Genomic DNA, 144,179 nt, shown 5'->3' with positions numbered 1-144,179 from the left:
TCTGTGCTATCCTCAGTTGGCAAAAGCCTTCATCTCTTAATTTGGTTTTTCCTTTCCAGGTTAAATTAAGTTTCTTCAGAGCTATTGTGTTACTACCTTACCCCTTTTCAGGTCTATTGTAGTTTCCGTTTACTCCTACTTGAATCACTTTGAGTATAAAAAAGGAAGTAATAATAATTTTTTTTTTTTTTTTTTTGTTGTTTAAAGTGAGTTAAATTTGCCGTAAGCAGGAAAATCTTAATTTACTTTAAGCTCCTTTGTTCTTTCCGTGTGCATGTGTACAGGTTAAAGTCTGAGCACCTGTGGTGGATTGTGGGAGCCCCTGTTGTCCTCTGTGGGCGGGTCTGCTGACTGGCGTCACTGACGCTGACCGTGCGGTGGCTCTCGGGGTCTGCTGTCCCTGCCATTGGTTGCGGCACGCAGTAACGTGACATCAGCAACCTGGTGCTCCAAAGGCTCAACCACTAAAGCCGACGCACGAGTCAATTGCAGGGACCGGTGCATGCGCCACTGTCTACGTCAGCATTGCTGGCGGGGTTCTGTGCACCACCCACTTTTGCAGTGCGGTCGGCCGGCTGACACCTCGGAGAATACTAGGTTGTGCTTACAGTCACGTGCTGTTTGAGTGGGCGTAACCGTGACAGAGCAACAGAGAGTCCGGAGTCACGGCGGTCGGGTGTTTGGCGGCGCCGGAAAGTTGACCACGCTCATTGAGGCCAGCTGGGTTTGACCTCAATTCACCCCAGGTAAGACTGGATTTTGATAAAAACTCTGCCACTTAGCAGAAGCCACAGAACATTAGGTATTTCCCCAGATATATTTTCTGAGCGTAGGGTTGCCTCTTTCTCCCTAAGACACACCCTCTGAGTTATTAGCGGCTACACTACAGCGCAGGTCAATTCACTTAGGTGTTATTGCCACTGCAATATTTGTGTTTGTCTCCCCTCTCGCTCCTCTCTTCCTTGCTTTGTTTTGGTCTTTTGTGTTTTGTTTCTTTCAGTTCACCAAGAGACCCCCAAGGAAGCTAAATAATAGTGACAACCAAGCAGTACTTCGGGTCCCACGTTGACCCGCATAAAATTGTCTACGACAGTTAGGCAAATTTCTATAAACGGCACGGCTGTACTACAGCTCGCTAGCAGCGGCCCTTTGTGTGTGTGTTGTGTTTCTCTCGCCCTCAGGGAGTCAGAATGTCACGCGCTTCCAGTCCCGCGGACCATTGGAGCAATCTGGATGCTTGGTTACGAGCCATGACAACCGGCTGTCTGCCCAAGGACTCTGGCGACCCGAAATCTCCGACCCGGCAGGAACTGGACACCGAGGTGGACCAGATAATGGCCAACGACCCAACGCAGACCTACAGCTCAAAGGAATGGAGTCGGATCATTGGACGTCTAGCTCACAACTTAGTGGCACAGGCATGCTCTGCGGAGGAGGACAACGCCAATTTGGAAAAGGAAATCGCAGGACTAAAGACTCAACTGGAGGAGGCCCGCAAACAAAAGGACCACACACAGGAGCGTCTGGATCAGCTACTTCTGGAGGAGAAAGACAAGGACGAAATGCCCCCAGAACTACAAGAGGAAGTGGAAAGACTGCAAAAGGCCCTGGAGGATCTGCGCACGGACACAGACAGGAGGATGCAGTCGGAGAAACACACCACGGAGGAGCTCCAGGACAGACTGCAGCGTGCCGAGGCCCTTCTAGAAAGAGCAGAGAGTAAAATACAAGACAAAGAGGCCAGAGCCAAGGCCTGTGAGAAACATTTGCACGCAGCTCGAACTGAAATTACCGAGCTTGCCCAACAGAGACACGATCTAAAGTATGAACTGGACTTGGTCCATAAAGAACTCAAACACTCTTACAAATTACAAGGCGACCTGGAGGGGGAAATACCCATCACTCCGTTTCCCCTCACCAGCGAGCCTGCACTTTTCAGCCAAAAACCCAGACCTGAAAAGGGGGGCGAAAGCCCATTGCTAAAGACATCACTAGCCAGCCGCTACGTGCCCCCACCAGCTGAAGAGGGGCGGGGTCAGGCCATCGGTCACCACACAGCCCATAAAGAACTGGACAAGCTGGCTAGAAACATCCCGACCTTCACTCCCAATCCAGCAGGAGGCCACGATGTTCACTCTTACTTACAAGACATTGACTTTCACCTACAAACCATGGCCAACGTCACTAATCGGGATAAGTTGTATCTTCTCAGGATTACTTCAAGCCGTGACGTGCGGAGTTTTCTAGACAGGCAACCTGAGATCGTCAAAACGGACTACCAGCAGCTGCGACAAGCTCTGATCCGTGAATTCTCCGACCCAGACTCTGAGAGCGGATTCGTAACCGCAATGGACCTCAAGCAGGCCCGACTAGAAACCCCACAAGCTTACTACGGCCGCCTCCGACAAGCCTACTTCGGACCTCGCAATGAGTCTGGGATGGAGGAAGACTGTAACTTCAAAACTTTGTTCCTGCGGAATCTCCATCCGACCCTATCGCACCACCTCGGGGTTTTAGCTGAGCCACGGACTATGTCAATCCAACAACTGCGTGACTTGGCTCACAAAGCTTACACCAAACAAAAGACTATCTCTGAAAAGACTGTGAGAAACCCCACAATCTGCCCTGTCTCTGAGCACCGTCCAGAGCTGTCCCTAGAGGGCGCACAGCACCACAGTTACAAGCCTGCCAACAAAGAGACACGACCATTCCAACCCAGCAGAGGTCAGCGCGGTCGTGGGGGTGCCCGCCCCAGGCAGCAGAACAGCCGCACTGGGGAATTCTGGGACCGGCCTCGCACCTCCCACAACCAAAGGGGAGGGGGCACCTGGGAAACCGGCCGGCAACCCAGAAGGAACCAACCTCCATCTCCCCGGACAACAAGCCCAGAGAACCGGCTGAAAGACCCCTCTCAAAATGACATTGGTAAACTGAAGTTGGAACTCAAATCCAACAGAGACAATGCCGCCGCGTCTGACGCTGCAGAACTTCTGAGCATGCTGAGGGAGTTTCTTCAAAAGAAACCTCACAAGAAAGACAAGGACAAGCCAGACACCGCATGACTAAACCTGAGGCCTGAAGCCAACTCCACTCCCAACGCTTCTCCCAATGACGGCCCCACAGACACTGTCAAACCACAGACTATGGAACTCGCTGTCACATCACCCAGTGACAGCACCACTCACTCCCTCCAACTGACAGCCCAGAACACGGCTTGTCAGTCACAGACTAGTGAACTCAATGTTGCATCACCAACTGACAACACCCCTCGTTCACTCCGGCTGCCAACTGCACTTCTTGAACAAAACACTGCACTTCCTGAACAAGACGGTAGCAGCGCTCACCTAAAGGTACCAGACAGTGCTGTCTTGGTGATCTGCACTCACAGCGAGCCACACCTAACACAACCACACTGTCTATCGATCAACACAACAGACCCCACACCAAAACTTCTGGGAAATCTGATAGAGAGAGGTGTGGCACGCAAACTCTACCTAACCATCACTTTGGAAAAGGAGGTGAGACTCGAAGCGCTCGTGGACACGGGCTCGGATCTCACACTCATATCAGCTGAACTTTTTGAAAAACTCAAATTTGAAGCTCAAAGACAGAATCGAACTCTTAACTTCCACACCTGTGAGCTGAATGTGCAGTCGTACAGCCAAAACGACATCCAGCTGAGAAACGTGGCCCCCATTCACCTGGCAATCGGCCCGATGAGTTTAGTACATCCGGTCTATGTTTCACCAATGAACATTTATCCATTCCTAATAGGCAAAGACCTGCTGGATCAATTCGAGCCGTTACTGGACTTCAAACACCTGCAAGTGTGGGCTCAAGTGCGTGAACCCCTCCCCCTTTCGCCAAACAAATCTGCTGAGCCAGACTGTCAGGTCACAGAGTTCACGGGAATTCCCTCAGCCAGACATGGTGACCCAGCCACAACAGCTGATCAAGGGTCAAGTTCGCTACTCTGCACTTTCAAAACCAGCCAAGGCTCTGATACCTACTGCCCTCAGGTCAGGACCGACCTGCAGCTGCAGGATGTAACCACAACAGACATTGTTTTGGCCATGTGGGCCGATAATTCAGCCATAAGTTTCGCGCTGTTCAATGCCATCATTGGCAACACACCTGACCTGCCCTATACCAGCAAACGCACACGCTTCCCTCTCAACTCAAATCCATCATCCATGATATCTGCCAAAGGGACCTGTGCTTTGCAATTAAAGTGGAATCACCGGTGTCTGACTCATTACTTCCTGATCCTCCCGGATCCAGTCCACGATGTCTACATTGGAGCAGACGTTCTGATTCGCCTCAAAGCTCATGTGGACATGTTAAATGAAGTGGTATGGGCCCCATTGACTATGCAGCCACCTGTTCCCAGCAATCATGACAATCTACTGTCGGGACAGACCATCCCTGAAGTCTGCACCCTAATCAACGAACAAGCAACAGTAGTACCAGCCTACACCAAAGGGGTCGCTGTACGCCTCAACATACGACGGAACCAAACATTGAACCACACGCTAGGTTTCTTCCAACCTTCACCTGAATGTGGAGACCTCGGACTCACACTCGAAGCCACACCCCTCACGGAAGTGTCATCTCGGATAGTCTACATTCTGTTCAACAACTGCACAGCAAGGGACATCAGCATTCCCAGAGCCTACAGGCTAGGATGGCTAGTGAGCCATGACTTTCATGACTTTGAACTTGTATTACCGGTCATCGGCCCCCTTCCACCTGCACTGATACCTGAAGGGCACACAGACAACACAGTGCTCACGCTGCCCTTCCAACTCATTGCCATCACATCTTTCATGTCAGTGGCCAAAGACCAGGTGTGCAGAACTGAGCTTACAGAGGACCAACACCTCGCGGTGTACACAGTCTCCCACCAGCCTGTCAGTGAGACTAATGCACCTGCTATGCCTTCAAAGATCAACCCGACTGATGACACACCGACAGAGGAGCCATATCAAGGTTTTGAATCTCAAGTGCAGCAAATTCTACAAGAGGCTGACGCGCTTCAGAATGACACAGACCGCCAAAGGCTAAGACAAGTCCTTTACAAGTTCAAAGAATCCTTTGCCAAAGACTCTTTAGACTGTGGCCTTACCAACCTCCACACGGTGCGCATCCCCACGCATCCCGAGGCTCCTCCCACTTTCGTCAAGCAGTACAAAATCCCCATCGCCTCGCACGAACCAGTGCAGGAAATCATCGAATCCATGCTTGAGAAAGGTGTCATCCGTCCATGTAACAGCACCTACTCTGCCCCCATCTGGCCCGTTCTCAAACCGAATGGGAAATGGCGGCCCACCATTGACTATCGAAAGCTGAATCAACAGGTGCCGTTATCACGATGGCCCATGACCCAACTCGAACAGGAAATACCCCGAATCAGAGGAGCCACCATCTTCTCTACACTCGATGTGGCCTCTGGATTCTGGACCATTCCAGTGCACCCAGAAGACCAACACAAGCTGGCATTCACATTTGGCAACCGACAGTTCACCTTCAACAGATGCCCGTTCGGGTACGCCAACTCACCAGCTGAGTTCAACATCTTCCTGAACAAAGCCTGTCCTGACGCCAGGATGAGAGGTAACCTGATTTACGTGGACGATGTTCTCATGAAGAGCACGACAGTGGCAGACCACCTGAAAGAAATAGACTACGTTTTGAACCAGTTATCCACTGCCGGCGCCAAAATAGCCCTCCACAAGGGCCAATGGTGCCGCACCAAGGTCAACTACGTGGGCCTTCTCGTCGGATCCCATGGCATCGAACCACAATCAAACCGTATCCACGCCATTCAAAACATCAAGCCTCCCACTAACGTCTCTGAACTGCGAAGCTTTCTAGGGGTATGCAACTACTCCCGACAGTTCATCGAAAACTATTCGGACATCGCCAGGCCCCTCACAGCGCTGCTGAAAAAGGACTGCCCTTTCGTCTGGTCAGACGCTCAAGAACACGCCATGGCGGCACTAAAAAGACATTTATGCTCAGCCCCTTGCCTCGCTTACTCCGATCCTCAAAAGGAATTCTACCTGGAAGCAGGATTTTCTGACCAATGTCTCAGTGCGGGCCTATACCAAATGCACGATCAAGACAAAAAGGTGGTCGCATATGCCAGCAAGACGCTTCTCCCTCCAGAGTGTAAATTCTCAGACTGTGAAAAAGCTTTGCTCTGTACGGTATGGGCCATACAGCGTTTCTCCAACTACATTGGAGCACAGAAAGTTATCATTGACACTTGCCACCAGCCTGTGATGTACCTCAACAGCCAACGCATCCGAAACGGCGTGGTCACCAACGCACGCATAGCCACGTGGTTAATGGCTCTACAAGGACGAGATGTCGAGGCACGATATGCACAGAATCACAAGTCGGCATTGGGAAACGGCCTGGCTGCATGTCAGAACTGCTCCGACGACTCACCTGCTGCAATGCTAGACGCACCAGAGCCCCAACAGCCACAACTGACCTGTCACAGGTACTTTGACAAGAATGCGTGCGACGGCATGCCCACAGCTTACGTCGACGGATGCTCCTACAACCACGAGGGCATCCTAAAGGCAGGTGCAGGGGTACTGTGGGTTGACAACCACCCATGCCCACCACGACACTTCAAACTGGGCCCCCAGTCATCCCAGTATGCAGAGGTGGCACCCATTCTCATAACTCTGCAAATCGCATCGGCCCATAACGTCAGTGAACTTCTCATCTGCACAGACTCTAACTATGCCAGACTCAGTTTTGTGTGCCATCTCCCAATCTGGAAACAAAATGGTTTCAAAACAGCAAACAACAAGCCTGTCAAACACCAACACCTGTTCCAGGAATGTGATAACATCACAACAACACACGATGTCACCGTGTACTGGAAGAAGGTAAAGGGACATTCAAAACTGCCAGGCCTAGACAAAGACTTTAATGACCACACTGACGCCCTTGCCAAAGCGGGCGCCCTCCACGGTGAGCCGTGGTCTGCCCCAAACCCCACACCAACACCCGATGTGGTGGTACTAACCCGCAGCAAACGGCCCTTGCCTGCGACAGCACCAGCTTCACAGCCGCTATCGCTAACGCCGCAAATTTCTAACAACGATATTGCGGATATGCAAGCCACGGACACTGCTACAAAGACAATTCTTGACCTCCTCTCTGACCCCTCCTGCCACCCTATCTCACCTTCAGCCTTGGCGGACGACTCATACCTCAGACATCTACACAACTCCAGACATATGCTGCGTGTGAGGGACGATATTCTATGGTTTGACCCCGATGGCACCACACCGCCTAGGCTCGTGGTGCCACTGTGCCAAAGGGGGGTGATGCTAATGCACGCCCACAACACACCCTATGCTGGACACCACGGTACCAGAGCCACGTATGACACACTCAGACAGGTGGCATACTGGCCAGGCATGCAGCAAGATGTGGCAGAGTATGTGAGAGAATGCTTGGTCTGCTGTCAATTCCAACCAGCAAACCCAAATCACAGAGCCCCACTGCAACGCAGAGGAATCACGTTCCCATGGTCAGACCTCCAAATCGACTGGGTAGGACCCCTGCCCAGGTCGACAAGAGGCAACAAGTACTTTCTCACGGTGGTGTGCCAGTTTACCAAGTGGGTAGAGTGTCTGCCAGCACCTAACGACACTGCCCAAACAACGGCATACCTCCTGATGAACCACATCTTCTCCCGGTTCGGATTGCCACTAAGAGTCAACTCAGACAGAGGTACCCACTTCACTGCCGAGATCATGCAAAAGATCTGGAGATGTCTAGGGGTACAAGCTAGACTGCACATTTCGCACCAGCCAACCTCATCTGGCCAAGTTGAGAGATCTAACCAGTCGGTGGTCCACATGCTAAGAAAGTACGTATCGACAAACCAAAAAGACTGGGACGTGAAACTTCCCCTTGTGCTGATGGCCCTCCGAGCCACACCGCAGGAATCAACACGGGTGTCCCCATTCGAACTCATGACCGGGCGGCAGATGACTCTGCCATTACACCTGTTGTACCAACCAGGAGACCACAACCTCGTCACCGCCTACACCACGTTCCAGTACCTGGACGAGCTCCACAAACACCTGAGAACAACTTTCGCTTTCGCCCAGCAACACCTGAAAAGCAGTGCTGAAGGCCAGAAAGCATACTATGACCAAAAGGCATCTCACCACGAGTTCAATGTGGGCGACAAAGTCCTGTATTACATCTTCGCCCCGCCACCCCGGGGGCTGTCAAAGAAGCTCCTGCCCCACTGGACAGGACCTCACGAGATTGTGAACAAACTCTCCCCCGTTGCATACCAAATCCAGCTAAAACGGGGACAGAGAGAACCAGTTCTCAAATGGGTCCACCGCAATCAGATCAAAAGACATGTGGCCACTAGCAGGGACAGACAGGGAGGGGCCAATGCAAGCTAAAACTCAACCGCCGTCATCGCAGCGAAAGACTGTCTCACACAACCCGGGACAAACCTCGCTGACCTGTGCCTTTCTCTCTCCCCTGCTCCTCCATACCTCTCTCTCTCTTGCCTGTAATAGGATGCTGCTGTTGATCGTCCTCATGTGCCTTCAGTCGACCAGAGGCCAGCCGCCAGCCGACGTCATCTCACCAGGACCGGCCTCGGGCATCGTGTTGAGGGACCAACCAGGACTCCTGATCACTAACTGCCGAACGCACACACAGAAAGTGTATGTGCGACTCGGCCCCAGAAATGTCTACCGGGCACACTACCCAAGCTCGGTGGCACAGTACAGTTGGGCAGGTGCGCGATGGACAGAAGCCGCCCTCAACCACGCCGAAGCCGACGTCGAGCACATGCTGAGCCAACTCGAGAAGATGACCGTCACCCAAGCGGAATTGGGAGGACACAACAAACGTTCCAAACGGTTCCTGGGAGCGTTGCTCGGAGCCGCTGCGGCCGTGGGCACGCTGTTCAACATTGGCATGTCCAGTGTCAACGCCGTGAACATAGCCACGGTGCGACGACACGTGGCCGAAATCCAGACCGAGCTTCCACAGTTGAAAGAACAACTCACCACACAGAGCGAATCCCTGCGAACCATTGGCAAGACACTGAGAGGAACCGTGACGATCCTCAACACTCACAGCGTCATGCTGAATCAGACTGTGAGCTCCATGAAGCAGATGTTCACAGTTTTCCAAAATGACTTTGCCCAAACACAGTTGGTCACGGCATTAATGACCGACATGCTCCGAGAAGTAAGCTCCTCCATAGACAGCTTAGCTATGGGTCGGATCCCGCCATACCTGATACCCCTAAGCCTGGTACAAACCGTGCTGGCTTCCGCCATAACCACACCCATTGACCCGATCCAAACCCACCTTGCCTACTCCTTAGGCAGTGCCATTCCACTGTAAGTTGACCCCGCACAGCGAGAGGTAGGCTTCCTCTTGAACTTACCCATCATAGAATCAAGCCGAATCTACCGACTCAAAGACATTGTCAACGTGGGATTTTGGCAGAGCAATACCTACTTTAAGGTACGGACACCTGACGTGGTAGCCTACCACGACAGCGACCCTCAGCTGTACCTAGCCGCAAACCTGCACATGTGCACCCGCACCAAAGATATCCACTATCTCTGCCCTAGCAAGCCGTTCCTCAGAGACAACACTGATGGGATCTGCGGCCTGCAACATCTGGCCAGCGACGCACGTTGCCCGGCGGATGCTAAACCCCGCAGCCAAGTCACCGAGACGCAAGCCGAGATTGTGGGAAACCGATGGCTCGTTAACACCCCAGTACGGTCAGCGACACTGACCTACGACCAACACGACACCGCTACGCGTGTCAACCTGCTGAACCAGACCATGTGGATCCAAGTTCCACGAGGAGCCATCCTCCACCTGGACGACCTAGCCTTGTACCACCTCCCTAGTGAAGAATACCAATCCGAACTAGAGATTCCATCCTTCTTTAAGGATCGCAACTTCACCCTCGACCCAGAGCTGGAGAAATGGATTCAGGAAGGGGGGTCACAGATCGTCGACATCGCTCCCCTGGACACCGCCCTCCAAGCCTTGTCCAGAATGCCTATCCTGAACGCCTCACCAGTCGTCCAAGCATGGACCGCCGCTGACACTGCCGTGTGCATTTCAACGATCATCGGACACGCCCTAACCTTGGGCCTTGCCTACGTCCTGTACCGACGAGTCAACGAGATGCGAGCCTCTACAGCCAGGCTCACCCAAGCCATGTCCGTGGGGTTCCGTAAGACCCCTCGGAAAGAAGACTCCCCGCTAGCGAACGCGGAGGATCTCATAGAGCTGAGCCCTCAGCCCTAACCATCATCTGCAGAGTCCGACCTCCATGATTTGCCTGCCATCTGACCAAGGCAATCGTGATGGTCCAACGAGGTCCACTCCCACGGGTCCTGTCGAACCATCAAAGGGGGAATGTAGCCATGGTCAGATCTGCCATTTTTCCTAAACTGCTGGTTTTGCATTCTTTTAATTCAGATACTATGACAAAAGTAAAGGGCATGGGACTTGATTGAATTACTGACTCTGATTCACACACTGGCTTTGCCACGAATGGTTAAACAAAGAAATGCATTGCTTATCACATATGACACAGACATGTGACCAAAGGGCCCCTCTTCAGTTCAGAATCACGTGGAAGAACCCCTCCGAAGGTGACAAGACGAACATTGTCCATTCAGATAAGCGCACACACGTGGAATCCCCCTGGGGTTTTTCGCTTACACACACAGAAGAGAATTGTAAGATTAGACAACTGGCCATTGTAGCAGTTGTGTAAACTCATCAAATTCGAAGCACACACGCTCACACGGGACTGGTCGCGAGTTCACCGCGTGACCAACGCTGGTTGAACTTCTGAACACCCATTTACACACACGGAACACTCGGAACACATGGGATCAAAAAATCCCCTTTTGTAAATGTATAATGTTTTGTGGTTGTGTTTTCATGATTCCCTGGTGACAAAACTGGTATAACCGTAAGCTTTTATGATATGTGATCAATTTAACATCCGTTTTAATCACGAAAATCATGTATCTGCATTTCACTAAGCCCTAGGAATGCCGAATTTGGTATGGTTGTAATCAGAATAATCAAAGAAGATTGAATCATCAACCCAGAATGTAATATGATGCATGCTTTTATTAATACTAGTTTAGAAGTGTATTTCGAACAAGTTTTATCCCCTATGCACATGATCCGGGAGGGCGTGAATCACAAGGTCTGCCGACCCGCCCTCCTGCAAAACGATTGGATCAAACACGTGAGAAGGGCGTGTCCCTCGCCCCTTCAAAATAGACCGCCACCTTATCCTCTGTGCAGTTTCCTACGCCAGAGAGAGATGCCTAAACTTTCCTGCTAAACTCCAGCCGGAGTTTTCCTTCTTCGTCGTTTTTCTACTTTGTTTTAAATCTAAGTTGCTTTCTTTCGATCTACCTCAGTTGATAGTTCGGTTTCATTCAAGAACGAAACAAGTTAAGATTAATCGCCTCTCGTACGGGCCGCAGCTGAAGCAATCGCAAACATCTGCCTCCTACCGGAAGACGTGCCAGACAACTCCAACCCCGCTGCCTTTGTAACACAACTCAACACAAAGGGACCGTGTTTAAATCAAGTAACGTACAAATCTCAATTAAGTGCTGCTTAAAGTTGTCTCGATTAATATTGGAATCCTTTGGGTCTCTGTTGAACTGTTTTGAACTGTCTTTTTCTCTCTCTCTCTCTCCCTCTCTCTCTCTCTCTCTCTCTCACCTCCCTCTCACTCTAACTGTCTCCTTTTAAATACGTCATATTGCAATCCTGTATTAATTGTTTGTTTTGATATGCATATTATTTACTCCTGCGTGATTTTTAGTAGTCTATATAACCCTTAGTATTGTGTTATTAAAATTCCATAATCCTTTGAATCGAATCTGTCTCATTGTCCCATGATTGAAGTCTCTGTAATATGTCAAAGATCTGTAAGTTACCAAAGCTCTACCTCGGTTAACTATTGTAAACATCTGAAAGTGCCGTATACGAGCAGATACTTCCGTGTGGCCAGCGGAAAATATTCACTCGGTATACAGGCAGGTAATCTTGTGATATAAGGAAGTTTTCATCTCCGATTCGCAGGACGAACCAGGATGCATGACAAACTAATTTGGAATCACATGTAAATTGACCCTGACAATTAATCTGACTTAACCAAACCAAATATCAATAATTACTACGATCAATCGTGTTAATTATTCATATATGGTAATGTTTAGTCCATTCCCTATTTGGGATAATTTAATTTATGTATGCGATTACATATTCATTATCTAATGAATAATATTCCCCATTTGAGTTAAATAATTTCCCCAAAACAGACTCATTTTCGCTACAGAGTATAAGCCAGGCTTTTTTCGGTTAGTCAAGCTTATTTTTGGTAGATTCGGTTTCATAAATCAAACTTAAAAAAGTTCAAACTCAGTTACCCTGGCAACTTATGCTGGGAAACTAGCCTGGTCCAGGGCAGGCTAATGGTGCGTTCTATTATTTATCCGTCTCGGAGATCCGAATCGGAAGACAGACGTTGCCTAGCAACACGCCCCCTTTCCTCGGATTTCTCCTCTCGGACGTCGGACAACCGTGAGGACACCGAGCAAGAATTCCGTTTCGGAATTCAAGATGGCTGCGCCCTGTGTGACTTGTAAGTATGAATTGTTTTCATTGTTTTTGAACCGTTTTGGTATTTTAAATGACGATTATAATCACTCGTATTACTGCGTCCCCTGTAGGTATGGGAATCGGTTGTTGTGAGTGCAATTACTAACGTTGCTAGCGTTGCTAACAGAAGATTAACATGAAAAACATGAAATAAAGTGAACATTTTCAAGTTCAAATGGCTGCGTTTTGATAAGGTGTAGTCATGATATATTTTTTTAATGTAAAAATGGCCAGTGCTACCATTACAACAGCTTTCCGGGTGGCGTCCATTTTTTTCTCCGACTCGGACGCGCAAAACATAATAGAACGCTTGAAGTGTGGACGTGACGTCATATCCGAGGTCCGAGTCGGTTCGTTGGCTATAATAGAACGCACCATAACTGTCAGGCTAAGCCTCAGTTGTTACACAGATCCTCAACACTGACCGACAAGAACACAATGATATTACCACTGACAGTCTCTAATACCATTATTGGACTTTATAAATACACAGTATACAGAAAATCAACTTAAATAAGGCTACAATATAGACACATATATAAGGCGTTTTAAAGTTGTCCGTTTAGGACATGTCATTTTTGTGATAAAGACATTTTAATTAAGGAATGCCTCGGTTATCAGAGAATTCTTTCTCTACACTGTCTCTTTTATATATATATATATATATATATATATATATATATATATTATGTACTTTATGTAGCAACATTGAGAATGTACCAAACACAATTGAAGCTTTCAGACATAACCAAACACAAGATGCTGCATATTCCAGATTATCCCCAGGCACTGGAGCTAAGAGACCCTTTTGTTGTTTAACTAAAGGGAGAACGTTGTCAATGTTTTATAATTTGGCAAGAACAGATCTGTTCAGAAATGGTGAAACAAGAAGCCTTTCTTTAAGGACCAAGGTCTCATGATATGCGAACTAAACTCTCACGTGGTACACACCACGGATGTGACAGATGCGGACCATAAGGATACCCACACACACACACACATAAGGACTTTCTTACATATCAAAATCCATAAAACTCATCCCAGAACAATTCCTGACTGACCCATAATCAAAATGATATAACATAACATAATTATATATTGTGTTTTACAACCCCTGTATGGGACTATTCTGCTTAGATCACATCTAAGTCATGTAATTGTTATGCTATGAGATGCTGGAATGAAAGTGTCGTGTTTCCTATCATTATGCTCATATGTGACCCGTCACGGAAACCAGGGACACAAGTCGGCAGCACAACTTGCGAGCAAAATGAGAAAGAAGCGTTTTTTTCCAAAATTGGTGATTTCCGCTTTTTTGCAGAATCTGTTAGTTGAGATCATGAAGAAGCCTCTCCATGTTTGAGATAACAGTATTGGTATATTTAAAAGCGTACATTTTGAGGTTGAAATCGGCTTGTTTTTCGGAGATTCTAGCATGCAGTAGGGGCGTGTCATTGTCTGTGTGTATTTCCATACTGAATAGCCGCCGGCGCTTTTGCCCCCGCCCCCCAACAGCGTGGCTACTTATTATGCAGCACTCTGGCCGGCTCTGTCTGATATCAAAATTCAATGAAGATCGATGCCGCAAAGATTGTCGCAGACGAGCTGAACCGTGGCAGTTACACCGAAAATGTTTTCGCCGCACTTTGTGGGCTCGGGAAACTGAACCGGAGGTATGGGCGCGGCGCGCGCGCCCTCGGTGCTTGAATACGGCGGCTCGGCTCGCTGACAGCGGTGGCTAACTGTTTCGTATGTGACGTCCCGATTGCTTTGAATGGGGAACGTTTTGTGAACAGGGAACAGACTTAATGGACTGGCAACAATCTCCATAGAACATGAACTGGCACAGAGAATCGAAATAGAGGATGCAGTTAAGACCTTTGCTGCGATGAAGGCCTGCCGTGCGCGTTTCTGAAACGTAAGTTAAGCTTTATTTGCTCCTTAGTCGTTATGTAAGATGCTGAACCTGCTGATGATATAATGTGCTTGCGGACATTTCATTTGTGTGTGTATAAACGCACATAAGAAAGTGGTGTAAAGAGATTTGCAACAGTAATCTGAGGAGGAAATATGATTATTTGGAAAATTCCTGTCATGACTGCTTAAATAAAAATGCCAGCAGGCATTTACCTCCTGCATAAACTTTAATATTCTTGACATTTTGGGCACACGCACGTTGCGCACTATTTGCGTTATATGTAGGCCTATGGCTTATTGGTCTTTGTGTGTTGTTGCTGGTTTTGCGTTATATGTATATGGCATATTGGTCTTTGTGTGTTGTTGCTGGTAAACGTTGCAAATAGAGGGGCAGCACAATTGTTTTTCGCCTAGAGCGGCAGAAGTGCATTCGCCGGTCCTGGGGGTGAGTTTGCATTAAACATTAAAGTTTGTCGTTTTGTTTTAATTCTAAGAACAGGTACATGTTATCTCATGTTTAGTCTGTTTAGACCTTCCCATACCTACCTATTGCTATTAGCTAGCTCAGGAAAGAAAGAAAAAGCTGTAAAGCACAGGGGGAGCTTTACAGGGGGTATGGCTTATCTAAATGAGATGTAAATGAGCCCTATTGTCACTCCCAGCAGCAGAGAGAGGTGAGAACTGCACATCTTTCGAGGCGGTTTTCTCCACTTTTAGTTTTTTTGAGTGCCTAACTTCAAATGGCTACAACTTCTCCAAATATTATCAGATTTCCATGTGTTACACATCGTTGGAAAGCTTGGAGACCACACTTTCAGAATCTGTGAATAACTCAAAATGCTCCAGAACGACTTGTGTCCCTAGTTTCCGTAACTGGTCACATATATTATTAATTCAGAAGGTGGCTTGATTGAAATCTGTGTAAAAATGTTTATGTTCTTATAATAGTAATAATGTCTAAACTGTCGCCTCTTGTTCTCTCTGCTAAGGCCTGCAGAACAATGAGACCACAGAGAACACATGATTCGCGATGAGAGAAGGGGGGGGATAGAAAAGACCCCCCCTCTCAAATAACCATATAGTATCTTATTGTCCGAATTCCAAATTCCTCCAGGAGGCGGGACAAAACATTGGACTTTAAAACCTTAGACCCGAACACAGAAACTCTCTCTCTCTGGTCTTCTCTCTTGTGATCCTCTCTCTTGTGATGCGCTCTTGCGCTCTTGTGATGCGCTCTTGCTCTCTGGTGACTCTCTTGTGATGCCCGACGATGGTTGTGGTAACCATGTAGACGCAGAGACAAATGACCCAAATCAAGATATGGGTTAAAACAGATTCAGCCAAGCCATCTCGTCTCGTCACACCTTTCTTTCTTTTCTTAGTTGTTTCTTTTCCGTTAAAAGTCTCGGTTCTAAGTTAAGTTTTGCTGCAAAGTTTCGTTTTAACGTTTCAACTGCAAAACCAGCTTTCAACTTCAAAGACTTTCATTCATCCGCGCCAACACACCACGTGATTGGCCGCCCCAAGACATCTATCCAGGCACGAGACAGCCAGCCAACCAACGGACCGGGAAACCCCCTTTACGACAAAAAGGAGAATCCCCAAAGCAACGCAAAGGACAAGCAAGTAACGCCTCCAGACTCTTAACTGGTGTTTAATATAAAATTGAATCACCCGCCTAAGAAACGATAAAAGGGTGAAATTAATTATTGATGCTTCGTTCAGGTTGTGTCTTATAAGTGCATAGAATCTTGGGAATCTCACCATCTAACTCCTAAAACTCATTCTTCCTCACTCTCTGTCTTTCTTCAACTTGTATGAATGCGTGTGCGTGTGTTTGTGTTAGATATTTGTTTTGTGTGTTAGTCATAGGCTTATAATCAATAAAGTATTGTTTGTATTTGAAAAGAGAAGCATTACTTGTGATATGTGCTTACCGATTTATTGTCTTGAACTTCGATCTAAGTTACCTATGCTTTGACCCTTGATTTATTTCTTAATTTAGCTGTTAGCTGGGAATTAGTCTTTCTTGGCCAAGAAGATATTATATTTCCTAGAATTAATAATTGTTTATGCTTTCCGTTCATTGGATGAACTGATAAACTGATCATACTATTGATTTTGCTACAGTAAATTCTGAAAATAATTCAATTATTAATTATTGATCATAATCCGTTATGAATAATAATTAATTATATTTATACGTGCGTACAATCGCTACATTATTTATGGTGGAGAAAAATGCGGGAAGTTTAACCTAAATTGTAAGCATATACCAAGTAATTTATCTTTTCATATTGTGCGGATGAGAGATCCGAACCTGCGAAAGTCTGTGTGTGACGGATGGAGAGCGCGCAGCGCGCGCCCTGTTTGAATGAATCTGCTGCTTGAGAGACGCACCCCTGAGAGAGCTGTTAATCTAGTCTTTCTGCCTCCATATATGTTATTTTTTCAACTGCAGTAAAATAACCCAAGATATAAAATATCACACAACAATAAGGTGAGAATTGAGCGTGTTCCTCAATTTCTGAAATACCTTGATTATAGCTTACTGACGTCTGCGTGTTCCAGCGTCTGTCAAAGCTATACATGTGTGTGTATCAGCCAGAGAGCTTAACAAAATTATACTGCAGTAATTAAAATAACTATAGGCCTATAAGAACGATTATTCTCCTCACAGAGCGATGAGCGTGTTCCTCATCTAACGTTATATATATTTTTATCCGATTTACAGTGCGTGTTCCACTGCGACCCGTGATAAACATAGAAGCAGTTATATTTGTCTGATTGTCAATGCGTGTCCCATTGCAATCCCAGTAATAAACAGCTGTTTGTCTATGTTTGCTTGTATGTTGGTGTCTGTTCAATGAATGCTCGTGTAAACACTGCGTGTGTCCGAGTGTAGTTGAATAAGAGTTATTTTTATTGTGTTCAAGTAAAGCTTGACGTTGAAACTAACCAACAGTGAAGAACCCTGTTGTTCGTGTGCTCAGATAAACTTGCACAGAGACGATCTGCCGAGGTCGTCATCGTTCCATCTATTATAACGCAAAGCTGTCGCTTGCTTAAAGTTAATATCACTCCTAATAAATTGAGTGAAGCCCCACATCGTAAAACCAGCTAAAGCTACGAGTGTTGTATTTTTGTACAGTTTGAAATGCGCCGACATTTCCCGTAATATGATCGACTGTTACTGTACATGCATTTGCTATAAACATTGTTGAAATGCGCCGATCATTTCATGTAACAAACTGTTGCAATTCACGTGGTTGCCCACTAGAGTTTGTTTGGTCGCTATAGTTACGATCGTGACACGGAAGTCTTTACCAACGCTTCCGGGGAACTCTGACCTCTCACAGGCTTGCTTGAGTCAGAGTGTAAACAAACCCTTCTGTGGCTAGCTAAGCCAGCTAACCCCTTGCTAAGATAACCAAAGCAGTTGTTACAGTGAAGCCTGCTAAAGCCTTAAACATTATTTACATCAGTAGTATTAACATCACTGGTTAAATACAGTGTCTGTTTGAACAACGTTAAAGTGATTTAACAACTTTACACCTGTTGGTCTTTTCTTCTGTCTTATTTACCTTTCCCATATCTTAACTTACTTAACCCATATTTTCCGTGAAAAGGAAGTCGTTTGCAATTATTAATTCCTTTACCTGCATTTTACTTGAAAAAGAAAATGCTGGTTTATGATTATTAATTGTCAAGTTCGAATTTGATTTTTTTTAAGGGAATTATTAAATTTAAATTTAAATTCTATTTTTCTTAACAGGTAATTTCTAATGATTTCTCGATTTATTTTTAATAAATCTAATTTCATAATTTCTAAATTTCTCTTTTAGATCTAATCATAGGCGAATAAGTCTTAAACTTTGAAAGTTAAGAACTTATTCCACCAACATTTTCCCTATTACAAAATATTGTTAGACTCATACTTGCTTCTTATTGTTATTGCGTTGTATCCTCCTTTTCTCATTTATTTCAGTTGTGGTTATAAACTTAACCAATCTATTTTACTTATTCATTTACCCCCTTTATTTAATTTTCCTTTCTTATTTTGTCCACTATCATTATTACTTTCTTTCATCTTCATTACCTCTTCCTTTTTGCTTGGAAGTGACACACCTGAGCCTCAAAAGGAGACATTGGTATCTCACTACGAGTTTCAAATAAATCAGAGATAACCCTCTCTTACAAAAGTTTATTTGTGAATGTTTAGTTGTTTGGCAACTGTCAATTCTATACTCGTAGTTCGACAAAAGGCTCCAGCCATTTGTGGATCCAATCTCCTTCCCTCCTTCCCTTCTCACATCTTTCCTGTGCTGTCCTGCTTTACTCCATCCCATTCTTCGCACTTGTAGGGAACATACCTGGGAGAACCATCAACCGATTCAAAAGAAAGAGAAAGACAATCTTTCCAAAGAAATCATTAGGTATTTGATTTTTTAATCAAACCCCCTCTGTTCTCCATACTCTCCCTGCATCTGTTTACGCAATTTACAATTTGACATCTCATCCAAGATCAATTAACAGAGACAAGTGTTGAGCAACCGTCGCCTTCAAAGCATCCCTGCTGTAAGCGGTCCAACTGACGGTGTGTGGTGTCAATCCTGTCAAACTCAGAAAAGAGGTATCAGCATTATTATTGTATTATTTTTCGTTGTAAACATAAACAATAATATTGTTTACCTTTCTGGAAACAGATTCTCTTTGATAGGAAGCATTTACGAGATAAATAATATTTCCCTTAGTTAAGAATTTTCTTTCTTGTTTTTTTTCTCTCATTGAAATTGGTTAACTTTTCTCTCTTTTTCCCATACTCAGTTGAGTGACGTAGTCCTCACATCACGAGCTGAAACCAGCTTTTCATTGATAGAAAATATTTATTAAAAATATTTCTCCCATTGAAAAAAAAAAACCCTTTACAAATTGAGATTTGTTTTAACCTTTTTCTCTCTCTTTCCCTCACTCAGTTGAGTGACGAAGTTTCCCCATCACTAGCCTACCTGTCTACACTGAGACCAACACGTAGACATTACAACATTTCACTATTAGTGTATCATCACTGAAACGACACTTAGCTGTTCAACCACATATAGGCTTATACCCGACACAGATCTGTGTCAGTCTCTTCACCCAGCGTGCCAACATGTCGTGGACGACGAACCCCAGTGCCCAAAAGGACGACGTGGACGCCTGGCTCAGAGGCATTACAGACTGCCTCACACCAAAGACAATTGAACTGTTATTATTTTTAATAATAATCATAATTCTGAGAAGATTCCTGACACGTGATTCAAGCCAGAACCACAACCACGTGGAACTAACCAAAATAACCTGTTCCTTAAGCAATGCCTTCACAGCCCAGCTGAAACTAAGCGACAAGCACATCACCCACCTCCAAGAGGAGCTGACACGTGCACAGAGCCGCATAGACAAGCTGGAAGTGAAAGTCCAGGACAACTTCAAGTGTCAGACCACTGAGTTCCTGAGAGAGCTGATGCACACTCAACACTGCACAGACCAGCTCAAAGCGAAAGCTCAAGACAAACTCAAAGTGCCTGACGAAGCGGAGCAAGAAACAAAGAAACAAGTTGACAAGCTCCAAGAAGCCCTTGCAGTCACTGAACGTGACAAACTAGAGTTAAAGACTGTCCAAAAGCACCTGGTAAACCAACTCCAGTCTGCTGAACATCAGCTAGAGAAAGCCAAAGCTGACATTAAAGATGAAGGGCTCTATCTTGCACTCGGCGCAAATGACTTTGTACACTGACGCATGTATCATTCCTATTTTGCACCCGCGCAAAGCGGACTTTTCCCTCCACAGACGCACGTCGGTTAACTAAGAAATACACTTGCGCTCCCCGGGGCGGTTCAGCGCAAAGAGGAGGCGTGTTCCGGCGCAAACTTTCCCTCATGCTATTTTGCTGTTCTATAAAACAATTGCGCCACTGACCAGAAAAAACCTAGTCTAAAGTCAGTGGCGCGTTGCGCGTTGTTCATTATGCTATTTTAAGCGCGCATGCTTGGCCATAATGTAGCGGGTGCACAACGCGCATACACTTTGATTATCTCATCAACACAGATGCAGCAGTTTTTATTTTTGCAAATCATACATTATAACAAGGAAAAATATTAACACATGAGGGAAATCATTGTGGTGTCCATGAAAATTTAGTTTTTTTTCCTCCCACGCCTGTTTAACCGACGCTGATTTGTATGGGGATGGGAGAAACCCACCCACGATAGATAGATAGATGGATAGATAGATAGATAGATAGATAGATAGATAGATAGATAGATAGATAGATAGATAGATAGATAGATAGATAGATAGATAGATAGATAGATAAGTCTGATTTGAACGTTGAATTTCTTGTTATTTCTGCATGCATTCTACTTCAGACAGTCAATAAACAGTGCCGTCTGAGGGTGTTTGCATGAGGGTTTATGCCATAGTTTACAGGTGCACGCAAAACACGCAATACAACGTCACTTCTCTGTCTTTCACGGTCCTGACAAGAACGTCGGTCTCCTCGGCTGTGAACCGCTCCTGACGCGCGCCTGGTGAATCCGCCGTTATAATAGCAATCCGCCATGCAACATGCGCACCTGCTCTTAAAGGGAATGTGAGATGACGCTCTGATTGGTTTATTCCACGTTACGCCCAAACCACACCTATGAATAATGAAGCTACTTCAGACCAACCTCTTTTAGATTTGCGCCAGGCGCAAGAGGCATTTATCCCGCCGGGAAAATAGCAACAGCGCCGGGATCCGCCCACAAAGTTACTTGCGCTTTGCGCTTTGACACTTGCGTTTCAGATCGTTAAAATAGGGCCCAAGAACTCTGAAATTACTGCTCTGAAAGACCACCTGGAAAGGTGCAGCGCGGAAATGGACCATCTGACCCAACAGCGAGATGACGCCAACGACGAGCTCTACGCGGTCAGAGATGAACTCCAGCACATTTTCCAACAGAAACCAGAGCCAAGAAGGGAGAGACCTCCCTCAGCATCACCCCTGCTGAGCAGAACAGAGTCCTCCATCCAAGAACTGCCATACAACGGAAGAAGTGAATGGCCACAACCCAAAACGTCACCGGCCTTCACCACAGAACTCTTCCCTGCTAACAAACGAAGAGAGCTCATCCAGGCAGACTCCAAAGCTGCACAGGGGATGACCTTTAAAGATCTCAACCAGCTGGTGAAGAATATCACTCAGTTCAACCCGAACTCCACAGAGGGTCCCGACATCCAGACCTACATCAGAGATATCAACTTCCACCTAGAGGTGAGACCACATATGACTGACAGAGACAGATTCTACCTCCTCAGATCCACATCCAGTCCAGAGGTACGAAGCTTCCTAGACAGACAACCTGCTCATGTCAAGTCAAACTACCAGCTGCTATGTGAGACACTGATTAAAGAATTCACAGGCCCAGAGTCGGAACACGGTGTGTTAATCGCTATGGAAACCAAACAAGGTCGACAAGAGACTCCCCAAGCCTACTACCACCGCTTTCGACAAGCCTACTTAGGTGCACATAACAAACCTGAACTTGAAGAGGATGTGAACTTCAAAACCCTCTTCCTGAGAAACCTGCACCCCGGATTGAGTCATCATCTTGGCATCATGGCCTGCCCAGGCACAATGACAATTCAACAGCTACGTGACCTGACACACAAGGCCTACATCAAACAAAAGATGAACTCAAAGAAAGGTTTGAAAACATCCACAGTTTCAAACTCCATCAGCCAAGACACAAGCCTTGCACTGGAAGACACCCAGTGGCATGACAATACCACAGTCCTTCGTAAGGAGCACAGAGAACGTGACTCCCATGTCGCTGACACCTACCACACTAACCGCATGGAAATGCCATGGGACCAGCCACGCTTCTCAAGTAACCCACAAGAAGGAAACCACTGGAAACCTAACTGGACATCCAAAGGCCATCAACCAAGGCATCCAAAAGCACTCCATGTGGGTACTCAACAACGAAACCCACCTTGGCACCACTCAGTTAAACACAGCACTGAGTATGCCCAAGAACCAGACAGTTTACCCTCAGAAGACACGGAGCAACTAATGAGGCAACTGAAAGTTTTCATCGGAAATGAGGTAAACATGGATGACGAACAGGATGGCGATGGAACGGAAGACCACCGTTTCATCTGATACACCTTCATAACAAACTTGACGACCACTTGTTCTACAACAACACAGTACAAAGTGGCCTCTCACAGTCAACCACTGACAAACACCCAGAGGTACCAGAAAACACCATCCTGGCTACCCATCACTCATAAAGAAACCACCAAACGAGCTCCAAACTCAAGAACCACGTGTGTGCTACAGCAACAACAGTATGCACAGAAGGTCAGAAAGTCTGTCACAACCAGAAGGCATCATCGGAGGAATGCAACAACGGAGACCAAGTTTCGCACTACATCTTCACACATCCGTGCCAAACTACCTCCCAATGTCTGCCAGAGAACTTCCTGCCTTACTGGATTGACCCCCAGCAGCTCACAGAAGAGCCCTTTTCCAAGGCAAAGATGCAACAAGCTCATCAAAGCTAAGCCATCAAGCAAAAGGGGGGGGAGCAAAACAGACTGAGACAGATCTGACCATACATACATACATACATGCACTACACGACACCCCTAACATACCCACTTACATACAGAAGTTAACCACCTCTACCGTGCAAAACATTCAACAAATATGTTTTCCCCCACAGGTAGAAACTAACTTCAGAATCTAGCTTAACAACTTAGCTACACTTACCATAGGAAACATGGTAACTACCCATCCAACAAGTACACCTGAGAACACCTCTCACTACATCATGATACCTGACACCTTAGCTGCGCAACCGTAGTTATAAACCATATCAGGAACACTCAACTGCTTTGTTTTGTTTTACTTCTTCCTTCCTTTCCTTCTTTTATTAGGTAAAATGCCTGTCCACCCCATAAGGGTCAAGGTCACAATAATAGGATTGACACACCACTCCTATATTTGTAAGTCACCTTAAAACGAATGTGAGCCAGAGAACTCCCTGCATCATTCGTATCACAAATTGAAAGGTAAATTGGTCTAAACCTAGAACAATTTAGAAGAGAATAAAACAAACAAATCAAGTTTAGTCACAAAGTTGATCAATCACCGTACCAAAACAAAATAGAATAACGGTCCTAAAATTGAACTAAACTTTATTCAACGTGATTGACTATATTGAGAGAGTGAACCTGTTTAGGCCTAGATAATCTAATGCCCTGCACCAGTAAAGTGACCAGTCATGGAGGTGTTGTCTTGTTGTTTGCTGTGTGTGTTTGCTTCCTCTACCCGTTTCTCCAGCGTTCAATGATGTCTTCTCCTCAACCCATCATCGACCGAAGGGGGGATATGTAGCAACATTGAGAATGTACCAAACACAATTGAAGCTTTCAGACATAACCAAACACAAGATGCTGCATATTCCAGATTATCCCCAGGCACTGGAGCTAAGAGACCCTTTTGTTGTTTAACTAAAGGGAGAACGTTGTCAATGTTTTATAATTTGGCAAGAACAGATCTGTTCAGAAATGGTGAAACAAGAAGCCTTTCTTTAAGGACCAAGGTCTCATGATATGCGAACTAAACTCTCACGTGGTACACACCACGGATGTGACAGATGCGGACCATAAGGATACCCACACACACACACACACATAAGGACTTTCTTACATATCAAAATCCATAAAACTCATCCCAGAACAATTCCTGACTGACCCATAATCAAAATGATATAACATAACATAATTATATATTGTGTTTTACAACCCCTGTATGGGACTATTCTGCTTAGATCACATCTAAGTCATGTAATTGTTATGCTATGAGATGCTGGAATGAAAGTGTCGTGTTTCCTATCATTATGCTCATATATTATTAATTCAGAAGGTGGCTTGATTGAAATCTGTGTAAAAATGTTTATGTTCTTATAATAGTAATAATGTCTAAACTGTCGCCTCTTGTTCTCTCTGCTAAGGCCTGCAGAACAATGAGACCACAGAGAACACATGATTCGCGATGAGAGAAGGGGGGGGATAGAAAAGACCCCCCCTCTCAAATAACCATATAGTATCTTATTGTCCGAATTCCAAATTCCTCCAGGAGGCGGGACAAAACATTGGACTTTAAAACCTTAGACCCGAACACAGAAACTCTCTCTCTCTGGTCTTCTCTCTTGTGATCCTCTCTCTTGTGATGCGCTCTTGCGCTCTTGTGATGCGCTCTTGCTCTCTGGTGACTCTCTTGTGATGCCCGACGATGGTTGTGGTAACCATGTAGACGCAGAGACAAATGACCCAAATCAAGATATGGGTTAAAACAGATTCAGCCAAGCCATCTCGTCTCGTCACACCTTTCTTTCTTTTCTTAGTTGTTTCTTTTCCGTTAAAAGTCTCGGTTCTAAGTTAAGTTTTGCTGCAAAGTTTCGTTTTAACGTTTCAACTGCAAAACCAGCTTTCAACTTCAAAGACTTTCATTCATCCGCGCCAACACACCACGTGATTGGCCGCCCCAAGACATCTATCCAGGCACGAGACAGCCAGCCAACCAACGGACCGGGAAACCCCCTTTACGACAAAAAGGAGAATCCCCAAAGCAACGCAAAGGACAAGCAAGTAACGCCTCCAGACTCTTAACTGGTGTTTAATATAAAATTGAATCACCCGCCTAAGAAACGATAAAAGGGTGAAATTAATTATTGATGCTTCGTTCAGGTTGTGTCTTATAAGTGCATAGAATCTTGGGAATCTCACCATCTAACTCCTAAAACTCATTCTTCCTCACTCTCTGTCTTTCTTCAACTTGTATGAATGCGTGTGCGTGTGTTTGTGTTAGATATTTGTTTTGTGTGTTAGTCATAGGCTTATAATCAATAAAGTATTGTTTGTATTTGAAAAGAGAAGCATTACTTGTGATATGTGCTTACCGATTTATTGTCTTGAACTTCGATCTAAGTTACCTATGCTTTGACCCTTGATTTATTTCTTAATTTAGCTGTTAGCTGGGAATTAGTCTTTCTTGGCCAAGAAGATATTATATTTCCTAGAATTAATAATTGTTTATGCTTTCCGTTCATTGGATGAACTGATAAACTGATCATACTATTGATTTTGCTACAGTAAATTCTGAAAATAATTCAATTATTAATTATTGATCATAATCCGTTATGAATAATAATTAATTATATTTATACGTGCGTACAATCGCTACATTATTTATGGTGGAGAAAAATGCGGGAAGTTTAACCTAAATTGTAAGCATATACCAAGTAATTTATCTTTTCATATTGTGCGGATGAGAGATCCGAACCTGCGAAAGTCTGTGTGTGACGGATGGAGAGCGCGCAGCGCGCGCCCTGTTTGAATGAATCTGCTGCTTGAGAGACGCACCCCTGAGAGAGCTGTTAATCTAGTCTTTCTGCCTCCATATATGTTATTTTTTCAACTGCAGTAAAATAACCCAAGATATAAAATATCACACAACAATAAGGTGAGAATTGAGCGTGTTCCTCAATTTCTGAAATACCTTGATTATAGCTTACTGACGTCTGCGTGTTCCAGCGTCTGTCAAAGCTATACATGTGTGTGTATCAGCCAGAGAGCTTAACAAAATTATACTGCAGTAATTAAAATAACTATAGGCCTATAAGAACGATTATTCTCCTCACAGAGCGATGAGCGTGTTCCTCATCTAACGTTATATATATTTTTATCCGATTTACAGTGCGTGTTCCACTGCGACCCGTGATAAACATAGAAGCAGTTATATTTGTCTGATTGTCAATGCGTGTCCCATTGCAATCCCAGTAATAAACAGCTGTTTGTCTATGTTTGCTTGTATGTTGGTGTCTGTTCAATGAATGCTCGTGTAAACACTGCGTGTGTCCGAGTGTAGTTGAATAAGAGTTATTTTTATTGTGTTCAAGTAAAGCTTGACGTTGAAACTAACCAACAGTGAAGAACCCTGTTGTTCGTGTGCTCAGATAAACTTGCACAGAGACGATCTGCCGAGGTCGTCATCGTTCCATCTATTATAACGCAAAGCTGTCGCTTGCTTAAAGTTAATATCACTCCTAATAAATTGAGTGAAGCCCCACATCGTAAAACCAGCTAAAGCTACGAGTGTTGTATTTTTGTACAGTTTGAAATGCGCCGACATTTCCCGTAATATGATCGACTGTTACTGTACATGCATATGCTATATACATTGTTGAAATGCGCCGATCATTTCATGTAACAAACTGTTGCAATTCACGTGGTTGCCCACTAGAGTTTGTTTGGTCGCTATAGTTACGATCGTGACACGGAAGTCTTTACCAACGCTTCCGGGGAACTCTGACCTCTCACAGGCTTGCTTGAGTCAGAGTGTAAACAAACCCTTCTGTGGCTAGCTAAGCCAGCTAACCCCTTGCTAAGATAACCAAAGCAGTTGTTACAGTGAAGCCTGCTAAAGCCTTAAACATTATTTACATCAGTAGTATTAACATCACTGGTTAAATACAGTGTCTGTTTGAACAACGTTAAAGTGATTTAACAACTTTACACCTGTTGGTCTTTTCTTCTGTCTTATTTACCTTTCCCATATCTTAACTTACTTAACCCATATTTTCCGTGAAAAGGAAGTCGTTTGCAATTATTAATTCCTTTACCTGCATTTTACTTGAAAAAGAAAATGCTGGTTTATGATTATTAATTGTCAAGTTCGAATTTGATTTTTTTTAAGGGAATTATTAAATTTAAATTTAAATTCTATTTTTCTTAACAGGTAATTTCTAATGATTTCTCGATTTATTTTTAATAAATCTAATTTCATAATTTCTAAATTTCTCTTTTAGATCTAATCATAGGCGAATAAGTCTTAAACTTTGAAAGTTAAGAACTTATTCCACCAACATTTTCCCTATTACAAAATATTGTTAGACTCATACTTGCTTCTTATTGTTATTGCGTTGTATCCTCCTTTTCTCATTTATTTCAGTTGTGGTTATAAACTTAACCAATCTATTTTACTTATTCATTTACCCCCTTTATTTAATTTTCCTTTCTTATTTTGTCCACTATCATTATTACTTTCTTTCATCTTCATTACCTCTTCCTTTTTGCTTGGAAGTGACACACCTGAGCCTCAAAAGGAGACATTGGTATCTCACTACGAGTTTCAAATAAATCAGAGATAACCCTCTCTTACAAAAGTTTATTTGTGAATGTTTAGTTGTTTGGCAACTGTCAATTCTATACTCGTAGTTCGACAAAAGGCTCCAGCCATTTGTGGATCCAATCTCCTTCCCTCCTTCCCTTCTCACATCTTTCCTGTGCTGTCCTGCTTTACTCCATCCCATTCTTCGCACTTGTAGGGAACATACCTGGGAGAACCATCAACCGATTCAAAAGAAAGAGAAAGACAATCTTTCCAAAGAAATCATTAGGTATTTGATTTTTTAATCAAACCCCCTCTGTTCTCCATACTCTCCCTGCATCTGTTTACGCAATTTACAATTTGACATCTCATCCAAGATCAATTAACAGAGACAAGTGTTGAGCAACCGTCGCCTTCAAAGCATCCCTGCTGTAAGCGGTCCAACTGACGGTGTGTGGTGTCAATCCTGTCAAACTCAGAAAAGAGGTATCAGCATTATTATTGTATTATTTTTCATTGTAAACATAAACAATAATATTGTTTACCTTTCTGGAAACAGATTCTCTTTGATAGGAAGCATTTACGAGATAAATAATATTTCCCTTAGTTAAGAATTTTCTTTCTTGTTTTTTTTCTCTCATTGAAATTGGTTAACTTTTCTCTCTTTTTCCCATACTCAGTTGAGTGACGTAGTCCTCACATCACGAGCTGAAACCAGCTTTTCATTGATAGAAAATATTTATTAAAAATATTTCTCCCATTGAAAAAAAAAAACCCTTTACAAATTGAGATTTGTTTTAACCTTTTTCTCTCTCTTTCCCTCACTCAGTTGAGTGACGAAGTTTCCCCATCACTAGCCTACCTGTCTACACTGAGACCAACACGTAGACATTACAACATTTCACTATTAGTGTATCATCACTGAAACGACACTTAGCTGTTCAACCACATATAGGCTTATACCCCACACAGATCTGTGTCAGTCTCTTCACCCAGCGTGCCAACATGTCGTGGACGACGAACCCCAGTGCCCAAAAGGACGACGTGGACGCCTGGCTCAGAGGCATTACAGACTGCCTCACACCAAAGACAATTGAACTGTTATTATTTTTAATAATAATCATAATTCTGAGAAGATTCCTGACACGTGATTCAAGCCAGAACCACAACCACGTGGAACTAACCAAAATAACCTGTTCCTTAAGCAATGCCTTCACAGCCCAGCTGAAACTAAGCGACAAGCACATCACCCACCTCCAAGAGGAGCTGACACGTGCACAGAGCCGCATAGACAAGCTGGAAGTGAAAGTCCAGGACAACTTCAAGTGTCAGACCACTGAGTTCCTGAGAGAGCTGATGCACACTCAACACTGCACAGACCAGCTCAAAGCGAAAGCTCAAGACAAACTCAAAGTGCCTGACGAAGCGGAGCAAGAAACAAAGAAACAAGTTGACAAGCTCCAAGAAGCCCTTGCAGTCACTGAACGTGACAAACTAGAGTTAAAGACTGTCCAAAAGCACCTGGTAAACCAACTCCAGTCTGCTGAACATCAGCTAGAGAAAGCCAAAGCTGACATTAAAGATGAAGGGCTCTATCTTGCACTCGGCGCAAATGACTTTGTACACTGACGCATGTATCATTCCTATTTTGCACCCGCGCAAAGCGGACTTTTCCCTCCACAGACGCACGTCGGTTAACTAAGAAATACACTTGCGCTCCCCGGGGCGGTTCAGCGCAAAGAGGAGGCGTGTTCCGGCGCAAACTTTCCCTCATGCTATTTTGCTGTTCTATAAAACAATTGCGCCACTGACCAGAAAAAACCTAGTCTAAAGTCAGTGGCGCGTTGCGCGTTGTTCATTATGCTATTTTAAGCGCGCATGCTTGGCCATAATGTAGCGGGTGCACAACGCGCATACACTTTGATTATCTCATCAACACAGATGCAGCAGTTTTTATTTTTGCAAATCATACATTATAACAAGGAAAAATATTAACACATGAGGGAAATCATTGTGGTGTCCATGAAAATTTAGTTTTTTTTCCTCCCACGCCTGTTTAACCGACGCTGATTTGTATGGGGATGGGAGAAACCCACCCACGATAGATAGATAGATGGATAGATAGATAGATAGATAGATAGATAGATAGATAGATAGATAGATAGATAGATAGATAGATAGATAGATAGATAGATAAGTCTGATTTGAACGTTGAATTTCTTGTTATTTCTGCATGCATTCTACTTCAGACAGTCAATAAACAGTGCCGTCTGAGGGTGTTTGCATGAGGGTTTATGCCATAGTTTACAGGTGCACGCAAAACACGCAATACAACGTCACTTCTCTGTCTTTCACGGTCCTGACAAGAACGTCGGTCTCCTCGGCTGTGAACCGCTCCTGACGCGCGCCTGGTGAATCCGCCGTTATAATAGCAATCCGCCATGCAACATGCGCACCTGCTCTTAAAGGGAATGTGAGATGACGCTCTGATTGGTTTATTCCACGTTACGCCCAAACCACACCTATGAATAATGAAGCTACTTCAGACCAACCTCTTTTAGATTTGCGCCAGGCGCAAGAGGCATTTATCCCGCCGGGAAAATAGCAACAGCGCCGGGATCCGCCCACAAAGTTACTTGCGCTTTGCGCTTTGACACTTGCGTTTCAGATCGTTAAAATAGGGCCCAAGAACTCTGAAATTACTGCTCTGAAAGACCACCTGGAAAGGTGCAGCGCGGAAATGGACCATCTGACCCAACAGCGAGATGACGCCAACGACGAGCTCTACGCGGTCAGAGATGAACTCCAGCACATTTTCCAACAGAAACCAGAGCCAAGAAGGGAGAGACCTCCCTCAGCATCACCCCTGCTGAGCAGAACAGAGTCCTCCATCCAAGAACTGCCATACAACGGAAGAAGTGAATGGCCACAACCCAAAACGTCACCGGCCTTCACCACAGAACTCTTCCCTGCTAACAAACGAAGAGAGCTCATCCAGGCAGACTCCAAAGCTGCACAGGGGATGACCTTTAAAGATCTCAACCAGCTGGTGAAGAATATCACTCAGTTCAACCCGAACTCCACAGAGGGTCCCGACATCCAGACCTACATCAGAGATATCAACTTCCACCTAGAGGTGAGACCACATATGACTGACAGAGACAGATTCTACCTCCTCAGATCCACATCCAGTCCAGAGGTACGACGCTTCCTAGACAGACAACCTGCTCATGTCAAGTCAAACTACCAGCTGCTATGTGAGACACTGATTAAAGAATTCACAGGCCCAGAGTCGGAACACGGTGTGTTAATCGCTATGGAAACCAAACAAGGTCGACAAGAGACTCCCCAAGCCTACTACCACCGCTTTCGACAAGCCTACTTAGGTGCACATAACAAACCTGAACTTGAAGAGGATGTGAACTTCAAAACCCTCTTCCTGAGAAACCTGCACCCCGGATTGAGTCATCATCTTGGCATCATGGCCTGCCCAGGCACAATGACAATTCAACAGCTACGTGACCTGACACACAAGGCCTACATCAAACAAAAGATGAACTCAAAGAAAGGTTTGAAAACATCCACAGTTTCAAACTCCATCAGCCAAGACACAAGCCTTGCACTGGAAGACACCCAGTGGCATGACAATACCACAGTCCTTCGTAAGGAGCACAGAGAACGTGACTCCCATGTCGCTGACACCTACCACACTAACCGCATGGAAATGCCATGGGACCAGCCACGCTTCTCAAGTAACCCACAAGAAGGAAACCACTGGAAACCTAACTGGACATCCAAAGGCCATCAACCAAGGCATCCAAAAGCACTCCATGTGGGTACTCAACAACGAAACCCACCTTGGCACCACTCAGTTAAACACAGCACTGAGTATGCCCAAGAACCAGACAGTTTACCCTCAGAAGACACGGAGCAACTAATGAGGCAACTGAAAGTTTTCATCGGAAATGAGGTAAACATGGATGACGAACAGGATGGCGATGGAACGGAAGACCACCGTTTCATCTGATACACCTTCATAACAAACTTGACGACCACTTGTTCTACAACAACACAGTACAAAGTGGCCTCTCACAGTCAACCACTGACAAACACCCAGAGGTACCAGAAAACACCATCCTGGCTACCCATCACTCATAAAGAAACCACCAAACGAGCTCCAAACTCAAGAACCACGTGTGTGCTACAGCAACAACAGTATGCACAGAAGGTCAGAAAGTCTGTCACAACCAGAAGGCATCATCGGAGGAATGCAACAACGGAGACCAAGTTTCGCACTACATCTTCACACATCCGTGCCAAACTACCTCCCAATGTCTGCCAGAGAACTTCCTGCCTTACTGGATTGACCCCCAGCAGCTCACAGAAGAGCCCTTTTCCAAGGCAAAGATGCAACAAGCTCATCAAAGCTAAGCCATCAAGCAAAAGGGGGGGAGCAAAACAGACTGAGACAGATCTGACCATACATACATACATACATGCACTACACGACACCCCTAACATACCCACTTACATACAGAAGTTAACCACCTCTACCGTGCAAAACATTCAACAAATATGTTTTCCCCCACAGGTAGAAACTAACTTCAGAATCTAGCTTAACAACTTAGCTACACTTACCATAGGAAACATGGTAACTACCCATCCAACAAGTACACCTGAGAACACCTCTCACTACATCATGATACCTGACACCTTAGCTGCGCAACCGTAGTTATAAACCATATCAGGAACACTCAACTGCTTTGTTTTGTTTTACTTCTTCCTTCCTTTCCTTCTTTTATTAGGTAAAATGCCTGTCCACCCCATAAGGGTCAAGGTCACAATAATAGGATTGACACACCACTCCTATATTTGTAAGTCACCTTAAAACGAATGTGAGCCAGAGAACTCCCTGCATCATTCGTATCACAAATTGAAAGGTAAATTGGTCTAAACCTAGAACAATTTAGAAGAGAATAAAACAAACAAATCAAGTTTAGTCACAAAGTTGATCAATCACCGTACCAAAACAAAATAGAATAACGGTCCTAAAATTGAACTAAACTTTATTCAACGTGATTGACTATATTGAGAGAGTGAACCTGTTTAGGCCTAGATAATCTAATGCCCTGCACCAGTAAAGTGACCAGTCATGGAGGTGTTGTCTTGTTGTTTGCTGTGTGTGTTTGCTTCCTCTACCCGTTTCTCCAGCGTTCAATGATGTCTTCTCCTCAACCCATCATCGACCGAAGGGGGGATATGTAGCAACATTGAGAATGTACCAAACACAATTGAAGCTTTCAGACATAACCAAACACAAGATGCTGCATATTCCAGATTATCCCCAGGCACTGGAGCTAAGAGACCCTTTTGTTGTTTAACTAAAGGGAGAACGTTGTCAATGTTTTATAATTTGGCAAGAACAGATCTGTTCAGAAATGGTGAAACAAGAAGCCTTTCTTTAAGGACCAAGGTCTCATGATATGCGAACTAAACTCTCACGTGGTACACACCACGGATGTGACAGATGCGGACCATAAGGATACCCACACACACACACACACATAAGGACTTTCTTACATATCAAAATCCATAAAACTCATCCCAGAACAATTCCTGACTGACCCATAATCAAAATGATATAACATAACATAATTATATATTGTGTTTTACAACCCCTGTATGGGACTATTCTGCTTAGATCACATCTAAGTCATGTAATTGTTATGCTATGAGATGCTGGAATGAAAGTGTCGTGTTTCCTATCATTATGCTCATATATTATTAATTCAGAAGGTGGCTTGATTGAAATCTGTGTAAAAATGTTTATGTTCTTATAATAGTAATAATGTCTAAACTGTCGCCTCTTGTTCTCTCTGCTAAGGCCTGCAGAACAATGAGACCACAGAGAACACATGATTCGCGATGAGAGAAGGGGGGGGATAGAAAAGACCCCCCCTCTCAAATAACCATATAGTATCTTATTGTCCGAATTCCAAATTCCTCCAGGAGGCGGGACAAAACATTGGACTTTAAAACCTTAGACCCGAACACAGAAACTCTCTCTCTCTGGTCTTCTCTCTTGTGATCCTCTCTCTTGTGATGCGCTCTTGCGCTCTTGTGATGCGCTCTTGCTCTCTGGTGACTCTCTTGTGATGCCCGACGATGGTTGTGGTAACCATGTAGACGCAGAGACAAATGACCCAAATCAAGATATGGGTTAAAACAGATTCAGCCAAGCCATCTCGTCTCGTCACACCTTTCTTTCTTTTCTTAGTTGTTTCTTTTCCGTTAAAAGTCTCGGTTCTAAGTTAAGTTTTGCTGCAAAGTTTCGTTTTAACGTTTCAACTGCAAAACCAGCTTTCAACTTCAAAGACTTTCATTCATCCGCGCCAACACACCACGTGATTGGCCGCCCCAAGACATCTATCCAGGCACGAGACAGCCAGCCAACCAACGGACCGGGAAACCCCCTTTACGACAAAAAGGAGAATCCCCAAAGCAACGCAAAGGACAAGCAAGTAACGCCTCCAGACTCTTAACTGGTGTTTAATATAAAATTGAATCACCCGCCTAAGAAACGATAAAAGGGTGAAATTAATTATTGATGCTTCGTTCAGGTTGTGTCTTATAAGTGCATAGAATCTTGGGAATCTCACCATCTAACTCCTAAAACTCATTCTTCCTCACTCTCTGTCTTTCTTCAACTTGTATGAATGCGTGTGCGTGTGTTTGTGTTAGATATTTGTTTTGTGTGTTAGTCATAGGCTTATAATCAATAAAGTATTGTTTGTATTTGAAAAGAGAAGCATTACTTGTGATATGTGCTTACCGATTTATTGTCTTGAACTTCGATCTAAGTTACCTATGCTTTGACCCTTGATTTATTTCTTAATTTAGCTGTTAGCTGGGAATTAGTCTTTCTTGGCCAAGAAGATATTATATTTCCTAGAATTAATAATTGTTTATGCTTTCCGTTCATTGGATGAACTGATAAACTGATCATACTATTGATTTTGCTACAGTAAATTCTGAAAATAATTCAATTATTAATTATTGATCATAATCCGTTATGAATAATAATTAATTATATTTATACGTGCGTACAATCGCTACATTATTTATGGTGGAGAAAAATGCGGGAAGTTTAACCTAAATTGTAAGCATATACCAAGTAATTTATCTTTTCATATTGTGCGGATGAGAGATCCGAACCTGCGAAAGTCTGTGTGTGACGGATGGAGAGCGCGCAGCGCGCGCCCTGTTTGAATGAATCTGCTGCTTGAGAGACGCACCCCTGAGAGAGCTGTTAATCTAGTCTTTCTGCCTCCATATATGTTATTTTTTCAACTGCAGTAAAATAACCCAAGATATAAAATATCACACAACAATAAGGTGAGAATTGAGCGTGTTCCTCAATTTCTGAAATACCTTGATTATAGCTTACTGACGTCTGCGTGTTCCAGCGTCTGTCAAAGCTATACATGTGTGTGTATCAGCCAGAGAGCTTAACAAAATTATACTGCAGTAATTAAAATAACTATAGGCCTATAAGAACGATTATTCTCCTCACAGAGCGATGAGCGTGTTCCTCATCTAACGTTATATATATTTTTATCCGATTTACAGTGCGTGTTCCACTGCGACCCGTGATAAACATAGAAGCAGTTATATTTGTCTGATTGTCAATGCGTGTCCCATTGCAATCCCAGTAATAAACAGCTGTTTGTCTATGTTTGCTTGTATGTTGGTGTCTGTTCAATGAATGCTCGTGTAAACACTGCGTGTGTCCGAGTGTAGTTGAATAAGAGTTATTTTTATTGTGTTCAAGTAAAGCTTGACGTTGAAACTAACCAACAGTGAAGAACCCTGTTGTTCGTGTGCTCAGATAAACTTGCACAGAGACGATCTGCCGAGGTCGTCATCGTTCCATCTATTATAACGCAAAGCTGTCGCTTGCTTAAAGTTAATATCACTCCTAATAAATTGAGTGAAGCCCCACATCGTAAAACCAGCTAAAGCTACGAGTGTTGTATTTTTGTACAGTTTGAAATGCGCCGACATTTCCCGTAATATGATCGACTGTTACTGTACATGCATATGCTATATACATTGTTGAAATGCGCCGATCATTTCATGTAACAAACTGTTGCAATTCACGTGGTTGCCCACTAGAGTTTGTTTGGTCGCTATAGTTACGATCGTGACACGGAAGTCTTTACCAACGCTTCCGGGGAACTCTGACCTCTCACAGGCTTGCTTGAGTCAGAGTGTAAACAAACCCTTCTGTGGCTAGCTAAGCCAGCTAACCCCTTGCTAAGATAACCAAAGCAGTTGTTACAGTGAAGCCTGCTAAAGCCTTAAACATTATTTACATCAGTAGTATTAACATCACTGGTTAAATACAGTGTCTGTTTGAACAACGTTAAAGTGATTTAACAACTTTACACCTGTTGGTCTTTTCTTCTGTCTTATTTACCTTTCCCATATCTTAACTTACTTAACCCATATTTTCCGTGAAAAGGAAGTCGTTTGCAATTATTAATTCCTTTACCTGCATTTTACTTGAAAAAGAAAATGCTGGTTTATGATTATTAATTGTCAAGTTCGAATTTGATTTTTTTTAAGGGAATTATTAAATTTAAATTTAAATTCTATTTTTCTTAACAGGTAATTTCTAATGATTTCTCGATTTATTTTTAATAAATCTAATTTCATAATTTCTAAATTTCTCTTTTAGATCTAATCATAGGCGAATAAGTCTTAAACTTTGAAAGTTAAGAACTTATTCCACCAACATTTTCCCTATTACAAAATATTGTTAGACTCATACTTGCTTCTTATTGTTATTGCGTTGTATCCTCCTTTTCTCATTTATTTCAGTTGTGGTTATAAACTTAACCAATCTATTTTACTTATTCATTTACCCCCTTTATTTAATTTTCCTTTCTTATTTTGTCCACTATCATTATTACTTTCTTTCATCTTCATTACCTCTTCCTTTTTGCTTGGAAGTGACACACCTGAGCCTCAAAAGGAGACATTGGTATCTCACTACGAGTTTCAAATAAATCAGAGATAACCCTCTCTTACAAAAGTTTATTTGTGAATGTTTAGTTGTTTGGCAACTGTCAATTCTATACTCGTAGTTCGACAAAAGGCTCCAGCCATTTGTGGATCCAATCTCCTTCCCTCCTTCCCTTCTCACATCTTTCCTGTGCTGTCCTGCTTTACTCCATCCCATTCTTCGCACTTGTAGGGAACATACCTGGGAGAACCATCAACCGATTCAAAAGAAAGAGAAAGACAATCTTTCCAAAGAAATCATTAGGTATTTGATTTTTTAATCAAACCCCCTCTGTTCTCCATACTCTCCCTGCATCTGTTTACGCAATTTACAATTTGACATCTCATCCAAGATCAATTAACAGAGACAAGTGTTGAGCAACCGTCGCCTTCAAAGCATCCCTGCTGTAAGCGGTCCAACTGACGGTGTGTGGTGTCAATCCTGTCAAACTCAGAAAAGAGGTATCAGCATTATTATTGTATTATTTTTCATTGTAAACATAAACAATAATATTGTTTACCTTTCTGGAAACAGATTCTCTTTGATAGGAAGCATTTACGAGATAAATAATATTTCCCTTAGTTAAGAATTTTCTTTCTTGTTTTTTTTCTCTCATTGAAATTGGTTAACTTTTCTCTCTTTTTCCCATACTCAGTTGAGTGACGTAGTCCTCACATCACGAGCTGAAACCAGCTTTTCATTGATAGAAAATATTTATTAAAAATATTTCTCCCATTGAAAAAAAAAAACCCTTTACAAATTGAGATTTGTTTTAACCTTTTTCTCTCTCTTTCCCTCACTCAGTTGAGTGACGAAGTTTCCCCATCACTAGCCTACCTGTCTACACTGAGACCAACACGTAGACATTACAACATTTCACTATTAGTGTATCATCACTGAAACGACACTTAGCTGTTCAACCACATATAGGCTTATACCCCACACAGATCTGTGTCAGTCTCTTCACCCAGCGTGCCAACATGTCGTGGACGACGAACCCCAGTGCCCAAAAGGACGACGTGGACGCCTGGCTCAGAGGCATTACAGACTGCCTCACACCAAAGACAATTGAACTGTTATTATTTTTAATAATAATCATAATTCTGAGAAGATTCCTGACACGTGATTCAAGCCAGAACCACAACCACGTGGAACTAACCAAAATAACCTGTTCCTTAAGCAATGCCTTCACAGCCCAGCTGAAACTAAGCGACAAGCACATCACCCACCTCCAAGAGGAGCTGACACGTGCACAGAGCCGCATAGACAAGCTGGAAGTGAAAGTCCAGGACAACTTCAAGTGTCAGACCACTGAGTTCCTGAGAGAGCTGATGCACACTCAACACTGCACAGACCAGCTCAAAGCGAAAGCTCAAGACAAACTCAAAGTGCCTGACGAAGCGGAGCAAGAAACAAAGAAACAAGTTGACAAGCTCCAAGAAGCCCTTGCAGTCACTGAACGTGACAAACTAGAGTTAAAGACTGTCCAAAAGCACCTGGTAAACCAACTCCAGTCTGCTGAACATCAGCTAGAGAAAGCCAAAGCTGACATTAAAGATAAGAACTCTGAAATTACTGCTCTGAAAGACCACCTGGAAAGGTGCAGCGCGGAAATGGACCATCTGACCCAACAGCGAGATGACGCCAACGACGAGCTCTACGCGGTCAGAGATGAACTCCAGCACATTTTCCAACAGAAACCAGAGCCAAGAAGGGAGAGACCTCCCTCAGCATCACCCCTGCTGAGCAGAACAGAGTCCTCCATCCAAGAACTGCCATACAACGGAAGAAGTGAATGGCCACAACCCAAAACGTCACCGGCCTTCACCACAGAACTCTTCCCTGCTAACAAACGAAGAGAGCTCATCCAGGCAGACTCCAAAGCTGCACAGGGGATGACCTTTAAAGATCTCAACCAGCTGGTGAAGAATATCACTCAGTTCAACCCGAACTCCACAGAGGGTCCCGACATCCAGACCTACATCAGAGATATCAACTTCCACCTAGAGGTGAGACCACATATGACTGACAGAGACAGATTCTACCTCCTCAGATCCACTTCCAGTCCAGAGGTACGAAGCTTCCTAGACAGACAACCTGCTCATGTCAAGTCAAACTACCAGCTGCTATGTGAGACACTGATTAAAGAATTCACAGGCCCAGAGTCGGAACACGGTGTGTTAATCGCTATGGAAACCAAACAAGGTCGACAAGAGACTCCCCAAGCCTACTACCACCGCTTTCGACAAGCCTACTTAGGTGCACATAACAAACCTGAACTTGAAGAGGATGTGAACTTCAAAACCCTCTTCCTGAGAAACCTGCACCCCGGATTGAGTCATCATCTTGGCATCATGGCCTGCCCAGGCACAATGACAATTCAACAGCTACGTGACCTGACACACAAGGCCTACATCAAACAAAAGATGAACTCAAAGAAAGGTTTGAAAACATCCACAGTTTCAAACTCCATCAGCCAAGACACAAGCCTTGCACTGGAAGACACCCAGTGGCATGACAATACCACAGTCCTTCGTAAGGAGCACAGAGAACGTGACTCCCATGTCGCTGACACCTACCACACTAACCGCATGGAAATGCCATGGGACCAGCCACGCTTCTCAAGTAACCCACAAGAAGGAAACCACTGGAAACCTAACTGGACATCCAAAGGCCATCAACCAAGGCATCCAAAAGCACTCCATGTGGGTACTCAACAACGAAACCCACCTTGGCACCACTCAGTTAAACACAGCACTGAGTATGCCCAAGAACCAGACAGTTTACCCTCAGAAGACACGGAGCAACTAATGAGGCAACTGAAAGTTTTCATCGGAAATGAGGTAAACATGGATGACGAACAGGATGGCGATGGAACGGAAGACCACCGTTTCATCTGATACACCTTCATAACAAACTTGACGACCACTTGTTCTACAACAACACAGTACAAAGTGGCCTCTCACAGTCAACCACTGACAAACACCCAGAGGTACCAGAAAACACCATCCTGGCTACCCATCACTCATAAAGAAACCACCAAACGAGCTCCAAACTCAAGAACCACGTGTGTGCTACAGCAACAACAGTATGCACAGAAGGTCAGAAAGTCTGTCACAACCAGAAGGCATCATCGGAGGAATGCAACAACGGAGACCAAGTTTCGCACTACATCTTCACACATCCGTGCCAAACTACCTCCCAATGTCTGCCAGAGAACTTCCTGCCTTACTGGATTGACCCCCAGCAGCTCACAGAAGAGCCCTTTTCCAAGGCAAAGATGCAACAAGCTCATCAAAGCTAAGCCATCAAGCAAAAGGGGGGGAGCAAAACAGACTGAGACAGATCTGACCATACATACATACATACATGCACTACACGACACCCCTAACATACCCACTTACATACAGAAGTTAACCACCTCTACCGTGCAAAACATTCAACAAATATGTTTTCCCCCACAGGTAGAAACTAACTTCAGAATCTAGCTTAACAACTTAGCTACACTTACCATAGGAAACATGGTAACTACCCATCCAACAAGTACACCTGAGAACACCTCTCACTACATCATGATACCTGACACCTTAGCTGCGCAACCGTAGTTATAAACCATATCAGGAACACTCAACTGCTTTGTTTTGTTTTACTTCTTCCTTCCTTTCCTTCTTTTATTAGGTAAAATGCCTGTCCACCCCATAAGGGTCAAGGTCACAATAATAGGATTGACACACCACTCCTATATTTGTAAGTCACCTTAAAACGAATGTGAGCCAGAGAACTCCCTGCATCATTCGTATCACAAATTGAAAGGTAAATTGGTCTAAACCTAGAACAATTTAGAAGAGAATAAAACAAACAAATCAAGTTTAGTCACAAAGTTGATCAATCACCGTACCAAAACAAAATAGAATAACGGTCCTAAAATTGAACTAAACTTTATTCAACGTGATTGACTATATTGAGAGAGTGAACCTGTTTAGGCCTAGATAATCTAATGCCCTGCACCAGTAAAGTGACCAGTCATGGAGGTGTTGTCTTGTTGTTTGCTGTGTGTGTTTGCTTCCTCTACCCGTTTCTCCAGCGTTCAATGATGTCTTCTCCTCAACCCATCATCGACCGAAGGGGGGATATGTAGCAACATTGAGAATGTACCAAACACAATTGAAGCTTTCAGACATAACCAAACACAAGATGCTGCATATTCCAGATTATCCCCAGGCACTGGAGCTAAGAGACCCTTTTGTTGTTTAACTAAAGGGAGAACGTTGTCAATGTTTTATAATTTGGCAAGAACAGATCTGTTCAGAAATGGTGAAACAAGAAGCCTTTCTTTAAGGACCAAGGTCTCATGATATGCGAACTAAACTCTCACGTGGTACACACCACGGATGTGACAGATGCGGACCATAAGGAGACCCACACACACACACACATAAGGACTTTCTTACATATCAAAATCCATAAAACTCATCCCAGAACAATTCCTGACTGACCCATAATCAAAATGATATAACATAACATAATTATATATTGTGTTTTACAACCCCTGTATGGGACTATTCTGCTTAGATCACATCTAAGTCATGTAATTGTTATGCTATGAGATGCTGGAATGAAAGTGTCGTGTTTCCTATCATTATGCTCATATATTATTAATTCAGAAGGTGGCTTGATTGAAATCTGTGTAAAAATGTTTATGTTCTTATAATAGTAATAATGTCTAAACTGTCGCCTCTTGTTCTCTCTGCTAAGGCCTGCAGAACAATGAGACCACAGAGAACACATGATTCGCGATGAGAGAAGGGGGGGGATAGAAAAGACCCCCCCTCTCAAATAACCATATAGTATCTTATTGTCCGAATTCCAAATTCCTCCAGGAGGCGGGACAAAACATTGGACTTTAAAACCTTAGACCCGAACACAGAAACTCTCTCTCTCTGGTCTTCTCTCTTGTGATCCTCTCTCTTGTGATGCGCTCTTGCGCTCTTGTGATGCGCTCTTGCTCTCTGGTGACTCTCTTGTGATGCCCGACGATGGTTGTGGTAACCATGTAGACGCAGAGACAAATGACCCAAATCAAGATATGGGTTAAAACAGATTCAGCCAAGCCATCTCGTCTCGTCACACCTTTCTTTCTTTTCTTAGTTGTTTCTTTTCCGTTAAAAGTCTCGGTTCTAAGTTAAGTTTTGCTGCAAAGTTTCGTTTTAACGTTTCAACTGCAAAACCAGCTTTCAACTTCAAAGACTTTCATTCATCCGCGCCAACACACCACGTGATTGGCCGCCCCAAGACATCTATCCAGGCACGAGACAGCCAGCCAACCAACGGACCGGGAAACCCCCTTTACGACAAAAAGGAGAATCCCCAAAGCAACGCAAAGGACAAGCAAGTAACGCCTCCAGACTCTTAACTGGTGTTTAATATAAAATTGAATCACCCGCCTAAGAAACGATAAAAGGGTGAAATTAATTATTGATGCTTCATTCAGGTTGTGTCTTATAAGTGCATAGAATCTTGGGAATCTCACCATCTAACTCCTTAAACTCATTCTTCCTCACTCTCTGTCTTTCTTCAACTTGTATGAATGCGTGTGCGTGTGTTTGTGTTAGATATTTGTTTTGTGTGTTAGTCATAGGCTTATAATCAATAAAGTATTGTTTGTATTTGAAAAGAGAAGCATTACTTGTGATATGTGCTTACCGATTTATTGTCTTGAACTTCGATCTAAGTTACCTATGCTTTGACCCTTGATTTATTTCTTAATTTAGCTGTTAGCTGGGAATTAGTCTTTCTTGGCCAAGAAGATATTATATTTCCTAGAATTAATAATTGTTTATGCTTTCCGTTCATTGGATGAACTGATAAACTGATCATACTATTGATTTTGCTACAGTAAATTCTGAAAATAATTCAATTATTAATTATTGATCATAATCCGTTATGAATAATAATTAATTATATTTATACGTGCGTACAATCGCTACATTTATTATGTCTTTTTAATTCAAACACATTTAACACAATTATACAAATGGACAGTTCCTTTAAAGACATCATATTTCCCCCCAATAAATATTCCTTATTTTTCCTTCTACTTTTTTTTCTTTTGTGATAATACCAACACATACATATAAATAAAACAATAAATAAATAATAATAAAAATATAACATTCACATATATCAAACTCTTATAATGAATGACACATAATTCCTAATAGTTATTCAAGTAATATTATTTAAATATCAAATATTCAATATTAAATAAGTAAATAAATAAAATAACAAGAAATAAAAGGGAAGGTTACATAAAAATGTAGTTAATGTAGGCCAATATATATTCCTTTATTTTATGGAATATTCTTTGATTTTAGAGTTGCACATATCTTTTCAAAATGTATACATTTGTTCTTAATTTAATGTTATCCTCTCCATAATGTACTTTAGAAACTAAATCTAATTATTGCATTAAAAGCTGTAATTCTAAATAAGTATATATCATCTTTATAAAGTAGCATAGGTCCTATACCCAAAACTATATTTTGTATCGTTATATATTTAGTTTCTTTAAAAAAATCTTCCCTGAATTAGGCTACTTCTGTTCAATTTCTTTTTTTTATTAGAAGTATAAAATGAGTGTAATGAGCTAGAACAGGGGTGGGGAACGTCCGGCCCCCGGGCCGTAACCGGCCCGCAAAACAGTTTGATGCGGCCCGCGAGTCAAATCCTAGCAAAAAAAAAAAAAAAAAAAAAAAGAACTTCAGAACCAAAAATCTCAGCAATTACTTTTCCTGTGACAGAAAACACAAAATAGGCAAAGTGGCAAGCAGGGCGAGGCCAGTAGCGCGAGTGTTAATGAGTCACCTGCGCACCGGTTTCAAGTTTCTCACGGATGAGCTTCGGGGGCGCGCGCGCCGCACTGGTTTCAAGTTTCTCACCGCGCCCCGCACCGGTTTCAAGTTTCTCACTGATCAGCTTCGGGGCGCATAAAAGGATCGGAACGAAGACAACGGAGGACCAGGCATGGACTTTACTTTATGTGTGTGTGGTCGTCGTCCACGAGAAGCTACTGCTTTTACTTTCGTTTTGTCATTTGCGTATTAATGTATTAAAGTGGTTTAAACGTTTGCCGGTTCCCGCCTCCTTCTTCCCTGAACTAACTAACCACGTTACATTTAATATAATAGATAATATACAATATTATAAAATAACATAATATATTATAAAATAACATAAGAGAGTTAAGTTTCCGGGTGGTCGCTTCCGACTGTGTCCGGGTCACAGTCAGAATGAACGCAACAGACGGTTGTCATCGCTGATATGCATCATGGCGACTGTCAAAAAAAGAAAGGTAGATTCAGAATGTCGCGCTTTTCAAGAAAAATGGACAAATGATTTTTTTTTTGTTGAAGTGAAAGGCAAGCCAGTCTGCCTAGTTTGTGGGGATGCACTTGCAGTGATGAAAAAGGTAAATCTCGAACGTCATTACAGCTCAAAACATTCTAAACTCGATGAATTGCAAGGACAAATGCGTTTGAATAAAGTTCACACTCTTCTGCGGAGTTTGGTTGCCCAACAAGCAGTTTTCACAAGACCACATTCTGACAGAGACAATGTTACTCATGCAAGTTTTGTGGTGAGTGAGTTAATTGCTAAGAAACTGAAACCTCATTCAGAAGGAGAGTTTGTGAAAGAGTGCCTTGTTGCCGCTGCGGAGCTGCTAGCACCAGACAAAGTAAAACTGTTCCAACAAGTCAGTTTATCTCGACGAACCGTTGCAGAACGAGTAACTGATATTGCTCAAGACATTGAAACAACACTGAAGGACACTGCAAAAAAATTCCAGTTTTTCTCTCTGGCCTGCGATGAAACAACAGACATAACAAACACCGCCCAACTAGCCATTTTTGTGCGTGGGATTACTGCTGAATTTGATACAAGCGAGGAATTGCTGTCTTTGCAAGCCATGCATGGCACTACAAAAGGTGAAGATTTGTTTGAGCAAGTAGTTTTGGTGATGAACAAATTTGAACTACCATTTGAAAAGTTAAGTGGCTTTGTCACTGATGGAGCTCCAGCCATGCTTGGCTCGCAAAAGGGATTAACTGCGTTGGTCAAAAAAGAAATGAGTCGTCTCAGTCTCGATCCAAGTGATTTAGTTGTATGCCACTGCATCATACATCAAGAGAGTCTGTGTGCACATTCCCTGAAGCTCAACAGTGTAATGACAACTGTCGTTTCCACAATAAATTTCATAAAAAGCAGAGGGTTAAACAGCCGCCAGTTCAAAGAGTTACTGAGTGATCTTGAGTCTGAGTACGGAGATCTGGTTTACCATTGTGAGGTGCGATGGCTGAGTCGCGCAGATATGCTCACACGGTTTTACAAACTGAGGGACGAAGTAAAACAATTCATGGAGATTAAGGGAAAACCTGTTGCGGAACTAAGTGATGGCAAGTGGCTGTGTGATTTGGCCTTTATGGTGGACATAACGAAGTACCTGTCAGAGCTGAACATCAAGCTTCAAGGTCCGAACCAGCTTCTCAGCTCTCTGCTTTCAAATGTGAAATCATTCGAAGTGAAATTACAGCTGTGGCAATTGCAACTGGAAAAGGGTAACACTGTGCATTTTCCTACTCTGCAAGAACAAAAGCCTGCTATGACAGCTGAATATGCTGGTGAGTGTGCAAAACTGCTTCAGGCATTTGGTGCGAGATTTCAGGACATGAAAAGTAAACAAAAGGAACTGAAGATATTTGCTACGCCATTTAATGTGGAACCATCTGATGTACCTGACAACCTACAACTTGAAATTATTGAGCTTCAAAGCAATGACGAGCTCAAAGCTAAGTACAACAACCTCCCTCTGCTCGAGTTCTATAAACTGTATGTACATTCTGATGGTTTTCCCATTCTGAGGAGACATGCACTGAAATTTGCATCTCTGTTTGGGACGACTTACTGCTGTGAGCAGTTCTTTTCAAAACTGACTCTTGCAAAGACTCGATTCCGCTCAAGACTAACTGACTCAAGCTTGGAAAACCAGCTGCGAGTAGCATCATCATCACTACCATGTGACATCAGACGCCTTGCCAAAGAGAAGCAGTTCCAACCATCGCACTAGAGAGGTTAGTGATATGTGTTCAATATTTTATTATAACGATATGGCAAAAATATCAATCACAATTTTTTTCGTGGCCGACAGCAAGTGGAATGAGTGGCCGACAGCAAGTGGAATGAGTGGCCGACAGCAAGTGGAATGAGTGGCCGACAGCAAGTGGAATGAGTGGCCGACAGCAAGTGGAATGAGTGGCCGACAGCAAGTGGAATGAGTGGCCGGCAGCAAGTGGAATGAGTGGCCGGCAGCAAGTGGAATGAGTGGCCGACAGCAAGTGGAATGAGTGGCCGACAGCAAGTGGAATGAGTGGCCGACAGCAAGTGGAATGAGTGGCCGACAGCAAGTGGAATGAGTGGCCGACAGCAAGTGGAATGAGTGGCCGACAGCAAGTGGAATGAGTGGCCGGCAGCAAGTGGAATGAGTGTCCGGCAGCAAGTGGAATGAGTGGCCGACAGCAAGTGGAATGAGTGGCCGGCAGCAAGTGGAATGAGTGGCCGGCAGCAAGTGGAATGAGTGGCCGACAGCAAGTGGAATGAGTGGCCGACAGCAAGTGGAATGAGTGGCCGACAGCAAGTGGAATGAGCCGACAGCAAGTGGAATGAGTGGCCGACAGCAAGTGGAATGAGTGGCCGACTAAAAGAGGAATGAGCCTGTGCTGATTTAGTGGAAAGAGTTGAGCCCAAGCTGTGGAAAGAGTATTATTGTGTGACTGTTTTTGTGCTGTAACGAGGCTATGGTGAATGCCCTGCCTGCGCACCTTTTGTTTTGTTTATAGTTTTGAGTTTCCAATAAAACGTACGAGTCCCAGTCACGCCGACTCTGTCTTCTTCCTTCCAAACACTGAACCTCATTACAATGGCCCTTAAAGAATGTTAAAAAATTGTAAATGGCCCTTGATAGGAAAAAGGTTCCCCACCCCTGAGCTAGAAGTTCACTGCAACTTATCCAACATCCTAAAGAGAAATTATTATAATTAGAAGATATTTCTAGTGTTATAAAATATCGCATATTAATTTTCCAAGCAAAATGTATATTTTAGTCAGAATTATTGCGCTCCTATTTGGCGCGCATGCGCGCAGCAGCGCTCGTTCAATATGAAGATTAGCAGCAAAATGGATACATTTGCACGACTTTCTAACATTTACAGATGGAGAATATAACTGTAAAATGTAATTTTTGCACTGAGGGGGGGGGGGGGGGGGGAACATGTCACAAACGCATAAAACAGCACAAAATATACGCTGTATGATGGTGGATCGATTTGATCAACGATCGACCTCTAGGGCTGCTTCAGAAACGCGTGCACACGCAATTATCTAGACTAGATAAACCTGGATCAAATTAGTGAGATTGCGTGAACTTCAATTACCTTTTATGGAACCACTTTAGCCCCAACGTATTTGTTAGGCTCATTCAAGTCCGGTTTTGGAGTTTAATCCCCGCTTTTCTAAGCTTCATTTATGGAACAGCCCCCAGGCCATTGGGTTATGTGTGTACAATGGGAAGAAAATCCGTTCAGCGCTGCAATGTGAAAACAAAAATGTAGGCTATGTGCTCAAGAGCGTATTTAAGCAATTGGCCTACATGTTCATATCACTTCTCGGTGTTTTATTTATTTTATTACAGCCTATTATAATTGCACAGATTTATAGCAGTGTGTTTTTGTTATGGTTATGCAGCTAGCCTATATGTGAAGTGTTAATATTTGTAACCATTTTTATCCAGTAGCCTACATGAACATGAACACGCAATGCGATGGTGGATGAATAAACAATTGGATTTTTAATATACCTGATGTCACAGTCACAGTCGTAGGCTACATAACCGGTTGACACTAGAAAACATGAATCTTTAAAAAATATAACATAGGGCTTTACAGAACCAATAGGCCCTCATATTGTATGAACAGGTAATCAACCAGGAAACGTGTTTGCCATTAAACATTTTATTTGCACTTTGTACCAAATAATGCAAGGATTGGACAATCTCGTTACAAAAAATGACAACAAAAAACGGTCATGCTTTAGAATTTAAAATCAGCTGCTTACATTCTTACAGTCAATTATCATCATTTGCGTAAAATCCCGAGTTTGTGCTGATCCACCGATCATCCTGATAGAAATATGAAGAAGCCAAGTGAATGACGCACTAATCTAATGTAAAACATCTCCCTGAAGTACAAGTAACGTCACCAAGCGTTCGTTTTTAAACAATAACTTAATCTATACTATTGGCTAATACTTTATTATAGGCCTACTTAAGAGTCTTAAGTATAATAAAGTATTAGCCAATAGATATTAACAAAAATGACCATGGTAAACTGATAATAAGATACGATTAAAGTTAGCATTTAATATTTCTTTGATACGGCCAAATCATTCACAAAATCGTACATAAAGGAATGCGCATGCTCAGACCTGAATCGTTTACACCAATAAGATTGCGGTATTATAAACCAATTAAATTGGGGGTGGGCGGAGCGACACGTGTCGCCCCGCCTAAAAGTGTCGCCCCGCCCCATCGTCCAGACTGCACTCTGGGGTACTACGGTGAAGGTGGGGGAGTATGGGGTGATTATAGTATCAAAATGATTAACACGTGCAAGCACACTTATTAATGAACTTGATACATGTTGCAGAAATGTTTTATCCATGCCTTTCAACTTGCGTGTGCAAAATTCAAAATTGAATGAATGTGAAGCAATTTGTACAAATAGAGACATTTTTGTCTCTATTTGTACAACACCCATAGAAAACCATTATAAAACGCTTAACGTGCAATCGCGCGTTGCATGTTCAAGGTGTATTGGCTACCGAGTTTAAATATCACCGTCTTACTGCATTGACGTTAAGCTTTTTCTTTATAATATGCTCTATGGGAGGAAAACTATATAGCCTACAGACAAGAGACTACATGAACGCAACGCACGGCGTTTCAAGTTAATAAAATTTTAGAATTTTAAAATTTTAAAATTGCAGCTACAGGCCCGCTACGCCAGTTGATTTTCAATTAATATTTCATGTCGATATACAATGGTTGCATATTGTTAAAACTCATCGTGCTATAGTAAGACTATAGCCTATAACAGTGGGGGTCAAGGGAAAACAAATGTACTGCGAAAATCGTCTTTAATATTTAAAAACAGACATTTTCAAATTCCAAAGCTTGTATACTATGTATATGTGTAGTCAGATAAAAATAAGCATATAATATGAACGCAACTGTGAAATTTCACCTTTTTTTTAACAGGAAGGAAAATTGTATTAACTTGAAACGCCGTGCGTTGCGTTCATGTAGTCTCTTGTCTGTAGGCTATATAGTTTTCCTCCCATAGAGCATATTATAAAGAAAAAGCTTAACGTCAATGCAGTAAGACGGTGATATTTAAACTCGGTAGCCAATACACCTTGAACATGCAACGCGCGATTGCACGTTAAGCGTTTTGTAATGGTTTTTCTATGGGTGTTGTTCATAATCTGAGCTAATGTTTGCCTCTATAAAGTATGCTTTATTAATAGGGTAGGCCTATATTATTGTGTACTAAATTTGGTGCTTCAATATCACTCTCATTAAGCGTCTTAAATGCGGAAGAACGCCTGATTATGCTGCCGTTGTCTGTTTTAGCAGAATACTGCCATCTAGTGGTAGCAGGTTTTCTCAGACAGCTGTGTGTGGATCGTGCAAGGCGAAACCCGCGAAATGAAAGTCTCAAAATCCAAATGAATCAAATAGGATCGACTCAGAAACGAGTCAATGAATGCACGCGTGTCACCTGATCCACAAATGCACATCTTACTTGTTGCATGCACAAACTCTGGCCTACATTAATACAAAATCGAGGTTTTGTATTAACAACTATGTCTCTATTTGTACAAAATTCTGCACATTCATGTGATTTTGGATTTTGCACACACAAGTTGTATTGTATTAGTTTAAATGTAGTGACGCACATTTGTGAATTTGTCAAATAGATGTGTAGTTGTGCACACATTAATAATTAGCACCAGGCCTATTCATAGTTGTTTGTGTGTGGGTTGTGAAATGCTTAAAAAACGCGAAAAGAAAGTCTCAAAATCCAAATGAATCAAATGAGATCGACAAAGAAAAGATGTCAATAAATGCACGCGTGTCACCTGATCCACACACGCGCATCTTCTGTGTTGTATGTGCAAATTATGATACACTAATACAAAGGAAAACATTTGTATTCACAAAAATGTCTCTATTTGTACAAATTGCTTCACATTCATTCAATTTTGAATTTTGCACACGCAAGTTGAAAGGCATGGATAAAACATTTCTGCAACATGTATCAAGTTCATTGATAAGTGTGCTTGCACGTGTTAATCATTTTGATACTATAATCATCCCATAGGGGAGAAAAGTTCTTGACTTCAAATGACCGCTCTGTTGCAAAGCTACTTGCGTCACTCCATTTTAGCGAGTCTGACAGCAGATGTCACTGTGGGTATCAGGTGCACGCCCCCCGCTCAGCCCCGCCCTCGTTTCGTCCCCTCTTTCTCCGCTGGGGTCTGCCCACTTTTCCAGCATTTTTCAAATATTGCCAGTGGGTGGAGTCAGGCTCTGACCAGGGGTTTAGTTCAAGGGGGTAATCCATCGACCGGAAGTTGAAGCCGGCCGGGTGCCGCCATCTTGTAGCAGAACTTCACTTGCGTTAGCATTTCCATTGACTACCATTCATTTTGGCGTCACTTTGACAGCGAATAACTTTACATCTGAGGCGTTTAAAGACTCCATTTGTCCATTATTTATTTCTAAAGAAACACGACAATGTATAAATGGCTCCATTACCTTCTATGTTACATTATGGCCCCGTAGAAACAGTTTTAGTAAAAATAGGCTAACGATTGCGTCATAACCACTCGACTCTCTGTCGCGCTGTACAGAAATTACCGTACAGACAGGAGGAGAAGCTCGCAGGCAACCGGGGGGACGTCCCGTCAAGAGAGAAGCCCATAGATAATGAGTCCATAAAAGCAACGGAATACTTACTCCTGCTCACTCACGATAAAGGACTCTTTGCTCAAGTTCCCCGTCTCTGCAAGATTAACGTTGGCAATTTTCACGCACAGCTACTAGAAGATTAACGTCTGTCAGAAAGGTTGCTCACGTCATCAAGCTTAGTTTGAGTCGTCTTAAATGCGGAAGAACGCCTGATTATGCCAAGGGGGTAATCCATCGACAGGAAGTTGAAGTCGGCCGGGTGCCGCCATCTTGTAGCAGAACTTCACTTGAGTTAGCATTTCCATTGACTCCCATTCATTTTGGCGTCACTTTGACAGCGAATAACTTTACATCTGAGGCGTTTAAAGACTCCATTTGTCCATTATTTATTTCTAAAGAAACACGACAATGTATAAAAGGCTCCATTACTTTGTATCTTACTTTATGTTATGGCCCTGTAGAAGCTGTTTTTTAAAAACTAGGCTAACGATTGCGTCATAACACGTGACTCTCTGGCGCACACTAGAGAAAATTACCGTATAGACAGAAGTAGAAACTCGCGCGCAATCGGGGGGACGTCGAGGTATAAAGTCAAGGGAGAAGCCCATAGAGAGTTGTAAAGTTGCTCCTGCTGCGAGCTCATGGACAGCTAATACTCACGATCTCCGGCTCTGCAAGTTTCGGAAGGGAATGATTCAGATTCCTCTTGGCACAGCCACTAGAAGATTTGCGTCTGTCAGACAGGTTGCTCACGTCATCAAGCTTAGTTTGAGTCGGTTTGAGTCTGCGCGTCAGGAACGGAAGTGCTCAGAAATCGCTAAAAGTGGGCTTCAACTGTCTCAACTGAGTTCCAATGAGATCGCTCTGTCCACTTCTTATACTGTCTATGGTTTAGTTACCCTTTAAATCCTGGTTCTCTTGCTCAACACTGCCCTCTTCTGGCCAGGAGGCGTTTCCTTTGTGTTGTGGATTCATTCTTTTGTTTCAACAGAAATAAAACAAATTCCAAAAGCATAGAACAGCAGCAGGAAACATGAAAACATTATTTCCGGTCACATATTTTTGATTCTAGGACATATTATGAAAATAAAAATCTCACATGCATAATTGGGTATTATGTTTTTTATTACTTGCCCCTAAACAGCACATACATTTATGTATACATCAATATCAAGCTCTCAGTCGCACTGTTGGCCTGAATATCAGCACATATGCATAATTATAACCATATTTATAAGCTTTATACTTTAACATGAGGAAGACATATTGTGTTACTTTATAACATTAAATTGGTAGTTCAGACAAAAACATTATTTATTCACCCACTTTTGATGGTTTTGTTCTTTTTGTAACATAACAATTGTAGTCACTATAAATAGCTGTAATTGCAAGAGCTGTTAACATATTCTTTAAAAAATGTACAATAGCATACTGATATTATAGTGAGAATTCAAGAGCACAATGTCCACGTTTGGAGACATACATGTATAATTTCACCAAAGAGCTCACCTATGATCACTATGATCAGAACAGCGTTCAACAGAGCAGATATGAAGATAATAATCTGCCAATGTGTCTGATTCCTCTCAATGTACTTCACCGCTGTATGATTCTGGATCTGGAGTTGGAGTTGTGTATTCATTGGAGGGGTTTAATAATAATATTTCATATGTATTTGTCTAACAGTGATTAAGTGTTTAGATTGATGATCACTGAATGTTCACTCACCGCTGATGTGTATTCTGGTGCCGTCGCTGTATTTTGGAGGAGCGTCTGTGGTCACACAGTAATAAAGTCCTAAATCATCAATAGTGACATTATTTATGAATAGATGAGGTTTTCTTTGCACTGAATATTTGTGTCTAAATCTATTATTGTAGTAATGAGGAGCTGCAGATGAGAAAGTGCGTAATATCAGAACCGGAGAATCTGGTAGTTTCAGTAATAACCAGTTAACCTCCTTTACATCAAAATCACAGTTTATAGACACATTTTGACCCAAATCTGTTAGTTGATCAGTTAAAGTCTCCGCAGCTTCACACCATATGAGCAGATCTGTGAAATAAACACACACACACACTAAATATGGATTATTGTGTCATTAAACATTATAAATCAACTTATAAAGAACAATCATATATTGATAAAGTACATTAACTCACAGAGGTGAAGCTGCACAATCTTCATGATGTTAAAACACTTGTTTCTTTCACACGACTGTAGAGATGTAACTTTAGCTCAGAGCTTTCAGACGGATAGTGTGCTTTAACCACAGTCAAGAGGAAGTTAAAGGCAGGTTTGCTCTGGCCACACGTTTAGTTCTGGTGTCTATTGGTTCAAAACTCAAACCTTGACCTATACATCATTTCTTGTCTTTAAAAATATATATATATTTATCTCTAATTCACTGCAACAAAAGGACCCACGACACTGAGAACAGCCCCGTTTTCTTTTTTTCAGTGTCATTCAAACACAAATATGATGTTTTCTTCAACTGTATTCTCGTTCTAACTCATAAGTTTAGATGAGGTTTTAAGTTTCTGTCTCTTAAAGGAGAACTCCGGCGCAAAATGAACCTTTGGTCTAATTACACATTGTTACCTAGTCAACCGTTATCTGAGATTTGTTTTCATGATTATCGAATGTAAATAGTTTTATCTCTAAAAACAGTTTAGCCTATAAAGCTAGTATAACGCTAGTATATTGGGCATAGTGTAATGACAAATAAAAATCGCTTGTTAATACCACTAACAAGGCTCAAAATAGCCCCACACTAACACGGTAGCATAATGAGGGTCCCTACCTTCAAACCGAAGCATTGAGAACTTTGTCAGTGTACAGACAGTTTAATAAGAAGATATTTTAAACATACAGTCAACTTCGCGTATACAGGCAGAAGCCATCTTTGAAAAAGAGTCTCTACCAGTTGATCTACGAACGCCGATCCAAGTGCGCTGGTGAGATGTGAACGAGCTATAAGTTGTGATAAGGTGAGCGCGAACAGCAGGCTTGGATCGGCGTTCGTAGATCGACTGGTAAAGGCTGTATTTCAAAGATGGCTTCTGCCTGTATACGCGAAGTTGACTGTATGTTTAAAATATCTTCTTATTAAACTGTCTGGACACTGACAAAGTTCTCAATGCTTCGGTTTGAAGGTAGGGACCCTCATTATGCTACCGTGTTAGTGTGGGCTATTTTCAGCCTTGTTAGTGGTATTAACAAGCGATTTTTATTTGTCATTACACTATGCCCAATATACTAGCGTTATCCTAGCTTTATAGGCTAAACGGTTTGTAGAGATAAAACTATTTACATTCGATAATCATGAAAACAAATCTCAGATAACGGTTGACTAGGTAACAATGTGTAAATAGACCAAAGGTTCATTTTGCGCCGGAGTTCTCCTTTAATATTACAACCATAAACAATATTTATCCTCGAGGCAAGTCAGTACTCTATGTATTTTAATTAATCTGGATTGAATTTCATTTTGATTTGTTATACAATTTATTAATCTTTGTTAATGTTAGTTAATACAAATTCAGCAGTTCATTGTTAGTTCATGTTCGCTCAGGTTCATTAAATTATATTAACAGATAAGGCTTGTGTTTTTAATAATGTACTTCATTAAATTTCAATTAAAAATTAAATTAGCATGAACTAAAATAATAACTGCTGTAGAAGTATTTCTTTTTTTATTTTATTGTTAGTTCATGATGGTTAAGTTTAACAAATGGATCATAATTGTAAAGTGTTATTATGGTGTTTCATGTCATGTTCACTTGGTTAAAGTTGAAACCGCTTGATGCATGCGAGTGTGTGTGATCGTGTTGTTCATCAAGTGACCAAACCAGTGGAACACTTCATTTGCACGAAACCATGCTTGTGTTAACCACAAAAAAGAAAACCACAAAAGTTAGATGTTTTTAAATATGTGAAACAATATTTAAAAATATGAATATGCATGCCAGAAAATATCTTTAGATTTATTGACATTTGTTCAAGCTTAGTCAAATCTCTGTAAAAAATAAACTAGCAGAAAATGTCATGATTTCAAAAAAAAAATTTATGTGAAGTGTGATTTAATATCAGGAATAACTACATTTTTTACTGATAAAAAGCTGCTTCAGCCCCAAGAAAGCTCATTTTGAGGTTTACAACTTTTACTGCTGAACATGTCAGCGCACTTATAATAGAGAGAGAACAATGATTATATTATTATATATAAGCAAGATCTCCACTTAAAACAGTACCAGCAAAAAGTGTTACTATCATACACACTGCACATTTACATACAAAGCAGCAAACGCATAAATGAAAATGGAAATTAAAATCCACACATTTAAAACATAATAACAGTCAATTTTAGTTTGTAAAAAAAAAAAACATATGTAGGTACACTTTATATTCATAACATGTATCACATCGTACATTGGCTGTAGACAGTAGTGCTCTGCTCCTGACTAGGCCTGGTGTTTCTGGAGCTCATGAAGAAATCAACTTCAGCACACTGAAAGAGGACCATTTTATATATGAATGGACATATACAGTATATTAGACATAATGTACAGTCAGCTGGTCATCATCATTTCAGATCATTTAATGAATCTTGTGTATGCAGCTTGAAGTTGCACTGTAAGAATCACCAGGATAATAGAGGACAAAATAAGATAACATATATTAATATTGAAGATGCATCTTACCTGTGGATTATTCGAGTTTTGAGAAGCAGATTTTCCAGTTGCATCAATGAATCTCTTCATCAAACCTGAAACACACTGAATATGAAACATCACTGAATTCACACATTGTCACAGTCCAAGAGCCGATTCACAGAGAATGTGTTTTACTGTGAAAAATGTGAGATTCAGAAAAAAGTGTCTATAGAAATGCTTTTTTTTTTAAGTTGAACTTTTTTAGCATTTTCAGAACGGCATGTCTCGCACGAGACGCTGCAAAAGAAGACAGACGTGAGCGCAACAGTTAAACACGTTTAGTGTGTGTTTACATTAAAAGACAATGCAAAAGTAGCGCAGCGGAATAGAAAAACACGTTCTGTGTGAACCGGCTACATTTGTGTAGATCTAGAGTTTGTCTCCTTGTAGTTCACTGACACTTTTACTGTAGTAAAAAAAGAACAAACCTATTAATGCAATGATCAGAAGCACATTCAGCAGGACAGATATGAAGATGGTCATTTTCTCCATGGTATCTGGTGTTGTGGAGCGTCATCTGTCTGATTCCTGTGGACCGAGTCTGTAATATTCTTTTGGACAAAGTCTGTAAAAGGTTTGTAGTTCAATCTTTCAATTTCAGTCTTTAACAGAACAATAAAACTATTATTAGTTCTTCATACAGTATATCCAATATGGACTCCATCATGTGGTTTATAAAGACATGAAATGATAAAATAACTCACCGCTGATGTAGATTTTGGTGCCGTTGTTGAATTTTAGTGGTTCACTAGTTTTCACACAATAATAAACTCCTAATTCATCAATGGTGATATTCTTGATGAACAGACGACTGTTAGTTTTCACTGAGTATTTGTGTTCAGAGATGCTGTTTTCATATTCACCTCCTTCATATGTGCTGCTGAAAGAGCGTAAGATCAACACTGGAGGATCCGGTAATTTCAGTTTGTACCAGTAAATCTCCTTTATATCAAGATCACAGGTTATATTCACATCAGATCCTAAAGTTACTGGTGTGTTTGTTAGACTCTCTGTGGCTCGATACAACATGAACAGATCTATGACAGAAAGAAATACACATTTATTAAGATATAAAAGAAAACTGACTCATTCAAATGTGAGATGAGAAACTCACAGATCTGCAGCTGTATGATCTTCATGATCTGATCCAGATGAATAATATCTGCTATAGTGATCATTCACACATCTCGTACTGTGAGCGGAAACACAAACCTCGACCACACAGACGAGAGGGGAAGTCAGAGCTGGGCTTCTCTGACAACATCATCATTCTTAGTGCTTTAAATCAACAAGTAATTAGAAGATATAGTTTGTGTTAATATGCCAGTGTGTTTTATTTGAATACACAGATGTGTGAATTTTGATTTGCTCCTCAAAAAAACACATCATTAAAAAATTGTATTTATTTATTTTTTGCTACCAGCACCAGGTGACATCAGATTGAGCTGTGACTAAAATGCCATTGCAAAGACTCATGCTTAAAGAAAACATCTGATGATATCTTGATGAACAGATGAAACCAAAGCCATCAATGTGCATCTCTGACTGGCTGTGTGCTTCCCGGTCCTCTGTGGTTTTATTGTCTCTTTTCACGCCAATCACTGCAACAAGACACGGGTGTTTGTCATTTTGCACTTGAACCATTTAAACCACTCGTCTCTATGAGGTGTGATTTGTGATTTACTTTACAAACTGAGCAATCATCGTGTCGATCGTTGCGTACCTTGCCTTGACCAATCACGTGTGATAAGAATCATGACACTTTCGTTTCATTTACGCTTGTTTGCTTGTCTGGGAGAAGTGTTTTTTTCTTGTTTTGGAAGGGGCAAGTGAAAGAGAATTTTACTTCAGTTTTCGCCGAAGCTCTGTATATTTCTATGGCATCGCTGTCAAAGAGTAATTAACTGTAATTAACTGTAGTCATTTGCTTATTGTTAACGGAAGCTTATCATGAGCTTTGTAATGTTTGAAGTGGATGTCATGACAAATGTCGGCCCAGGAAGATTTCACTCAAAAATCCATAAGATCTTACATTCATGCTCTGGAAATCCAAACCGGAAGACACATCGAGAGCAGCGCTGAAAAGGTTTGCCTCTACACAAGTTTGCCTCTTATGAACAAGGGGGTAATCCATCCGCCGGAAACTGAAGCTTCCTCTGGGAGCCGCCATTGTAGCAGACTATCACCTGCTGTTAGCATCCCATTGACTCCCATTCATTTTGGCGTCACTTTGACAGCGAATAACTTTACATCTGAGGCGGAAGCCTGCAGAACCATAGGCCGTGCCACATTAGATGGCACTTTAGGCACATAGCCTGGCATGGGAGGCAAGTTTAAAGACTCCATTTGTCCATTATTTATTTCTAAAGAAACACAACAATGTATAAAAGGCTCCATTACTTTGTATCTTATGTTATGGCCCCATAGAAGCCGTTTTTGTAAAAATAGGCTGACGATTGCATCATAACACGCGACTCTCTGTCGCACACAAGAGAAATTACCGTAAGTAGAAGCTCGCAGGCAATCGGGGGGACGTGGAGGCATAAAGTCAAGGGAGAAGCCCATAGAGAGTCATAAAGTTGCTGCTCATGGACAGCTCCTACTCACGATCTCCGGCTCTGCAAGATTCGGAAGGGAATGATTCAGATTCCTCTTGGCACAGCAACTAGAAGACTTACAACTGTCAGACAGGTTGCTCACGTCACATCTACGTCGTCCAGCTCAGTTTGAGCCTGCGCAGTTTGCTTGGCTATCAGGAAGTGAGTGCTTCTATTTGACTTCAATTCTCTCCGTTGAAATCAATGGGGTCGCAGTCTTTTACTGTCTATGCTTATGAACAGTGATTTTACTGATAATAAACCTATACATAAAATACATTTACAACACAGTAAAATAAATGATGAACACATGATAAAGGTCTCTAAATAAGTTTTAATATGACCTAAATTTAGCAAATAGACAAAATCCACATCCTTAGATTTAGTCCTTACATATTTTTACCTTGTGTTTTTAAAGCACAGTGAACAAACAAGGTTCACAACACAACGGAAATGCAACTTGGTTTTATTTTGTACACTTATAGGCAATGTAGTCAATATAGTCAATGTTTTTGATTTATTGTCAGTAAAAAAAAAAAAAATCCTGGTTCTCTTGCTCAACACTGCCCTCTTGTGGTCAGGAGGCGTTTCCTTTGTAATGTGGATTCATTTTTTTTGTTTCAATAGAAATAAACAAATTCCAAAAGCATTGAACATCAGCAGGAAACATGAAAACATTATTTCTGGTCACATATTTCTGATTCTAGGATATATTATGAAAATGAAAATCTCACATGCATAATTGGTTATATATTACTTGCCCCTAAACAGCACATACATTTATGTATACATCAATATCAAGCTCTCAGTCGCACTGTTGGCCTGAATATCTGCACATATGCATAATTATAACCATATTTATAAGCTTTATACATTAACATAGAGGAAGACATATTGTGTTACTTTATATTTTCATGTAACATATCAGTGTTTGTGTTGAGTCTTGAGGTTGTTCCAAATCCATATCTTGAAGATTTTGTAGGTCTGTACGTTGAAATTGTTTCAAGTCGTCTCCGTTTCTTGCATGAACAAACATCTTTAATAGTCCTTAAAAGTGAAATAAGATTTAACATTAAATGAGTAGTTCAGACAAAAACATTATTTATTCAACCCACATTTCATGGTTTTGTTATTTCTGTAACATAACAATTGTAGTCACTATAAAGAGCTGTAACTGCAAGAGCTGTTAACATATTCTTAACATATTCTTTTTAAATAACATACTGATATTATAGTGAGAATTCAAGAGCACAATGTCCACGTTTGGAGACATACATGTATAATTTCACCAAAGAGCTCACCTATGATCACTCTGATCAGAACAGCGTTCAACAGAGCAGATATGAAGATAATAATCTGCCAATGTGTCTGATTCCTCTCAATGTTCTTCACCGCTGTATGATTCTGGATCTCTGGAGTTGGAGTTGGTACTGTGTATTCATTGAAGGGGTTTAATATTAATATCTCATATGTATTTGTCTAACAGTGATTAAGTGTTTAGCTTGATGATCACTGAATGTTCACTCACCGCTGATGTGTATTCTGGTCCCGTCGCTGTATTTTGGATGAGCATCTTTGGTCACACAGTAATAATCTCCTAAATCATCAATAGTGACATTATTTATGAACAGGCGATGATTACTTTGCACTGAATATTTCTGCCTAAAAGCTTGACTGTAGTAAAAAGTAGCTGAACCTGTGGAAGAGAGTAATATGAATATCAGAACCGGAGAATCTGGTAGTTTCAGTAATAACCAGTTAACCTCCTTTACATCAAAATCACAGTTTATAGACACATTTTGACCCAAATCTGTTAGTTGATCAGTTAAAGTCTCTGCAGCTTCACACCATATGAGCAGATCTGTGAAATAAACACCACACACACACTAAATATGGATTATTGTGTCATTAAACATTATAAATCAACTTATAAAGAACAATCAGATATTGATAAAGTACATTAACTCACAGAGGTGAAGCTGCACAATCTTCATGATGTTAAAACACTTGTTTCTTTCACACGACTGAAGAGATGTAACTTTACCTCAGAGCTTTCAGACGGATAGTGTGCTTTAACCACAGTCAAGAGGAAGTTAAAGGCAGGTTTGCTCTGGCCACACGTTTAGTTCTGGTGTCTCTTTGTTCAAAACTCAAACCTTGACCTATACATCATTTCTTGTCTTTAAAAAACTATTTATCTCTAATTCACTGCAGCAAAAGGACCCAAGACACTGAGAACAGCCCCGTTTTCTTTTTTTCAGTGTCATTCAAACACAAATATGATGTTTTCTTCATCTATTCTCGTTCTAACCCATGATTATTAACTCATAAGTTTAGATGAGGTTTTAAGTTTCTGTCACTTAATATTACAACCATAAACAATATTTATCCTCAAGACAAGTCAGTACTCTATGTATTTTAATTAATCTGAATGAATTTCTTTTTGACTAGTACTTCTTTTTAACTAGAAAATAGTAAGAAGTGTGAAACTTATTTCTAACATTTGTTATACAAATTATTAATCTTTGTTAATGTTAGTTAATACAAATTCAGCAGTTCATGTTAGCTCAGGTTCATTAAATAATATTAACAAATACAGCTTGTGTTTTAATACTTCAATACATTTCAATAACAATTCAATTAGCATGAACTAAAATTAATAACTGCTGTAGAAGTATTTCCTTTTTTATTGTTAGTTCATGATAACTAATGAGGATAACTTTAACAAATGGAACATAATTGTAAAGTGTTATCATGGTGTTTCATGTCATGTTCACTTGGTTAAAGTTGAAACCGCTTGATGCATGCGAGTGTGTGTGATCGTGTTGTTCATCAAGTGACCAAACCAGTGGAACACTTCATTTGCACGAAACCATGCTTGTGTTAACCACAAAAAAAAAAACCTGTGCAAAAGGTAGATGTTTTTAAAAATGTGAAAAAATATTAAAAACAATTATTATGCATGCAGAAAATATCGTTAAATTTATTTACATTTATTTTCTTGACAATGTTATGTGATGTGTGATTTAATATCAAGAATAACTGCTCATAAAAAAAGCTGCTTCAGCCTCAAGAAAGCTCATTTTGAGGTTTACAACTTTTACTGCTGAGCATGTCAGCGCACTTATAATAGAGAGAGAACAATGATTATATTATTATATATAAGCAAGATCTCCACTTAAAACAGTACCAGCAAAAAGTGTTACTATCCACACTGCAAACGGAAATTATATATGGAAATTATAAATTAAAATTCACACATTTAAAACATAATAACAGTAAATTTTATTTTGTAAAAAAAAAAAAAAAGCATATGTAGGTACACTTTATATTCATAACGCGTATCACATCGTACATTGGCTGTAGACAGTAGTGCTCTGCTCCTGACTAGACCTGGTGTTTCTGGAGCTCATGAAGAAATCAACTTCAGCACACTGAAAGAGGACCATATTATATATGAATGGCCATATACAGTATATTAGACATAATGTACAGTCAGCTGGTCATAAACATTTCAGATCATTTAATGAATCTTGTGTATGCAGCTTGAAGTTGCACTGTAAGAATCACCGGGATAATAGAGGACAAAATAAGATAACATATATTAATATTGAAGATGCATCTTACCTGTGGATTATTCGAGTTTTGAGCAGCAGATTTTCCAGTTGCATCAATGAATCTCTTCACCAAACCTGAAACACACTGGATATCTGAGAGGTGTCTCGAGAGATGCGTTTTTTAAAAGTTAAACTTTTTTAGCATTTTCAGAGCGGCATGTCTCGCACGAGATGCTGCAAAAGAAGACAGACGTGAGCGCAACAGTTAAATGAGTTTAGTGTGTGTTTACATTAAAAAACAATGCAAAAGTATCGCAGCGGAATAGAAAAACACGTTCTGTGTGAACCGGCTACATTTGTGTAGATCTAGAGTTTGTCTTCTTAGTTCACTGACACTTTTACTGTAGTAAAACAAGAACAAACCTATTAATGCAATGATCAGAAGCACATTCAGCAGGACAGATATGAAGATGGTCATATTTCTCCATGGTATCTGGTGTTGTGGAGCGTCATCTGTCTGATTCCTGTGGACCGAGTCTGTAATATTATTATGGACAAAGTCTGTAAAAGGTTTGAAGTTCAATCTTTAACAGAACCATGAAACTATTATTAGTTCTTCATACGTTATATTCAATAATGACTCAATCATGTGGTTTATAAAGACATGAAATGATAAAATAACTCACCGCTGATGTAGATTTTGGTGCCGTTGTTGAATTTTAGTGGTTCACTAGTTTTCACACAATAATAAACTCCTAATTCATCAATGGTGATATTCTTGATGAACAGACGACTGTTAGTTTTCACTGAGTATTTGTGTTCAGAGATGCTGTTTTCATTTTTAGGTCCTTCATATGTGCTGCTGTAAGTGCGTAAGATAAACACTGGAGGATCCGGTAATTTCAGTTTGTACCAGTAAATCTCCTCTATATCAAGATCACAGGTTATATTCACATCAGATCCTAAAGTTACTGGTGTGTTTGTTAGACTCTCTGTGGCTTGATACAACATGAACAGATCTATGACAGAAAGAAATACACATTTATTAAGATATAAAAGAAAACTGACTCAATCAAATGTGACATGAGAAACTCACAGATCTGCAGCTGTATGATCTTCATGATCTGATCCAGATGAATAATATCTGCTATAGTGATCATTCACACATCTCGTACTGTGAGGAAACACAAACCTCGACCACACAGACGAGAGGGGAAGTCAGAGCTGGGCTTCTCTGACAACATCATCATTCTTAGTGCTTTAAATCAACAAGTTATTAGAAGATATAGTTTGTGTTAATATGCCAGTGTGTTTTATTTGAATATACAGATGTGTGAATTTTGATTTGCTCCTCAAAAAAACACATCATTAAAAAATTGTATTTATTTATTTTTTGCTACCAGCACCAGGTGACATCAGATTGAGCTTTGACTAAAATGCCATTGCAAAGACTCATGCTTCAAGAAAACATCTGATGATATCTTGATGAACAGATGAAACCAAAGCCATCAATGTGCATCTCTGACTGGCTGTGTGCTTCCCGGTCCTCTGTGGTTTTATTGTCTCTTTTCACGCCAATCACTGCAACAAGACACGGGTGTTTGTCATTTTGCACTTGAACCATTTAAACCACTCGTCTCTATGAGGTGTGATTTGTGATTTACTTTGCAAACTGAGCAATCATCGTGTCGATCGTTGCGTACCTTGCCTTGACCAATCACGTGTGATAAGAATCATGACACTTTCATCGCCCCCCTTCTCGCCTCTACATGTGCATTGTGGCAAAATAATTATTTGAAAATCTTAGCCTAATAAAACTTTATAAATAAACACAAAATATTTGTTAAAAATTATGAAAGGAAATGTTTTTATTTAACTATTGTTTAACATTTTAATTGATTATTTTATTAGGCTATATCAATATCAACCGCTCACCCTCCGACTACTTTAAGTCTGTCCCGACTATTTAAGCTTTCTGGGGCACAGAGCAGAAAAAGGTAAAGGAAAAATAATAAGCTTAACCTATTATTATTATTACTTTTAAGTCTTTAAATTGATCAACATTTAATAATGGTTAACTCTGGTTCAACTTTGCATTTCAGCGCTCGACATTTACGCTTGTTTGCTTGTCCGGGAGAAGTGTTTTTTTCTTGTTTTGGAAGGGGCAAGTGAAAGAGAATTTTACTTCAGTTTTTGCCGAAGCTCTGTATATTTCTATGGCATCGCTGTCAAAGAGTAATTAACTGTAATTAACTGTAGTCATTTACTTATTGTTAACGGAAGCTTATCATGAGCTTTGTAATGTTTGAAGTGGATGTCATAACAAATGTCGGCCCAGGAAGATTTCACTCAAAAATCCATAAGATCTTACATTCATGCTCTGGAAATCCAAACCGGAAGACACATCGAGAGCAGCGCTGAAAAGGGGCGGGGCTTCACAAGTTTACCTCTTATGAACAAGGGGGTAATCCATCCGCCGGACACTGAAGCTTCCTCTGGGAGCCGCCATTGTAGCAGACTATCACCTGCTGTTAGCATCCCATTGACTCCCATTCATTTTGGCGTCACTTTGACAGCGAATAACTTTACATCTGAGGCGGAAGCCTGCAGAACCATAGGCCGTGCCACATTAGATGGCACTTTAGGCACATAGCCTGGCATGGGATGCAAGTTTAAAGACTCCATTTGTCCATTATTTATTTCTAAAGAAACACAACAATGTATAAAAGGCTCCATTACTTTGTATCTTATGTTATGGCCCCATAGAAGCCGTTTTTGTAAAAATAGGCTAACGATTGCATCATAACACGCGACTCTCTGTCGCACACAAGAGAAATTACCGTAAGTAGAAGCTCGCAGGCAATCGGGGGGACGTGGAGGCATAAAGTCAAGGGAGAAGCCCATAGAGAGTCATAAAGTTGCTGCTCATGGACAGCTCCTACTCACGATCTCCGGCTCTGCAAGATTCGTAAGGGAATGATTCAGATTCCTCTTGGCACAGCTACTAGAAGACGTACAACTGTCAGACAGGTTACTCACGTCACATCTACGTCGTCCAGCTCAGTTTGAGCCTGCGCAGTTCGCTTGGCTATCAGGAAGTGAGTGCTTCTATTGGCCTTCAATTCTCTCCGTTGAAATCAATGGGGTCGCAGTCTTTTACTGTCTATGCTTATGAACAGTGATTTTACTGATAATAAACCTATACATAAAATACATTTACAACACAGTAAAATAAATGATGAACACATGATAAAGGTCTCTAAATAAGTTTTAATATGACCTAAATTTAGCAAATAGACAAAATCCACATCCTTAGATTTAGTCCTTACATATTTTTACCTTGTGTTTTTAAAGCACATGCAGTGAACAAACAAGGTTCACAACACAACGGAAATGCAACTTGGTTTTATTTTGTACACTTATAGGCAATGTAGTCAATATAGTCAATGTTTTTGATTTATTGTCAGTAAAAAAAAAAAAAAATCCTGGTTCTCTTGCTCAACACTGCCCTCTTGTGGTCAGGAGGCGTTTCCTTTGTAATGTGGATTCATTTTTTTGTTTCAATAGAAATAAACAAACTCCAAAAGCATTGAACATCAGCAGGAAACATGAAAACATTATTTCTGGTCACATATTTCTGATTCTAGGATATATTATGAAAATGAAAATCTCACATGCATAATTGGTTATATATTACTTGCCCCTAAACAGCACATACATTTATGTATACATCAATATCAAGCTCTCAGTCGCACTGTTGGCCTGAATATCAGCACATATGCATAATTATAACCATATTTATAAGCTTTATACATTAACATAGAGGAAGACATATTGTGTTACTTTATATTTTCATGTAACATATCAGTGTTTGTGTTGAGTCTTGAGGTTGTTCAAAATCCATATCTTGAAGATTTTGTAGGTCTGTACTTTGAAATTGTTTCAAGTCGTCTCCGTTTCTTGCATGAACAAACATCTTTAATAGTCCTTAAAAGTGAAATAAGATTTAACATTAAATGAGTAGTTCAGACAAAAACATTATTTATTCACTCACATTTCATGGTTTTGTTCTTTCTGTAACATAACAATTGTAGTCACTATAAAGAGCTTTAACTGCAAGAGCTGTTATTTAAAAAATGTACAATAGCATACTGATATTATAGTGATAATTCAAGAGCACAATGTCCACGTTTGGAGACAAACATGTATAATTTCACCAAAGAGCTCACCTATGACCACTATGATCAGAACAGCGTTCACCAGAGCAGATATGAAGATAATAATCTGCCAATGTGTCTGATTCCTCTCAATGTTCTTCACCGCTGTATGATTCTGGATCTCTGCAGCTGGAGTTGGTACTGTGTATTCATTGAAGGGGTTTAATATTAATATTTCATATGTATTTGTCTAACAGTGATTAAGTGTTTAGCTTGATGATCACTGAATGTTCACTCACCGCTGATGTGTATTCTGGTGCCGTCGCTGTATTTTGGAGGAGCGTCTTTGGTCTCACAGTAATAAAGTCCTAAATCATCAATAGTGACATTATTTATGAACAGGCGATGATTACTTTGCACTGAATATTTCTGCCTAAAAGCTTGACTGTAGTAAAAAGTAGCTGAAGTTGTGGAAGAGAGTAATATGACAACCGGAGAATCTGGAAGTTTCAGCAAAAACCAATAAACCTCCTTTACACCAAAATCACAGTTTATAGACACATTTTGACCCAAATCTGTTAGTTGATCAGTTAAAGTCTCCGCAGCTTCACACCATATGAGCAGATCTGTGAAATAAACACCACACACACATAATATGGATTATTGTGTCATTAAACATTATAAATGATCTTACAAAAAAACAATCATATATTGATAAAGTACATTAACTCACAGAGGCGAAGCTGCACAATCTTCATGATGTTAACACACTTGTTTCTTTCACACGACTGTAGAGATGTAACTTTACCTCAGAGCTTTCAGACGGATAGAGTGATTTAACCACAGTCAAGAGGAAGTTAAAGGCAGGTTTGCTCTGGCCACACGTTTAGTTCTGGTGTCTATTTGTTCAAAACTCAACCATTGACCTATACATCATTTCTTGTCTTTAAAAAAATATATATTTATCTCTAATTCACTGCAACAAAAGGACCCAAGACACTGAGAACAGCCCGTTTTCTTTTTTTCCAGTGTCATTCAAACACAAATATGATGTTTTCTTCAACTATTCTCGTTCTTTGATTATTAACTCATAAGTTTAGATGAGGTTTTTAGTTTCTGTCTCTTGATATTACAACCATAAACAATATTTATCCTGAAGACAAGTCAGTACTCTATGTATTTTAATTAATCTGGATTGAATTTCTTTTTGTCTAGTACTTCTTTTTAACTAGAAAATAGTAAGAAGTGTGAAACTTATTTCTAACATTTGTTTTACAAATTATTAATCTTTGTTAATGTTAGTTAATCTTATTCTTTGTTAATGTTAGTTAATCTTATTCTTTGTTAATGTTAGTTAATACAAATTCAGCAGTTAGTTCATGTTAGCTCAGGTTCATTAAATAATATTAACAAATACAGCTTGTGTTTTAATACTTCAATAAATTGCAATAACAATTCAATTAGTATGAACTAAAATTAATAACTGTTGTAGAAGTATTTCCTTTTTTATTGTTAGTTCATGATAACTAATGAGGTTAACTTTTGGAAACATAATTGTAAAGTGTTATCATGGTGTCTCATGTCATGTTCACTTGGTTAAAGTTGAAACCGCTGGATGCATGCGAGTGTGTGTGATCGTGTTGTTCATCAAGTGACCAAACCAGTGGAACACTTCATTTGCACGAAACCATGCTTGTGTTAACCACAAAAAAAACCTGTGCAAAAGGTAGATGTTTTTAAAAATGTGAAAAAATATTAAAAACAATTATTATGCATGCAGAAAATATCGTTAAATTTATTTACATTTATTTTCTTGACAATGTTATGTGATGTGTGATTTAATATCAAGAATAACTGCTCATAAAAAAAGTACACTGTAAAAAAAATTGCTGTAATTATGCAGCTGTTTGCCAGTAACTTACTGTAGATTTAAATTGATGTATATTTACTGGCAACAGTTTGTTCAAAGTTAAATGAACATTAAACATTAACAAGTATTTGTCTTTACAGAATAAAATTATAAAATAACAATCTAATGCAAAGCATTCTGGGAACCAGAAATCTTCATCAACCTTTTTCTGTTTTTTTCCTTCAGATTTTGGTTCCCAGAATGCTTTGCATGAGGCTGTTATTTTAGTTTTATTCTGTAAAGATAAAGACTTGTTAATGTTTAATGTTCATTTAACTTTGAACAAACTGTTGCCAGTAAATAACATCAATTTAAAACTACAGTAAGTTACTGGCAAGCAGCTGCCAGTAATACTGTAATTTCTACAGATGTTTTTTACAGTGTAGCTTCAGCCTCAAGAAAGCTCATTTTGAGGTTTACAACTTTTACTGCTGAGCATGTCAGCGCACTTATAATAGAGAGAGAACAATGATTATATTATTATATATAAGCAAGATCTCCACTTAAAACAGTACCAGCAAAAAGTGTTACTATCCACACTGCAAACGGAAATTATGTATGGAAATTATAAATTAAAATTCACACATTTAAAACATAATAACAGTAAATTTTATTTTGTAAAAAAAAAAAAAAAGCATATGTATGTACACTTTATATTCATAATGCGTATCACATCGTACATTGGCTGTAGACAGTAGAGCTCTGCTCCTGACTAGGCCTGGTGTTTCTGGAGCTCATGAAGAAATCAACTTCAGCACACTGAAAGAGGACCATATTATATATGAATGACCATATACAGTATATTAGACATAATGTACAGTCAGCTGGTCATAAACATTTCAGATCATTTAATGAATCTTGTGTATGCAGCTTGAAGTTGCACTGTAAGAATCACCGGGATAATAGAGGACAAAATAAGATAACATATATTAATATTGAAGATGCATCTTACCTGTGGATTATTTGAGTTTTGAGCAGCAGATTTTCCAGTTGCATCAATGAATCTCTTCACCAAACCTGAAACACACTGGATATCTGAGAGGTGTCTCGAGAGATGCGTTTTTTAAAAGTTAAACTTTTTTAGCATTTTCAGAGCGGCATGTCTCGCACGAGATGCTGCAAAAGAAGACAGACGTGAGCGCAACAGTTAAATTAGTGTAGTGTGTGTTTACATTAAAAAACAATGCAAAAGTATCGCAGCGGAATAGAAAAACACGTTCTGTGTGAACCGGCTACATTTGTGTAGATCTAGAGTTTGTCTTCTTAGTTCACTGACACTTTTACTGTAGTAAAACAAGAACAAACCTATTAATGCAATGATCAGAAGCACATTCAGCAGGACAGATATGAAGATGGTCATATTTCTCCATGGTATCTGGTGTTGTGGAGCGTCATCTGTCAGATTCCTGTGGACCGAGTCTGTAATATTATTTTGGAAAAAATCTGTAAAAGGTTTGAAGTTCAATCTTTAACAGAACCATGAAACTATTATTAGTTCTTCATACGTTATATTCAATAATGACTCAATCATGTGGTTTATAAAGACATGAAATGATAAAATAACTCACCGCTGATGTAGATTTTGGTGCCGTTGTTGAATTTTAGTGGTTCACTAGTTTTCACACAATAATAAACTCCTAATTCATCAATGGTGATATTCTTGATGAACAGACGACTGTTAGTTTTCACTGAGTATTTGTGTATAAAGATGCTGTTTTCATATTTACCTCCTTCATATGTGCTGCTGAAAGTGCGTAAGATCAACACTGGAGGATCCGGTAATTTCAGTTTGTACCAGTAAATCTCCTCTATATCAAGATCACAGGTTATAATCACATCAGATCCTAAAGTTACTGGTGTGTTTGTTAGACTCTCTGTGGCTTGATACAACATGAACAGATCTATGACAGAAAGAAATACACATTTATTAAGATATAAAAGAAAACTGACTCAATCAAATGTGAGATGAGAAACTCACAGATCTGCAGCTGTATGATCTTCATGATCTGATCCAGATGAATAATATCTGCTATAGTGATCATTCACACATCTCGTACTGTGAGGAAACACAAACCTCGACCACACAGACGAGAGGGGAAGTCAGAGCTGGGCTTCTCTGACAACATCATCATTCTTAGTGCTTTAAATCAACAAGTTATTAGAAGATATAGTTTGTGTTAATATGCCAGTGTGTTTTATTTGAATATACAGATGTGTGAATTTTGATTTGCTCCTCAAAAAAACACATCATTAAAAAATTGTATTTATTTATTTTTTGCTACCAGCACCAGGTGACATCAGATTGAGCTTTGACTAAAATGCCATTGCAAAGACTCATGCTTCAAGAAAACATCTGATGATATCTTGATGAACAGATGAAACCAAAGCCATCAATGTGCATCTCTGACTGGCTGTGTGCTTCCCGGTCCTCTGTGGTTTTATTGTCTCTTTTCACGCCAATCACTGCAACAAGACACGGGTGTTTGTCATTTTGCACTTGAACCATTTAAACCACTCGTCTCTATGAGGTGTGATTTGTGATTTACTTTGCAAACTGAGCAATCATCGTGTCGATCGTTGCGTACCTTGCCTTGACCAATCACGTGTGATAAGAATCATGACACTTTCATCGCCCCCCTTCTCGCCTCTACATGTGCATTGTGGCAAAATAATTATTTGAAAATCTTAGCCTAATAAAACTTTATAAATAAACACAAAATATTTGTTAAAAATTATGAAAGGAAATGTTTTTATTTAACTATTGTTTAACATTTTAATTGATTATTTTATTAGGCTATATCAATATCAACCGCTCACCCTCCGACTACTTTAAGTCTGTCCCGACTATTTAAGCTTTCTGGGGCACAGAGCAGAAAAAGGTAAAGGAAAAATAATAAGCTTAACCTATTATTATTATTACTTTAAGTCTTTAAATTGATCAACATTTAATAATGGTTAACTTTGGTTCAACTTTGCATTTCAGCGCTTGACATTTACGCTTGTTTGCTTGTCCGGGAGAAGTGTTTTTTTCTTGTTTTGGAAGGGGCAAGTGAAAGAGAATTTTACTTCAGTTTTTGCCGAAGCTCTGTATATTTCTATGGCATCGCTGTCAAAGAGTAATTAACTGTAATTAACTGTAGTCATTTACTTATTGTTAACGGAAGCTTATCATGAGCGTTGTAATGTTTGAAGTGGATGTCATAACAAATGTCGGCCCAGGAAGATTTCACTCAAAAATCCATAAGATCTTACATTCATGCTCTGGAAATCCAAACCGGAAGACACATCGAGCGCAGCGCTGAAAAGGGGCGGGGCTTCACAAGTTTACCTCTTATGAACAAGGGGGTAATCCATCCGCCGGAAACTGAAGCTTCCTCTGGGAGCCGCCATTGTAGCAGACTATCACCTGCTGTTAGCATCCCATTGACTCCCATTCATTTTGGCGTCACTTTGACAGCGAATAACTTTACATCTGAGGCGGAAGCCTGCAGAACCATAGGCCGTGCCACATTAGATGGCACTTTAGGCACATAGCCTGGCATGGGATGCAAGTTTAAAGACTCCATTTGTCCATTATTTATTTCTAAAGAAACACAACAATGTATAAAAGGCTCCATTACTTTGTATCTTATGTTATGGCCCCATAGAAGCCGTTTTTGTAAAAATAGGCTAACGATTGCGTCATAACACGCGACTCTCTGTCGCACACAAGAGAAATTACCGTAAGTAGAAGCTCGCAGGCAATCGGGGGGACGTGGAGGCATAAAGTCAAGGGAGAAGCCCATAGAGAGTCATAAAGTTGCTGCTCATGGACAGCTCCTACTCACGATCTCCGGCTCTGCAAGATTCGTAAGGGAATGATTCAGATTCCTCTTGGCACAGCTACTAGAAGACGTACAACTGTCAGACAGGTTACTCACGTCACATCTACGTCGTCAAGCTCAGTTTGAGCCTGCGCAGTTCGCTTGGCTATCAGGAAGTGAGTGCTTCTATTGGCCTTCAATTCTCTCCGTTGAAATCAATGGGGTCGCAGTCTTTTACTGTCTATGCTTATGAACAGTGATTTTACTGATAATAAACCTATACATAAAATACATTTACAACACAGTAAAATAAATGATGAACACATGATAAAGGTCTCTAAATAAGTTTTAATATGACCTAAATTTAGCAAATAGACAAAATCCACATCCTTAGATTTAGTCCTTACATATTTTTACCTTGTGTTTTTAAAGCACATGCAGTGAACAAACAAGGTTCACAACACAACGGAAATGCAACTTGGTTTTATTTTGTACACTTATAGGCAATGTAGTCAATATAGTCAATGTTTTTGATTTATTGTCAGTAAAAAAAAAAAAAAATCCTGGTTCTCTTGCTCAACACTGCCCTCTTGTGGTCAGGAGGCGTTTCCTTTGTAATGTGGATTCATTTTTTTGTTTCAATAGAAATAAACAAACTCCAAAAGCATTGAACAGCAGCAGGAAACATGAAAACATTATTTCTGGTCACATATTTCTGATTCTAGGATATATTATGAAAATGAAAATCTCACATGCATAATTGGTTATATATTACTTGCCCCTAAACAGCACATACATTTATGTATAAATCAATATCAAGCTCTCAGTCGCACTGTTGGCCTGAATATCAGCACATATGCATAATTATAACCATATTTATAAGCTTTATACTTTAACATAGAGGAAGACATATTGTGTTACTTTATATTTTCATGTAACATATCAGTGTTTGTGTTGAGTCTTGAGGTTGTTCGAAATCCATATCTTGAAGATTTTGTAGGTCTGTACTTTGAAATTGTTTCAAGTCGTCTCCGTTTCTTGCATGAACAAACATCTTTAATAGTCCTTAAAAGTGAAATAAGATTTAACATTAAATGAGTAGTTCAGACAAAAACATTATTTATTCACTCACATTTCATGGTTTTGTTCTTTCTGTAACATAACAATTGTAGTCACTATAAAGAGCTGTAACTGCAAGAGCTGTTAACATATTCTTAACATATTCTTTTTAAATAACATACTGATATTATAGTGAGAATTCAAGAGCACAATGTCCACATTTGGAGACATACATGTATAATTTCACCAAAGAGCTCACCTATGACCACTATGATCAGAACAGCGTTCAACAGAGCAGATATGAAGATAATAATCTGCCAATGTGTCTGATTCCTCTCAATGTTCTTCACCGCTGTATGATTCTGGATCTCTGCAGCTGGACTTGGTACTGTGTATTCATTGAAGGGGTTTAATATTAATATCTCATATGTATTTGTCTAACAGTGATTAAGTGTTTAGCTTGATGATCACTGAATGTTCACTCACCGCTGATGTGTATTCTGGTGCCGTCGCTGTATTTTGGAGGAGCGTCTTTGGTCTCACAGTAATAAAGTCCTAAATCATCAATAGTGACATTATTTATGAACAGGCGATGATTACTTTGCACTGAATATTTCTGCCTAAAAGCTTTACTGTAGTAAAAAGGAGCTGAAGCTGTGGAAGAGAGTAATATGACAACCGGAGAATCTGGAAGTTTCAGTAATAACCAGTTAACCTCCTTTACACCAAAATCACAGTTTATAGACACATTTTGACCCAAATCTGTTAGTTGATCAGTTAAAGTCTCCGCAGCTTCACACCATATGAGCAGATCTGTGAAATAAACACACACACACACACACACACTAAAAATGGATTATTGTGTCATTAAACATTATAAATCAACTTATAAAGAACAATCATATATTGATAAAGTACATTAACTCACAGAGGCGAAGCTGCACAATCTTCATGATGTTAACACACTTGTTTCTTTCACACGACTGTAGAGATGTAACTTTACCTCAGAGCTGTCAGACGGATAGTGTGATTTAACCACAGTCAAGAGGAAGTTAAAGGCAGGTTTGCTCTGGCCACACGTTTAGTTCTGGTGTCTATTTGTTCAAAACTCAAACCTTGACCTATACATCATTTCTTGTCTTTAAAAATATATATTTATCTCTAATTCACTGCAGCAAAAGGACCCAAGACACTGAGAACAGCCCAGTTTTCTTTTTTTCAGTGTCATTCAAACACAAATATGATGTTTTCTTCATCTATTCTCGTTCTTTGATTATTAACTCATAAGTTTAGATTAGGTTTTAAGTTTCTGTCTCTTAATATTACAACCATAAACAATATTTATCCTCGAGGCAAGTCAGTACTCTATGTATTTTAATTAATCTGGATTGAATTTCCTTTTGCCTAGTACTTCTTTTTAACTAGAAAATATTAAGAAGTGTGAAACTTATTTCTAACATTTGTTATACAATTTATTCATCTTATGATGTTTCCTAACAAAGTTCGGGAGGAGCATGTTCAGATAATTAAACACATGTGGAGCACATTCAGGTAATCAAGCCTAATTAGACACGAGTGGAGCACACTCCCAATCAATGAGGTAAGAGGTATATATTCAGCAAACTTAACTCAGTTCTTTGACAGTCTAACAGCATCCCTCCACCACCCCATCTCCTCACTTCTTCTCCTAAATACTCTTACAACAAGGGGGAGCACTCTGGGTTCGGGCAAAAATTTCCGAGCTCGGAGCCCTCCCCCTGGACAGCACGCCAAATACGCATAATCTTTACTCTGTTTAATTGATGTAAATGTGAACTCGTGAATGTTAATGTTAGTTAATACAAATTCAGCTGTTCATTGTTGGTTCATGTTCGCTCAGGTTCATTAAATAATATTAACAGATACAGCTTGTGTTTTTAATAATGTACTTCATTAAATTTCAATTAAAAATTAAATTAGCATGAACTAAAATAATAACTGCGGTAGAAGTATTTCTTTTTTTATTTTGTTGTTAGTTCATGATGGTTAAGTTTAACAAATGGATCATAATTGTAAAGTGTTTTCATGGTGTTTCATGTCATGTTCACTTGGTTAAAGTTTAAACTGCTTGATGCATGCGAGTGTGTGTGATCGTGTTGTTCATCAAGTGACCAAACCAGTGGAACACTTCATTTGCACGAAACCATGCTTGTGTTAACCACAAAACAGAGAGCAGAAGATGTTTTTAAATATGTGAAAAAAATATTTAAAATTATTAATATGCATGCCAGAATATAACTTTAGATTTATTGACATGTGTTCAAGCTTAGTCAAATCTCTGTAAAAAATAAACTAGCAGAAAATGTCATGATTTCAAAAAATTGTTTAATGTGAAGTGTGATTTAATATCAGGAATAACTACATTTTTACTGATAAAAAGCTGCTTCAGCCCCAAAAAAGCTCATTTTGAGGTTTACAACTTTTACTGCTGAGCATGTCAGCGCACTTATAATAGAGAGAGAACAATGATTATATTATTATATATAAGGAAGATCTCCACTTAAAACACCAGCAAAAAGTGTTACTATCATACACACTGCATATTTACATACAAATCAGCAAACTCATAAATGAAAATGGAAATTAAAATCCACACATTTAAAATATAATAACAGTCAATTTTAGTTTGTAAAAAAAAAAAAACATATGTAGGTACACTTTATATTCATAACACGTATCACATCGTACATTGGCTGTAGACAGTAGTGCTCTGCTCCTGACTAGGCCTGGTGTTTCTGGAGCTCATGAAGAAATCAACTTCAGCACACTGAAAGAGGACCATATTATATATGAATGGACATATACAGTATATTAGACATAATGTACAGTCAGCTGGTCATAAACATTTCAGATCATTTAATGAATCTTGTGTATGCAGCTTGAAGTTGCACTGTAAGAATCACCGGGATAATAGAGGACAAAATAAGATAACATATATTAATATTGAAGATGCATCTTACCTGTGGATTATTTGAGTTTTGAGCAGCAGATTTTCCAGTTGCATCAATGAATCTCTTCACCAAACCTGAAACACACTGGATATCTGAGAGGTGTCTCGAGAGATGCGTTTTTTAAAAGTTAAACTTTTTTAGCATTTTCAGAGCGGCATGTCTCGCACGAGACGCTGCAAAAGAAGACAGACGTGAGCGCAACAGTTAAATTAGTGTAGTGTGTGTTTACATTAAAAAACAATGCAAAAGTATCGCAGTGGAATAGAAAAACACATTCTGTGTGAACCGGCTACATTTGTGTAGATCTAGAGTTTGTCTTCTTAGTTCACTGACACTTTTACTGTAGTAAAACAAGAACAAACCTATTAATGCAATGATCAGAAGCACATTCAGCAGGACAGATATGATGATGGTCATATTTCTCCATGGTATCTGGTGTTGTGGAGCGTCATCTGTCTGATTCCTGTGGACCGAGTCTGTAATATTATTATGGACAAAGTCTGTAAAATGTTTGAAGTTTAATCTTTCAATTTCAGTCTTTAACAGAACAATAAAACTATTATTAGATCTTCATACAGTATTTTCAAGGAATCCATGTGGTTTATAAAGACATGAAATGATAAAATAACTCACCGCTGATGTAGATTTTGGTGCCGTTGTTGAATTTTAGTGGTTCACTAGTTTTCACACAATAATAAACTCCTAATTCATCAATGGTGATATTCTTGATGAACAGACGACTGTTAGTTTTCGCTGAGTATTTGTGAATAAAGATGCTGTTTTCATATTTACCTCCTTCAGTTGTGCTGCTGAAAGTGCGTAAGATCAACACTGGAGGATCCGGTAATTTCAGTTTGTACCAGTAAATCTCCTCTATATCAAGATCACAGGTTATAATCACATCAGATCCTAAAGTTACTGCTGTGTTTGTTAGACTCTCTGTGGCTTGATACAACATGAACAGATCTATGACAGAAATAAAAACACATTTATTAAGATATAAAATCAAAATAAAACTGACTCAATCAAATGTGACATGAGAAACTCACAGATCTGCAGCTGTATGATCTTCATGATCTGATCCAGATGAATAATATCTGCTATAGTGATCATTCACACATCTCGTACTGTGAGGAAACACAAACCTCGACCACACAGACGAGAGGGGAAGTCAGAGCTGGGCTTCTCTGAAAGCATCATCAATCTTAGATGTTTAAATCAACAAGTAATTAGAAGATATAGTTTGTGTTAATATGCCAGTGTTTTTTACTTGAATACACAGATGTGTGCATTTTGATTTCCTCATAAAAAAACACATAATCATATTCAATTTTATTTATTTCTTTTTTTTGCTACCAGCACCAGGTGACATCAGATTGAACTTTGACTAAAATGCCATTGTAAAGACTCATGCTCAAAGAAAACATCTGATGATATCTTGATGAACAGAGGAAACCAAAGCCATCAATGTGCAATGTGTGTGTTCAGATGTTTAGTGGTAAAACATGCAGTGTTTAAGAAACACTATCATACAGGCTAGAGCACCTTCCACGAGAAGGCTCTATGCTTCTAAATGGTCTGTGTTCTCAAAATGGTGCACCAACAAACATCTGGACCCAAGGTCATGCGAGGTGCCGTCTTTGCTTGTTTTCCTTCAAGAGATGCTGGACAAGGGCAGGTCCCCCTCCACTCTCAAGGTTTACGTGGCAGCCGTCGCGGCGTTCTCTGAACCCCGACGCGCTCAGTCCCTGGGCAAAGACGAGTTAGTCATCCGCTTCCTCAGGGGAGCTAAGAGGATGAACCCTCCGCGCCCCCCTTCGGTTCCTATCTGGGATCTTTCTATAGTTCTCGAAGCTATGAAAGCACCCCCGTTCGAACCGCTGGAGTCTGTGGACCTAAAATACCTCTCGCTCAAAACCGTTTTTCTGACGGCTCTGTCCTCAGTAAAACGCGTGGGGGATCTTCACGCGCTCTCATCCAGCGCCGCGTGTCTCGAGTTTGGTCCGAATGATTCTGTTGTCATTCTCAAACCTAGACATGGCTATGTCCCGAAGGCGATTGGTACCCCGTTCAGGGCTCAGATTATTTCCCTATCGGCTCTGCCTTCATCCGATAGTGAGCGCGACGCCAATCTCCTCTGCCCGGTGCGGGCTCTGAGATTGTACACTACGCGCGCTGCCGCGTTCAGACGCGCTGAGCAGCTTTTCGTGTCGTTTGGGGGGCGCACCAAAGGTCTGGCCGCCTCTAAACAGACACTGTCTAGATGGATAGTAGACGCTATCGCCTCTGCTTACGCATCTAAATGCCTGCCCTGCCCTCTGGGCATCAGGGCGCACTCCACTAGAGGCATGGCCTCATCGTGGGCATGGTCCTGTGGAATTTCCATTCATGACATTTGTGTGGCCGCGGGATGGGCCTCCCCGTCCACTTTTGTCAGATTTTACAACTTGGAAGTTCCCGCCTTGCAGGCAAAATTACTAGCTGTCTAACGACCAGCTCCCTAAGAAGCTGCATTACTGGGAGTCCCTCACACAACCGGTTCGCCCCTTGTGCTCTCCTTAAATGCTTATACACTTCATGTGCCCGCTCTGCCGGCCTCATAATACATTCACTCCACGTTAAAAATCCCCCGGTATCACCCTGGGATTCATAAGTGGATTCATAGCGCGCACGGCGTTGACCAGGTGTTCCCGCAGCGTAAGCTAGCTTACGCAATACGAGAGAACCTCTCGTAAGAGAACGAATCGGTTACCTAACGTAACCTCGGTTCTCTCTAGAAGAGGGAACGAGTATTGCGTTCCCGGCCGTGCTTGCGCTACTAGCGTTTCGCTTCACGCTGAAATAAATCAACATATAAGCCTGGGAGAGACTGTTATATACACCATAGCCACGCCCATTCTGGCGGGCCATGACGCAATGAGCGCGCGGGCGCCTCTCAATGGAAGCGGGTTCAGCCCCGCTCTCCCATAGGCTTAAGCAGTTCTCTCTGAGCGAACCAATGAGCTGCTAGCTAGCCTGCTCTAGGTCTGCCGCAGAGGAACTGCGTTGTCAATGGATACAAATTATGAAATAATTTTTTGGCTTCAATATCTCAGCAAAGATGAATCTTTCCCGCAGCGTAAGCTAGCTTACGCAATACTCGTTCCCTCTTCTAGAGAGAACCGAGGTTACGTTAGGTAACCGATTCGTTTTTTGTTATACTCTGAGATTTGTGTAAATTCTGGGGGCTGAGTGTAACTGGTACAGAGAGAGTACTGTTAAATGTATGTATTGTTTACATAACATGGTGGTGTATATAAGCAAGATCTCCACTTAAATCAGTGCCAGCAAAATGTGTTATATACTGCATATTTACATACAAAGCTGCAAACGGAAATTATATATGGGAATTATAAATGGAAGTTAAAATTCACACATATAAAACATAATAATACATTTTAGTTTGTAAAAAAAAAAAAAGCATATGTAGGTACACTTTATATTCATAATGTGCATCACATCGTACATTGGCTGTAGACAGTAGTGCTCTGCTCCTGACTAGGCCTGGTGTTTCTGGAGCTCATGAAGAAATCAACTTCAGCACACTGAAAGAGGACCATATTATATATGAATGACCATATATAGTATGTTAGACATAATGAACTAGGAATGTACTTTTCTAGGACACACGTTTATGATACTTGTGGATGCATACTCGAAGTGGGAGGGGTTTAGAATGCCTAACCTTACCTCACAAGCTACCATCGCAAGACTAAGGAGGTTGTTTGTGGCATATGGACTTCCGGAGCAAATTGTCACAGACAATGGAACACAATTTACGTCTGAGGAGTTCAAAAACTTCATGCAGCTAAATGGCATTCTTTATTCAACGAGTGCGCCAGGTCATCCAGCTACCAACGGCCTTGCAGAAAGGTATGTGCAGACATTTAAAAACAGAATAAAGAAACTTGCACACTTAACAATGGACTTGGAAGATAAGATCTCTCTTTTCCTAATGCAGTAACGCACTACTCCAAACTGCACTACAGGCCAATCGCCAGCAGATTTTTTTCTTAATAGACATGTGCGCACTCGCCTGGACTTGGTTCATCCAGATGTCACTGCCGCGGTTCGCAGTAAGCAATACCTGCAAAAGTCCTATCATGACCAACATGCTGTGGAGAGGTCTTTTTCTGCAAAGGATGCAGTGTACCTCCGTAACACCACAGGGAACAAATGGATTCCACGTGTGATAGTAAAGCAAACCGGGCCAGTGTCTTACAAGGTTCAGGGACGAGACACAGATGTCACTTTCAGAAGACATGGTGACCAGTTGAGATCTCGGGTTGTAGAGGATGAGCTTGTTAGAGAGACTGTTCAGGGACTGACACGCCGATTCAACCCTGTACACCAGAGGAGGAAAAACAAGCAGTTCCAAGCAGTCCACGCCGCTCATCCAGAAGTAGAAAACCACCAAAACGTTTTGACCTGTAATACATGAAACATACACCCATTGCAATAGCACTACGGTATAGGACTGTTGTGGTCTTATATATAAATACAATGCTTATTTTGTTCTTTTATGTTGTCGTTTGAAGAAAAAAAAGTAATTGTTATGTTTTTGGTAAAGCCAATAATGTTTCGTGCCATGTGCGGGTTTCAGGTTGAATCTAAATGTACCTTTGTTTAAAAGGGGGGGTAATGTGATGTATTGTATGCTAGCAAGTTTTGCATTTGAGACAGTAGAGATTCCGTAGCTAAAGTGCTGGGAATGTTGGGAAATGTTCGGGGGCGCGCTGATGAGCAGATTAAAAAATATAGGGTAAAGTTGTGGTCCAAAGACATACATTCCGTCTCACCTGAATTCTTTTGAATAGATACATCACACAGTGCATAGGGGCGCTGGCGCCATTGTTGCAAAATAATTCTTTGAAAATCTCCTTTAGCCTAATAAAACTTTATAAATAAACAAAAAATATTTGAATGTATATATATTAATATGTATGTATTAATATATATATATATATATATATATGTATGTGTGTGTGTGTGTGTGTGTGTGTGTGTGTGTGTGTTACAATAATGAGAATTTGTAGAAATGAAAATAATCCTTTCATTTCTTTTTACTAAAGCAATTGTCTTTGTCCGCCATAAAAAAATAAAAAACAAGGAGCTCAATCAAGACCACTGAACATTGTAACTTTAGCGCATGTGCTTTATGTTAAAAAGCAATTTGTCAGCATATGATCTACATTAACTTCTAGTGCGTTCCCTTTCGAGGGAACTCGCGATGCGTCACTTGACGCTTTGGGAACGCCCCCAGCGTGCATGCGTCTGAGCATCAATGTCAACTAGTCCAATGGAAAGAATGAGCGTCACGGGCGGGTGACGTCATGACCAGGAAGGGATAAAGGCTCACCCGGTGAAACGCGACATTAGCTTCTGCGTTTCAGCAAGCGATCTGTGTCATTTTGTCTCTGTCTATTTACTGTTGTCTGATGCGGAAAAGGATGGAAACTAAACAAGTGTACAAACAGTGTGCTTCTCCCTGCCCGCGTTATTTAACGGGTGGGGATACACACGAGCTTTGTGTCGTTTGTTTGGGAGTGGAGCATGCGGTCTCAGCCTTCGAGGGGGCTGAGTGCCAGCATTGTTAGATGTTACCGCTTCGCATGCTCCGCTCTCGCCTGTCACTCTTTGATAAAGAGAGTGGGCAGGCTTGCGATCCACAGGGATCAGGACCCGCGTCTGCTGAGGCAGCGCGGAGAATGCATTCCTGGGGATCGCAAAAGGATCTTTCGGAGGGGTTGAAGACGGGTCCGAGGGCTCTTTCTCCTTCCTTACCCGAGAGATCCAGTGCTCTCTCCCCGGTGTCGGAAGCACGCTCTGCGGTTTCTTCTGCCCGGGGAGAGAGCCCTCCATTACTTTATTGCTCTTCCTCCGAGGAGGTTGATGCGATGAGTGTGGAGAGTGTAAGCACACACATGGGGGAAAGAGATTCACAATTTATTTCCCCAGCATATGATGAGCTGGTGGATGTTATGTCGCGGGCTGTAGAGAAATTAAATATTGAATGGCCATCTGAGAAGAAGGGCGCTCGTCCTAAAAGCAAATTAGATGAGCGCTTTTTATCTTCCACCACATTATCTCCACCACGAGGGCTTCCATTTTTTCCTGATTTGCACAATGAAATTTCTAAATCGTGGAATAAACCATATTCATCACGTCTTTTCAGCCCTCATGTTAACACTTATTCGAGAATAAGAGGGCTGAAAGAGTATGGTTATGAGGCGATGCCCCAGGCGGAAGAGAATTTAGCCAGTTATCTTTCCCCTGGTCCCGCATCGTCTCTGAAAGCCTCGGCTTTGCCCACTAGACCGCTTAAAGCCACTTCGGTGTTAGTGGGCAAAGCTTATACGGCAGCAGGTCAAGCTGGAGCATGTCTGCATACTATGGCAGTGCTCCAGGCTTATCAAGCTGACCTGCTGGGGGATCTGGATAGTAGTGAGGGAGTCAGTCATGACGATATTCGTGAACTTCGTCGGGCTACCGATCTTTCTCTCTGGGCTACTAAGGAGACCGCCAGAGCAATTGGGCGGTCTATGGCAGCCTTGGTAGCTACTGAGAGACATTTATGGTTAAATCTGTCTGAAATTAAAGAAAAAGATCGAGCTTTTTTATTAGATGCTCCGCTTGAACCTTCTGGTCTCTTCGGCGACGCAGTCCACGCGGTCGTCGAGAGATTTCAGGAGTCAAAGAAACAAGCGGACGTTTTTAAAAAGTTTATCCCTCGCCGGGTCCAGCCCCCTGGGACTGCTGGGCGTGAGCAGCCCCAGCCGTCAAGCTCATCATATCGTGTGCATCAGAAAGAGAGTGTTGCGTCTCGTGCACCTCCACGTAGAGACTGGAGACGGACGCAACCCTCTCAACCGAAGTCTTCTAAGTCGAAGCCGGATCTGAGGACCGTTCTTCAGGCGAAGAAGACTTCGGTTCAGAAAAAAAAAAGGTCCTGATGTTCATGCATCAGGCCTGTGAGGACAGCCCCGACCGAAGTGGAGCGGTGTACACCTCATTATACGGTGCCCGTTCCATTTCGGGGTCCTCACGAGACCGTTCTGCCAACCCTGCCACCCTTGGTGCTTCAGGGCGCAGCGGTCTCCAGCGAGTCGCTGATGCTATGCTGCGGCACAGCATCGGTTTCGCGCCCTCTGAGGGGGGCCTTAGAGCGGCCAGTTCAGGTAGTTCCTGCCATTATGTTTCAGGCTCCGGAATTGGCTGTCTCGATAACACCAGAGACCAGCCTCGAGAGGCTGGTTCCCTTAGTAAATTTTCTGGCAGCGTGGAAGCTTCTGCCGAATATTTCTCATTGGGTCCTGCAGATTGTAGAGAAAGGATACAGAATCCAGTTTGGTTCTCGTCCTCCTCGTTACAACGGGGTGCTGCCCACAGTGGTGCATCCCGAGCAGGCTCTGGTAATGGAGCAAGAGGTAAAGGCCCTGTTAGCAAAGGAAGCTATAGAACAGGTGTACTCACCCGACAGAGAGTCGGGTTTTTACAGCCGTTATTTCATTGTTCCAAAAAAGGATGGGGGGTTGCGTCCCATTTTAGATCTTCGTCTGTTGAATCGTTCAGTACAGAAACTCAAGTTCAAGATGCTGACACTCAAACAGATCGTGACTCAAATCAGATCCGAGGACTGGTTTGTCACGATAGATCTGAAGGACGCCTACTTCCATATCTCCATCCTCCCTCAGCACAGGAAGTTCCTAAGGTTTTCTTTCGGGGGCAAAGAATACCAATATCGGGTTCTTCCTTTCGGTCTAGCTTTATCACCCCGCACGTTCACGAAATGCGTGGATGCAGCTCTAGCCCCTCTCAGGCTTCAGGGCATACGTATTCTGAACTACATCGACGACTGGCTGATTCTGGCGGAATCAGAGCAGTTGGCGGTTCGGCACCGAGGTGTCGTTCTCGCCCATATGCAGATGTTGGGGTTGAGGCTCAACGCCAAGAAGAGTGTTCTTTCTCCAGTACAGAGAACCACTTTCCTTGGTGTGGTATGGGATTCAGTGACGATGCGGGCCACTCTATCGCCCGTTCGTGTAGCTGCTATCCTGACAGCCACCAAAGAGCTAAAGCTAGGCCAGTCACGCACTGTGAAACAGTTCGAGAGACTGTTGGGTCTCTTGGCGGCAGCGTCCAACGTGATTCCTTTTGGCCTGCTGTACATGAGACCTTTACAGTGGTGGCTAAGGACCAGAGGGTTCTCCCCGAGGGGAAACCCACTTCGTATGATCAAGGTCACGCGGCGGTGCCTTCGTGCCTTAATTATATGGAGGAAACATTGGTTCTTAACCCAGGGTCCGGTATTGGGAGCTCTTTGCCATCGTGTTACGATCTCGACAGATGCTTCCCTCACCGGCTGGGGAGCGGTAATGGAAGGCCGCTCGGTTCAGGGTCTGTGGAAAAGTCATCATCTTTCGTGGCACATCAATTGCCTGGAGATGATGGCTGTCTTCAATGCGTTGAGACAGTTTCTCCCAGACCTGAGGGGCCATCATGTGCTTGTACGAACAGACAACACATCAGTGGTCTCTTATCTGAACCGTCAGGGGGGTCTGCGGTCGCGTCCGCTCTGCAAACTGGCGCACCAGATCCTCCTGTGGTCTCTGGGGAAGGTACTCTCCCTGAGGGCAGTGTATATTCCTGGGGACCAGAATGTGGGGGCAGACATCCTGTCGAGGCAGGAGCTGAGGCCAGGGGACTGGAGACTCCACGCAGAGGCGGTGGAGAAAATTTGGGAGTTTTACGGCCAAGCAGAGGTGGATCTGTTTGCGTCTCAGCACACGACGCACTGTCCACTTTGGTTCTCCCTTACTCACCCAGCCCCCCTGGGGCTGGATGCTATGGTGCAGACGTGGCCGAGGCTACGTCTGTACGCATTTCCCCCTGTTGCTCTGCTCCCAGGAGTTCTGGAACGAGTCCGCCAGTACGGAATAAGCCTACTGCTTGTAGCACCACGCTGGCCGAGTCGGATCTGGTTTGCGGACCTGATCCATCTCTTAGACGGTCCTCCCTTGGAGATCCCGATCAGGAGAGACCTTCTGTCTCAGGCCGGGGGCACAATATTTCACCCTCGACCAGAGATTTGGAACCTGTGGGTTTGGCCTCTGAGGGGGCCCAACTCATAGAGAGTGGTCTCTCAGCTGAGGCTGCTGAGACCATCCTAAGCTCCAGAGCTCCAGCTACTAGGAAACTATATGCGCTGAAATGGAAAGTTTTTTCTGTATGGTGTCACCGACATCAGTGGGATCCGGTTAACTGTTCTGTGAACACAGTACTCGAGTTCTTGCAGGAGCGCTTTACGTCAGGTTTATGTCCTTCCACACTTAAGGTTTACGTGGCGGCCATTGCGGCTTACCACGCCCTGGTTGGGGGTACATCGTTGGGTCGAGACCCCCTGATTACACGTTTCCTTCGTGGCACATTGAGGCTGAGGCCTGCAACTCGCACTAGGGTGCCAGCTTGGGATTTGGCAATAGTACTAGAAGGCCTGTCTAGGGCTCCATTCGAGCCCTTAGATTCGGTTTCAGAGAAATTTCTTACCCTTAAGACTATCTTTCTGCTAGCTATTTCATCCCTTAAGAGAGTTGGAGACCTTCAGGCCCTTTCGGTTTCCCCCACTTGCCTTGAGTTTGCACCGGGGATGGTCAAGGCATTCTTATATCCAAAACAGGGATACGTCCCTAAGGTGCCGACCTTGATTCCGAGGCCTATCGTGCTGCAGGCTTTCTGTCCTCCTCCTTTTACATCTGCGGACCAGGAAAGGCTGAACCTCTTGTGTCCAGTGCGAGCACTGGATACTTATGTTCATCGGACATCTTCTATGAGGAAGTCCGACCAGTAATTTATTTGCTTTGGATCACCTAAGAAGGGTCTTCCTGCTTCTAAACAGACGGTTAGTAAGTGGATAGTCGAGGCTATTTCACTTGCATACGAGTACTCTGACCATCCGTGTCCCTTGGTGGTCAGAGCTCACTCAACGAGGGGTATGGCGGCCTCTAAAGCCTTGTTATTTGGGGTTTCCCTCCAAGACGTTTGTGATGCGGCAGGCTGGTCCTCACCGCTCACATTCGTCAGGTTTTACAGTTTGGACCTGGATGCTGCCCCAGGTTCTCAGGTGCTTAGTGCTTAGTTCCAACAGACTGACACTCAGGTACTTGGAATTCTGGCGTTTTTGGGTATTCTCGTTCCCAAAGCGTCAAGTGACGCATCGCGAGTTCCCTCGAAAGGGAACGTCTCAGGTTACTACTGTAACCATAGTTCCCTGAGAAAGGGAACGAGACGATGCGTCACCCTGCCATACTTCCTGCTTCCCTGTGATCGGCTTGCTTCGACTTTTTGAAGCTAATGCCGCGTTTCACCGGGTGAGCCTTTATCCCTTCCTGGTCATGACGTCACCCGCCCGTGACGCTCATTCTTTCCATTGGACTAGTTGACATTGATGCTCAGACGCATGCACGCTGGGGGCGTTCCCAAAGCGTCAAGTGACGCATCGTCTCGTTCCCTTTCTCAGGGAACTATGGTTACAGTAGTAACCTGAGACGTTTTTCTGTGGTGAAAAACTGATCTGAGACCATCCCAACCTTCAAGACACAGCCGAAGACCCACCTCGTCCATTAGCACTTAAGACGCCATTTTAAATGTGGCCAATACTGTGACTTGTACAGTTACTGCAGCCCAAAGTGAGTTATAGAGAATTATCCAACATCTCTTACATGTTTAGTCCACTGTGCCACAGCTCTGACAAGTGGAATCTATTTTAAAGGGATACTCCACCGTTTTTTCATATTAAACTATGTTATTCTCTTATCTAAGACGAGTTGATACATACCTCTCTCGTCTCAGTGCGTGCACTGAATCGCTCTGTCGGGCGGAGAACTTTGAGAGCAGTTAGCTTTGCCCCATTCATTGTATATGGGCCAAGCAGAGATGAAGTTAGAAGCGACCAAACACATCCACGTTTTCTCTATTTAAATATAGTTACACGAGTAGTTACACGACCAAATATGGTGACACTAAATAAAATGTGGCGCTTTTTATAAGTGGGTAAAATGGATAACTATAATGTATGGCGGAATAGCACTTATTGGGAGCACTTCGACTCGGCGCTGTAATATCTTCACTCGTGAAAAGTCCTCTCCCCCTCTCCCTGATACTTCGTCAACTCTGCACAAAAAACTACTAGGCTACTACTGCAGGCGTGCAGGTCACGTTGGTTCTATTGACGGAAATGAGAGGGAGAGGGAGAGGGAGAGGGAGAGGGAGAGGGAGAGGGTTTTTCACGAGTGAAGATATTACAGCGCCGAGTCGAAGTGCTCCCAATAAGTGCTATTCCGCCATACATTATAGTTATCCATTTTACCCGCTTATAAAAAGCGCCACATTTTATTTAGTGTCACCATACTTGGTCGTGTAACTACTCGTGTAACTATATTTAAATAGAGAAAACGTGGATGTGTTTGGTCGCTTCTAACTTCATCTCTGTTTGGCACATATACAATGAATGGGGCTAAGCTAACAGCACTCAAAGTTCTCCGCCCGACAGAGCGATTCAGTGCACGCACTGAGACGAGAGAGGTATGTATCAACTCGTCTTAGATAAGAGAATAACATAGTTTAATATGAAAAAACGGTGGAGTATCCCTTTAAAGTAATACAGCAAATTGTTCAAGTGAGATGAGATGCCTTGAAGTGTTTTACTGTGAACTATTGCTGTCCTCTGGTGGTCAAAAACAGTAACAATACTTGGTGGGAGGAAAAGAAGGATATTTGAGATTTTACCAAATAATCATATGGTAAATTCAGACTCGACAATAGAAATTGAAAAAAGTTATTAAAAAGTGGGTGGGATGGGGGGAAACCCATTTGTGGACCTCAAGGAAAAGAAAATTAAAATTAAAATTAATAAACAAACCCTTGGAATTAAAGCTGCAGTCCGTAGCTTTTTTTGGGTTCAAAAAAAATACATAACCAGCCAGTGTTCAAAACAATCTGCTTGCCTTACCTCGATTCAAAGCGATAAGCTTGTAATAATGTTTTTAATTCCAGTGGTACTGGTGGATTTCCGCGGGAGATTCGAGCATGTCTTTGCATCTGTCGTGGAAATTCATTTTTTACACCTTAAATAACAGTTGAAGGACAAATGAAGATCTCGAAAGTTATGAAGTATAAGTATTTATTTCTTATAAGAAAGGCAGTTCACACACAGACAGAGTCTGATATGAGAAGGGCAAAAGTCTTCTCATTCTTCACAGCTTATATACAAAAAGAACATCTTCCAAAACATACCCCTCCCTTTCTTATCTTCGTACAAGATTTTGTGTTCTTTCGTTCAACCCTAAGACCCCTTGAACGTACACAGTTCCCCTTTTTCTAACACTTCTTATCTATATTTGCATACATATATACACACACACATGTTACTTTCAAACACAGTCTCTTAAAAACACTCTAAATATGGATATGTTTTGAGCTTGGTGCAAGCAGGCTTATCTGCTTCTGAGAAGACAAATTGTTCTTCTTCGAATGCCCTCTTTAACCTTGCACTGTAAAAAAAATCTGTAGAAATTACAGTATTACTGGCAGCTGCTTGCCAGTAACTTACTGTAGTTTTAAATTGATGTTATTTACTGGCAACAGTTTGTTCAAAGTTAAATGAACATTAAACATTAACAAGTCTTTATCTTTACAGAATAAAACTAAAATAACAGCCTCATGCAAAGCATTCTGGGAACCAAAATCTGAAGGAAAAAAACAGAAAAAGGTTGATGAAGATTTCTGGTTCCCAGAATGCTTTGCATTAGATTGTTATTTTATAATTTTATTCTGTAAAGACAAAGACTTGTTAATGTTTAATGTTCATTTAACTTTGAACAAACTGTTGCCAGTAAATATACATCAATTTAAATCTACAGTAAGTTACTGGCAAACAGCTGCATAATTACAGCAATTTTTTTACAGTGGGTCTTCAGCCTAGGAAGAAGATGTTATGCAGCTTGCAGTTTCTTTAACACTTTATTTGGTATAAGCTAGTTGGATTAAAAATTTCCATTACACATCATTACGTCACATCTGTACACATAAAGAAGGAGTCTCGGTTAGTCGGCTATGAGTGTGAGGATGGAGGTGGAGCTTTATAGCCTTTTCTCACGGCACTTGATATAATTAAACTTATTAATTTGATGGCGGATCCAGAAAGGTTCAAACGACAATCACCAGTGACAACAGATTCACCCGCTGTAAAATGCAAAAGACTTCGTTCGGACTTCAGAGAGGCTACAGGAAAAAAAGAGACTGCAACCGGACCCATGCGAAAACAAGGATAATATCGGAAGGACATTACATGTAGTCACGCAATGCTGACGTTGTTAACATTAACAATTTGAGAACAAAGTATAATTTGCACGGTTTTGCGTGATATGATAACTTATAAGCGATTGTTAGATTTAATCAGCGTGATTTACTGCAATGTCAGAACCAGAACAAAAGTGGATGTTTCTTACTTGTTCAGATGACATTTTCCGGTGAAAATTCTTATGTTGGTCATACTTCCAAAAAGAATAATCTGTGATTCTGAATGGCAGCATCCACACCGGCGCGGTGACTGACAGCTGCACACTCTCCTCAAACACTGTGTTCATCCGCGCTGTGCCGTGTCGAGGCACAACGTAAAGTTGATAATTCCGCGAATGACTGCAATTGCAGATTTCGAACAGAGATGGCGACAAAGAGGAAAAACGCAGCTTTAAACAGGCTGATTTTTCTGCCATAAGAGATTAATGTTTGTTCAGTTTCATATACTATAGACCATATGTGCCAGATAAAACAAGCACGCAGCCATCTTTCGAAATTTGTGTTTGAACTTCAGTTTTTGCCGCTCTGTATATTTCTATGGAATCGCTGTCAAAGAGTAATTAACTGTAATTAACTGTAGTAATTTAAGCTACTTATGTAGAGTTAACGAAAGTTATCATGAGCATTGTAATGTTTGAAGCGGATGCCAAGACAAATGTCGGACCGGGAAGATTTCACTCAAAAATACGGTGGCCGAGACAGCTCAACGCGCTGCAACTGAAGCAAACTGTTATGAGGGTGAGGAAGGATGAACCCAATAGCAGACAGTAGTCAAGGCAACACGATTTATTAAACAAAAAACCAGGAAAACAAAGCCCACGAGGGGGCAAAACAAGACAGGACTATGAAGACTAACTAGTAGTGATGTTACATATGACACTGCAGCTTCGATGTGCGTATCGCGAAAGCGAAGCAATTTCTATTGAAGCCCCGTATCGGGGTGTGTATTGGTTTCCCAGAGGTCACGTGATCGATGACAAACGAAGCCTCACTTTCTGTCCAATCACGTGCGCGTCTCGCTTTGGGTGTCAGAAGGCTCGAAGGTCCTTGTTGGCTCAGTCTGGTTGATGGGTTTGTGAGGAGAGTGCTGTACTTTGAAAGTTAATCAATACATTACATTTAAATAACCAAAACTACTTATTATTTTGTTGTTGTTGTTGTTGTGTCTTTTTGTTTTTGTAAGATCGTTGCACTTTTGGTGTTTTTTAGGTAATTTGGTGTTGGTATTTGGGTGTTTGGTGACGGGTTTGTATTTACAGCAATGGCAACAGCCAAAGAAAGGAAGACTTCCCCTAACTGGGAATATTTTGAGCTTATAGCTTCCAATGTATGAATGCATTTCTAAAAAAGAAATAAAGAAATAAATATTTATTTATTTATTTAGTATTATTTTATTTTTTATCATTGTATTGTATAATTGTTGACCGTTGATGTGTCTTATATTCATCAATGTACATGTACAGTCACTCCCAACAAAAAAAATGTATCCTCACACTTCTGTGGAAACCTTTGGCTTCTGTTGGAAAGTGCTGTAGACCAGCGCAAACAAAGCTCAAATGCCACTTCTGATGCGATCGTAGAAGTGGATAAATACCTTACAGAGACAAACATACAAAGAGCTGAAGATCCACTTGGATACTGGAGAATGCAGAAACATGTCTACCCCCATCTATATACATTGGCATTACAGAATAATTTAAATCTTTATCACCTTTCTGTCATTCCTACAGTTACATAAGCACTATCACTGCCAAGTGTCAGATGAACAGATGATCCTATCACACAATGTCCTTATTCACTATATGTGCGTGAGTGTGTGAGTGTGTGTGTGTGTGTGTGTGTGTGTGTGAAGAGAGAGTAGGCCTACATTAGATCTTATTAAATCATATGCTCATTTTATATTTTATTGTCACACTTTATTGACAAATCAAACACAAACGTGTAAGGCTTTTTATTTCTACACATAACATTGAAATTATGGAGTGTGTTGTGGTTGCTTCATCTGCCAGAGCTTCTAACACAGGCTTCTGGCTGCTTTATTTTAAATAAGCACCAGATGGCGCTGTTCTCGACACTCTCGAAGCTTTGAATCTTTTCCCGGAACAGTCAGGGGAAAGCCTCATTTATTCACGAGGCTTCATTTCCCCAGCCCTACTAACTAGACTGAGACAGATAACTATAAGAACACAAATAACCTTTACAGGAAATAGCGCAACAGGACTAAAACTCTTGACAAGATACTCACAGACTCTGACCAAGGATTAACACTCAGGTAACAATCACAATGAACCGACAAAAGACAGCAGATACAAGAGGATTAAATAGGGAACACTAATGACGAGGACAGGTGAAACTGACTAGACAATAATCACGAGACGAGGATAACAAGGGGGCGGGGTAACGAGACGAGACAACGCAAGCACATGGCCCAAACAAATGGCCATGTGCTGCACATGAAACATGGGTCTGCCATGATCCTGCCACAAGACCAGTGAAATCAAAGACAAGATGGCAGAATCATGACAGAAACACATGCAAATAGAAAAAAACACATGCAAATAGAAAAAAACACATGCAAATAGAAAAAAACGCATGCAAATAGAAAAAAACACATGCAAATAGAAAAAAAACACATGCAAATAGAAAAAAAAACACATGCAAATAGAAAAAAAACACATGCAAATAGAAAAAAACACATGCAAATAGAAAAAAAAACGCGTGCAAAAAGAAAAAAACACATGCAAATAGAAAAAAAAAACGCGTGCAAATAGAAAAAAACACATGCAAATAGAAAAAAACACATGCAAATAGAAAAAAAAACACGTGCAAATAGAAAAAAACATCTTCATCAGTTGCACAACACACGAGTGCTCCAAATACAGAAACGCGCTGCAAATAACACAGAGCACAACGGAAATGTTTCCAGGGGAACCAAATAAGTGACGAATCCGGCTGGCGACAGAAATATAATGCTGTTAACATAACGGTTGCAAATACATTTTTATTTTTACTTTACAAAAAAGCTTTTAAAATATGCGTTATATATCTGTGTCTCAACTTTAAAATTCTCGACCCTACATTTCCTAACATTTCTTACGAAACTTTTCTTTATGAAAATGTAAACATAACATGAAACAATTTGTTCAGCGTAACTGATGTATACAGAGCCGGCCGAGCCACTAAGCGACCGTTGCAATTGCAAAGGGCCCCGTGGCCAGCAGAGGGCCCCCTAGAGTCACTGCTAGCTAGTGGGGGGGGGGAAATCGCACAACAAAAGTAACATAAAATAAATAAATAAAAAGAAATGGACCTACAGCGCTCTTTATCAGGCATCATGATAAGCACAGAGTTGTTAATTTATTTAGTTCTGTATTATGGCAAATCAACCGGTAGCTCCCCGCGAAGGCGCGCGCGCGTCTTGATCCCGACTGCCCCTATGATGTCACTCGTTCTCACTTGGTCAGTCAGTTAGCGACTCCGACGAATCGACGATGTCTGACAATAAACGAAAATATCTTTCTGGCCAAGAAAAACGACAAAAAAGAGCCTGAAAGAAGAGAAGAAGCAAGAAGATAAAGGTACGTAAGCCTGTGGGCTTAATTTTCCGATTTCTGTAATATGGATAATCTGCACTAAAAGTCTTATATTAGTATTATATTAGTCTTACATTAGCCTAAATCGTGCTTGTATTAATTTTCTACAGTTGTTTAACTTACATGCTAATAACATGCTGCATAAAATTGGTTTAGTATTAACGTTAGGGCTATACCATTTGCTGTGGTGTTACTGTTAAAGCATTTAACAGAACAATATAAACCCAGTTTGGATTCTACACTAAAGGGCTAACATTAGTTTACTCCTTATGTCTCCTTAGGAGCACTATTAAAGTAACGTTATATGCTGCCAGTAAGCAAAGCTCCAGCTGTTGGTGAGTATAAAGGGGCTGTAAAATGATAACCTTCTGCATTTTAAAAATTAAGTCTAACTTTATGTATAATTATTTTCTTTATTTGGATTGGATTTTAATAGTTATATTGAAATGTTACCTTATTCTTAATATTGTTACTATTGATCTTCTTTGTGGTGTTTTAGATGTTATTGTTAATTTTGTTTATTTGAAAAATCTATTTATTATTTTATATAAAATTATATTTAAATGTTATTCTATTTGCTCTATTTAATTTAAATTATATATACTGTATATATATATATATATATATATATATATATATATATATATATATATATATATATATGTGTGTGTGTGTGTGTGTGCTGTAGTTTGTGACTCTTAAACTCTGGTGTCAATAAAAATGTATCTTTGTTCAGTGAAAATCACTTTATCTGTCTTTTTATTCAGCAAGTTAATCAGTGTGTGTGTGTGTGTGTCTTGCACTGCCATTCAGCTCAGTGGTATCATAATTTTCCTGTTAGACATCAAACATAGTATATACATAATATATATATAGTATAATAGTATATTATATAATATATATATATAGTATGGCATAGTTATAAGGTAGTCATTGCTTTTCTTTAGGCCTTAAAATGGTCAAAGGGGCCTCCAACCAAATTTTGCTTAGGGCCCCCAAAGGTCTAGGGCCGGCTCTGGATGTATAGATAAATATCTTTCCTAATCAGGGTATCTTCCGTCCATTTCATTTCCAATTTGAAATGAAATAAGCAAAAACGAGAAAACGCGCCTTTATTCGTTTTTTCGTTTTTTATAAAAAACGAAAAAACGAGATTTCGGCTTGATTTTTCGTTTTTTGGTTAACGGGTCAAAAACGGATAAATGACTTCAAAATCAGTTTTGCACATGTGGGCGGTCATGAGACGCCCCTTTCAGCCGATTGGTCAAGCAAATCTGAGCCTGTGACATCATCAGTAATTTCCCATGTCTTTTCAACAAAATAATAGTCCTATATGGCTCTGCGTACCGCTTCTTAAACTGTACAGGGCTGTGCAACTTAACGCGTTTCACAGAAATATTTATTTCAGAAATATTAAATATTAATCTGATTCTGCACCCAGCCGGTTTTATTTAGCTGTGCAGAGTTAAATCTGTGTAGCGCTGCACTAGACCGCGCAGAGCGGGTGAAGCATAGACCAATGTTCTGTCAAGTGTAAATACGCAGCAGTCATAATAACTCTTCTTTTAGACAATACGCTCAGTTTTGGACAAGGGGTGGTCATTGCAAATACTGTAATGCAAAACTGCTGATGGTGGGTACCGATGATCGTAAATTAAAATGTAACTAATCATAGCCGCGAGAGTGAGACAGCGAGATGATTGACAGGACGATAGCGGAGGAAAAAACTCAAGATAGCCTAACATGTGTTGGTTAAAAAATATTTCTTTCTTTAATATAAGTGAGTTTGTATTTGAAAACAACAACAACAAAACAATAAAATAACAGTGTGAACCACAAACTGAGCGTTCATTTTAAAGGGAAATTTCCAAATATCTAATATTTATTTGTTATAATGTTGTTGTTTTATGCATTCCGTCTTAATCGTTTTGTTAATAAAAGTAGGCCTACTATGCTATTACTATACTATTTTATTGTATATATACCGAGGCACTTCATAAATCCAATTAGAAAGCTAAACAGTTCTAAGCATGAACTCTAGCAAGATCAATTAAGATTTTCATTTGGGTTTATGAAGTGCCTCGGTAAATATACATAGGCTACACATTACATTATTTATGGGTATAGAGTTCATGGTAGCCTACTAATTGCATAAGCTCCTGTGGTTTTGATGCAATACATTTTATTGACGCATGCATGTTTCTCATTTTAATTTTTTGATTATACCGCCATGATTATGAGTAATGCCACCAAATAAACTGAGACCAATGCAACTGAGTTAATGTATCGTGTTTTTATGATATAATTATGTAATTGGCTTATGGCTGACTTGGCGCCACCTACTGGCGGTCTTTCATATTGAAAGTATTGTTACATGTAACTTCATATTTTTCATCACTAGTGGACTGCCGAGTCGCTTTCACCCCAAAATGGCGGAAGCGTAGGGCTGCTGCTGGGCGCTGGTGTTTCAATGGAACGTTCTATTGGCTTTCACTTCTTGTCAATATACGTTCTTTGGTTTCGGTTCATTTATGAGAGGAGCTCCAGTTCACGCGCCGGCGCCTCCTGGTCGTGATTATCTACTGCTATATTTACTTCTTATTTATTAAATCCAGGAAATTGGTTGATGAAACATTGATTAAAATTAAGATACAATTAATACAAAACGAAATTCACTTTAAAGAAAGGCTTTGTGCTTTCTGTTTGAGGTCTCTGTAAACGTTTTAAAGTATTTTAGTGCCGCTTTCAGAGCGGTCAAGGCCGTTACATTGTTTTTTCCTCATAAATGCAAACACGAAAAAATTAAATAAAATGAATATTTTATGTTCTGTGGAGAGCCCACCCTTCTTCATCCGGTGGGTAGTATTACTTTTGGTTTGCGCATTGTAAATCACTGAATTACTAAAACATATTTTGCCACATATTTTTTGTGTCACGTCCGTAACGCATGTGTATTTTATATTTAATATAAAACGCATGTGTATTACCGTCATATTAAATATAAAACGCATGTGTAGACTGATATTTTCTAATGTCTGGACTATATATTTGTTATTTTTTTTTGGTAGTGCTTAACAAGCATAATTTAATTTTGCCCAGTTGTGGTCTGTTGAGGGGCAATAAATATCAAAGGTCTCAAAACATCTATTGTGTTAGCCTATTTGTATCGATCCACATTATCTACATGGCATTTGATTGGAGGCTAGTCTCACTTTGTCCCACGGCAACATTAAAATAGTTTAGATTTGTGTACATTGTTTCTGTTGAGTGTCCATTTCATTATAATATTCAGGTTTATCGTTAATAATTGAACATGCACATGTAGGCTATTTTGAGTTCCGTTAAAGAGGGGTGGAGGTGGGGTTACATTTGACCATTTAAAAATGTACTTGAAAGTAGGCCTAACGCAATAGTTACTTTCAGAAGTAACTAGTTACTTTTATAATTTGTAACTGAGTAACTAATTTAGTTACTTTAAGGAAGTAGTGACTAGTAACTGTAAGTAATTACTTTTTTTAAAGTAACTTACCCAACACTGATTATAACAAATAAATAAAAGATATTTGGAAATGTCCCTTTAAAATGAATGCTCAGCTCAGTTTGTGGTTCACACTGTTATTTGATTGTTTCTTTGTTGTTGTTGTTTTCAAATACGAACTCACTTATATTAAAGAAAGAAATATTTTTTAACCAACACATGTTAGGCTATCTTGAGTTTTTTCCTCCGCTATCGTCCTGTCAATCATCTCGCTGTCTCACTCTCGCGGCTATGATTAGTTACATTTTAATTTACGATCATCGGTACCCACCATCAGCAGTTTTGCATTACAGTATTTGCAATGACCACCCCTTGTCCAAAACTGAGCGTATTGTCTAAAAGAAGAGTTATTATGACTGCTGCGTATTTACACTTGACAGAACATTGGTCTATGCTTCACCCGCTCTGCGCGGTCTAGTGCAGCGCTACACAGATTTAACTCTGCACAGCTAAATAAAACCGGCTGGGTGCAGAATCAGATTAATATTTAATATTTCTGAAATAAATATTTCTGTGAAACGCGTTAAGTTGCACAGCCCTGTACAGTTTAAGAAGCGGTACGCAGAGCCATATAGGACTATTATTTTGTTGAAAAGACATGGGAAATTACTGATGATGTCACAGGCTCAGATTTGCTTGACCAATCGGCTGAAAGGGGCGTCTAATGACCGCCCACATGTGCAAAACTGATTTTGAAGTCATTTATCCGTTTTTGACCCGTTAACCAAAAAACGAAAAATCAAGCCGAAATTTCGTTTTTTCGTTTTTTATAAAAAACGAAATAACGAATAAAGGCGCGTTTTCTCGTTTTTGCTTATTTCATTTCAAATTGGAAATGAAATGGACGGAAGATACCCTGATTTTTCCTTCATGTTTTTCTTCTCTATCTTTTAATTTATTTATTTTAGTTTCCTGCTCATTGTTCTTTTCTCATTTGTATTCTGATGACATTGAACATATTGTTAATACATTTTGTATATTGTATACAAGTTGTATGTCATAAATATCTATGCCAGCACGTCCCAGCCGGGTTCGTCACTTATTTGGTTCCCTGGAAACATTTCCGTTGTGCTCTGTGTTATTTGCAGCATGTTTCTGTATTTGGTGGTGTTGTGTTGTGAGTATTTGGAGCTCACGTGTGTTGTGAAACTGATGAAGATGTTTTCTTAATTTGCGGGTGTTTTTTTGTTTGCATGTGGTTTTTTCTATTTGCATGTGTTTTCTTCAGTTGCAGCGTGTTGAGCTCTCTCGGCCACCGTACAAAAATCCATAAGATCTGACTTTCATGCTCTGGAAATACAAACCGGAAGACATGACCTAAATTTAGCAAATAGACAAAATCCACATGCTTAGATTCAGTCCTTGCACAGTATAGGCTACCTTGTGTTTTTAAAGCACATGCAGTGAACAAACAAACGTTCACAACAGGAAATGCAACTTGGTTTGATTTTGTACATTTATAGCCAATGTAGTCAATATAGTCAATGTTTTGGATTTATTGTCAGTAACAGTTTTTGTTTAAATCCTGGTTCTCTTGCTCAACACCGCCCTCTTGTGGCCAGGAGGCATTTCCTTTGTGCTGTGGATTCATTTTTTTGTTTCAACAGAAATAAAACAAACTCCAAAAGCATAGAACAGCAGCAGGAAACATGAAAACATTATTTACGGTCACATATTTCTGATTCTAGGACATATTATGAAAATGAAAATCTGACATGCATAATTGGTTATTATATTTTTTATTACTTGCCCCTAAACAGCACATACATTTATGTATAAATCAATATCAAGCTCTCAGTCGCACTGTTGGCCTGAATATCAGCACATATGCATAATTATAACCATATTTATAAGCTTTATACATTAACATAGAGGAAGACATGTTGTGTTACTTTATATTTTCATGTAACATATCAGTGTTTGTGTTGAGTCTTGAGGTTGTTCGAAATCCATATCTTGAAGATTTTGTAGGTCTGTACTTTGAAATTGTTTCAAGTCGTCTCCGTTTCTTGCATGAACAAACATCTTTAATAGTCCTTAAAAGTGAAATAAGATTTAACATTAAATGAGTAGTTCAGACAAAAACATTATTTATTCACTCACATTTCATGGTTTTGTTATTTCTGTAACATAACAATTGTAGTCACTATAAAGAGCTGTAACTGCAAGAGCTGTTATTTAAAAAATGTACAATAGCATACTGATATTATAGTGAGAATTCAAGAGCACAATGTCCACGTTTGGAGACATACATGTATAATTTCACCAAAGAGCTCACCTATGATCACTATGATCAGAACAGCGTTCACCAGAGCAGATATGAAGATAATAATCTGCCAATGTGTCTGATTCCTCTCAATGTTCTTCACCGCTGTATGATTCTGGATCTCTGGAGTTGGAGTTGGTACTGTGTATTCATTGAAGGGGTTTAATATTAATATCTCATATGTATTTGTCTAACAGTGATTAAGTGTTTAGCTTGATGATCACTGAATGTTCACTCACCGCTGATGTGTATTCTGGTGCCGTCGCTGTATTTTGGAGGAGCGTCTTTGGTCTCACACTAATAAAGTCCTAAATCATCAATAGTGACATTATTTATGAACAGGCGATGATTACTTTGCACTAAATATTTCTGCCTAAAAGCTTTACTGTAGTAAAAAGTAGCTGAAGTTGTGGAAGAGAGTAATATGACAACCGGAGAATCTGGAAGTTTCAGCAAAAACCAATAAACCTCCTTTACACCAAAATCACAGTTTATAGACACATTTTGACCCAAATCTGTTAGTTGATCAGTTAAAGTCTCCGCAGCTTCACACCATATGAGCAGATCTGTGAAATAAACACCACACACACATAATATGGATTATTGTGTCATTAAACATTATAAATCAACTTATAAAGAACAATCATATATTGATAAAGTACATTAACTCACAGAGGTGAAGCTGCACAATCTTCATGATGTTAAAACACTTGTTTCTTTCACACGACTGTAGAGATGTAACTTTACCTCAGAGCTTTCAGACGGATAGAGTGATTTAACCACAGTCAAGAGGAAGTTAAAGGCAGGTTTGCTCTGGCCACACGTTTAGTTCTGGTGTCTCTTTGTTCAAAACTCAACCATTGACCTATACATCATTTCTTGTCTTTAAAAAAATATTTATCTCTAATTCACTGCAGCAAAAGGACCCAAGACACTGAGAACAGCCCGTTTTCTTTTTTTCCAGTGTCATTCAAACACAAATATGATGTTTTCTTCAACTATTCTCGTTCTTTGATTATTAACTCATAAGTTTAGATGAGGTTTTTAGTTTCTGTCTCTTGATATTACAACCATAAACAATATTTATCCTGAAGACAAGTGAGTACTCTATGTATTTTAATTAATCTGGATTGAATTTCTTTTTGTCTAGTACTTCTTTTTAACTAGAAAATAGTAAGAAGTGTGAAACTTATTTCTAACATTTGTTATACAAATTATTAATCTTTGTTAATGTTAGTTAATCTTATTCTTTGTTAATGTTAGTTAATACAAATTCAGCAGTTCATGTTAGCTCAGGTTCATTAAATAATATTAACAATACAGCTTGTGTTTTAATACTTCAATAAATTGCAATAACAATTCAATTAGTATGAACTAAAATTAATAACTGTTGTAGAAGTATTTCCTTTTTTATTGTTAGTTCATGATAACTAATGAGGTTAACTTTTGGAAACATAATTGTAAAGTGTTATCATGGTGTCTCATGTCATGTTCACTTGTTTAAAGTTGAAACCGCTTGATGCATGCGAGTGTGTGTGATCGTGTTGTTCATCAAGTGACCAAACCAGTGGAACACTTCATTTGCACGAAACCATGCTTGTGTTAACCACAAAAAAAAACCTGTGCAAAAGGTAGATGTTTTTAAAAATGTGAAAAAATATTAAAAACAATTATTATGCATGCAGAAAATATCGTTACATTTATTTACATTTATTTTCTTGACAATGTTATGTGATGTGTGATTTAATATCAAGAATAACTGCTCATAAAAAAAGTAGCTTCAGCCTCAAGAAAGCTCATTTTGAGCATGTCAGCGCACTTATAATAGAGAGAGAACAATGATTATATTATTATATATAAGCAAGATCTCCACTTAAAACAGTACCAGCAAAAAGTGTTACTATCCACACTGCATAACGGAAATTATAAATTAAAATGCACACATTTAAAACATAATAACAGTAAATTTTATTTTGTAAAAAAAAAAAAAAGCATATGTATGTACACTTTATATTCATAATGTGCATCACATCGTACATTGGCTGTAGACAGTAGTGCTCTGCTCCTGACTAGACCTGGTGTTTCTGGAGCTCATGAAGAAATCAACTTCAGCACACTGAAAGAGGACCATATTATATATGAATGACCATATACAGTATATTAGACATAATGTACAGTCAGCTGGTCATAAACATTTCAGATCATTTAATGAATCTTGTGTATGCAGCTTGAAGTTGCACTGTAAGAATCACCGGGATAATAGAGGACAAAATAAGATAACATATATTAATATTGAAGATGCATCTTACCTGTGGATTATTCGAGTTTTGAGCAGCAGATTTTCCAGTTGCATCAATGAATCTCTTCACCAAACCTGAAACACACTGGATATCTGAGAGGTGTCTCGAGAGATGCGTTTTTTAAAAGTTAAACTTTTTTAGCATTTTCAGAACGGCATGTCTCGCACGAGATGCTGCAAAAGAAGACAGACGTGAGCGCAACAGTTAAATTAGTGTAGTGTGTGTTTACATTAAAAAACAATGCAAAAGTATCGCAGCGGAATAGAAAAACACGTTCTGTGTGAACCGGCTACATTTGTGTAGATCTAGAGTTTGTCTTCTTAGTTCACTGACACTTTTACTGTAGTAAAACAAGAACAAACCTATTAATGCAATGATCAGAAGCACATTCAGCAGGACAGATATGAAGATGGTCATATTTCTCCATGGTATCTGGTGTTGTGGAGCGTCATCTGTCTGATTCCTGTGGACCGAGTCTGTAATATTATTATGGACAAAGTCTGTAAAAGGTTTGAAGTTCAATCTTTAACAGAACCATGAAACTATTATTAGTTCTTCATACGTTATATTCAATAATGACTCAATCATGTGGTTTATAAAGACATGAAATGATAAAATAACTCACCGCTGATGTAGATTTTGGTGCCGTTGTTGAATTTTAGTGGTTCACTAGTTTTCACACAATAATAAACTCCTAATTCATCAATGGTGATATTCTTGATGAACAGACAACTGTTAGTTTTCACTGAGTATTTGTGTTCAGAGATGCTGTTTTCATTTTTAGGTCCTTCATATGTGCTGCTGAAAGTGCGTAAGATCAACACTGGAGGATCCGGTAATTTCAGTTTGTACCAGTAAATCTCCTTTATATCAAGATCACAGGTTATATTCACATCAGATCCTAAAGTTACTGGTGTGTTTGTTAGACTCTCTGTGGCTTGATACAACATGAACAGATCTATGACAGAAAGAAATACACATTTATTAAGATATAAAAGAAAACTGACTCAATCAAATGTGACATGAGAAACTCACAGATCTGCAGCTGTATGATCTTCATGATCTGATCCAGATGAATAATATCTGCTATAGTGATCATTCACACATCTCGTACTGTGAGGAAACACAAACCTCGACCACACAGACGAGAGGGGAAGTCAGAGCTGGGCTTCTCTGACAACATCATCATTCTTAGTGCTTTAAATCAACAAGTTATTAGAAGATATAGTTTGTGTTAATATGCCAGTGTGTTTTATTTGAATATACAGATGTGTGAATTTTGATTTGCTCCTCAAAAAAACACATCATTAAAAAATTGTATTTATTTATTTTTTGCTACCAGCACCAGGTGACATCAGATTGAGCTTTGACTAAAATGCCATTGCAAAGACTCATGCTTCAAGAAAACATCTGATGATATCTTGATGAACAGATGAAACCAAAGCCATCAATGTGCATCTCTGACTGGCTGTGTGCTTCCCGGTCCTCTGTGGTTTTATTGTCTCTTTTCACGCCAATCACTGCAACAAGACACGGGTGTTTGTCATTTTGCACTTGAACCATTTAAACCACTCGTCTCTATGAGGTGTGATTTGTGATTTACTTTGCAAACTGAGCAATCATCGTGTTGATCGTTGCGTACCTTGCCTTGACCAATCACGTGTGATAAGAATCATGACACTTTCATCGCCCCCCTTCTCGCCTCTACATGTGCATTGTGGCAAAATAATTATTTGAAAATCTTAGCCTAATAAAACTTTATAAATAAACACAAAATATTTGTTAAAAATTATGAAAGGAAATGTTTTTATTTAACTATTGTTTAACATTTTAATTGATTATTTTATTAGGCTATATCAATATCAACCGCTCACCCTCCGACTACTTTAAGTCTGTCCCGACTATTTAAGCTTTCTGGGGCACAGAGCAGAAAAAGGTAAAGGAAAAATAATAAGCTTAACCTATTATTATTATTACTTTTAAGTCTTTAAATTGATCAACATTTAATAATGGTTAACTCTGGTTCAACTTTGCATTTCAGCGCTCGACATTTACGCTTGTTTGCTTGTCCGGGAGAAGTGTTTTTTTCTTGTTTTGGAAGGGGCAAGTGAAAGAGAATTTTACTTCAGTTTTTGCCGAAGCTCTGTATATTTCTATGGCATCGCTGTCAAAGAGTAATTAACTGTAATTAACTGTAGTCATTTACTTATTGTTAACGGAAGCTTATCATGAGCTTTGTAATGTTTGAAGTGGATGTCATAACAAATGTCGGCCCAGGAAGATTTCACTCAAAAATCCATAAGATCTTACATTCATGCTCTGGAAATCCAAACCGGAAGACACATCGAGCGCAGCGCTGAAAAGGGGCGGGGCTTCACAAGTTTACCTCTTATGAACAAGGGGGTAATCCATCCGCCGGAAACTGAAGCTTCCTCTGGGAGCCGCCATTGTAGCAGACTATCACCTGCTGTTAGCATCCCATTGACTCCCATTCATTTTGGCGTCACTTTGACAGCGAATAACTTTACATCTGAGGCGGAAGCCTGCAGAACCATAGGCCGTGCCACATTAGATGGCACTTTAGGCACATAGCCTGGCATGGGATGCAAGTTTAAAGACTCCATTTGTCCATTATTTATTTCTAAAGAAACACAACAATGTATAAAAGGCTCCATTACTTTGTATCTTATGTTATGACCCCATAGAAGCCGTTTTTGTAAAAATAGGCTAACGATTGCATCATAACACGCGACTCTCTGTCGCACACAAGAGAAATTACCGTAAGTAGAAGCTCGCAGGCAATCGGGGGGACGTGGAGGCATAAAGTCAAGGGAGAAGCCCATAGAGAGTCATAAAGTTGCTGCTCATGGACAGCTCCTACTCACGATCTCCGGCTCTGCAAGATTCGTAAGGGAATGATTCAGATTCCTCTTGGCACAGCTACTAGAAGACGTACAACTGTCAGACAGGTTACTCACGTCACATCTACGTCGTCCAGCTCAGTTTGAGCCTGCGCAGTTCGCTTGGCTATCAGGAAGTGAGTGCTTCTATTGGCCTTCAATTCTCTCCGTTGAAATCAATGGGGTCGCAGTCTTTTACTGTCTATGCTTATGAACAGTGATTTTACTGATAATAAACCTATACATAAAATACATTTACAACACAGTAAAATAAATGATGAACACATGATAAAGGTCTCTAAATAAGTTCTAATATGACCTAAATTTAGCAAATAGACAAAATCCACATCCTTAGATTTAGTCCTTACATATTTTTACCTTGTGTTTTTAAAGCACATGCAGTGAACAAACAAGGTTCACAACACAACGGAAATGCAACTTGGTTTTATTTTGTACACTTATAGGCAATGTAGTCAATATAGTCAATGTTTTTGATTTATTGTCAGTAAAAAAAAAAAAAAAATCCTGGTTCTCTTGCTCAACACTGCCCTCTTGTGGTCAGGAGGCGTTTCCTTTGTAATGTGGATTCATTTTTTTGTTTCAATAGAAATAAACAAACTCCAAAAGCATTGAACATCAGCAGGAAACATGAAAACATTATTTCTGGTCACATATTTCTGATTCTAGGATATATTATGAAAATGAAAATCTCACATGCATAATTGGTTATATATTACTTGCCCCTAAACAGCACATACATTTATGTATACATCAATATCAAGCTCTCAGTCGCACTGTTGGCCTGAATATCAGCACATATGCATAATTATAACCATATTTATAAGCTTTATACATTAACATAGAGGAAGACATATTGTGTTACTTTATATTTTCATGTAACATATCAGTGTTTGTGTTGAGTCTTGAGGTTGTTCAAAATCCATATCTTGAAGATTTTGTAGGTCTGTACTTTGAAATTGTTTCAAGTCGTCTCCGTTTCTTGCATGAACAAACATCTTTAATAGTCCTTAAAAGTGAAATAAGATTTAACATTAAATGAGTAGTTCAGACAAAAACATTATTTATTCACTCACATTTCATGGTTTTGTTCTTTCTGTAACATAACAATTGTAGTCACTATAAAGAGCTTTAACTGCAAGAGCTGTTATTTAAAAAATGTACAATAGCATACTGATATTATAGTGATAATTCAAGAGCACAATGTCCACGTTTGGAGACAAACATGTATAATTTCACCAAAGAGCTCACCTATGATCACTATGATCAGAACAGCGTTCACCAGAGCAGATATGAAGATAATAATCTGCCAATGTGTCTGATTCCTCTCAATGTTCTTCACCGCTGTATGATTCTGGATCTCTGGAGTTGGAGTTGGTACTGTGTATTCATTGAAGGGGTTTAATATTAATATTTCATATGTATTTGTCTAACAGTGATTAAGTGTTTAGCTTGATGATCACTGAATGTTCACTCACCGCTGATGTGTATTCTGGTGCCGTCGCTGTATTTTGGAGGAGCGTCTTTGGTCTCACAGTAATAAAGTCCTAAATCATCAATAGTGACATTATTTATGAACAGGCGATGATTACTTTGCACTGAATATTTCTGCCTAAAAGCTTTACTGTAGTAAAAAGGAGCTGAAGCTGTGGAAGAGAGTAATATGACAACCGGAGAATCTGGAAGTTTCAGTAATAACCAGTTAACCTCCTTTACACCAAAATCACAGTTTATAGACACATTTTGACCCAAATCTGTTAGTTGATCAGTTAAAGTCTCCGCAGCTTCACACCATATGAGCAGATCTGTGAAATAAACACACACACACACACACACACTAAAAATGGATTATTGTGTCATTAAACATTATAAATCAACTTATAAAGAACAATCATATATTGATAAAGTACATTAACTCACAGAGGCGAAGCTGCACAATCTTCATGATGTTAACACACTTGTTTCTTTCACACGACTGTAGAGATGTAACTTTACCTCAGAGCTGTCAGACGGATAGTGTGATTTAACCACAGTCAAGAGGAAGTTAAAGGCAGGTTTGCTCTGGCCACACGTTTAGTTCTGGTGTCTATTTGTTCAAAACTCAAACCTTGACCTATACATCATTTCTTGTCTTTAAAAATATATATTTATCTCTAATTCACTGCAGCAAAAGGACCCAAGACACTGAGAACAGCCCAGTTTTCTTTTTTTCAGTGTCATTCAAACACAAATATGATGTTTTCTTCATCTATTCTCGTTCTTTGATTATTAACTCATAAGTTTAGATTAGGTTTTAAGTTTCTGTCTCTTAATATTACAACCATAAACAATATTTATCCTCGAGGCAAGTCAGTACTCTATGTATTTTAATTAATCTGGATTGAATTTCCTTTTGCCTAGTACTTCTTTTTAACTAGAAAATATTAAGAAGTGTGAAACTTATTTCTAACATTTGTTATACAATTTATTCATCTTATGATGTTTCCTAACAAAGTTCGGGAGGAGCATGTTCAGATAATTAAACACATGTGGAGCACATTCAGGTAATCAAGCCTAATTAGACACGAGTGGAGCACACTCCCAATCAATGAGGTAAGAGGTATATATTCAGCAAACTTAACTCAGTTCTTTGACAGTCTAACAGCATCCCTCCACCACCCCATCTCCTCACTTCTTCTCCTAAATACTCTTACAACAAGGGGGAGCACTCTGGGTTCGGGCAAAAATTTCCGAGCTCGGAGCCCTCCCCCTGGACAGCACGCCAAATACGCATAATCTTTACTCTGTTTAATTGATGTAAATGTGAACTCGTGAATGTTAATGTTAGTTAATACAAATTCAGCTGTTCATTGTTGGTTCATGTTCGCTCAGGTTCATTAAATAATATTAACAGATACAGCTTGTGTTTTTAATAATGTACTTCATTAAATTTCAATTAAAAATTAAATTAGCATGAACTAAAATAATAACTGCGGTAGAAGTATTTCTTTTTTTATTTTGTTGTTAGTTCATGATGGTTAAGTTTAACAAATGGATCATAATTGTAAAGTGTTTTCATGGTGTTTCATGTCATGTTCACTTGGTTAAAGTTTAAACTGCTTGATGCATGCGAGTGTGTGTGATCGTGTTGTTCATCAAGTGACCAAACCAGTGGAACACTTCATTTGCACGAAACCATGCTTGTGTTAACCACAAAACAGAGAGCAGAAGATGTTTTTAAATATGTGAAAAAAATATTTAAAAATATTAATATGCATGCCAGAATATAACTTTAGATTTATTGACATGTGTTCAAGCTTAGTCAAATCTCTGTAAAAAATAAACTAGCAGAAAATGTCATGATTTCAAAAAATTGTTTAATGTGAAGTGTGATTTAATATCAGGAATAACTACATTTTTACTGATAAAAAGCTGCTTCAGCCCCAAAAAAGCTCATTTTGAGGTTTACAACTTTTACTGCTGAGCATGTCAGCGCACTTATAATAGAGAGAGAACAATGATTATATTATTATATATAAGGAAGATCTCCACTTAAAACACCAGCAAAAAGTGTTACTATCATACACACTGCATATTTACATACAAATCAGCAAACTCATAAATGAAAATGGAAATTAAAATCCACACATTTAAAATATAATAACAGTCAATTTTAGTTTGTAAAAAAAAAAAAAACATATGTAGGTACACTTTATATTCATAACACGTATCACATCGTACATTGGCTGTAGACAGTAGTGCTCTGCTCCTGACTAGGCCTGGTGTTTCTGGAGCTCATGAAGAAATCAACTTCAGCACACTGAAAGAGGACCATATTATATATGAATGGACATATACAGTATATTAGACATAATGTACAGTCAGCTGGTCATAAACATTTCAGATCATTTAATGAATCTTGTGTATGCAGCTTGAAGTTGCACTGTAAGAATCACCGGGATAATAGAGGACAAAATAAGATAACATATATTAATATTGAAGATGCATCTTACCTGTGGATTATTTGAGTTTTGAGCAGCAGATTTTCCAGTTGCATCAATGAATCTCTTCACCAAACCTGAAACACACTGGATATCTGAGAGGTGTCTCGAGAGATGCGTTTTTTAAAAGTTAAACTTTTTTAGCATTTTCAGAGCGGCATGTCTCACACGAGACGCTGCAAAAGAAGACAGACGTGAGCGCAACAGTTAAATTAGTGTAGTGTGTGTTTACATTAAAAAACAATGCAAAAGTATCGCAGTGGAATAGAAAAACACATTCTGTGTGAACCGGCTACATTTGTGTAGATCTAGAGTTTGTCTTCTTAGTTCACTGACACTTTTACTGTAGTAAAACAAGAACAAACCTATTAATGCAATGATCAGAAGCACATTCAGCAGGACAGATATGATGATGGTCATATTTCTCCATGGTATCTGGTGTTGTGGAGCGTCATCTGTCTGATTCCTGTGGACCGAGTCTGTAATATTATTATGGACAAAGTCTGTAAAATGTTTGAAGTTTAATCTTTCAATTTCAGTCTTTAACAGAACAATAAAACTATTATTAGATCTTCATACAGTATTTTCAAGGAATCCATGTGGTTTATAAAGACATGAAATGATAAAATAACTCACCGCTGATGTAGATTTTGGTGCCGTTGTTGAATTTTAGTGGTTCACTAGTTTTCACACAATAATAAACTCCTAATTCATCAATGGTGATATTCTTGATGAACAGACGACTGTTAGTTTTCGCTGAGTATTTGTGAATAAAGATGCTGTTTTCATATTTACCTCCTTCAGTTGTGCTGCTGAAAGTGCGTAAGATCAACACTGGAGGATCCGGTAATTTCAGTTTGTACCAGTAAATCTCCTCTATATCAAGATCACAGGTTATAATCACATCAGATCCTAAAGTTACTGCTGTGTTTGTTAGACTCTCTGTGGCTTGATACAACATGAACAGATCTATGACAGAAATAAAAACACATTTATTAAGATATAAAATCAAAATAAAACTGACTCAATCAAATGTGACATGAGAAACTCACAGATCTGCAGCTGTATGATCTTCATGATCTGATCCAGATGAATAATATCTGCTATAGTGATCATTCACACATCTCGTACTGTGAGGAAACACAAACCTCGACCACACAGACGAGAGGGGAAGTCAGAGCTGGGCTTCTCTGAAAGCATCATCAATCTTAGATGTTTAAATCAACAAGTAATTAGAAGATATAGTTTGTGTTAATATGCCAGTGTTTTTTACTTGAATACACAGATGTGTGCATTTTGATTTCCTCATAAAAAAACACATAATCATATTCAATTTTATTTATTTCTTTTTTTTGCTACCAGCACCAGGTGACATCAGATTGAACTTTGACTAAAATGCCATTGTAAAGACTCATGCTCAAAGAAAACATCTGATGATATCTTGATGAACAGAGGAAACCAAAGCCATCAATGTGCAATGTGTGTGTTCAGATGTTTAGTGGTAAAACATGCAGTGTTTAAGAAACACTATCATACAGGCTAGAGCACCTTCCACGAGAAGGCTCTATGCTTCTAAATGGTCTGTGTTCTCAAAATGGTGCACCAACAAACATCTGGACCCAAGGTCATGCGAGGTGCCGTCTTTGCTTGTTTTCCTTCAAGAGATGCTGGACAAGGGCAGGTCCCCCTCCACTCTCAAGGTTTACGTGGCAGCCGTCGCGGCGTTCTCTGAACCCCGACGCGCTCAGTCCCTGGGCAAAGACGAGTTAGTCATCCGCTTCCTCAGGGGAGCTAAGAGGATGAACCCTCCGCGCCCCCCTTCGGTTCCTATCTGGGATCTTTCTATAGTTCTCGAAGCTATGAAAGCACCCCCGTTCGAACCGCTCGAGTCTGTGGACCTAAAATACCTCTCGCTCAAAACCGTTTTTCTGACGGCTCTGTCCTCAGTAAAACGCGTGGGGGATCTTCACGCGCTCTCATCCAGCGCCGCGTGTCTCGAGTTTGGTCCGAATGATTCTGTTGTCATTCTCAAACCTAGACATGGCTATGTCCCGAAGGCGATTGGTACCCCGTTCAGGGCTCAGATTATTTCCCTATCGGCTCTGCCTTCATCCGATAGTGAGCGCGACGCCAATCTCCTCTGCCCGGTGCGGGCTCTGAGATTGTACACTACGCGCGCTGCCGCTTTCAGACGCGCTGAGCAGCTTTTCGTGTCGTTTGGGGGGCGCACCAAAGGTCTGGCCGCCTCTAAACAGACACTGTCTAGATGGATAGTAGACGCTATCGCCTCTGCTTACGCATCTAAATGCCTGCCCTGCCCTCTGGGCATCAGGGCGCACTCCACTAGAGGCATGGCCTCATCGTGGGCATGGTCCTGTGGAATTTCCATTCATGACATTTGTGTGGCCGCGGGATGGGCCTCCCCGTCCACTTTTGTCAGATTTTACAACTTGGAAGTTCCCGCCTTGCAGGCAAAATTACTAGCTGTCTAACGACCAGCTCCCTAAGAAGCTGCATTACTGGGAGTCCCTCACACAACCGGTTCGCCCCTTGTGCTCTCCTTAAATGCTTATACACTTCATGTGCCCGCTCTGCCGGCCTCATAATACATTCACTCCACGTTAAAAATCCCCCGGTATCACCCTGGGATTCATAAGTGGATTCATAGCGCGCACGGCGTTGACCAGGTGTTCCCGCAGCGTAAGCTAGCTTACGCAATACGAGAGAACCTCTCGTAAGAGAACGAATCGGTTACCTAACGTAACCTCGGTTCTCTCTAGAAGAGGGAACGAGTATTGCGTTCCCGGCCGTGCTTGCGCTACTAGCGTTTCGCTTCACGCTGAAATAAATCAACATATAAGCCTGGGAGAGACTGTTATATACACCATAGCCACGCCCATTCTGGCGGGCCATGACGCAATGAGCGCGCGGGCGCCTCTCAATGGAAGCGGGTTCAGCCCCGCTCTCCCATAGGCTTAAGCAGTTCTCTCTGAGCGAACCAATGAGCTGCTAGCTAGCCTGCTCTAGGTCTGCCGCAGAGGAACTGCGTTGTCAATGGATACAAATTATGAAATAATTTTTTGGCTTCAATATCTCAGCAAAGATGAATCTTTCCCGCAGCGTAAGCTAGCTTACGCAATACTCGTTCCCTCTTCTAGAGAGAACCGAGGTTACGTTAGGTAACCGATTCGTTTTTTGTTATACTCTGAGATTTGTGTAAATTCTGGGGGCTGAGTGTAACTGGTACAGAGAGAGTACTGTTAAATGTATGTATTGTTTACATAACATGGTGGTGTATATAAGCAAGATCTCCACTTAAATCAGTGCCAGCAAAATGTGTTATATACTGCATATTTACATACAAAGCTGCAAACGGAAATTATATATGGGAATTATAAATGGAAGTTAAAATTCACACATATAAAACATAATAATACATTTTAGTTTGTAAAAAAAAAAAAAGCATATGTAGGTACACTTTATATTCATAATGTGCATCACATCGTACATTGGCTGTAGACAGTAGTGCTCTGCTCCTGACTAGGCCTGGTGTTTCTGGAGCTCATGAAGAAATCAACTTCAGCACACTGAAAGAGGACCATATTATATATGAATGACCATATATAGTATGTTAGACATAATGAACTAGGAATGTACTTTTCTAGGACACACGTTTATGATACTTGTGGATGCATACTCGAAGTGGGAGGGGTTTAGAATGCCTAACCTTACCTCACAAGCTACCATCGCAAGACTAAGGAGGTTGTTTGTGGCATATGGACTTCCGGAGCAAATTGTCACAGACAATGGAACACAATTTACGTCTGAGGAGTTCAAAAACTTCATGCAGCTAAATGGCATTCTTTATTCAACGAGTGCGCCAGGTCATCCAGCTACCAACGGCCTTGCAGAAAGGTATGTGCAGACATTTAAAAACAGAATAAAGAAACTTGCACACTTAACAATGGACTTGGAAGATAAGATCTCTCTTTTCCTAATGCAGTAACGCACTACTCCAAACTGCACTACAGGCCAATCGCCAGCAGATTTTTTTCTTAATAGACATGTGCGCACTCGCCTGGACTTGGTTCATCCAGATGTCACTGCCGCGGTTCGCAGTAAGCAATACCTGCAAAAGTCCTATCATGACCAACATGCTGTGGAGAGGTCTTTTTCTGCAAAGGATGCAGTGTACCTCCGTAACACCACAGGGAACAAATGGATTCCACGTGTGATAGTAAAGCAAACCGGGCCAGTGTCTTACAAGGTTCAGGGACGAGACACAGATGTCACTTTCAGAAGACATGGTGACCAGTTGAGATCTCGGGTTGTAGAGGATGAGCTTGTTAGAGAGACTGTTCAGGGACTGACACGCCGATTCAACCCTGTACACCAGAGGAGGAAAAACAAGCAGTTCCAAGCAGTCCACGCCGCTCATCCAGAAGTAGAAAACCACCAAAACGTTTTGACCTGTAATACATGAAACATACACCCATTGCAATAGCACTACGGTATAGGACTGTTGTGGTCTTATATATAAATACAATGCTTATTTTGTTCTTTTATGTTGTCGTTTGAAGAAAAAAAAGTAATTGTTATGTTTTTGGTAAAGCCAATAATGTTTCGTGCCATGTGCGGGTTTCAGGTTGAATCTAAATGTACCTTTGTTTAAAAGGGGGGGTAATGTGATGTATTGTATGCTAGCAAGTTTTGCATTTGAGACAGTAGAGATTCCGTAGCTAAAGTGCTGGGAATGTTGGGAAATGTTCGGGGGCGCGCTGATGAGCAGATTAAAAAATATAGGGTAAAGTTGTGGTCCAAAGACATACATTCCGTCTCACCTGAATTCTTTTGAATAGATACATCACACAGTGCATAGGGGCGCTGGCGCCATTGTTGCAAAATAATTCTTTGAAAATCTCCTTTAGCCTAATAAAACTTTATAAATAAACAAAAAATATTTGAATGTATATATATTAATATGTATGTATTAATATATATATATATATATATATATATATATATATATATATATATATATGTATGTGTGTGTGTGTGTGTGTGTGTGTGTGTGTGTGTGTGTTACAATAATGAGAATTTGTAGAAATGAAAATAATCCTTTCATTTCTTTTTACTAAAGCAATTGTCTTTGTCCGCCATAAAAAAATAAAAAACAAGGAGCTCAATCAAGACCACTGAACATTGTAACTTTAGCGCATGTGCTTTATGTTAAAAAGCAATTTGTCAGCATATGATCTACATTAACTTCTAGTGCGTTCCCTTTCGAGGGAACTCGCGATGCGTCACTTGACGCTTTGGGAACGCCCCCAGCGTGCATGCGTCTGAGCATCAATGTCAACTAGTCCAATGGAAAGAATGAGCGTCACGGGCGGGTGACGTCATGACCAGGAAGGGATAAAGGCTCACCCGGTGAAACGCGACATTAGCTTCTGCGTTTCAGCAAGCGATCTGTGTCATTTTGTCTCTGTCTATTTACTGTTGTCTGATGCGGAAAAGGATGGAAACTAAACAAGTGTACAAACAGTGTGCTTCTCCCTGCCCGCGTTATTTAACGGGTGGGGATACACACGAGCTTTGTGTCGTTTGTTTGGGAGTGGAGCATGCGGTCTCAGCCTTCGAGGGGGCTGAGTGCCAGCATTGTTAGATGTTACCGCTTCGCATGCTCCGCTCTCGCCTGTCACTCTTTGATAAAGAGAGTGGGCAGGCTTGCGATCCACAGGGATCAGGACCCGCGTCTGCTGAGGCAGCGCGGAGAATGCATTCCTGGGGATCGCAAAAGGATCTTTCGGAGGGGTTGAAGACGGGTCCGAGGGCTCTTTCTCCTTCCTTACCCGAGAGATCCAGTGCTCTCTCCCCGGTGTCGGAAGCACGCTCTGCGGTTTCTTCTGCCCGGGGAGAGAGCCCTCCATTACTTTATTGCTCTTCCTCCGAGGAGGTTGATGCGATGAGTGTGGAGAGTGTAAGCACACACATGGGGGAAAGAGATTCACAATTTATTTCCCCAGCATATGATGAGCTGGTGGATGTTATGTCGCGGGCTGTAGAGAAATTAAATATTGAATGGCCATCTGAGAAGAAGGGCGCTCGTCCTAAAAGCAAATTAGATGAGCGCTTTTTATCTTCCACCACATTATCTCCACCACGAGGGCTTCCATTTTTTCCTGATTTGCACAATGAAATTTCTAAATCGTGGAATAAACCATATTCATCACGTCTTTTCAGCCCTCATGTTAACACTTATTCGAGAATAAGAGGGCTGAAAGAGTATGGTTATGAGGCGATGCCCCAGGCGGAAGAGAATTTAGCCAGTTATCTTTCCCCTGGTCCCGCATCGTCTCTGAAAGCCTCGGCTTTGCCCACTAGACCGCTTAAAGCCACTTCGGTGTTAGTGGGCAAAGCTTATACGGCAGCAGGTCAAGCTGGAGCATGTCTGCATACTATGGCAGTGCTCCAGGCTTATCAAGCTGACCTGCTGGGGGATCTGGATAGTAGTGAGGGAGTCAGTCATGACGATATTCGTGAACTTCGTCGGGCTACCGATCTTTCTCTCTGGGCTACTAAGGAGACCGCCAGAGCAATTGGGCGGTCTATGGCAGCCTTGGTAGCTACTGAGAGACATTTATGGTTAAATCTGTCTGAAATTAAAGAAAAAGATCGAGCTTTTTTATTAGATGCTCCGCTTGAACCTTCTGGTCTCTTCGGCGACGCAGTCCACGCGGTCGTCGAGAGATTTCAGGAGTCAAAGAAACAAGCGGACGTTTTTAAAAAGTTTATCCCTCGCCGGGTCCAGCCCCCTGGGACTGCTGGGCGTGAGCAGCCCCAGCCGTCAAGCTCATCATATCGTGTGCATCAGAAAGAGAGTGTTGCGTCTCGTGCACCTCCACGTAGAGACTGGAGACGGACGCAACCCTCTCAACCGAAGTCTTCTAAGTCGAAGCCGGATCTGAGGACCGTTCTTCAGGCGAAGAAGACTTCGGTTCAGAAAAAAAAAAGGTCCTGATGTTCATGCATCAGGCCTGTGAGGACAGCCCCGACCGAAGTGGAGCGGTGTACACCTCATTATACGGTGCCCGTTCCATTTCGGGGTCCTCACGAGACCGTTCTGCCAACCCTGCCACCCTTGGTGCTTCAGGGCGCAGCGGTCTCCAGCGAGTCGCTGATGCTATGCTGCGGCACAGCATCGGTTTCGCGCCCTCTGAGGGGGGCCTTAGAGCGGCCAGTTCAGGTAGTTCCTGCCATTATGTTTCAGGCTCCGGAATTGGCTGTCTCGATAACACCAGAGACCAGCCTCGAGAGGCTGGTTCCCTTAGTAAATTTTCTGGCAGCGTGGAAGCTTCTGCCGAATATTTCTCATTGGGTCCTGCAGATTGTAGAGAAAGGATACAGAATCCAGTTTGGTTCTCGTCCTCCTCGTTACAACGGGGTGCTGCCCACAGTGGTGCATCCCGAGCAGGCTCTGGTAATGGAGCAAGAGGTAAAGGCCCTGTTAGCAAAGGAAGCTATAGAACAGGTGTACTCACCCGACAGAGAGTCGGGTTTTTACAGCCGTTATTTCATTGTTCCAAAAAAGGATGGGGGGTTGCGTCCCATTTTAGATCTTCGTCTGTTGAATCGTTCAGTACAGAAACTCAAGTTCAAGATGCTGACACTCAAACAGATCGTGACTCAAATCAGATCCGAGGACTGGTTTGTCACGATAGATCTGAAGGACGCCTACTTCCATATCTCCATCCTCCCTCAGCACAGGAAGTTCCTAAGGTTTTCTTTCGGGGGCAAAGAATACCAATATCGGGTTCTTCCTTTCGGTCTAGCTTTATCACCCCGCACGTTCACGAAATGCGTGGATGCAGCTCTAGCCCCTCTCAGGCTTCAGGGCATACGTATTCTGAACTACATCGACGACTGGCTGATTCTGGCGGAATCAGAGCAGTTGGCGGTTCGGCACCGAGGTGTCGTTCTCGCCCATATGCAGATGTTGGGGTTGAGGCTCAACGCCAAGAAGAGTGTTCTTTCTCCAGTACAGAGAACCACTTTCCTTGGTGTGGTATGGGATTCAGTGACGATGCGGGCCACTCTATCGCCCGTTCGTGTAGCTGCTATCCTGACAGCCACCAAAGAGCTAAAGCTAGGCCAGTCACGCACTGTGAAACAGTTCGAGAGACTGTTGGGTCTCTTGGCGGCAGCGTCCAACGTGATTCCTTTTGGCCTGCTGTACATGAGACCTTTACAGTGGTGGCTAAGGACCAGAGGGTTCTCCCCGAGGGGAAACCCACTTCGTATGATCAAGGTCACGCGGCGGTGCCTTCGTGCCTTAATTATATGGAGGAAACATTGGTTCTTAACCCAGGGTCCGGTATTGGGAGCTCTTTGCCATCGTGTTACGATCTCGACAGATGCTTCCCTCACCGGCTGGGGAGCGGTAATGGAAGGCCGCTCGGTTCAGGGTCTGTGGAAAAGTCATCATCTTTCGTGGCACATCAATTGCCTGGAGATGATGGCTGTCTTCAATGCGTTGAGACAGTTTCTCCCAGACCTGAGGGGCCATCATGTGCTTGTACGAACAGACAACACATCAGTGGTCTCTTATCTGAACCGTCAGGGGGGTCTGCGGTCGCGTCCGCTCTGCAAACTGGCGCACCAGATCCTCCTGTGGTCTCTGGGGAAGGTACTCTCCCTGAGGGCAGTGTATATTCCTGGGGACCAGAATGTGGGGGCAGACATCCTGTCGAGGCAGGAGCTGAGGCCAGGGGACTGGAGACTCCACGCAGAGGCGGTGGAGAAAATTTGGGAGTTTTACGGCCAAGCAGAGGTGGATCTGTTTGCGTCTCAGCACACGACGCACTGTCCACTTTGGTTCTCCCTTACTCACCCAGCCCCCCTGGGGCTGGATGCTATGGTGCAGACGTGGCCGAGGCTACGTCTGTACGCATTTCCCCCTGTTGCTCTGCTCCCAGGAGTTCTGGAACGAGTCCGCCAGTACGGAATAAGCCTACTGCTTGTAGCACCACGCTGGCCGAGTCGGATCTGGTTTGCGGACCTGATCCATCTCTTAGACGGTCCTCCCTTGGAGATCCCGATCAGGAGAGACCTTCTGTCTCAGGCCGGGGGCACAATATTTCACCCTCGACCAGAGATTTGGAACCTGTGGGTTTGGCCTCTGAGGGGGCCCAACTCATAGAGAGTGGTCTCTCAGCTGAGGCTGCTGAGACCATCCTAAGCTCCAGAGCTCCAGCTACTAGGAAACTATATGCGCTGAAATGGAAAGTTTTTTCTGTATGGTGTCACCGACATCAGTGGGATCCGGTTAACTGTTCTGTGAACACAGTACTCGAGTTCTTGCAGGAGCGCTTTACGTCAGGTTTATGTCCTTCCACACTTAAGGTTTACGTGGCGGCCATTGCGGCTTACCACGCCCTGGTTGGGGGTACATCGTTGGGTCGAGACCCCCTGATTACACGTTTCCTTCGTGGCACATTGAGGCTGAGGCCTGCAACTCGCACTAGGGTGCCAGCTTGGGATTTGGCAATAGTACTAGAAGGCCTGTCTAGGGCTCCATTCGAGCCCTTAGATTCGGTTTCAGAGAAATTTCTTACCCTTAAGACTATCTTTCTGCTAGCTATTTCATCCCTTAAGAGAGTTGGAGACCTTCAGGCCCTTTCGGTTTCCCCCACTTGCCTTGAGTTTGCACCGGGGATGGTCAAGGCATTCTTATATCCAAAACAGGGATACGTCCCTAAGGTGCCGACCTTGATTCCGAGGCCTATCGTGCTGCAGGCTTTCTGTCCTCCTCCTTTTACATCTGCGGACCAGGAAAGGCTGAACCTCTTGTGTCCAGTGCGAGCACTGGATACTTATGTTCATCGGACATCTTCTATGAGGAAGTCCGACCAGTAATTTATTTGCTTTGGATCACCTAAGAAGGGTCTTCCTGCTTCTAAACAGACGGTTAGTAAGTGGATAGTCGAGGCTATTTCACTTGCATACGAGTACTCTGACCATCCGTGTCCCTTGGTGGTCAGAGCTCACTCAACGAGGGGTATGGCGGCCTCTAAAGCCTTGTTATTTGGGGTTTCCCTCCAAGACGTTTGTGATGCGGCAGGCTGGTCCTCACCGCTCACATTCGTCAGGTTTTACAGTTTGGACCTGGATGCTGCCCCAGGTTCTCAGGTGCTTAGTGCTTAGTTCCAACAGACTGACACTCAGGTACTTGGAATTCTGGCGTTTTTGGGTATTCTCGTTCCCAAAGCGTCAAGTGACGCATCGCGAGTTCCCTCGAAAGGGAACGTCTCAGGTTACTACTGTAACCATAGTTCCCTGAGAAAGGGAACGAGACGATGCGTCACCCTGCCATACTTCCTGCTTCCCTGTGATCGGCTTGCTTCGACTTTTTGAAGCTAATGCCGCGTTTCACCGGGTGAGCCTTTATCCCTTCCTGGTCATGACGTCACCCGCCCGTGACGCTCATTCTTTCCATTGGACTAGTTGACATTGATGCTCAGACGCATGCACGCTGGGGGCGTTCCCAAAGCGTCAAGTGACGCATCGTCTCGTTCCCTTTCTCAGGGAACTATGGTTACAGTAGTAACCTGAGACGTTTTTCTGTGGTGAAAAACTGATCTGAGACCATCCCAACCTTCAAGACACAGCCGAAGACCCACCTCGTCCATTAGCACTTAAGACGCCATTTTAAATGTGGCCAATACTGTGACTTGTACAGTTACTGCAGCCCAAAGTGAGTTATAGAGAATTATCCAACATCTCTTACATGTTTAGTCCACTGTGCCACAGCTCTGACAAGTGGAATCTATTTTAAAGGGATACTCCACCGTTTTTTCATATTAAACTATGTTATTCTCTTATCTAAGACGAGTTGATACATACCTCTCTCGTCTCAGTGCGTGCACTGAATCGCTCTGTCGGGCGGAGAACTTTGAGAGCAGTTAGCTTTGCCCCATTCATTGTATATGGGCCAAGCAGAGATGAAGTTAGAAGCGACCAAACACATCCACGTTTTCTCTATTTAAATATAGTTACACGAGTAGTTACACGACCAAATATGGTGACACTAAATAAAATGTGGCGCTTTTTATAAGTGGGTAAAATGGATAACTATAATGTATGGCGGAATAGCACTTATTGGGAGCACTTCGACTCGGCGCTGTAATATCTTCACTCGTGAAAAGTCCTCTCCCCCTCTCCCTGATACTTCGTCAACTCTGCACAAAAAACTACTAGGCTACTACTGCAGGCGTGCAGGTCACGTTGGTTCTATTGACGGAAATGAGAGGGAGAGGGAGAGGGAGAGGGAGAGGGAGAGGGTTTTTCACGAGTGAAGATATTACAGCGCCGAGTCGAAGTGCTCCCAATAAGTGCTATTCCGCCATACATTATAGTTATCCATTTTACCCGCTTATAAAAAGCGCCACATTTTATTTAGTGTCACCATACTTGGTCGTGTAACTACTCGTGTAACTATATTTAAATAGAGAAAACGTGGATGTGTTTGGTCGCTTCTAACTTCATCTCTGTTTGGCACATATACAATGAATGGGGCTAAGCTAACAGCACTCAAAGTTCTCCGCCCGACAGAGCGATTCAGTGCACGCACTGAGACGAGAGAGGTATGTATCAACTCGTCTTAGATAAGAGAATAACATAGTTTAATATGAAAAAACGGTGGAGTATCCCTTTAAAGTAATACAGCAAATTGTTCAAGTGAGATGAGATGCCTTGAAGTGTTTTACTGTGAACTATTGCTGTCCTCTGGTGGTCAAAAACAGTAACAATACTTGGTGGGAGGAAAAGAAGGATATTTGAGATTTTACCAAATAATCATATGGTAAATTCAGACTCGACAATAGAAATTTAAAAAAGTTATTAAAAAGTGGGTGGGATGGGGGGAAACCCATTTGTGGACCTCAAGGAAAAGAAAATTAAAATTAAAATTAAAATTAATAAACAAACCCTTGGAATTAAAGCTGCAGTCCGTAGCTTTTTTTGGGTTCAAAAAAAATACATAACCAGCCAGTGTTCAAAACAATCTGCTTGCCTTACCTCGATTCAAAGCGATAAGCTTGTAATAATGTTTTTAATTCCAGTGGTACTGGTGGATTTCCGCGGGAGATTCGAGCATGTCTTTGCATCTGTCGTGGAAATTCATTTTTTACACCTTAAATAACAGTTGAAGGACAAATGAAGATCTCGAAAGTTATGAAGTATAAGTATTTATTTCTTATAAGAAAGGCAGTTCACACACAGACAGAGTCTGATATGAGAAGGGCAAAAGTCTTCTCATTCTTCACAGCTTATATACAAAAAGAACATCTTCCAAAACATACCCCTCCCTTTCTTATCTTCGTACAAGATTTTGTGTTCTTTCGTTCAACCCTAAGACCCCTTGAACGTACACAGTTCCCCTTTTTCTAACACTTCTTATCTATATTTGCATACATATATACACACACACATGTTACTTTCAAACACAGTCTCTTAAAAACACTCTAAATATGGATATGTTTTGAGCTTGGTGCAAGCAGGCTTATCTGCTTCTGAGAAGACAAATTGTTCTTCTTCGAATGCCCTCTTCGGTCTTCAGCCTAGGAAGAAGATGTTATGCAGCTTGCAGTTTCTTTAACACTTTATTTGGTATAAGCTAGTTGGATTAAAAATTTCCATTACACATCATTACGTCACATCTGTACACATAAAGAAGGAGTCTCGGTTAGTCGGCTATGAGTGTGAGGATGGAGGTGGAGCTTTATAGCCTTTTCTCACGGCACTTGATATAATTAAACTTATTAATTTGATGGCGGATCCAGAAAGGTTCAAACGACAATCACCAGTGACAACAGATTCACCCGCTGTAAAATGCAAAAGACTTCGTTCGGACTTCAGAGAGGCTACAGGAAAAAAAGAGACTGCAACCGGACCCATGCGAAAACAAGGATAATATCGGAAGGACATTACATGTAGTCACGCAATGCTGACGTTGTTAACATTAACAATTTGAGAACAAAGTATAATTTGCACGGTTTTGCGTGATATGATAACTTATAAGCGATTGTTAGATTTAATCAGCGTGATTTACTGCAATGTCAGAACCAGAACAAAAGTGGATGTTTCTTACTTGTTCAGATGACATTTTCCGGTGAAAATTCTTATGTTGGTCATACTTCCAAAAAGAATAATCTGTGATTCTGAATGGCAGCATCCACACCGGCGCGGTGACTGACAGCTGCACACTCTCCTCAAACACTGTGTTCATCCGCGCTGTGCCGTGTCGAGGCACAACGTAAAGTTGATAATTCCGCGAATGACTGCAATTGCAGATTTCGAACAGAGATGGCGACAAAGAGGAAAAACGCAGCTTTAAACAGGCTGATTTTTCTGCCATAAGAGATTAATGTTTGTTCAGTTTCATATACTATAGACCATATGTGCCAGATAAAACAAGCACGCAGCCATCTTTCGAAATTTGTGTTTGAACTTCAGTTTTTGCCGCTCTGTATATTTCTATGGAATCGCTGTCAAAGAGTAATTAACTGTAATTAACTGTAGTAATTTAAGCTACTTATGTAGAGTTAACGAAAGTTATCATGAGCATTGTAATGTTTGAAGCGGATGCCAAGACAAATGTCGGACCGGGAAGATTTCACTCAAAAATACGGTGGCCGAGACAGCTCAACGCGCTGCAACTGAAGCAAACTGTTATGAGGGTGAGGAAGGATGAACCCAATAGCAGACAGTAGTCAAGGCAACACGATTTATTAAACAAAAAACCAGGAAAACAAAGCCCACGAGGGGGCAAAACAAGACAGGACTATGAAGACTAACTAGTAGTGATGTTACATATGACACTGCAGCTTCGATGTGCGTATCGCGAAAGCGAAGCAATTTCTATTGAAGCCCCGTATCGGGGTGTGTATTGGTTTCCCAGAGGTCACGTGATCGATGACAAACGAAGCCTCACTTTCTGTCCAATCACGTGCGCGTCTCGCTTTGGGTGTCAGAAGGCTCGAAGGTCCTTGTTGGCTCAGTCTGGTTGATGGGTTTGTGAGGAGAGTGCTGTACTTTGAAAGTTAATCAATACATTACATTTAAATAACCAAAACTACTTATTATTTTGTTGTTGTTGTTGTGTCTTTTTGTTTTTGTAAGATCGTTGCACTTTTGGTGTTTTTTAGGTAATTTGGTGTTGGTATTTGGGTGTTTGGTGACGGGTTTGTATTTACAGCAATGGCAACAGCCAAAGAAAGGAAGACTTCCCCTAACTGGGAATATTTTGAGCTTATAGCTTCCAATGTATGAATGCATTTCTAAAAAAGAAATAAAGAAATAAATATTTATTTATTTATTTAGTATTATTTTATTTTTTATCATTGTATTGTATAATTGTTGACCGTTGATGTGTCTTATATTCATCAATGTACATGTACAGTCACTCCCAACAAAAAAAAATGTATCCTCACACTTCTGTGGAAACCTTTGGCTTCTGTTGGAAAGTGCTGTAGACCAGCACAAACAAAGCTCAAATGCCACTTCTGATGCGATCGTAGAAGTGGATAAATACCTTACAGAGACAAACATACAAAGAGCTGAAGATCCACTTGGATACTGGAGAATGCAGAAACATGTCTACCCCCATCTATATACATTGGCATTACAGAATAATTTAAATCTTTATCACCTTTCTGTCATTCCTACAGTTACATAAGCACTATCACTGCCAAGTGTCAGATGAACAGATGATCCTATCACACAATGTCCTTATTCACTATATGTGCGTGAGTGTGTGAGTGTGTGTGTGTGTGTGTGTGTGTGTGTGTGTGTGTGTGAAGAGAGAGTAGGCCTACATTAGATCTTATTAAATCATATGCTCATTTTATATTTTATTGTCACACTTTATTGACAAATCAAACACAAACGTGTAAGGCTTTTTATTTCTACACATAACATTGAAATTATGGAGTGTGTTGTGGTTGCTTCATCTGCCAGAGCTTCTAACACAGGCTTCTGGCTGCTTTATTTTAAATAAGCACCAGATGGCGCTGTTCTCGACACTCTCGAAGCTTTGAATCTTTTCCCGGAACAGTCAGGGGAAAGCCTCATTGATTCACGAGGCTTCATTTCCCCATCCCTACTAACTAGACTGAGACAGATAACTATAAGAACACAAATAACCTTTACAGGAAATAGCGCAACAGGACTAAAACTCTTGACAAGATACTCACAGACTCTGACCAAGGATTAACACTCAGGTAACAATCACAATGAACCGACAAAAGACAGCAGATACAAGAGGATTAAATAGGGAACACTAATGACGAGGACAGGTGAAACTGACTAGACAATAATCACGAGACGAGGATAACAAGGGGGCGGGGTAACGAGACGAGACAACGCAAGCACATGGCCCAAACAAATGGCCATGTGCTGCACATGAAACATGGGTCTGCCATGATCCTGCCACAAGACCAGTGAAATCAAAGACAAGATGGCAGAATCATGACAGAAACACATGCAAATAGAAAAAAACACATGCAAATAGAAAAAAACACATGCAAATAGAAAAAAACGCATGCAAATAGAAAAAAACACATGCAAATAGAAAAAAAACACATGCAAATAGAAAAAAAAACACATGCAAATAGAAAAAAAACACATGCAAATAGAAAAAAACACATGCAAATAGAAAAAAAACGCGTGCAAAAAGAAAAAAACACATGCAAATAGAAAAAAAAACGCGTGCAAATAGAAAAAAACACATGCAAATAGAAAAAAACACATGCAAATATAGAAAAAAAAACACGTGCAAATAGAAAAAAACATCTTCATCAGTTTCACAACACACGAGTGCTCCAAATACAGAAACGCGCTGCAAATAACACAGAGCACAACGGAAATGTTTCCAGGGGAACCAAATAAGTGACGAATCCGGCTGGCGACAGAAATATAATGCTGTTAACATAACGGTTGCAAATACAATTTTATTTTTACTTTACAAAAAAGCTTTTAAAATATGCGTTATATATCTGTGTCTCAACTTTAAAATTCTCGACCCTACATTTCCTAACATTTCTTACGAAACTTTTCTTTATGAAAATGTAAACATAACATGAAACAATTTGTTCAGCGTAACTGATGTATACAGAGCCGGCCGAGCCACTAAGCGACCGTTGCAATTGCAAAGGGCCCCGTGGCCAGCAGAGGGCCCCCTAGAGTCACTGCTAGCTAGTGGGGGGGGGGGGGAAATCGCACAACAAAAGTAACATAAAATAAATAAATAAAAAGAAATGGACCTACAGCGCTCTTTATCAGGCATCATGATAAGCACAGAGTTGTTAATTTATTTAGTTCTGTATTATGGCAAATCAACCGGTAGCTCCCCGCGAAGGCGCGCGCGCGTCTTGATCCCGACTGCCCCTATGATGTCACTCGTTCTCACTTGGTCAGTCAGTTAGCGACTCCGACGAATCGACGATGTCTGACAATAAACGAAAATATCTTTCTGGCCAAGAAAAACGACAAAAAAGAGCCTGAAAGAAGAGAAGAAGCAAGAAGATAAAGGTACGTAAGCCTGTAGGCTTAATTTTCCGATTTCTGTAATATGGATAATCTGCACTAAAAGTCTTATATTAGTATTATATTAGTCTTACATTAGCCTAAATCGTGCTTGTATTAATTTTCTACTGTTGTTTAATTTACATGCTAATAACATGCTGCATAAAATTGGTTTAGTATTAACGTTAGGGCTATACCATTTGCTGTGGTGTTACTGTTAAAGCATTTAACAGAACAATATAAACCCAGTTTGGATTCTACACTAAAGGGCTAACATTAGTTTACTCCTTATGTCTCCTTAGGAGCACTATTAAAGTAACGTTATATGCTGCCAGTAAGCAAAGCTCCAGCTGTTGGTGAGTATAAAGGGGCTGTAAAATGATAACCTTCTGCATTTTAAAAATTAAGTCTAACTTTATGTATAATTATTTTCTTTATTTGGATTGGATTTTAATAGTTATATTGAAATGTTACCTTATTCTTAATATTGTTACTATTGATCTTCTTTGTGGTGTTTTAGATGTTATTGTTAATTTTGTTTATTTGAAAAATCTATTTATTATTTTATATAATATTATTAGGGGCCAAGCCCCGAAGGGGCAAGGCACCTATTGTATCTGTTAGTTTTCTTATTATTATTATTCCGTGAATGGGAGTCTATGGCAGCCCTATGAACCGTAAGTAGGAAAATGATGAAATTTGGCACACTTGTAGTGATGCTAATGAATAGTAATTGGACCAATTTTTGACCCTCTAGGACCAACTCTATAGCGCCACCACCAGTTCAAAAATTCAACATTGAAATGGTTATAACTTTTGAACCCTTTGATCTAGAGACATGAAACTTGGTACACCTGATTCCTCTCATCATTCTGATCACAACCAATACCTTACATTAAGACCCCGCCCATTACAGTAGTGGCCATTTTGAAATGTACAGTATTCCGTTTTTTCGCTACTCCTCCATCAAATTTTGTCCAATTTTCTCCAAACATGTGCTCAAATGATCGTCAGACTGAGCCGCATAAAAGTACTGTTCCCGATTTTTTTTATTCATCTTTGTTCAAAAGTTATGGTGTCGCAAACTTAACGAGGTCCACCCAAAATTGGCTAAGAGGCTGTATCTCAGCCAAAGTTTGATCAATCAAAACGAAAATTGGTACACTTCATCGGAAGCATGTTCTGAGGTCCCATGCCAAAGTTGGGAACAGCGCCACCTACGGGTCATGAGATATGACAAATTTCTATTTTGGCCAATAACTTTTGAACAGTTTGTCAGAAATTCATAATTGTGGTATCTATGGATTCCTTGCATCATGCCGAATCCGTGGATATCGATTTTGCCATGATGGGATGTACCCCGTGTCCGCCATTTTGAATTTTGTCATAATTTGCAATATCTTTTAAACTATTTGAAATTTCCTCACCACATTTGGTATGGATCATCATTAGCATGGCCCGAAGGTACATGAGAAGTTTGATCACAGCGCCACCTAGTGTTCCAGAGATATCATTGTTTTTTGAAAAAACGCTTATAACTTTTGCTATCATTGCTTGAAATTTGATTTCTTTATGTCAATATATTCCTTGGCTTATGCCGATTTCAACGATATCTCATATGCTATTTTCCAACAATGTGACTGGCCGCCATATTGGAGCGAATGTAAAACAGTTTTTTCGCTACTCCTCCTTCAAAATTTGTCCAAAATTGTCCAAAATTTGCTCAAATGATCTTCGGACCGAGCCGCACAGAAGTACTGTTCCCGATTTTTTTGCTATACTGGAAAAAAAAAAGTTATGATGTCGCAAATTTAACAAGGTCGACCCAACATTGGTTCAGAGGCTGTAACTTGTGAACAGTTTGTCACAAAATCATAAAATTGGTGTCTATCGATTCCTTGCATCATGTCAAATCCGATGATATCTATTTTGCCAGGATTGGATGTACCACGTCATAAGCATGCTAATCTGGTTAACATGTCATGGAACTTTTTTGTGAATTCATTCTCACAATGAACCCTCTCCTCTGCTGTTGTGAAATTCATGTCCTCTGAGTGGCGCAATCAGCTAAACCATGCATCTCGAATCCCGAACCATTCTGGTCGTGGGTTCGAGTCCCATGTGGGACGATTTTAAAATTGTGTTTAAAGTTGTCATTTCAATTCCTTCCGGCTCTGCTCTGCTGTTGGTGCTTAAATGCTCGCTGTGCTTCATTTACATGTATATTCAATTTGTGCTGTTTTTGTTCTTGCGGCTCTGCACTGCTATTGGTGCTTAAATGCTTGATGCGCTGCTGTACTTGCAGTACTTGCTGTACTTGCTGTGCTTGCTGTACTTGCTGTACTTGTTGTACTTGCTGTACTTGCTGTGCTTGCTGTACTTGCTGTACTTGTTGTACTTGCTGTACTTGCTGTACTTGCTGTGCTTGCTGTACTTGCTGAGCTTGCTGTACTTGCTGTACTTGCAGCTTGCTGTACTTGCAGTTTGCAGTACTTGTTCTGCTTGCGGTGCCAAGCCTTTCAACTTTGCTGTACTTGTTCTAATTGCGGTGCCAAGCCTTTGAACTTTGTTGTAATTGTTCTAATTGCGGTGCCAAGCCTTTGAACTTTGCTGTAATTGTTCTAATTGCGGTGCCTTGCAGGGCTTGCTGCTTGCAGCTATATTTAGGGGCCAAGCACCGAAGGTGCAGAGGCACCTATTGTATCTGTTGGTTTTTAGGGGCCAAGCACCGAAGGTGCAGAGGCACCTATTGTATCTGTTGGTTTTCTTATTATTATTAGGGGCCAAGCACCGAAGGTGCAGAGGCACCTATTGTATCTGTTAGTTTTCTTATTATTAGGGGCCAAGCACCGAAGGTGCAGAGGCACCTATTGTATCTGTTAGTTTTTAGGGGCCAAGCACCGAAGGTGCAGAGGCACCTATTGTATCTGTTGGTTTTCTTATTATTATTATTCCGTGAATGGGAGTCTATGGCAGCCCTATGAACCGTAAGTAGGAAAATGATGAAATTTGGCACACTTGTAGTGATGCTAATGAATAGTAATTGGACCAATTTTTGACCCTCTAGGACCAACTCTATAGCGCCACCACCAGTTCAAAAATTCAACATTGAAATGGTTATAACTTTTGAACCCTTTGATCTAGAGACATGAAACTTAGTACACCTGATTCCACTCATCATGCTGATCACAACCAATACCTTACATTAAGACCCCGCCCATTACAGTAGTGGCCATTTTGAAATGTACAGTATTCAGTTATTTCGCTACTCCTCCTTCAAATTTTGTCCAATTTTCTCCAAACATGCACTCAAATGATCTTCAGACTGAGCCGCATAAAAGTACTGTTCCCGATTTTTTTGTTATACTGGAAAAAAAAAGTTATAATGTCGCAAACTTAACAAGGTCCACCCAAAATTGGCTAAGAGGCTGTATCTCGGCCAAAGTTTGATCAATCGAAACGAAAATTGGTACACTTCATCGGAAGCATGTTCTGAGGTCCCATGCCAAAGTTGGGAATAGCGCCACCTACGGGTCATGAGATATGACAAATTGCTATTTTGGCCAATTACTTTTGAACAGTTTGTCAGAAATTCATAATTGTGGTATCTATGGATTCCTTGCATCATGCCGAATCCGTGGATATCAATTTTGCCATGATGGGATGTACCCCGTGTCCGCCATTTTGAATTTTGTCATAATTTGCAATATCTTTTAAACTATTTGAAATTTCCTCACCACATTTGGTATGGATCATCATTAGCATGGCCCGAAGGTACATGAGAAGTTTGATCACAGCGCCACCTAGTGTTCCAGAGATATCATTGTTTTTTGAAAAAACGCTTATAACTTTTGCTATCATTGCTTGAAATTTGATTTATTTATGTCAATATATTCCTTGGCTTATGCCGATTTCAACGATATCTCATATGCTATTTTCCAACAATGTGACTGGCCGCCATATTGGAGCGAATGTAAAACAGTTTTTTCGCTACTCCTCCTTCAAAATTTGTCCAAAATTGTCCAAAATTTTCTCAAATGATCTTCGGACCGAGCCGCACAGAAGTACTGTTCCCGATTTTTTTGCTATACTGGAAAAAAAAAAGTTATGATGTCGCAAATGTAACAAGTTCGACCCAACATTGGTTCAGAGGCTGTAACTTGTGAACAGTTTGTCAAAAAATCATAAAATTGGTGTCTATCGATTCCTTGCATCATGTCAAATCCGACGATATCTATTTTGCCAGGATTGGATGTACCACGTTATAAGCTAAATTAGCATTAAGCTAGCTTAGCATGCTTATCTGGTTAACATGTCATGGAACTTTTTGTGAACTCATTCTCACACTGAAACCTCTACTCAGCAGGCTGGTGAACGTGCATGAGTGATTAGCTCAACGTGTTACACCACGGATCCCGATGTTCAGCGTCGTGGGTTCGCTACTCAGTGTGACATGTGCCCAGACCGCATGAGGTACTGTGGCAGGAAAAGATGCAGAAGTTGCATCTGTTCCAGGCATTGTGCATAAGAATGATCTCATCTGAAGCTGCCACACACAACATGCAGTGCTTTTACGTCCAATTCATTGTTGTTCTTCTTCCAGAAGGGTAGTCAATGGCAGCCCTATGAACCACAAGTTAGAAAATTGGCACACTTGTAGTGATGGTAATGAGTAGTAATCTGACCAATTTTGGATGATTTAATCTAAACTTTTTAAATACAAAATGTTCTCCATTTACTTCAAAATTCTTAATTTTGACTTGATTCTCTCTTGAAAATATTGAATTTCGGCAGCTGTGTGGATGCATGTCTGGCAAGTGGCTCAACGAGATGAGTGACAGGCATCTAACCCATAGATAGTGGGTTCGAGTCCCGTGTGGGACAACTTTAAAATTGTGTATTATGAAATTAATTGATTATGAAACACTTGTAGTGAGTAGTCCAACGTGTGATCAGATGATCTTTGGACCGAGCTGCACAGAAATGATGAACAGGTTTTTGATAGTAGCCCCCATACCAAAGATCTTCCTCTCTGCAGTTGATCTAGCCTGTGTTTGTTGCCTTATCTTAGTTAGCTTAGCATACTAATTGGTTAGCATGCTAGCCAGATGCCATTCTTTCTAATGTGGCTCTTCAGTTATCAGGCTAAACCATAAGGCTTTAAGTGGTGGACAAGTTGCTTCTGTTCCAGGTGAAGGAGCTAGTAGAATAGAACACACAGATAATTTATTTAAAAATTCTTCATTTTGAGTTGCTTCTCACTTGAACTATGGATCTTCTGCATCTTGGCCAAAACACAACTTCCAAGTGGTGCAATGAGATGAGTGACAGATATCTGACCCAGAGATAGTGGGTTCAAGCCCCATGTGGGACAACTTTAATTTAAAAAAAAAATGTGTTAAGTTGTCATTTCAATTCCTTTATTATCCAGATAAGCATTGTTGTAATCTTTCTTTTGGGATTAGAAATGTGTTTTTGTTCATTCTATGTTGATTCTTACCTGAAGTCTTAAATATCCAGAAAGGTTTGTGAACAAATGAGCAGTCATTGACTTTCAACTATTCTAATTGCATTGTAAGCAGTTACATAAATTGGTTGTTTTCTTCCTATGTATAGTCGTATCCTCTTTTTTTTTTGCCTCCATGTGTTAATTCTCAACTTCATATATGTGTTTGTGCATTGTGTGTAAAGTAGTGAACTGGAGAGCAGAAGGGTATGATAAGATGTTTGTGGTGGTCTAGGTAAACCTCTATTTTTTTAAATTGTGCTGCCTTTTTTACATTTCAAGTTAAATACATAAAGCTTCAAACAGAACACAAATGCCTATTCAATTGATCAACCACTGGCAACATTTTATTGCAAAGTATATAGTAAAGAATACTTTCAATTCCATACAAGAAATGGTTTGACCAACTCCACAATATTAACTGATCTGACATTAAACATTTGAATGTGTACATATGCATATCTTTTAATTATTTTAAGTCCCATAAACATTAGACTTACTTAGTGACTTGAATATCAGTTTTTCCTTCTCGTCATGTGGACAATAAATAAAAGTAATTTTATCATAATAGTAAACCATAAAATCACATTAAAATACATGAACATTTTTGTATTATCTAACATTAAGAATTGTTTTAAAAAATAAATTGTAATTGTAAATAGAAGTTAATTAGTTACTACATGAATGTTAAATTACAAATAGTTACTATTCTAACAGTACATTATTTGGATCAACATCAATTAGTTGAGGTATATTGCCAAAAAGACTAGTAAAAGCTAACCTAAAGAATTTACATAATGTATACAATTATTTATTCTCAAATAAGCAACAAAATATCATTACACATCAAACAATACACTATCATTATACACAGAGCTGCACTCCAGGTTTATTGCTGCTCCTGATGCTTTGAATATTTTCCCAAAACAATCAGAGTAAAGCTTAATTAAGTTCAAGAGGCTTCATTTCTCCATCCCTAAAAGGCATTATACAAGTAAATTTACCTTTCAATTATTTCCAGCAGACTTTCAGATCCATTTCTTGCCTCCACTAAACCAAGCTTCCCAATTCTAAAATGATTAACTCAGCAATTTGATGAATGTATTACTAATTCCTGCAATCACCCTAATTGAATCGTTTGTTAATTGCATACCAAGCATTGTCAATTTCTGTTCTAGTAGGCCTAATCTACTATAAATCACACCACTTGCAAACCTCTTTTTTCATGCAACAGCAAAAATGAACAAATATTTAAATAGACCAGAGACCAGTGAATCTGACAACTGCATTTATGTTTACATTCATGCAGTTTCCAGAGTGCAACTGTCTAGAACAAACTCAAAGTTTTTTAATGCAACTTTGCAAACAGGTCGCAGTGAATATCACCAAGCTGTCATCTTTGCGCACGAAAAACATCAAACTTGGACAACATTAGCATTAAATCGGACAGCGGTTAAACTGTCAAACATAACAAAAAAGCCAAGTAAGTGGTAGTCTAGCTATTTAATCCTGTTTTCTATCTGATAAACTTTCAGTAATCGTATTCCTTTCAAATTCATTGTACAAACAAGCCCATATCAATTCTCACTTTTTTCATTCTTTAGGCCTCAATAATTCTGAATATTTCATTCAGTGTGATCGGAGTACTGCTGTGGAAGTCGCAACGTCTACATTTCCCCACAAACCACCAAAAGAGATAGAAAAACTCACTGTAGAAGAAGCAAAAACTCTGGGATCACGACAATTGGTAAGCTGTTTTTTTTTCAACCTTCTCACTGTGTAAATAGCCTACAGGGTTGTTTACTTGTTGTAGTAATGCTCTGGAGAGTAGTACAATCACATATATTAGCCCTCTGTAGATTGTGCAAAATCGTTTTTATGGGGAGAAAAACATTTTAAAGTAGCCTGACGTTCAAAAAAATGCTAAAATGTGAAAGATTTTTCAGATGCACAGGCAAAGATTACTCTGCTTCTCAGTTATCTTTGCTAGATGCTTTACAAACATGATTAATGCGTTTCAAATTGGTTAATGTGTGGAAAAGTTTGGCTATTTCCTCTTCTTATGACCACAACAGCAGTTGTATACATTTCCCTTGTAATCATGTTTATTGATGTATATTTTTGATTGTACATGTACGATTTTCTTTAAATTTTCAGATCACTAAAATATCTGCAACAGTATGCAAGCTAAACAACGCAACTACTGTAAAGGCCTGGGGTACAGACTGTGAGATCCAAGAATGTTCCTTGCAAGATCCATCTGGAGAAATTCAACTTACTCTTTGGGAAAACCAAGTTTCAAAACTGCAACTAGGTAACTCCTACACCTTTACCAATCTTAAAACTAGACTGTACAACAGCCTTAAGAGCCTCACAACAACCCTGAAAACAACCATGGAACCTATTGCACAGGACCAAGTTTTCCCACCTGGTCAAGGCCCTAAAATCAGTAAAGAACCCTCTCTACCTAATACAGTGGTGAAACAAAAGCCAATAGGGGTGCAAATAAACATTAAAAAACAATGTCCAAAATGCCACAAATCACAAGAACAATTCAACATCAAACAGCAATTTCACCGTTGCCCGACTTGCAAAATTCTACGGAACACAAAAAGCTATATAACAAAATGCAATGGAATAATTGAGATAAATCAAGACAGTCAAATAACTTCTCTTACGGTTTCGAACTCAACTTTGTCAAAATTCATAGCACCAGAACTTGAACTGTCAACTTGTGATTCACAAGATATAGAAGAACTCTTTCTATCCTCCGATGAACTGACTTTAACATATAATAACTGTTTGGAAGTCACCAATATTGAAAACGCTTCATCCGCTCATCCCAGTGATGAGGATTTATTTGAAGTGAATATCGATGAAATCAACCCTGTCCTCTGTGTCACAGAGACACAAAGCACTCCAGAACCCAAGTCTCCAGTTAAAAGACCATCTGAGCCAACAACGCCTCCTATTACACCAGCTAAAAAACCTTTGACTAAGAAGAGTGCTGTAAAAATAATACAAAAATGACTTTGTATTGAAATGCACAACTAAGATGGTTGTGTGTGTGTGTGTATATATATTGAAATGATGGTATTGGTGTTTTTTTTTTTTTTTTTTTTTTTAATGAATGGCAAATATTGATTTAAGTCATGTTTTCTATTGAAATTAGGTTAATTTTGTCCATTATGTTCTGAAATGCTACTGATTGATTTTTATTTCATTTTTATGGCAAAGCTTTGTTAAATGTTGTTTAATGTGTTTTTTTTTTATTAAAACAAATGTGTGTCAATTCTTGGAATATGTGACCTTTATTGCATGGGCTTATCTTGCATTTGGAAAGTTGCGTGCATTCTTCTAGCCATTCTTAACTAGGCACTAAGTTTAGTTTCACAAACCATACTGGGAAAAGCAAGTAGTGTAACCATAAGTGTCATTGTGAATAACTAAAGAAACGGTTGGTATTCTGTTCTGTAAAGATTTAAATATGCAACAATGGTGCTTTAAAATCACTTCAAAGGCCCCCTCTAATTTGCTTACTTTATCCAATGTGCTAAATGGTATTTAAACTAAAAATAATCGTTATTTTTAATTCACATTTTTATCACCTCTCACAATATTGTTTCTAGGCAGCATAAAAAAAAAACTTAATTGTACAAGACATTATCAAAGATGACTGTCAAAGTAATGTACTTGTAGCAAAAATATAGGTTACAGTTGCATATGGCAGTTAACCCATGTAATTCCAATTTCTTTTCCCTGAGATAACATGTATGAATACATAAGGATATTAAACAATCTTTAACAATTACGTCAAAAATATATATCAAAATCCATACAAAAAACTTGATTATTCGTCAGGTCACAATTGTGACCATTAGTAGAACAAAGGGAGGCTAGGTATATGGTGTTAATGGATTTATAAACTGACAAACTTCTACAGTTTAAAGACCAGGTTCAATAATTGTTTTAAGCTTTAGTTAATAGTGTTGTATTACATCAAAGACACACCATGCAAAATTTCCATTTGTCAAACAGTGACCCCTAGAGTCGCTGTGGAGTACTTGTATTTTTTCTGAATATTAACTTAATGACCTAATATCTAATATGCCCATGACAATTTAGAAACTGAAAATAGAACATAAAAATATGTATTAGATCTAATATAACAAAATTACAAGATTATAAAATGCATTGCGTGAATTCTTGTTTAAAGAGAAGTGTTTAATCTACAATTAAACTAGGAATGTTTGACAGAATAGTGAATATTATCAGGAAACCTGCTCCAGACTTTAGGACCCACATGCAAAAACAAAACATTCTCTCCTTTAGTGCAGTTCAATATTCTTAGTAGTACCAAAAGTCCAGAATTGTAAGATTCTTACAAGAACCTGTTAATCTTAATGTTGTAAAATAATATTTTATCGATCTATATACTGCATCTTGGACTAACTTTATTTGTTAAAGGTGCAGGACAACCACCTAACAGTGAATCACAATAATATCAACTAAACTCATTAAACGTAACATGCTGTCCATTTAAATACTAAATCTTCATTTTGAGTTGATTCTCATTTGAACTATGGAACTTCTACATCTATGGAAACACATGACTTTCCAGGGGCTCAATGAGTGACAGGCATATGACCCAGAGATTGTGGGTTCAAGTCCTTTGTCTTACAACTTTATAAAGTTGTGTCATTTCAATTTCTTTATCATCCTGAAACGCATTGTACTATTCTTTCTTCCTATTAAATACAACGTGTGTTTCATTTATATGCAAAGTCTTTATTTTGAGTTCATTCTCTTTTTTACTACTGAACCTCGGCAGCTGGATGATCTCATTTCTTTTGTGAGGTAAGAAGTTAATGAGTAAGAATACTTTGGTTATTAAAGTTTCTTTTAAAGTTTTGAAAGCAAAGTATTTTTAAGTACTTTTTGAACCCATGGAACCATTGAAGGCTTGGCCCCGTAAGGCTGCTTGCAGCTTTAATTAGGGGCCAAGCACCGAAGGTGCAGAGGCACCTATTGTATCTGTTGGTTTTCTTATTAGGGGCCAAGCACCGAAGGTGCAGAGGCACCTATTGTATCTGTTGGTTTTCTTATTATTATTAGGGGCCAAGCACCGAAGGTGCAGAGGCACCTATTGTATCTGTTAGTTTTCTTATTATTATTATTCCGTGAATGGGAGTCTATGGCAGCCCTATGAACAGTAAGTAGGAAAATGATGAAATTTGGCACACTTGTAGTGATGCTAATGAATAGTAATTGGACCAATTTTTGACCCTCTAGGACCAACTCTATAGCGCCACCACCAGTTCATAAATTCAACATTGAAATGGTTATAACTTTTAAACCCTTTGATCTAGAGACATGAAACTTAGTACACCTGATTCCACTCATCATGCTGATCACAACCAATACCTTACATTAAGACCCCGCCCATTACAGTAGTGGCCATTTTGAAATGTACAGTATTCAGTTTTTTCGCTACTCCTCCTTCAAATTTTGTCCAATTTTCTCCAAACATGCACTCAAATGATCTTCAGACTGAGCCGCATAAAAGTACTGTTCCCGATTTTTTTGTTATACTGGAAAAAAAAAGTTATAATGTCGCAAACTTAACGAGGTCCACCCAAAATAGGCTAAGAGGCTGTATCTCGGCCAAAGTTTGATCAATCGAAACGAAAATTGGTACACTTCATCGGAAGCATGTTCTGAGGTCCCATGCCAAAGTTGGGAATAGCGCCACCTACGGGTCATGAGATATGACAAATTGCTATTTTGGCCAATAACTTTTGAACAGTTTGTCAGAAAATCATAATTGTGGTATCTATGGATTCCTTGCATCATGCCGAATCCGTGGATATCGATTTTGCCATGATGGGATGTACCACGTGTCCGCCATTTTGAATTTTGTCATAAATTGCAATATCTTTTAAACTATTTGACATATCAGCACACAATTTGGTAGGGATGACCGACACCATGTCCTAAAGCGACATGAGAAGTTTGATCACAGCGCCACCTAGTGTTCCAGATATATCATTGTTTTTTGAAAAAACGCTTATAACATTTGAAAATATTGTTCAAATTTTGAGTTCTTTATGACATTATGTTCCTTTGTTTATGCCGATTTAGACGATATCTCATTTGTCATTTTCCAACAATGTGACTGGCCGCCATATTGGAGCGAATGTAAAACAGTTTTTTCGCTACTCCTCCTTCAAAATTTGTCCAAAATTTTCCAAAATTTGCTCAAATGATCTTCGGACCGAGCCGCATAAAAGTACTGTTCCCGATTTTTTTGCTATACTGTAATAAAAAAGTTATGATGTCACAAATTTAACAAGGTCAACCCAAAATTGGCTAAGAGGCTGTAACTTGTGAACAGTTTGTCACAAAATCATAAAATTGGTGTCTATTGATTCCTTGCATCATGTCGAATCCGATGATATCTATTTTGCCAGGATTGGATGTACCACGTCATAAGCTAAATTAGCAATAAGCTAGCTTAGCATGCTTATCTGGTTAACATGTCATGGAACTTTTTGTGAACTCATTCTCACACTGAAACCTCTACTCAGCAGGCTGGTGAACGTGCATGAGTGATTAGCTCAACGTGTTACACCACGGATCCCGATGTTCAGCGTCGTGGGTTCGCCACTCAGTGTGACATGTGCCCAGACCGCATGAGGTACTGTGGCAGGAAAAGATGCAGAAGTTGCATCTGTTCCAGGCATTGTGCATAAGAATGATCTCATCTGAAGCTGCCACACACAACATGCAGTGCTTTTACGTCCAATTCATTGTTGTTCTTCTTCCAGAAGGGTAGTCAATGGCAGCCCTATGAACCACAAGTTAGAAAATTGGCACACTTGTAGTGATGGTAATGAGTAGTAATCTGACCAATTTTGGATGATTTAATCTAAACTTTTTAAATACAAAATGTTCTCCATTTACTTCAAAATTCTTAATTTTGACTTGATTCTCTCTTGAAAATATTGAATTTCGGCAGCTGTGTAGATGCATGTCTGGCAAGTGGCTCAACGAGATGAGTGACAGGCATCTAACCCATAGATAGTGGGTTCGAGTCCCGTGTGGGACAACTTTAAAATTGTGTATTATGAAATTAATTGATTATGAAACACTTGTAGTGAGTAGTCCAACGTGTGATCAGATGATCTTTGGACCGAGCTGCACAGAAATGATGAACAGGTTTTTGATAGTAGCCCCCATACCAAAGATCTTCCTCTCTGCAGTTGACCTAGCCTGTGTTTGTTGCCTTATCTTAGTTAGCTTAGCATACTAATTGGTTAGCATGCTAGCCAGATGCCATTCTTTCTAATGTGGCTCTTCAGTTATCAGGCTAAACCATAAGGCTTTAAGTGGTGGACAAGTTGCTTCTGTTCCAGGTGAAGGAGCTAGTAGAATAGAACACACAGATAATTTATTTAAAAATTCTTCATTTTGAGTTGCTTCTCACTTGAACTATGGATCTTCTGCATCTTGGCCAAAACACAACTTCCAAGTGGTGCAATGAGATGAGTGACAGATATCTGACCCAGAGATAGTGGGTTCAAGCCCCATGTGGGACAACTTTAATTTAAAAAAAAAATGTGTTAAGTTGTCATTTCAATTCCTTTATTATCCAGATAAGCATTGTTGTAATCTTTCTTTTGGGATTAGAAATGTGTTTTTGTTCATTCTATGTTGATTCTTACCTGAAGTCTTAAATATCCAGAAAGGTTTGTGAACAAATGAGCAGTCATTGACTTTCAACTATTCTAATTGCATTGTAAGCAGTTACATAAATTGGTTGTTTTCTTCCTATGTATAGTCGTATCCTCTTTTTTTTTTTGCCTCCATGTGTTAATTCTCAACTTCATATATGTGTTTGTGCATTGTGTGTAAAGTAGTGAACTGGAGAGCAGAAGGGTATGATAAGATGTTTGTGGTGGTCTAGGTAAACCTCTATTTTTTTAAATTGTGCTGCCTTTTTTACATTTCAAGTTAAATACATAAAGCTTCAAACAGAACACAAATGCCTATTCAATTGATCAACCACTGGCAACATTTTATTGCAAAGTATATAGTAAAGAATACTTTCAATTCCATACAAGAAATGGTTTGACCAACTCCACAATATTAACTGATCTGACATTAAACATTTGAATGTGTACATATGCATATCTTTTAATTATTTTAAGTCCCATAAACATTAGACTTACTTAGTGACTTGAATATCAGTTTTTCCTTCTCGTCATGTGGACAATAAATAAAAGTAATTTTATCATAATAGTAAACCATAAAATCACATTAAAATACATGAACATTTTTGTATTATCTAACATTAAGAATTGTTTTAAAAAATAAATTGTAATTGTAAATAGAAGTTAATTAGTTACTACATGAATGTTAAATTACAAATAGTTACTATTCTAACAGTACATTATTTGGATCAACATCAATTAGTTGAGGTATATTGCCAAAAAGACTAGTAAAAGCTAACCTAAAGAATTTACATAATGTATACAATTATTTATTCTCAAATAAGCAACAAAATATCATTACACATCAAACAATACACTATCATTATACACAGAGCTGCACTCCAGGTTTATTGCTGCTCCTGATGCTTTGAATATTTTCCCAAAACAATCAGAGTAAAGCTTAATTAAGTTCAAGAGGCTTCATTTCTCCATCCCTAAAAGGCATTATACAAGTAAATTTACCTTTCAATTATTTCCAGCAGACTTTCAGATCCATTTCTTGCCTCCACTAAACCAAGCTTCCCAATTCTAAAATGATTAACTCAGCAATTTGATGAATGTATTACTAATTCCTGCAATCACCCTAATTGAATCGTTTGTTAATTGCATACCAAGCATTGTCAATTTCTGTTCTAGTAGGCCTAATCTACTATAAATCACACCACTTGCAAACCTCTTTTTTCATGCAACAGCAAAAATGAACAAATATTTAAATAGACCAGAGACCAGTGAATCTGACAACTGCATTTATGTTTACATTCATGCAGTTTCCAGAGTGCAACTGTCTAGAACAAACTCAAAGTTTTTTAATGCAACTTTGCAAACAGGTCGCAGTGAATATCACCAAGCTGTCATCTTTGCGCACGAAAAACATCAAACTTGGACAACATTAGCATTAAATCGGACAGCGGTTAAACTGTCAAACATAACAAAAAAGCCAAGTAAGTGGTAGTCTAGCTATTTAATCCTGTTTTCTATCTGATAAACTTTCAGTAATCGTATTCCTTTCAAATTCATTGTACAAACAAGCCCATATCAATTCTCACTTTTTTCATTCTTTAGGCCTCAATAATTCTGAATATTTCATTCAGTGTGATCGGAGTACTGCTGTGGAAGTCGCAACGTCTACATTTCCCCACAAACCACCAAAAGAGATAGAAAAACTCACTGTAGAAGAAGCAAAAACTCTGGGATCATGACAATTGGTAAGCTGTTTTTTTTTCAACCTTCTCACTGTGTAAATAGCCTACAGGGTTGTTTACTTGTTGTAGTAATGCTCTGGAGAGTAGTACAATCACATATATTAGCCCTCTGTAGATTGTGCAAAATCGTTTTTATGGGGAGAAAAACATTTTAAAGTAGCCTGACGTTCAAAAAAATGCTAAAATGTGAAAGATTTTTCAGATGCACAGGCAAAGATTACTCTGCTTCTCAGTTATCTTTGCTAGATGCTTTACAAACATGATTAATGCGTTTCAAATTGGTTAATGTGTGGAAAAGTTTGGCTATTTCCTCTTCTTATGACCACAACAGCAGTTGTATACATTTCCCTTGTAATCATGTTTATTGATGTATATTTTTGATTGTACATGTACGATTTTCTTTAAATTTTCAGATCACTAAAATATCTGCAACAGTATGCAAGCTAAACAACGCAACTACTGTAAAGGCCTGGGGTGCAGACTGTGAGATCCAAGAATGTTCCTTGCAAGATCCATCTGGAGAAATTCAACTTACTCTTTGGGAAAACCAAGTTTCAAAACTGCAACTAGGTAACTCCTACACCTTTACCAATCTTAAAACTAGACTGTACAACAGCCTTAAGAGCCTCACAACAACCCTGAAAACAACCATGGAACCTATTGCACAGGACCAAGTTTTCCCACCTGGTCAAGGCCCTAAAATCAGTAAAGAACCCTCTCTACCTAATACAGTGGTGAAACAAAAGCCAATAGGGGTGCAAATAAACATTAAAAAACAATGTCCAAAATGCCACAAATCACAAGAACAATTCAACATCAAACAGCAATTTCACCGTTGCCCGACTTGCAAAATTCTACGGAACACAAAAAGCTATATAACAAAATGCAATGGAATAATTGAGATAAATCAAGACAGTCAAATAACTTCTCTTACGGTTTCGAACTCAACTTTGTCAAAATTCATAGCACCAGAACTTGAACTGTCAACTTGTGATTCACAAGATATAGAAGAACTCTTTCTATCCTCCGATGAACTGACTTTAACATATAATAACTGTTTGGAAGTCACCAATATTGAAAACGCTTCATCCGCTCATCCCAGTGATGAGGATTTATTTGAAGTTAATATCGATGAAATCAACCCTGTCCTCTGTGTCACAGAGACACAAAGCACTCCAGAACCCAAGTCTCCAGTTAAAAGACCATCTGAGCCAACAACGCCTCCTATTACACCAGCTAAAAAACCTTTGACTAAGAAGAGTGCTGTAAAAATAATACAAAAATGACTTTGTATTGAAATGCACAACTAAGATGGTTGTGTGTGTGTGTATATATATTGAAATGATGGTATTGGTGTTTTTTTTTTTTGTGTTTTTTTAATGAATGGCAAATATTGATTTAAGTCATGTTTTCTATTGAAATTAGGTTAATTTTGTCCATTATGTTCTGAAATGCTACTGATTGATTTTTATTTCATTTTTATGGCAAAGCTTTGTTAAATGTTGTTTAATGTATTTTTTTATTTTATTAAAACAAATGTGTGTCAATTCTTGGAATATGTGACCTTTATTGCATGGGCTTATCTTACATTTGGAAAGTTGCGTGCATTCTTCTAGCCATTCTTAACTAGGCACTAAGTTTAGTTTCACAAACCATACTGGGAAAAGCAAGTAGTGTAACCATAAGTGTCATTGTGAATAACTAAATAAACGGTTGGTATTCTTTTCTGTAAAGATTTAAATATGCAACAATGGTGCTTTAAAATCACTTCAAAGGCCCCCTCTAATTTGCTTACTTTATCCAATGTGCTAAATGGTATTTAAACTAAAAATAATAGTTATTTTTAATTCACATTTTTATCACCTCTCACAATATTGTTTCTAGGCAGCATAAAAAAAAAACTTAATTGTACAAGACATTATCAAAGATGACTGTCAAAGTAATGTACTTGTAGCAAAAATATAGGTTACAGTTGCATATGGCAGTTAACCCATGTAATTCCAATTTCTTTTCCCTGAGATAACATGTATGAATACATAAGGATATTAAACAATCTTTAACAATTACGTCAAAAATATATCTCAAAATCCATACAAAAAACTTGATTATTCGTCAGGTCACAATTGTGACCATTAGTAGAACAAAGGGAGGCTAGGTATATGGTGTTAATGGATTTATAAACTGACAAACTTCTACAGTTTAAAGACCAGGTTCAATAATTGTTTTAAGCTTTAGTTAATAGTGTTGTATTACATCAAAGACACACCATGCAAAATTTCCATTTGTCAAACAGTGACCCCTAGAGTTGCTGTGGAGTACTTGTATTTTTTCTGAATATTAACTTAATGAACTAATATCTAATATGCCCATGACAATTTAGAAACTGAAAATAGAACATAAAAATATGTATTAGATCTAATATAACAAAATTACAAGATTATAAAATGCATTGCGTGAATTCTTGTTTAAAGAGAAGTGTTTAATCTACAATTAAACTAGGAATGTTTGACAGAATAGTGAATATTATCAGGAAACCTGCTCCAGACTTTAGGACCCACATGCAAAAACAAAACATTCTCTCCTTTAGTGCAGTTCAATATCCTAAGTAGTACCAAAAGTCCAGAATTGTAAGATTCTTACAAGAACCTGTTAATCTTAATGTTGTAAAATAATATTTTATTGATCTATATACTGCATCTTGGACTAACTTTATTTGTTAAAGGTGCAGGACAACCACCTAACAGTGAATCACAATAATATCAACTAAACTCATTAAACGTAACATGCTGTCCATTTAAATACTAAATCTTCATTTTGAGTTGATTCTCATTTGAACTATGGAACTTCTACATCTATGGAAACACATGACTTCCCAGGGGCTCAATGAGTGACAGGCATATGACCCAGAGATTGTGGGTTCAAGTCCTTTGTCTTACAACTTTATAAAGTTGTGTCATTTCAATTTCTTTATCATACTGAAAAGCATTGTACTATTCTTTCTTCCTATTAAATACAACGTGTGTTTCATTTATATGCAAAGTCTTTATTTTGAGTTCATTCTCTTTTTTACTACTGAACCTCGGCAGCTGGATGATCTCATTTCTTTTGTGAGGTAAGAAGTTAATGAGTAAGAACACTTTGGTTATTAAAGTTTCTTTTAAAGTTTTGAAAGCAAAGTATTTTTAAGTACCTTTTGAACCCATGGAACCATTGAAGGCTTGGCCCCGTAAGGCTGCTTGCAGCTTTAATTAGGGGCCAAGCACCGAAGGTGCAGAGGCACCTATTGTATCTGTTAGTTTTCTTATTATTATTATTCCGTGAATGGGAGTCTATGGCAGCCCTATGAACAGTAAGTAGGAAAATGATGAAATTTGGCACACTTGTAGTGATGCTAATGAATAGTAATTGGACCAATTTTTGACCCTCTAGGACCAACTCTATAGCGCCACCACCAGTTCATAAATTCAACATTGAAATGGTTATAACTTTTAAACCCTTTGATCTAGAGACATCAAACTTGGTACACCTGATTCCACTCATCATGCTGATCACAACCAATACCTTACATTAAGACCCCGCCCATTACAGTAGTGGCCATTTTGAAATGTACAGTATTCCGTTTTTTCGCTACTCCTCCATCAAATTTTGTCCAATTTTCTCCAAACATGGGCTCAAATGATCGTCAGACTGAGCCGCATAAAAGTACTGTTCCCGATTTTTTTTACTCATCTTTGTTCAAAAGTTATGGTGTCGCAAACTTAACGAGGTCCACCCAAAATTGGCTAAGAGGCTGTATCTCGGCCAAAGTTTGATCAATTAAAATGAAAATTGGTACACTTCATCGGAAGCATGTTCTGAGGTCCCAGGCCAAAGTTGGGAATGGCGCCACCTACGGGTCATGAGATATGACAAATTGCTATTTTGGCCAATAACTTTTGAACAGTTTGTCAGAAATTCATAATTGTGGTATCTATGGATTCCTTGCATCATGCCGAATCCGTGGATATCGATTTTGCCATGATGGGATGTACCACGTGTCCGCCATTTTGAATTTTGTCATAATTTGCAATATCTTTTAAACTATTTGAAATTTCCTCACCACATTTGGTATGGATCATCATTAGCATGGCCCGAAGGTACATGAGAAGTTTGATCACAGCGCCACCTAGTGTTCCAGAGATATCATTGTTTTTTGAAAAAACGCTTATAACTTTTGCTATCATTGCTTGAAATTTGATTTCTTTATGTCAATATATTCCTTGGCTTATGCCGATTTCAACGATATCTCATATGCTATTTTCCAACAATGTGACTGGCCGCCATATTGGAGCGAATGTAAAACAGTTTTTTCGCTACTCCTCCTTCAAAACTTGTCCAAAATTGTCCAAAATTTGCTCAAATGATCTTCGGACCGAGCCGCATAAAAGTACTGTTCCCGATTTTTTTGCTATACTGTAATAAAAAAAGTTATGATGTCGCAAATTTAACAAGGTCGACCCAACATTGGTTCAGAGGCTGTAACTTGTGAACAGTTTGTCAAAAAATCATAAAATTGGTGTCTATCGATTCCTTGCATCATGTCAAATCCGACGATATCTATTTTGCCAGGATTGGATGTACCACGTTATAAGCTAAATTAGCATTAAGCTAGCTTAGCATGCTTATCTGGTTAACATGTCATGGAACTTTTTGTGAACTCATTCTCACACTGAAACCTCTACTCAGCAGGCTGGTGAACGTGCATGAGTGATTAGCTCAACGTGTTACACCACGGATCCCGATGTTCAGCGTAAGGGAACCCAGGCTGTCTGTGGGAATTTTCCCATTCATTTAAGTTGCCAT

At 40.2% G+C, this 144,179-nt stretch overlaps 8 protein-coding genes and 5 long non-coding RNA genes across 15 annotated transcripts; 1 reads left to right on the top strand and 12 right to left on the bottom strand.

Annotated features, from left to right (window-relative positions):
* The first annotated feature begins 37,895 nt into the window (after positions 1-37,895).
* Positions 37,896-39,815, top strand: LOC130094563 (uncharacterized). The gene has a single exon (XM_056260902.1). It carries the CDS (start codon positions 37,896-37,898, stop codon positions 39,813-39,815), a length of 1,920 nt encoding a protein of 639 aa, XP_056116877.1.
* A 12,949-nt stretch (positions 39,816-52,764) lies between these two features.
* On the bottom strand, positions 52,765-53,200 carry LOC130094105 (uncharacterized). The gene is made up of 2 exons (XR_008807967.1): positions 53,161-53,200; positions 52,765-53,053 (listed from the first exon to the last, which is right to left on the bottom strand). It is a non-coding gene; the product is annotated as an uncharacterized LOC130094105 (long non-coding RNA).
* Positions 53,201-55,135: 1,935 nt separating this feature from the next.
* On the bottom strand, positions 55,136-56,980 carry LOC130094072 (uncharacterized). Its single transcript, XR_008807964.1, has 5 exons — positions 56,828-56,980; positions 56,418-56,750; positions 56,142-56,278; positions 55,702-55,766; positions 55,136-55,508 (listed from the first exon to the last, which is right to left on the bottom strand). It is a non-coding gene; the product is annotated as an uncharacterized LOC130094072 (long non-coding RNA).
* Positions 56,981-59,288: 2,308 nt separating this feature from the next.
* On the bottom strand, positions 59,289-59,898 carry LOC130094083 (uncharacterized). Its single transcript, XR_008807965.1, has 3 exons — positions 59,839-59,898; positions 59,612-59,740; positions 59,289-59,357 (listed from the first exon to the last, which is right to left on the bottom strand). It is a non-coding gene; the product is annotated as an uncharacterized LOC130094083 (long non-coding RNA).
* A 1,732-nt stretch (positions 59,899-61,630) lies between these two features.
* On the bottom strand, positions 61,631-63,088 carry LOC130093988 (uncharacterized). The gene is made up of 5 exons (XM_056260605.1): positions 62,964-63,088; positions 62,554-62,886; positions 62,291-62,428; positions 61,938-62,002; positions 61,631-61,744 (listed from the first exon to the last, which is right to left on the bottom strand). Exons 1-5 carry the CDS (start codon positions 63,025-63,027, stop codon positions 61,655-61,657), a joined length of 690 nt encoding a protein of 229 aa, XP_056116580.1. The 5' UTR covers positions 63,028-63,088; the 3' UTR covers positions 61,631-61,654.
* Positions 63,089-63,326: 238 nt separating this feature from the next.
* On the bottom strand, positions 63,327-66,791 carry LOC130094552 (uncharacterized). Its single transcript, XM_056260891.1, has 4 exons — positions 66,758-66,791; positions 66,324-66,650; positions 66,097-66,225; positions 63,327-63,448 (listed from the first exon to the last, which is right to left on the bottom strand). Exons 1-4 carry the CDS (start codon positions 66,780-66,782, stop codon positions 63,327-63,329), a joined length of 603 nt encoding a protein of 200 aa, XP_056116866.1. The 5' UTR covers positions 66,783-66,791.
* A 1,841-nt stretch (positions 66,792-68,632) lies between these two features.
* On the bottom strand, positions 68,633-69,364 carry LOC130094094 (uncharacterized). The gene is made up of 3 exons (XR_008807966.1): positions 69,239-69,364; positions 68,886-68,950; positions 68,633-68,692 (listed from the first exon to the last, which is right to left on the bottom strand). It is a non-coding gene; the product is annotated as an uncharacterized LOC130094094 (long non-coding RNA).
* A 3,157-nt stretch (positions 69,365-72,521) lies between these two features.
* On the bottom strand, positions 72,522-73,924 carry LOC130094544 (uncharacterized). Its single transcript, XM_056260878.1, has 4 exons — positions 73,911-73,924; positions 73,282-73,640; positions 73,055-73,183; positions 72,522-72,801 (listed from the first exon to the last, which is right to left on the bottom strand). The coding sequence occupies exons 1-4, from the start codon at positions 73,922-73,924 to the stop codon at positions 72,659-72,661; spliced, it is 645 nt and encodes a 214-aa protein (XP_056116853.1). The 3' UTR covers positions 72,522-72,658.
* A 1,423-nt stretch (positions 73,925-75,347) lies between these two features.
* LOC130094004 (uncharacterized) lies at positions 75,348-76,986 on the bottom strand. The gene is made up of 5 exons (XM_056260606.1): positions 76,835-76,986; positions 76,419-76,751; positions 76,148-76,285; positions 75,795-75,859; positions 75,348-75,601 (listed from the first exon to the last, which is right to left on the bottom strand). The coding sequence occupies exons 1-5, from the start codon at positions 76,896-76,898 to the stop codon at positions 75,512-75,514; spliced, it is 690 nt and encodes a 229-aa protein (XP_056116581.1). The 5' UTR covers positions 76,899-76,986; the 3' UTR covers positions 75,348-75,511.
* A 2,257-nt stretch (positions 76,987-79,243) lies between these two features.
* On the bottom strand, positions 79,244-102,037 carry LOC130093840 (uncharacterized). 2 transcript variants are annotated; one of them, XM_056260595.1, is made up of 5 exons: positions 101,913-102,037; positions 101,503-101,835; positions 101,240-101,377; positions 100,887-100,951; positions 79,244-79,369 (listed from the first exon to the last, which is right to left on the bottom strand). In XM_056260595.1, exons 1-5 carry the CDS (start codon positions 101,974-101,976, stop codon positions 79,280-79,282), a joined length of 690 nt encoding a protein of 229 aa, XP_056116570.1. In that variant the 5' UTR covers positions 101,977-102,037; the 3' UTR covers positions 79,244-79,279. The 2 variants fall into 2 exon arrangements, with proteins under 2 accessions (XP_056116570.1, XP_056116571.1); XM_056260596.1 differs by having other exon boundaries at positions 101,240-101,353.
* LOC130093892 (uncharacterized) lies at positions 98,206-99,289 on the bottom strand. The gene is made up of 4 exons (XR_008807961.1): positions 99,250-99,289; positions 98,817-99,143; positions 98,590-98,718; positions 98,206-98,347 (listed from the first exon to the last, which is right to left on the bottom strand). It is a non-coding gene; the product is annotated as an uncharacterized LOC130093892 (long non-coding RNA).
* Positions 102,038-104,646: 2,609 nt separating the features above from the next.
* Positions 104,647-105,916, bottom strand: LOC130094539 (uncharacterized). The gene is made up of 4 exons (XM_056260865.1): positions 105,903-105,916; positions 105,274-105,632; positions 105,047-105,175; positions 104,647-104,804 (listed from the first exon to the last, which is right to left on the bottom strand). The coding sequence occupies exons 1-4, from the start codon at positions 105,914-105,916 to the stop codon at positions 104,662-104,664; spliced, it is 645 nt and encodes a 214-aa protein (XP_056116840.1). The 3' UTR covers positions 104,647-104,661.
* Positions 105,917-107,340: 1,424 nt separating this feature from the next.
* Positions 107,341-108,982, bottom strand: LOC130093866 (uncharacterized). Of its 2 annotated transcripts, none has more exons than XM_056260597.1 (5): positions 108,828-108,982; positions 108,412-108,744; positions 108,141-108,278; positions 107,788-107,852; positions 107,341-107,594 (listed from the first exon to the last, which is right to left on the bottom strand). In XM_056260597.1, the coding sequence occupies exons 1-5, from the start codon at positions 108,889-108,891 to the stop codon at positions 107,505-107,507; spliced, it is 690 nt and encodes a 229-aa protein (XP_056116572.1). In that variant the 5' UTR covers positions 108,892-108,982; the 3' UTR covers positions 107,341-107,504. The 2 variants fall into 2 exon arrangements, with proteins under 2 accessions (XP_056116572.1, XP_056116573.1); XM_056260598.1 differs by having other exon boundaries at positions 108,141-108,254.
* Between the last annotated feature and the right edge of the window lie 35,197 nt (positions 108,983-144,179).

This window comes from Rhinichthys klamathensis, unplaced genomic scaffold, assembly GCF_029890125.1.
Source record: "Rhinichthys klamathensis goyatoka isolate OS25496 unplaced genomic scaffold, OSU_Roscu_1.1 h1tg000009l_1, whole genome shotgun sequence".
NCBI lineage: Eukaryota > Metazoa > Chordata > Actinopteri > Cypriniformes > Leuciscidae > Rhinichthys > Rhinichthys klamathensis.
The sequence above is the reverse complement of the archived record's forward strand: the minus strand, read 5'-3'. Positions and strand labels throughout refer to the sequence as shown.

Excerpts from the sequence above, each read along its gene's own strand:
- LOC130093988 (XM_056260605.1), bottom strand. The coding sequence starts at position 63,027 with ATGATCACTATAGCAGATATTATTCATCTGGATCAGATCATGAAGATC. Across the intron at positions 62,887-62,963 it reads GATCATACAGCTGCAGATCT|ATCTGTTCATGTTGTATCAA; the intron begins GTGAGTTTCTCA and ends TTTCTGTCATAG. Across the intron at positions 61,745-61,937 it reads AAAACTCGAATAATCCACAG|TGTGCTGAAGTTGATTTCTT; the intron begins GTAAGATGCATC and ends GTCCTCTTTCAG.
- LOC130093840 (XM_056260595.1), bottom strand. The coding sequence starts at position 101,976 with ATGATCACTATAGCAGATATTATTCATCTGGATCAGATCATGAAGATC. Across the intron at positions 101,836-101,912 it reads GATCATACAGCTGCAGATCT|ATCTGTTCATGTTGTATCAA; the intron begins GTGAGTTTCTCA and ends TTTCTGTCATAG. Across the intron at positions 100,952-101,239 it reads TCTGATCATTGCATTAATAG|GTTTGGTGAAGAGATTCATT; the intron begins GTTTGTTCTTGT and ends AGTGTGTTTCAG.
- LOC130094004 (XM_056260606.1), bottom strand. The coding sequence starts at position 76,898 with ATGATCACTATAGCAGATATTATTCATCTGGATCAGATCATGAAGATC. Across the intron at positions 76,752-76,834 it reads GATCATACAGCTGCAGATCT|ATCTGTTCATGTTGTATCAA; the intron begins GTGAGTTTCTCA and ends TTTCTGTCATAG. Across the intron at positions 76,286-76,418 it reads CACCAAAATCTACATCAGCG|ACTTTGTCCATAATAATATT; the intron begins GTGAGTTATTTT and ends AACATTTTACAG.
- LOC130093866 (XM_056260597.1), bottom strand. The coding sequence starts at position 108,891 with ATGATCACTATAGCAGATATTATTCATCTGGATCAGATCATGAAGATC. Across the intron at positions 108,745-108,827 it reads GATCATACAGCTGCAGATCT|ATCTGTTCATGTTGTATCAA; the intron begins GTGAGTTTCTCA and ends TTTCTGTCATAG. Across the intron at positions 107,595-107,787 it reads AAAACTCAAATAATCCACAG|TGTGCTGAAGTTGATTTCTT; the intron begins GTAAGATGCATC and ends GTCCTCTTTCAG.
- LOC130094552 (XM_056260891.1), bottom strand. The coding sequence starts at position 66,782 with ATGAAGATTGTGCAGCTTCGCCTCT. Across the intron at positions 66,651-66,757 it reads GATTGTGCAGCTTCGCCTCT|ATCTGCTCATATGGTGTGAA; the intron begins GTGAGTTAATGT and ends TTTATTTCACAG. Across the intron at positions 63,449-66,096 it reads TCTGATCATAGTGGTCATAG|TGATTGGCGTGAAAAGAGAC; the intron begins GTGAGCTCTTTG and ends GTCTTGTTGCAG.
- LOC130094539 (XM_056260865.1), bottom strand. Across the intron at positions 105,176-105,273 it reads CACCAGAATACACATCAGCG|TACCAACTCCAACTCCAGAG; the intron begins GTGAGTGAACAT and ends ATGAATACACAG. Across the intron at positions 104,805-105,046 it reads TCTGATCATAGTGATCATAG|GACTATTAAAGATGTTTGTT; the intron begins GTGAGCTCTTTG and ends TTCACTTTTAAG.
- LOC130094544 (XM_056260878.1), bottom strand. Across the intron at positions 73,184-73,281 it reads CACCAGAATACACATCAGCG|TACCAAGTCCAGCTGCAGAG; the intron begins GTGAGTGAACAT and ends ATGAATACACAG. Across the intron at positions 72,802-73,054 it reads TCTGATCATAGTGGTCATAG|GACTATTAAAGATGTTTGTT; the intron begins GTGAGCTCTTTG and ends TTCACTTTTAAG.
- LOC130094563 (XM_056260902.1), top strand. The coding sequence starts at position 37,896 with ATGTCGTGGACGACGAACCCCAGTGCCCAAAAGGACGACGTGGACGCC.